The sequence below is a fragment of the Acipenser ruthenus genome, chromosome 6 (assembly GCF_902713425.1).
Source record: "Acipenser ruthenus chromosome 6, fAciRut3.2 maternal haplotype, whole genome shotgun sequence".
NCBI lineage: Eukaryota > Metazoa > Chordata > Actinopteri > Acipenseriformes > Acipenseridae > Acipenser > Acipenser ruthenus.
In genome coordinates, this window is record NC_081194.1 from 16565515 (window position 1) to 16705234 (window position 139720).

General features: G+C 38.1%; 1 protein-coding gene across 21 annotated transcripts; it reads left to right on the forward strand.

Moving 5' to 3' along the window:
* The first annotated feature begins 20893 nt into the window (after positions 1 to 20893).
* On the forward strand, positions 20894 to 117354 carry LOC117411181 (protein 4.1-like). Of its 21 annotated transcripts, none has more exons than XM_059025131.1 (24): positions 20894 to 21042; positions 48989 to 49581; positions 53949 to 54167; positions 76055 to 76159; positions 81063 to 81105; positions 84951 to 85026; positions 85301 to 85519; positions 85740 to 85827; positions 87573 to 87725; positions 88411 to 88508; positions 90917 to 91089; positions 96880 to 97025; positions 100211 to 100855; positions 102096 to 102155; positions 102293 to 102325; positions 103765 to 103911; positions 105252 to 105410; positions 106856 to 106909; positions 107137 to 107694; positions 108771 to 108899; positions 109220 to 109318; positions 112386 to 112466; positions 113799 to 113913; positions 116320 to 117354. In XM_059025131.1, the coding sequence occupies exons 2-23, from the start codon at positions 49003 to 49005 to the stop codon at positions 113904 to 113906; spliced, it is 3972 nt and encodes a 1323-aa protein (XP_058881114.1). In that variant the 5' UTR covers positions 20894 to 21042; positions 48989 to 49002; the 3' UTR covers positions 113907 to 113913; positions 116320 to 117354. The 21 variants fall into 21 exon arrangements, with proteins under 21 accessions (XP_058881114.1, XP_058881110.1, XP_058881113.1 ...); XM_059025127.1 differs by lacking the exon at positions 102293 to 102325 and adding an exon at positions 102715 to 102777; XM_059025130.1 differs by lacking the exon at positions 102293 to 102325 and adding an exon at positions 102715 to 102777 and having other exon boundaries at positions 107137 to 107676.
* The last annotated feature ends 22366 nt before the right edge of the window (positions 117355 to 139720 follow it).

A 139720-nucleotide genomic window follows, 5' to 3' on the forward strand; every position in this document is an offset into this window, starting at 1 on the left:
TATAATTCTGTGTGACACATGCATCCACATGTTTAGAATTCACATCCTAGCCTTGTATTTAATGTATTTGCATTGTTGTTGTTTTTTTGTTTGTTTTTTTTTGTTACTGTTTGTATTTAATGTACTATGCCCTGTATTTCACTGTATTTAATGTATTGTGCATTGTTCCTCATTATCTTGTAAAGCGCTTTGTGATGGTGGTCCACTATGAAAGGCGCTATATAAAATGTAGCTTGATATATATTGTTTTTTTATAAACACACATTTTGTATGTCACTGTCATTTGTGTAAGGGAAATAATAAACAACTCAGTATTGAGTACCAGAAGATAGTGTGAAACACATTTAAACGATTATTTAGACAAGCTTGTATTACTCACATTGTATCCTAAAAATGTACATTTGGCAGTTCTAACGGCAAGCATTGATTATTCTCCATTTACTGTTATTACTTTATGCTCTTTTAAATTCGCAATTATTACACAAAATAGCATACCAGTAAATTGTTTTATAATTAATAAAGTGACCTATCACACATGGTTTTATGATTTACATAATAATGAAACAATATCCCTCCATTCCTTGACTTGGAACCCCTAGAGTCCTGAACAGGCCTCTTTGATCTTACAGTATATTCTAATTAATTAGGACTCCTATATTTTCTGTAGAGAAAAGCTGAGCTTCTATTTTTTAAATTGTATCTTCTTTCTATATTTTACATAAAGGGAGCCTATTCCTGACAGATCAATAGCATTACACAAATGAATACAGGCTTATCATGTTTGGATTTATTTAGAGCTAAAGAGAAAGAGTGACAAGCTTCTCAAGAATACAGTAACCAAGAATCATGTAACCATCTCTCAATGGTTACAGGATATTAGAGGACTCTGAAATGTAAACAATACTTGTGCAATTTCAATTTGGCAAGATGAAGGGGAAAAACATAATTGTCTCAACTCTGTGTTAAAGGACTGATACACTTTAATGAATATCTATTGGCTTTTCTATTGGCACTAACAACATTATTACTGGTCCCCTTTTTCCTATACTGAAGATCTTAAGTACATATACGCGAAAAGTAAATCTGACGCCCTTGAAATGAAGGAAAATCAGCAAAAAAAAACAAAAAACTGATGATCTTCAAATCAATTATATCTGGGATTTGTAACATTGCAAATCTCTTTGTGCAGTTTCAGAAAAGACTGACAGATGGATATGTTACCCAGTCTGTTTTTTTTTTCTCATGTGTATTTATAACAATATCTTTCTATTCAATGCTACTGATTTCAAGAAACTGTAAGATTTCACTTGCAAGCATTAGCTTGGTGATGTAGATATTTTCATTTTTCTCACAGATGTCATCAGATGTAGACCACTTACTATTTTTGTTGTGTTGACTTTGATTGCACTACATTATTACGCATGTTAAGCAGATTCACACACATTTGTCTAAATGCTAACTTAACAACATGATGCAAAGATTGTGGTGACCATGAATATACAGTATTTGCTTGAGTCATGAATGAGCTGTTAGTTTTCCTAAGCTTTTGCCCTTTGTTCAAATAGTGCCTCTGTTTTATGGTGGAAAACAAAAAGGTAGAGGAGCACAAAGGCTTTTTTTCTGTTTCAATAAACTCACACCTTTGTTTGTGTTCCGGTAATGAGAAACTCCTGCAGTTTCTTGCAGGTAGTGCAAAGGAAAACACCCTTTTTGCTTAAACAACGCTTAAAGGATCAGTTTTGTGACAACATATAAGAAGAGAGGCAGCACTCAGGAAGGAGTCTGACTTTACTTTGCATTTCGATGTCTTGTATATTGTGTTTGAGGAAGTTACAAGATTCTGTGTGACTGATAAAAGATATTCTGGTAAGATTTCTACGCCTTTGTTTTGTTAATTTTCCAAAGGTGTTGTTCTTATTATTGTCTCTTCTGTCATACATTTTGAATCAGGTTACCACGTTGTTTGACCAGTTCATCAATAATGATATTCAGATATTCCATTAAGGAATAGCATGCAAGTAAAGATTATTCAGTAATACAGATACTAAAAACAGTTAACCCAGACATACATTTGTAAAAAGTTTTCAGTATTTTAATTTAATATTACACTGGGAGAGTCTCCACACTGGCCAGGCAGGAATGCACCTGCTGAACAATGGTTGTATTTATTATTATTATTATTATTTATTTCTTAGCAGACGCCCTTATCCAGGGCGACTTACAATTGTTACAAGATATCACATTATACATTATTTCACATATCACATTATTTTACATACAATTACCCATTTATACAGTTGGGTTTTTACTGGAGCAATCTAGGTAAAGTACCTTGCTCAAGGGTACAACAGCAGTGTCCCCCACTGGGGATTGAACCCACAACCCTCCGGTCAAGAGTCCAGAGCCCTAACCACTACTCCACACTGCTGCCCTATATTTATATTTATATTCAAGTATGCAGTGTTACAGTGTTTATAAATATACATGTGATAGTTCTCTGGGATTTTAATTTTATTAAAGACTTTCTCATTAGGGAAACATGTTTGGCAACTTGTGAAAAGTTTCTAATTTAATTATTTGTAGTGCTTGGTTAAGTGCCTATGAATCTGATATGAACCAGGAACCTGCTCAATAAATCAATGGTGGATTTTTTTTTTTTTTTTTTAAATTTTTTTTATTTAAACTAGTGTTGCAATGTGCCGTTAATCTTATCAGGTGCCAGCAATCAGACCACCTGGTATCCTTTGAAGATTGCCTACAATATTGCAACAGAGTAAGGTGAAACTTGTTACTGGTTGGCTGTCACTTGTAATAGATCAGTTCAAAGCAGATTACGAAGGACCCTGGTATGTCATTATTGCTGGCACCTGCTTTTTAGTTACACATCTACAGGATAGTTAGACAAAACTCGATTGGCTGCGGGACAAGTTAGATTTCATTCTACCAGGTGCAATTGCAGATATTACCACTCCATCAAAAGCCCTCCATATATATATATATATATATATATATATATATATATATATATATATATATATATATATTAAACTGCATTATGAAGTCAATGGCCAGAAAAACAGGTAATTATTTCCAAAAGGCTAGAGTCATGTATGTATGTATGTATGTATGTATGTACCTGTATGTGTACTCGGACACTAGCCTTTTTGGTTTGAGGTTGTTTTTGTGAAAACATTTTTTAAAGTATGCAGACTTTAAATGATTTGTTGCATTTTTTTATATCATAGTTCAACTACTTATGTTTTTAGAGATGGCCATAGTTCTTTTTGTTAAGACATTTTGCTTTAGATCACACCAAAACTGTCATATGTGTATTACACACTCCCATACTCAGACAACTACAATCCATAGGTCACAGTTACAAATGAGTTTAAGAGTGCAAAATTCACAACTGTGATCATCACCTTCCTCATCCCATTGCCAACGTGCTTGTGTTAAGGTTTTCTGTTACTAACTATACTGTTACAAATTGTTTATTAAATTCAATAAAGAACCATTTGTGAAGAAGTGTGTTTGTTTGTCCCCTGAATAGACGGCAGGCCACATACTGTATAATGGATTTATTTGGTTCTTTTTTGGTATCAGCAGGCCAGATGGTGCACTAATCTCTTAGGAAATCCTCACCTGTACAGCCATGCTCTGGGATTTAACTAGGGACAGCATCGCAGGGTGGTATAGAAGATGACTTATAAAACCCTTATATTGAGAGGAACGGTAGCTCATCGCACCAAGTTATCAGCAAGAACTGCCAGAGACTCTCTGTACAACAAGGATAGTTTATGTATTTTCAGGGTATTAGCACAGCAAAAGTAAATCAGCCAAAATCACCATTTCACTTTTAATTTGTAGTAAGTGAAACGTAGAAAGAAAAGTCAATACCTGTCATACAGTAAGAGATTTCCATTACATGAGAGTAGATGTTAAAACTTCATGCTGATTTGAACTCTCGCCAAGATAAGCACCAACTAAGACGTAGCTTTACAGTCAACTAATCTGCATCTCCATCCATTTGCATTTCTCTCCATCTGATGATGTAGATATCCTTCTGCCTGGTGTTGATGGCTGAAGTGTAATGCTGGCTCAAAGGATCAGCTTATTTTGCCTCCCCAGCGCAACAGCACACACAACGGCTGCGACGCTAGCTCCGGAGATCAACCACAGTGCGGTCTCCCCAGTGCATCAGCATGACAACCGTCTGGATTGAGCTAAGTAGGGTACATCTCTGGGGTTTTCAAGTGGGCACCTTCCATCCTCAGTGTTTCGTCGACTAGCCCACGACACCTCAAGAGGGCTCGACGGTGATTCTGGCGTCCCAGCATCACGCCCCTCCGTCCCCCACTCAACTCAGCCCAGCTTACTTACCCATACATCAGCATTTCTTTCTTTCTATTGTGCTTGAGATTCCCAGCCAGAATCTTTCAGTCTCATCTCTGAGAAACCGGGCTGTAGAGTGTGCCACAAATCCTCGACAACCCACCTCCACTGGGTAAACCCAGACTCTCCATCCTCGCTGTTCCGCTTCAGCAGCTAGTTGAGCATACCGAAGTTTCTTCCTCTCATACGCCTCATCCAAAGCATCCTCCCATGACACTGTTAACTCTACCAGATGAACAAGGCATGCTTATCCAAACCACAAGACAATGTCTGGTTGGAGGTTAGTGGTGGCAATCTCAGGTGAAAAAATAAGCCATTGACCAACATCTGCCAGCATTTTCCAGTCTCTAGCAGCTTCCAGTTGTCCTGGGTGAGATTTGGTTTTAACACCTTTTCTTGGTGGTTGCTCTCCTGACGGAGGAATATTGTCTTTTGTGTGTTTTGCTTTGATGGAACTGGTGGCAACTTATTGGTCATGTTACGCTTGTCTTCCAATGCTAAGGCCAAACATCGCAGCTCCTGGTCATGGCGCCAAGTAAACCGTCCTTTGCTAAGACCCACCTTACATCCTGTGTAAATGTGCCTTAATGTTGCAGGTGATGAACACAAAGGACATAAGGGATCCTCACCTACCCAGAGGTTTAGGTTCATATGTTGAGAACATCATATGTTGATCTGATGAGGAAACTGATCCTGTTCTGTTCCATTGTTCATAGGCCTTGTCAGCCAATCTTGCATTGTTCGAAACTCTCCCATCTCATCCATTCTCCCTGCATGATCTGGGAAACGGCCTTTACACACCTCATCCTCTCCTCCTGCTTTTGCACCTCCTTGACTACCAGCTTCCTCTGTTGAGCTGGGTTTGCCTTGTGCCATGTAGGAGGAGCTGAACTGAGACCAAGACCCCCTCTTCCATGCTGAACTTGCCCCATAATATTACCGATTCAAAGGGCAGCCTTTGTATCATCCACGGCTTTCTTTGCCGCCCACTTTCTTCCAGTTTTCAACACAGGTGCTGCCTCCCTTATGCATTTATTGCATGAATCTACTAATGTAATTTCCAGTCGGACCTTGGTGCACTTAAACTCCTCGGTTAGAGCGGAGACTGGTAGCTGCAGTATTCCTTTACCATAAAGTCCCACTTTGCTGAGGCAGCGTGGAACTCCCAACCATTTCCTGACGTATGAACTGATTAAAGCTTCCAGCTTCTCAACTGTTGTCAAAGAAACCTTGTACACAGTCAGTGGCCACAGCAGCCTTGGCAGTAGACCAAACTGAAAGCACCAGAGTTTCAGTTTGCCCGGTAAAGAGCTACTGTCTATGCTCTTCTACCCTTCCACTGCTTGTTGTCTATCTTCTCCCACACAAACTGTATCCTTTAGATCCCCGTTGTACCATCTCCTAAGACTTTTCACTGGCTGCTCAGACACTGTTGGTATTGCCTCACCATTAATGTAGAATCTTTTAGATGTTCCTTGATTTAGTGGGCTTGAATTGCATTTGTGCCCATTCGATGTTATTGGTTAATTTGCCCAATAACCAATTAGTGGAGGCTACTGTTGTAGTCATGGTTGTCATGTCATCCATGTATGCTCGAATTGGTGGTAGTTGCATTCCAGAAGCCAAGCGCTCTCCTCCCACTACCCATTTTGATGCCCTAATAATTACTTCTATTGCCATGAAAAACCCAGTGGAGAAATGGTGTATCCTGCCATTATTCCAACCTCTAGGCATTCCCATGTAGTGCTGAATTCTGAAGTTGAAAAACAAAATTGCAAATCTCCAAAGTAGGCCTTCACTAAATTTGTTATTGTCATTGGCACCCTGAAAAAATCAAATGCAGCAAATCCAGGAATGTCACATGGAGCTCCTTCCTCTCCTTTTTAGCTGATTGAATTTGTTGCCAGACCACGCTGATGTGTTCTAAGCATCCTGGGAAACCTGGAATGCCCGCTTTTTGTACTGAAGTGTCAATGAAGCTGTTCTTTAATAGGTAAGTTGACAATCTCTGAGCAATAATGCTGAAGCAAACCTTGCTTTCTACTTTTAATAGGGAAATAGAGCGAAACTGACTGATGCTTGTAGAATCTTTTTCTTTTGGTATAAAGACTCCACCTGCTCAGCACCATGCTCTTGGTACAACCTGTTTTTCCCCATGCCACTTTCATCAGTTTCCACAGGATTCGTAGCACTTCAGAAGCACTCTTGTATACTCTGTACGGAACTCCATTAGGCCCTGGCGATGATGATGACCTTGCTTTTTTCACAGCTTGCTCTACTTCTTTCCACTTAGGTATTCTGGTGGATTGATAGGTGGGATGTCTGAAGGAATTGACATAGGCTCCTGCCTTTTTGAATCTGTATGTGTTTCCTCCAAATATCTTAGATGATTTTAGTGTGCCATTTTTCTCACTGGTGAATAACTTCTTTACAAATTTGAATGGATCTTTATAAAACTTAGTTCTCACACGCTCCTTCTTTTTGTAACATTTCCGTAGGCGCTCAGCTCTGCGCAATGTTGCAATCTATCTTTTATGACCCTTTGTAACAGATTGAGTCCCTCCTTCTGACTTTGTTCTGCTCTTTTCCATTGCTTCCTCAGCTGCCTCCTTTCTCTAACTAAGCGTTCAATCTCCTGCTGCCGTCTAGACTTTCCAGGAATAGTGTTTCCATCCTTTTTTCAACTCCAAACCTCTCGCTTCCATATGCGTAGATGATGTCCCCAAATTTATCCAGCTTCTTTTCAACTGTTCCACTTAACCTTTCCAACGCAAAACCGAGACCCATGTTACTGTGCCCCACGTAGTTTTCTCATAAGCTCTTGGCCATTTAACTCCAGGTTTGTGCCCGTTGAGGTTCTTTTCACTCTTAAGGTGAGTCGCCTGACCGGGTTCGCAAGGATCATTAGGTTCATCACTAGCTGTATACATGCAAGTCCTCCTCACGTCTATGACAAGGGTGCTGATATCCTGCAAACTGTGGTTTGCTTCCTGTTGCTGGAAGCAAACCACAGAAAGTCACCAAAGTAAGGTAAAAATGTCCTTCTCCCTCTTCTTTTTCTCCCAATGTTTTTTTGCAGATTTTTGCAGAACTCATTTATATTAAATGATTTACTTCTGTTTTAAAATGGAACATCTGCCTGCAAAAAATATATTTTTTGTGTAAAAAAAGGTCTGGCATGCATGGGATTTGAAACTATAACCTTCACTTTGCAAGCATGTTGTGTTATACTATCAGTGCTACATGATTAGGTGAGAAAACAGGCAATATTTTGAAAGATGAAGTCAGCCAGCTGAGAATTCTCAGGACTTTTTTTACATTTTCGAGATTTTGGAGATTTTTCAAGTCATTCTGAGATTTTGATCATGATTTTGGTTTCCTGCCAGTGTAATGCTCATTGTGGTCCCTATTGGCGCAAGGAAGTATGGTTCCTCTCGATACTGGTTGATGAGAGTAACGTTATTTGTGGTCCCCACTGGACAAAAAGGAATTTTAATTTCTGAGAATTAGTTATGCTGAAGGATAGCCTATATATTTGGTAAAAGTAAAACAAATAAATAAATATTGAAATAAATGAATACATAAATCAATACAGACATTTATTTATTTATCTATTTTGATATTTATTTTTTTCACTACCAGATATAAACACTGCCATTTAATACTGTATGAAATTAAAATAAATAGTCAACAGTTATTGTTCAATTGTATATTAGTGAAGATTTTTGTACATAATGGTCACCATGCTTTCATATATTTTTACTTTCAAATTTAAAAATATATCGTAACGACCTGGACAATTGCTTTGTTGCAGGACTTGTTGGGAAGGGGGAGTGAGTGAATGAGTGAGGAGAATGTGTGTTGCTGTTTTTGGGGGTTGCAGAGCATGGATGTGACTGGTTGATGAGCCGGACAGCGGAGGGAAACAACGGGAGGTTATATAAGAGGGTGCATGAGCCTGGGGACTGGAGACAGTCCAGCGCTGAACTTGAATGAGAAACTGGGTGCGACTGAGCGAGCATGTGAGCTACGACCGGAGAGAATATGCAGTGAAAATGCCAAGACTATGTAGGGTTATGATTTTGGTGCCGTGAATTCCGGCCCCTGACAGGAATTCTCTAGTTTCAATTAAAGCCAAACATTTTGAGAATTCAACACCATCTCCCTGAGTACTACTTCCTAAACATGAAAACGTTACAATATACTAAATGAATGGATCAAGCATATTATAACAGTTTACAAAATTATATGAAAGCTTTCAATACCGTCGGGATAATACATAATCATTATTTACAAAATCGTGTTCGTCTCGTTACATTTTAAAAACTGTAACTTTACTGCTATACTACTTGTTATGAACTGGAAGAACAAACTTTGTGGTGTGAAAGCTAGGGCGTCTGCATTGCAAGATACCTTGAAAGCATGTCTTGGATTCAATTCCCACACAGGGTTTATATTGCAAACTTTTATTTATGTGTAACAAACACATTTTTTATGTGAAAAAAATGTAGTTGAAATGAATGACACTTTCACATACATACTTTCTGTACACATAACTTTATATATATATATATATATATATATATATATATATAGGCAGGATTTGAACCCTAACTAGTTATACTTTCACTCCAAATACATAACTGCTACGCTACACAGATTCACATCTTAACCCTTTCGACTAGGCTACTATTTACATTTACATTTGATAACTTGGCGTTTTTTCACATTTCCAATGTGTGTTTGTTTCTGATATAATATGCTAATCAGACCATTTAATCTTTTTTTTTTGTCAATCTTGCATTGACACCTGTCATTTCTGGATGTTTTCAAATTAATTTAGTTTCAATGTCATTTATTTTAAAAAAAAATAGAGAGAGTTTGGAGTTCAGTCCAACACATCCAAGATTAATATCTAAAATAATATTTTTACTCATGATTTTGTCTGTCTTCTTTTTTTTCAACTCCAAAATACTATGATGGACTTAATGGCCTCAAATGCTTTTGGGAACTGGAACACCTGCATCTGGTAAGTTTATACTTCAAACTTCTACACTTTGCACCAGAGGCGCTGGAACAATTTTTATAGTGGTGGTGCTGAAAGTCATTGAACAAAACTGTAACCCCTGTATATGATGGAAGCCATGCAAAACCAAGGGTGCTGCCGCACCCCCAGGACCCCTAGTTCCAGCGCTCCTGCTTTGCACATTCATTGACAATGAAAGATTAGTATGATAAACATGTTTTTAAAAGTGCCTCTTGATTGCTTTATAATGGAAAGCGTTCCTGCTTTCTAACCCACCAGTTTAAGATTATATGCCATCTGTGATCATATCAAAAATGGCTATATAATCTGATGGGCCTGATATAAATATTTTGACAGTTTGATATTGACTTAATATTTGTTTTTAATAAGCACTCACACTACTGAGATAATGTTGACAATGGTGAATATATTAACTGGTTCTTAACACTAAAAAGGCCAGGGTCTGTTGCCAATATACATCCCTGTGTTTGCGTATTTGTTTTTGTCTGAAGTGAAATCCACTAATCTGAGCCTGTCTGAGCTTGAGTTACAACAAACAACACAACATTTTGAGTTTGAGTTTTAACAGCTGGCCTTGGTTTTATATATATAAAAAAATGTTTTATACAAATGAGAACTGCAGGTTATGACATGTTATGTATGTTGGCAAAATATCTGGGTGTACACTTCATAAAGGAAGGCTCTGTATAAAAAAACCTCTCTTGTCAATGTTATTGGATCCTCTTAAATTAAATAGAAGTGTGATACTTAATTTGTCAGTATTTGCATTGACTGCCCTGTTAAGAGCACGGGACTAGTTACCTAATTTACATTTTATGCAAATGAAAACCAAGAGAATTTGCTTATAACTGATTATATATATATATATAGAGAGAGAGAGAGAGAGAGAGAGAGAGAGAGAGAGAGAGAGAGAGAGAGAGCGAGAGAGAGAGCGAGAGCAAGAGCAATGGATAATAAACAGAATTATATTGCTGAGGTAAGTTCCGAGACACATAACTGCATCAGCATGATTAAAGATTAGCGGGTCCTGGGTAGTATAGGCACCGGTAGCTATTGTCAATTCCCAGAACTGTATAGGGGTTAAACCTGTTTTTCTTTTGGATTTTGGAAGACCTCTGTTTTTATCCACTGTCTGTGATTCAGCCCCTCTGAAACTTATTGTTTGTCTATGAACTGTGTAGCAAAATTCCTACTTGCCTAGAAAAAATATCACCATGTGGTGCTGCACCACTATTACTCAATGAGAGACATAGCTTTCAAGATTTTTAAAAAAGACGTTGACCTTGCATGGCTCTGTTAAAGAAACAATATTATTGTAAAAATGGAAGCAACCAATGCATTAATAATGAAGAGTGCCCTTGCTCTATTCTAAAGTGGTAATTCATGCCCAGCTATTGATCCAAACTGTCTGCAGCATGGATATTGGATAGGACAGTATACCGTTAATGATAGGTACGTGTGCATTTGCTTCCTTGCAATACAACAGTTAACACTGTTGTTTGCAACTCTTGAAACGCAAGTTATAACTAAATACTAACTTAATGTTTATTTGTAAAATACAAACAGTGCAGTAAGTGTTAAGTTGATTACACGTGCATTCTTCTTTGGAACAAAGGCAGACAAAAAAAGTAGCAGTTGTCTGTTTGTTATTGTACAGATTTAATAATCAACCCACATTCTAGTTTAAGAGAAATGTGCAGACAAAAAAGAGATATTGATGAATTGTATTTTATTTTGATATATATATATATAGTGGAAGACTCTCACCACTCACGGTACACAGAAATTGATTTTTCTCACGCTATATTTTTAATAAACACAAAAATGAAACAAACACAAAACAAACAGCTAGCTCCATTTTGGAGCGCTAACTAAACAGGTTATTCCCTGACTAACTTGCAGGACGGCTAAGCCGTTTACCTGACACCGCAACACAAACAAAAACCACACAGGCTTAACACAGCACGTACTATTTCTTTTCTCTGGACTGCTCGGAAGCAGAGCACCTCTCTTCTGCTTCCTTCTACTCAACAGCCCCAAGCATTCTGACTGCTCCTCTTTTATATCCTGCACCTGGTCCTAATTTACGCTCAGGTGCAGGGGATAATTAAACAATAAAACAATTAACAAAACTGATTAACAGAAAAGCAAACCAAAACAATTAAACTAAACAAATGTGCATTTTTACATGTTTTTCTTCAAGGAGGCTTTAACCCCCCCCCCCTGCTATCTCACAATATATATATATATATATATATATATATATATATATATATATATATATATATATTAAACAGCAAGACGTAGTGTATATGAAGATACATTTAAAAAAATGTACATGCATGTTGGCTGGTTGGAAGACTATAATAATAATACAAAATACATATGTTGCATATTTTTTGTTTTAAAATCAATGCTCAATTGAACTAAAGTGGCTCTCTCTGGTAGCTAATTGATGCCCATATTGAAGTAAAGGTTTCTCGTTAGCGCTGTACATTTTCAATCAATATTATTAAATATTTCATTATTATTTAGTTTTAGTGTGTTCTCCATATTTAAATCCCTTATATCTAAATTTCCCATTTATGGACAATAAATGGGAAAGCTATGGCTGTACTGACACTTTCAATTAAGAACATAAGAAGAACATAAGAAATTCCAGAACGAGGAAAGGTCATTCTGCCCACCGACTGTATGCTCGTTCGCTTTGGTGCCAGCGTGGTCCATTAGCACTCAGAAGAGGAAAAACAAAAAAACCCTAACCAGGTTAATAGGGGAAATGAAACATCTGGGAATCTGTGGCTAGACGGACCGTCCTTCAGATGGCTAGCTAAAGGTCTTATTGTGGTCACAGAGAGGGTTATACAATATTGTTCATCTAGTCTATTCTTGAAGGATCCCATAGTCTCTGCTTCAACAACTCTGTCTGGCAGCCTGTTCCAATGGTTCACCACCCTGTGAAAAAGCTCCTTCTCCCCTCGGTTCTGAATATGCCCTTCTTCAGCTTCCACCTGTGGTCCCTGGTTCTGTTCTCTGTGACCTGTGAAAAATAATTCTCAGCAGTTACTTTGTTAAACCCCTTGACAATTTTAAATACCTCTGTTAAGTTACCTCTGACTCTTCTTCTTTCTAGGCTATATAGATTCAGCTCTTTCAGTCTATCTTCATATGACATACCCTTCAATCCTGAAATTAATCATGTTGCTCTCCTCTGTACTCTTTCCAATGCCTCTATGTTTTATGGTATACTGTACATAGTATTCTACGTTTTGTCGTACCAGTGCATTATATAATTTTAATATAACTTAGATTTGAATTCAACTGTCTTGGCTATTTAACCTTACATTCGATTTCCCTTTTTTTTTATAGCTTCTCCTCACTATCTAGTTGGTTTAAGAGATTAATTCAACACTACCCCCCCCCCCCCCCCCAAGTTCTTTTTGTACATAGCTTCCTCTATTCCGTTACTATTCATGTTGTACTTGCCTCTAATGTTTTTATGCCCTATGTGCAAGACTTTACATTTATTTAATCTGCCATGTGTCAGCCCAAGCTTGAATCTTGTCTAAATTTCTTTGCATTATTAAAGTAGTCACCTCCTGAAAGAAATCTAGTAAATTAGTTAAACAAGATCTAACCTTCCTAAAGCCATGTTGGATGTCACCTATAATGTTGTTACTATATTCCTCCATTTTGGTCCTTCTTATAGTTTCCATAATTTTACGTATGATTGATGCTAAACTTATAGGTCAGTAGTTCCCAGATTTAAATGTATTTCTCTTTTTAAATAAAGGAACACTGCCAATTTTCCAGTCGAGTGGAATGGTTCCTTTATTTATAGATTTGTTGAATATATAACATATCGGTTTAAAAATTGGTTCTCTAGTTTCCCTGAGGACTCCTGGACAGATTCCATCAGGCCCTGTGGATTTGTTTATTTTAAGTACTGCTAGATCCTTTAGTACTTCATTCTTTTTTATAACAAACTCTGGTAATGATGTTTGTGTATATTCTGTTAACTTTGCTGTACTGTATAAATCCTTGTACGAAATATTGATTAAGTACATCTGCTATTTGGTTGTCTTTAGTCACTATTACCACTGCTGTCACGTGAACTACTGACTTCCTCTTTCAGTTTCCTTTTAGCATTAACATTTTGAAAAACCCTTTTGGATTAAGTTTACTATCTACTGCTACTTGTCTCTCTAATTCCCTTTTCGCTCTCCTAGTCTGTTTTTGGAGGTCTTCTCTACAGGCCTCGCTGTACTCCATTTGTAAGGCTGCTCCCTTTGATTTAATAGAAAGATATTATTTTATTTTATTTTTAATACCCATCTGTGACAGGATGGACCGAGGTTTGAGACTCAGAGACAGTTGAAAGTTCAAAAATAAAGTTTTTAATAAACAAAAATACAAAATAAATCAGCACAAGGGCCAAACAAAAAGATTTCAACAACACAAAATACAAACACACAAAACAAAAACTTACAAAAATAAAGGTTTCCAGGCTGGGCGTTGCCTTCACTGGAACAAAAAACACAGCACAAACAAAACACTCCTTCAACAATTCTCTCTACAATTCTCTCCAACTCTCCCTCAGCCAGGGCCTCTCCCCTGGCTTTTATCCCCTGTGGCTGGAGCCCAATTATTCAATAATTACTGATTAGTCAATTAGGGCTCCAGCCACATTCTCACATGTTTTCCTGGCAGGGAGGAATTTTAACCCCCTCCCTGCCAGTCCCAACCATGATCATAAAGACGGGGCAGTACCCCGTCACATATCCCCCCCCTTGTGCCAAGCACAACATGGCCTAAATGGCCACCTCCCCCCTCAGTCTCAGTCCCGGAAGAGGGGGAAGCACAGTGTCCATGGGGGTGGCCATGGTGGGACGTTCGGCACCACCCAATTCTTCGTGGCCAGCAGCTCCCTCTTCCGGGGCTCCGGCCACACACCATCTTGCCGCGAAAATGCCGCTGGGGGAGCTGGTCTCCTGACCTCCCTCCCCCTCTTCATGGCCAGCAACTCCCCTCCGTGGGGCTCCGGCCATAGTGTAGCGACCCCAGGCGAAGCAGGATCCCCGAAGACCCCAAGCGACGGCAGCAGCAGCGGACCCTCGGGAGGCGACGGCAGCAGCAGCGGACCCTCGGGAGGCGACGGCAGCAGCAACGGACCCTCGGGAGGCGACGGCAGCAGCAACGGACCCTCGGGAGGCGACGGCAGCAGCAACGGACCCTCGGGAGGCGACGGCAGCAGCAGCGGACCCTCGGGAGGCGGAGACGGGAACGGCGGCCCGGCTCCCTCTGGTGGCGGAGGCGGGAACGGCGGCCCGGCTCCCTCTGGTGGCGGAGGCGGGAACGGCGGCCCGGCTCCCTCTGGTGGCGGAGGCGGGAATGGCGGCCCGGCTCCCTCTGGTGGCGGAGGCGGGAACGGCGGCCCGGCTCCCTCTGGTGGCGGAGGCGGGAACGGCGGCCCGTCTCCCTCTGCTGGCGGAGGCGGGAACGGCGGCCCGTCTCCCTCTGCTGGCGGAGGCGGGAACGGCGGCCCGGCTCCCTCTGCTGGCGGAGGCGGGAACGGCGGCCCGGCTCCCTCTGCTGGCGGAGACGAGAGCGGCAACTCGTCTCCCTCTGCTGGCGGAGGCGGGAACGGCGGCTCGTCTCCCTCTGCTGGCGGAGGCGGGAACGGCGGCTCGTCTCCCTCTGCTGGCGGAGGCGGGAACGGCGGCTCGTCTCCCTCTGCTGGCGGAGGCGGGAACGGCGGCTCGTCTCCCTCTGCTGGCGGAGGCGGGAACGGCGGCTCGTCTCCCTCTGCTGGCGGAGGCGGGAACGGCGGCTCGTCTCCCTCTGCTGGCGGAGGCGGGAACGGCGGCCCCTCTCCCTCTAGTGGCGGAGGCGGAAACAGCAACTCGTCTCCCTCTGCTGGCGGAGGCGGGAACAGCAGCTCGTCTCCCTCTGCTGGCGGAGGCGGGAACAACAGCTCGTCTCCCTCTGCTGGCGGAGGCGGGAACGGCAGCTCGTCTCCCTCTGCTGGCGGAGGCGGGAACAGCAGCTCGTCTCCCTCTACAGGTCCCTTCAGCCCTAGGCCTGTGGGCTTCCCCTTCTCGGGCCGTGGACGCACCGACTCCTCCCTCTCGGGCCGTGGACGCACCGACTCCTCCCTCTCGGGCCGTGGACGCACCGACTCCTCCCGCTCGGGCTCCTCCCTCTCGGGCTGTGGACGTTCGGGCTCCTCCCTCTCGGGCTGTGGACGTTCGGGCTCCTCCCTCTCGGGCTGTGGACGTTCGGGCTCCTCCCTCTCGGGCTGTGGACGTTCGGGCTCCTCCCTCTCGGGCTGTGGACATTCGGGCTCCCCCTCTCTGGGCGAAGGCAGCGGCTCCCCCTCTCTGGGCGACGGCAGCGGCCCCCATTCTGGCTCTCGGGACGGCAGCTCCTCCCCTTCTGGCTCTCGGGACGGCGGCTCCTCCCCTTCTGGCTCTCGGGACGGCGGCTCACCCCTCTCTGGCTCTCGGGACGGCAGCTCCTCCCCTTCTGGCTCTCGGGACGGCAGCTCCTCTCCTTCTGGCTCTCGGGACGGCAGCTCCTCCCCTTCTGGCTCTCGGGACGGCAGCTCCTCCCCTTCTGGCTCTCGGGACGGCAGCTCCTCCCCTTCTGGCTCTCGGGACGGCGGCTCACCCCTCTCTGGCTCTCGGGACGACGGCTCACCCCTCTCTGGCTCTCGGGACGCCGGCTCCTTCCCTTCTGGCTCTCGGGACAACGGCTCCTCCCCTTCTGGCTCTCGGGACAGCGGCTCCTCCCCTTCTGGCTCTCGGGACAACGGCTCCTCCCCTTCTGGCTCTCGGGACAGCGGCTCCTCCCCTTCTGGCTCTCGGGACAGCGGCTCCTCCCCTTCTGGCTCTCGGGACAGCGGCTCCTCCCCTTCTGGCTCTCGGGACAGCGGCTCCTCCCCTTCTGGCTCTCGGGACAAAGGCTCACCCCTCTCTGGCTCTCGTGCATCAACCAGTCCCATATTTCCTGGGATGGTGGTGAAGGCGGTGATGTAGGAAGTGGTGGGGTGGCTGCCGAGGACGGGGTTTGCAGCTGCTCCTGGTCCCGATTGTGGGGGCATCCTGCCCAGTTGTGGCCATCCACCTCACAGTACCCACACCAGTCAGCTGGTAGCCCATCTGGACAGGACCTCCACTGATGATCCTCCTTCCCGCACCAGGAGCACCAGGGGAAAAGACTGGCTGGGTCCTCCAGCTGGGGTGGCTGTTGTTGCAGCAGCCTACATTTCTTCGGCTGCTGCTTCTCCTGCCTTTGCCGCTGTCTGCTCTTCTTCCCCATTTACCAAAAAAAAAAAAAAACTCCCAAAATTCAAGAAAAAAAAAAAAATTACTGCTCTGAGCCTCCAGGTGGCGCTATCCCACTTCTGACACCAAATGTGACAGGATGGACCGAGGTTTGAGACTCAGAGACAGTTGAAAGTTCAAAAATAAAGTTTTTAATAAACAAAAATACAAAATAAATCAGCACAAGGGCCAAACAAAAAGATTTCAACAACACAAAATACAAACACACAAAACAAAAACTTACAAAAATAAAGGTTTCCAGGCTGGGCGTTGCCTTCACTGGAACAAAAAACACAGCACAAACAAAACACTCCTTCAACAATTCTCTCTACAATTCTCTCCAACTCTCCCTCAGCCAGGGCCTCTCCCCTGGCTTTTATCCCCTGTGGCTGGAGCCCAATTATTCAATAATTACTGATTAGTCAATTAGGGCTCCAGCCACATTCTCACATGTTTTCCTGGCAGGGAGGAATTTTAACCCCCTCCCTGCCAGTCCCAACCATGATCATAAAGACGGGGCAGTACCCCGTCACACCATCTTAAAAGATCAGTTTACCCATTGTGGTTTATTTTTCGTAAGTTTACCGTTTCTCATTTTTAGGATTAATGTATCCTGAATTTCTAACATTATATCCCTAAATGTAATTCAATTGTTTTCAATTTCATTCTGTTCCAGTCTACGTTTAGAAGTTCCTGTTGCATTCCTACTGTAATCTGCTCTTCTGCAAATTGTGTACCATTGCAAGGCCGTAGCCAGCTTTGAGGCACATGAGGTTAAAATGATACTAATCATTATTTATTTAGGCTCTTACACATTTATTTGCCCCAAATAAAATGCATTTCATCCCTCATTGTGTGATGCCTTCATTTCCAAGTGCCGCTGATATCGACAGCCTCTGTGCTCTTCTAAATGTTTTGCTGTCATTGCAGAGTACAGCGACACTACTCAGTTCACACCACCATAGCAGTTAAACGTGTTCGAAAGGCTTATTAGTAGGTGAGACAATGTTGATTTGAAAGAAGTACATATCAGCCAAATAAGGAGTGTGGCGCGGTGATGGGGTAGGTGCCTGTGACAAGGATGGCTTTGTGGTGATGTCAGGCTAGATGCAGGAAGAAAATAAAGGAGCAGGTACTGCAGGGCAAAAGACGGGCCGTGCGCAGTTTATTTAAATAACAAACACAAATAAAAGAAAAGGTTTTAACAAAACAAATACTGCTCACAGAGCAAAAGAAAGGTTTTAAATAAACAAATCTCGAACCCAAAAACCATATAGGTCAGGCTGGGCAATCGTCTTCACTGTGCCTATATTTAGTTCTTAATGCTCTCGCTTTCGCTCTCACTCTCGATCACTCCTCCGAACACCTACCCCGAGTGCAGAGAGCTGCAGGCTTATATGCAGGTGACCATCTCCTGATTAGCAACAATTAATTAACTCGGGAGATGGTCACCTTCTGCACGAGGTTTTTAATGTGGGAAGGGGCTTCCCATCCATGCTGCAAAACAATACAAAATATACAGCTTTGCTGTCATATTTATAAATAAATAAATCATATCAATAATAATAACACAACAACAACTACAAGAACAAAACAAATACAAAATAATAAATTGCACAGGGGCGGAGGGGTACCCCGTTCTAAAATAAACAAATACAAAAAACCCACATTTTATGGCAGGGCTTTGCCCCGCCCCCTGTTCATGTACCGGGCTCCTGGCCTTGTTACAGTGCCTCTGTGATTTATCATGGCTGGCTACGGCACTTGTCTTTGATTTATGTACTGCCCTTGATTTATTTGCCACAAACATATTATGGTCATTTATTTGTAATGGCTATATTACTTGTGAGTTGGGCATCCTTGCTTCATTGTTTATTAATACCAAATCTAGACATGAATTGTATCTAATCGGGGCATTCACCAGTTGTGATAAGAAACAATCTTGCACTAACTATATCATTTCCATATCTGAATAGTCGTCAGAGGTCAAGTGGTCCCAGTTTATGTTTGGGAAGTTGAAGTCTCCCATAATTAAGGTGTCCCCTTCCTTCCTTATTTTTTTGATGCTTGCATATAAGTTTTCGTTTAATGATTCATCAGAACTTGGGGGGGGCTATAACAGACTCCCACTATTAAACCTTTAGATGTGTTTTAATTTAATTTAATCCATATTGATTCATTGTTGTTGCCATTACTGTCCAGTATTTCCCATTCTAAGTAATTTTTTATGTATATTGCAACTCCTCCCACACTTTCATCGGGTCTGTCTTTTCTAACTCACCTATATCCTTCCATGTTAAACTCGCCTCCATCGTTTGGAGTTAACCAGGATTCCATTATTCCTATAATGTCATAGTTATCCACATTGACTATGGCTTCTAATTCTAGAAATGTATTTCTAATGCGTCTTGTATTTAAATAAAGACATTTAAGTTTATGAGCATCGGCAACGATTTGGTTGCACTTTGTTGTTTGCTGTGTAGCCTGCAGTGTAACTCCCCTTATTGCTAGCCTCCCTGCCCCCAATTCCCTAGTTTAAACTCTGCCTGATTCCTCTGTTAACTCTGTTAATTATTTTGCAGTGCCTCCTGACTCTGTTTACCTATGTCGTTTGTTTCTATGGCAACTACGACAACTGGATCCTCCCCGGCCCAGGCCAAGAGCCTGTCCCATGTTGTGATATCGTGCACCCGGGCACCGGGTGGCAACACACCATTTGAGACTCTGGATCACGGCTGCACACCTGACTATCTGTGTTCCTAATGATTGAGTCCCCTATGGCTATTGCTGCCCTTTTTGAATTTCCTCTGGGGGGGCTGCGGCACCATGGTGCCCTGTCTCCGCACCACACCCTCCACTGTGCTTGCAGTGTCCGGTAAGGCTGTCTTTCTGAAGGGAGCAAACCTGTTCGAAACACTCAGCTCTGCAGCGGCTATTTTGACAGGGATGCACTCCTCTTCCTTCTAGTCCGTCCCACAGTAACACAGTCCCTACCTGCTATTGACTGTTGTTCACATGCAAAGAACTGTTTTCATATGTCAGTTCCTTGCATAAGTATAGATTAGCAAAGGAGTATGTGGCTAGACCAGAAGCCATTCAAATAGCATCTTAACTAACCTTATTCCAAATACTAACCTGTAACTTTAAGACTAATCTCACACCTCTTGTATATCTAATCATCCATTTAGTTGCAGGACCGTGTGTCAAGGACACCCATAGACTTCTATAGCCATGACTGCTGATGAATAAACTTATGGTAAAGTGATTAAGCTGGCGATTCCCTTTTTTTTTTAAAATCCACAATTACTTTTAAACTTCCACAGTAGCATTTTCATTATGTCTCAATTTAAAATGTCTTTGAAATTGTTTCCTGGCAAAAAAAAAAAAACGCTTTGAAATGGTAGGATGCTTGTGTGTCTGCAGCTGTCTCTTGAGTATCCAAACATATTTCAATACAGTAAACATATATTCAATATTAAACTGTACTTTTAACATAAACACTTTACAACAATGACTGGGCCATTTTCTTTTTTACTTGACTCGTTCACATGTAAACTGTAGTTAATCTGCCAGGTTAGTTCACTCAGTTGGTGCAAACATCAGAAAAGTTTACATTCATTTAACTTCACTGTAACTACAATGTAGCTGCACTATATGGACAGCAAGTTAATATCCATGCAATAACAACTGCTGTTATTATTTAATATGTGTAGTTATGGTTCTATTAACTGGCATCAATCTATAGGGGTAGGTTTGCAACTGTTCCTCCCAAAAAAGGATACGGAAGCAGCTTCTATCAGGTCGACTGTTTTGTCCAGTGATGTCAGAGAGTGATGTCAGAGATTCAGTTTGCATAACAAATTACGTGTTTCCGTTTTTTAGCTAGGCTAAATCTGCTAAAATGACTGCATGTATTTCACAACTGCAATACTTATAATAGATAGGTAGTGGGCGCCATTTCTCCTTGATCGTTCAAACTGCAATGTGTCTTCATTTGCAGTCGAGCATGTGTCAACCAATGATAGGCGTGGCACTGCATAACAGACAGTACCTTTAACCATTTACATGTCAGCGTATGTTTTAAAGCTATAGTTAGACCAATGGGCGTGGATGATGGGCGGCAGAATGGATTTAATATGTTTGTTGGGGGGCTGGGTTCGGTTGAGTAAGTCACCTCCCAGCCAGATTTGTTCTGGGAATTTCAATTTTAAATTGTGATTGAAGGAGTTGAAGCAAATTTTTACCGTACAGCAAACTTTGTTTAATTCAAAATTTTAGGTGAGTATTATATACGTATGTTTCTATTTTTTATCGGTTAACATGACAAAGAAACAAAAAAACGTTGGGGGAATATATTGTGCCTATTGCTGTACTGACAACATACGCGTGTATATATATATACAGTGAATTCATGTGGCAATTTGGATACTGTGTTTGGTCAAACGGCAGTGGTAGTGCGGAACATTGCATTTTAGTTGTGTGTTTTTGAAAAACAGTAGAACTAAATAACTGTTTTTTTTAAGGTTTACATCTGTATTTTAAGAACATCCTGTGTAGTTGTTTTGCATGTCTGTGTTACGTTTTTCTTATTATTAAATTTATCTCTCGAGTTGTTAAATCTCAATACTAACATTCGACCATAATCTCCATCATCATCATCATAATGTCGTCTACGTACAACAAGCCAGTAAACTGTCAAGGGCGATAATCCCCTTAATCTTTGCATGTGTAGTAAACACTGTATAAAATAAAATATGCTGTGTTATTTCCTTTATTTCTCTGTGTAGGCTAGCAGTTGTTTGCTACTACGCTAATGTTTAAAGAAAAGGTCGTGTGAACTATAGTAAAATACAATTAAAATAAAATAAAAATAACGTTATGCCCTAGTTAGAATTTGGACACACTCTGGGTGACTGTACATCGCGTGCAGCTATTCTGTGTTATACTTGGAATAATTTCATTGTAATGTACACACGCCAGATACTTCCTGTGCTAGATGATAACCTAGCTCGTTGTCTACTGACACTGTAACAATTCATTTGTTTTCTTACAGAACAGCTGGTCATCTATATTACAAAAAGTCTGAGTATTTATTTAATAATATTTGTAACCTTACATGGTCATTGCCTGTTTTTTATATTGATTATCTGTGATATGTTTCACATTTGCTTGGTTTTAGTGCAGTGTGACTTGTTTTTCTTGCTCTATCAAAATAAATCCTTCCCCCCCCCCCCCCCCCCACTGTTGAGAAAAAACAAATAAACAAACCAAAAAAACACACTCCACGGCGCCATTTTAGCACAGCGGTCTACTCTGGTTATACAGTATTTACGTGAATGCCACCTGATTTATTGCAAGCAGCATGTTTTATTGTGAAATGTTTTCTTGTGTTTGTTATGGTTACTTTTGCAGCTGGAATTAGGTTTGCTTGTTTGTTATTCTGTTGTTCGTGTCAGGAAACGTGTATTCATTTGGTTATGAGAAAATACTGCAAATGTTTTTGCAAATTAAAAAAAATAAGCAAAAAAAAGTAGTCATCCTCTGTTACTTCCCAACAGATATTAAAAACAATTCAAACCAAGCATGCCCCAATCTATAGTATATTTATGAATGAAACAGAGTGATGTGTGTGTGTGTTGTGTTTATTATCTGTACAGACCGGACTGTAGCCTTGCCCACACTTGTACTGACTGCCCATCTTTATCCCCAAACGGGATTTGCATCTACATTTATTTTTTTCTGTCTGGGCTGTGATCTGACGAGTTCATTTTTCAAAATTACGTCATGCAGTGATATAGATTTATAGCCTGAAGCTTAAGACTTGAGAAAGATACTAACACCTCACTGTAGAAATGCCATTTTTTTTCTTCTTTTAAACAAAAATGAATAATATAATAAACCAATTTGTATGCATTGCATATATATATATATATATATATATATATATATATATATATATATATATATATATATATATATAATACAATGCAAATACAGTCTTCTGGAAGTTACATAATATTCCCACTTGGGTTTCCTTTCCATCCAAGTTGTGTGTAATGATGATCTCAGATTCTTAATGTGAGGGAGTGGCTGCAGTGGACATGTTGGCTTGATCCACAGCATTTTATGTTGGCCATCTGTTAAATAAGCTGTAGTGTCTGAAGAGAATTTCAATCATATTGTACAAGCTTTTTTTTTGGGGGGGGGGGCGGGGGGTGTTATGGATACAGTTCAGAGTAAAAGATGTTGGTGTAAGAGGTGTATAGAAATTGTGATTAGTAATTCAACTGCGCCAAAGCATAATTGAGACTTTCCAGGCTGTTAAGAATAAATGTTTATAGCAATATAGATTAATTGTATTTTTTTATTGATAATGCAATTTACTGTAACAAACTCTACTGTGCAATTTAGAAACAACTGTAAGGAAATGTTTCACTTAGGAAACAAAGTTTGCATTACAGGATATCTTTTCAGCCAGAAAAGAGATATATTCAGAGAGACTTCTGTACTGCTATCTCTTATCTTTGTGCTGACTGGGGGATAAAAGTTTTTCACAGCACTTTTAAAGATGCCTCCACCATAGTCTACATCCATGTCCACTTTGAAGTGAATGTTGTCCCGCATACTGTACTGTAGTTCAGTTATATTGTACAGCAGCGGGAAGTAAATAAAAAATGCAAGAAGGATTTGCTAAGGTAACCCAACGAGGATGTGGGTCTCTCCAAAATGGAGAGACATGAGAACAGTAAAACACAGCACAGAAACTAAACTAAACTTTTTCGACCTGAAAAATAAACAAGGACCAGGGGTCACAAATGGAGAGTAGATAAAGGGGCATTCAGAACAGAAAATAGGAGGCACTTTTTTACACAGAGAATTGTGAAGGTCTGGAACCAACTCCTTAATGTTGTTGAAGCCGACACCCTGGGATCCTTCAAGAAGCTACTTGATGAGATTCTGGGATCAATAAGCTACTAACAACCAAACTAGCAAGATAGGCCGAAAGGCCTCCTCTTGTTTGTAAACTTTCTTATGTTCTTAAATGTAGAATTGCTCATAATTCAAAAAGAGTGCATGTACAGTACACTATGAAGGTTAAACTATGATACTGGGTCTTTAATCTGTCATGCATTCATTCAAATCCAATGACAGAATGGACACAGTACCATGGTGTAATGCAGGCGTGTTTCAAATCCCATTGCGTGGTTAACTTTTCTCTAGAAAAAAATATTTTCTCTAAGAAATGTCAGCAGTGCCTGAGGTGATTAGTGCTTCTGTTTGTAGTTAGAGTTGGTTACCAGAAATTTAGACTAGGTACAGTAGTAGTACTGTATTTTAGTCAAAGGCTATGGAATATCTTCAGTACTGTAACTCAGCCACAAAACATTCCTTACTATATGACATGAAAACTTAAGTTTTGTTATTGAAGTTGTACATTTACAGGTTACTTCTGTTTAAAAGACTTACTTTTCCCTCTTCTATGAACATAAATGTTTGAGGTCTTTGGTTCACATCCCACAGACATACAGTAAGACAATGGATGAGAAAAAAACAAAACCAAAAAATAAAATAACATTTGTGGGTACTGTGGGAGAAACCGTTGAGAAACCTTGATCATAAGACAATACTTACTGTAGCTTCAATCAGGCTGTACGTACAGTAAATCTGGCAACGCTACTAGTATCTTGCAACACAATGTACTCTGTTTAAAATATAGATTTACTCAACTTAATACAGGATCTGTATTAGATTAAATAAGTTAAATTTAAGAACCCACATGCAGTAACCTAGGGCAAGTCCTTGGCAGAACTCATATAGAAATATAGCATGCCAAACCATACTTAATTGACTAAAACAAACATATTATTTGCATTCCTTTTTTACAGTAGGGTCCACTTACTGCACGGTCTTGGTGAGATGTCACAGGGTTTATCAGAGGAAATGTCCTGAAAATAATCCTAGCATTTTTGAATACTCTGTGAGGAAGAGTCGACATCTACATAAATGTTTTTCAATGAGGACTAATGAGACTGGAAGGCATATTCATTGTATTGGCTTATCACTAGGGCTGCAACAAAGGGAACATTTTGACCTTCGAAGGTTTGGAACACATTACCGAAGGAAGGTGGTACTAATTTGCATAATTTACTGGTGACGTCACCATAGCTACAAGTTTTATATTTGATTGAAAATATTATTATTTTACAGGTAATCCTTATAAATGGAATAAAACATTCACATGTAGTTAACTACGTTGTATAGAATAGTAATCATGTTTTTATAATTTAAATAAAAATACATGTTTAACAGCACCAACTGTAGCGGACTTGGGGCAAACAAAGCTTTATTTAACAGCCACTGTTCCAAGCAGGTTATCATTAGTGCTGGGACGAACACAGGATTTTCATGTTCGGATAATCACTCATAATTTAAATATTTGTTCGGATATTTGTTTGTTTTTCAAAAAGTAATAAAAGACATATGTATATTGCTCTGAACGCAGGCAGAGACAGCATAGCAGGGGGGCGTGGCCCCAGTGTGTGTGCCTTTATTTTACAGCAAGACCTTACAATATGTAACATGTTAACATACAAAAGTATCCCAGGAGTAAAGAATAAGCTGTGTAGGCCTTACTTTACCCCAGTGAATTAACTACAAAACTAAAATGAAGGTGAAAAAAAAACTCACAGTTTTGCTTCTCGTTTATTAAGTTCCACATAACAGAAAGTCGGAACAAAAAATATATACTATCAGGGTTAGAAGTTAACTTTACTTTATACTCCACTGTCCAATACGATCTGCGTCATGTGCCTCATGTGTATCTACATGGGGCGGTATAAACCTCAGTCATCTATCGGGAAGATCTCTTGGCAATGCTTTTCCGCTTTATGAAAGGTACTAATAATGTACGTGTTAAAAAAAAAAAACTAATACCAGTAATTCTGTAGGTCACTCGGTTGGTCATATACTGCAGCGTAAGGTATCAGAAAAATGCTACTGCATAAAAAAACTAGTAGCAAATTAAGAGTTTTGGGTAGTAATATAGGCTATTTGGTAGCATTTGTTATTATTATTATTATTATTTATTTCTTAGCAGACGCCCTTATCCAGGGCGACTTACAATTGTTACAATATATCACATTATACATTACACATTATTTTTTACATACAATTACCCATTTATACAGTTGGGTTTTACTGGAGCAATCTAGGTAAAGTACCTTGCTCAAGGGTACAACAGCAGTGTCCCCTACTGGGGATTGAACCCACAACCCTCCGGTCAAGAGTCCAGAGCCCTAACCAATACTCCACACTTCGTGCCTTGAGAATATATACAATCTATATAAAAAATAACTACACCACATTTTCAGGAAGTTGGGTACTGTTTAAGCGAGGCACTTCAGAATCATGTGCTTGCCTTTTTGCTGTCCTATGAGATTCTGGCTCGCTCTAAAGCGGCACAATGCATTTTTGCCCCAAATGGCTTTCCATAGAGATCACTGAGTCCGTGTGCATAATCTGGTTTGTTTACTTTTTGCTGTATAAAACTGTAACTGTAGCTAGTGAACGAAGCTTCGAACACAGCCCTACTTATCACATTAGATTCTGGAATAAAAATAATGCTGATAACTCATTATTTTTGGCTTCTGTTTTTCGGTTTTTATTAATTAAATTTTTTGGTGTATTCTAGCTATTTTCGAGTTTTATATAAATCCCCCCCCCCCCCCCAAGGCTTTTGCTTGTATATACTGTATGTAATTATTGTTTTCCGAAATGCTTGAGCATTTTTTTTTCTGTCAAAATATGTATAGTAGTAACTCGAGAGTACTTGCACACTTAAGTTGTACCTTCTTTCCTTTACTCTCTTCCACAATGAAATCCTTATCTATCTCACAAGCGGAGTCTCCAATAGAAATGTAGGAATGTGCTGCCACTCAGTAGTTGGGGTGGGTTCAATGTATTCAGAACGAATCAATGATACGTCAGGAAGGAGAGACATTGTCAAGCTGCACTGGGAAAGGTAGTTTTTGTTTGTAGTAGATTTTTTTATTTTTTAATGGGTCAGCATGAATTGAGTAACCATTTCCACTGTTTTTCCCGGTGTTTTTCCAGTGTTGATTGGCTGATTCCATTTGTCATTTTTGTTGTATAGGAAGCCCTACATATAATTACTGATCAGGCTGCTTGTCAACAGTGTCATGAGTTACTTATACAGTATGGCTTTGGTCTTGTTATCCACATTTACCGTTTCAAATGTATTTCACTCATGAGTCAAGCTGAGTATTGTCATGAGGCCAGTTTTGACTACAATCAACACTACCACTCATTTACTGGACAATTATTTTGAATGTCAGCTAAAATGACAGAAATAACTCCTTGTTTCTACACAACGCCTCTGCTCTCAAGTGCTAGTGGTTTGCACAGCTGCATTTACTGTATGGAGATCATCAGACACGGTCATATGTACATTTTTGGCTGTGTTGCTACCTTCTGTATATAGAGATTTCACTACCAAGTTCTTGCTCTGACTAGGTGCTGCTGTATGAACACTATTGGAGGGATCTAACCCCTTGACACACTTCAGTTGTACAGTATGCCTTCTGTTTAAGCTACTCAAGATGACTTGTTTTTACAGTACCGTCACCAGTATCCCATTATCTGGCACCCATGAGTCTTTGTGTCCAAGTACTGTAGGATCATCAGAAAAGTTAAAGCTGATGTTACTCAACTATTCTAAACAGGGCATTGTCTTTGGTATCTCAATACAATAATAATGTCTGCCTACTGTACTCTGAACTGATGCAGCAGTGTCATCAGTTATTTACTGAAAACAATTTAAGAGATTATTTCATGAGTTGTACATACCTAGAAAATCGGCACCACAAATCACAGTAGTCTGCTGAAGAATAAAAACTTGTTCTATTTCATGCTGTTGTGTTTTTCATTTATTGCCATTAGGACATATTGTATCTTTCCCATTACAATAGATTATGATTGAATAATGTTGTATAGCAGTGCAAATATTGCCTCTGTTCTTTCTGCAAGTCATTATGTACAGATATTCAGGGGCAATTAATTAACATTTGGTTTTGTCTCTAGCTAGTTGTGTAGTTACAATTTTCATGTAACTTGCAACACCTGCACAGCGTGAAAATTGGACTTGTGTTTCCACTGTCATGGATTGTCCTACTGTATAATACTTTTACCTTGCCTACTGTATATAGTTAGCTGCATATCCAAGTGTGATTTAAACCATGGCATTCTTTAGTACAACTTATTTATCAATCTGGGGATACCGTACAACAGTGGTCGGCAATTAAATTTGATGGCAGGCCACTTGCAATAACCCCCCACCCCCGCCCCCACCCAAAAAATGTGTTGCAGCATGGCACAAGGCATACCAGCTCGTCATTATAAAAAAAATAAATACAAAATAAAAAAAATTAAATAAATAAAAAAAAAGCTGTTCAAGCCGATTGAAAACAAACCAAAAAGGAAAAAAGTAAAAGTAACAATTGTGATAGTATGTCTTTGTAACCTCCAAATAAAAATTAGTAAAATAATATAGCATCTGTGTTGTAGCTATTAAGAGACCAGTTGGTTTAGTTTAACTTTCCGATATCTAGGCAGTGAAACGTTACTCAAAATGACTCCTAACGATGACAAACTTTATTGTACAGCTGAAAGACAATTTCAGTGCTCGCTTTGACAACTTCAGCATTCCCAGGTACATAATCGTTCTTGTCTGTGATCCGTTTTCAATCAACCCCGATTGTGATTTCTCCTCCCATGCAAAACAAATGTTTCATTAAGTTTGTCATAACGCAATGAAGCATTTAAAGTAAAAATATATGCTACTTTTGAATTTTGTATTTTTCTACATTCCTGTTATCATATGAAGATTCTGGAATATAGTATATGTATCTGAGACACCACAGCTTCAGCACCCTCCGGCATTCTGTGTTTTTTTTTTTTCTAAAAGTGAGGAAGACAGTAAGTTCTATACAGATTGAACCATTTAAATAGTTTTATTGAATTCCTCTTGATCCTAATTGACTGACTAGCAAATTAACTGCTATTTTGAGTGTGTAACCATGCTGGAATTCTTAATTCTCTGATTTATTGAAACTGGAGGCAATGTCAGGATTGTGAGTAAACCAAGCCTAGTGTGACTGAAGTAAAGATATTTACACTGATAATTTCACCCTGTAAAATAAAGACATTGCAATGCATTATCTTTCAAAAACAGAAAGCTGTTTCTTTTAAATAACCGCAACATGCTGATCTCCTCAGAAGGTGTAATTTACAGCTACAACTATGGCCAAAAGTTTTGCATCACCTAGAATTTTTGGATTGAGACAAAAAAAAAAAAAAAAAACTATATGAAAACATAATTTAGATGTTTTATTTAATGTAATCAAAGAAATTACAAAATGATATTGCAAAAGTCCAGCAGAACCCGTAATAGTAGTACAGTATTTCATGTTAGATTTCGAAATGTCACATTTTTCAATTTGTCAGTTTTTCAATAAGTACTGTGTATGGGGGGGAGAACTACAAAGCGGGTATGTAATTCAATATGTTAATGTAACACTATTCAGCAGGTTTTATTGGACTTTATGAAGCAAAATTTGTGCTCTACTGTGTCTTATTTTCTTGTAGTTTGTTACAGTATCAGGCTGTTTTTCTCCTTTCTTCTGTATTATTTTACATGCAAAATGAAGTGCAGATTAACCACATTTACCTTGAGCAGAAAATTGACTGACTCCTTTCATGCGGTTCAATGTATTCAGTAGGGCTGGGATAAGGCGCTTGGATTTGGGGTATACTGTACAGTATCAGTGTGCTTCATTTTGTCATTAAATTAAATTCCCCCTAGGGGGCAGCTGTTGAAGCTCATGTTGAGTGTGTTATTACTGTGATACAGTATTATCCAACAGCCGGTTACTGCTCTCCCATTGTTTTCTATAGAGGTCATCGGTTCTGTTAATACTCAATAGTTGTACCTTCTTTCCATTGCTGTCTTCCTCAACGAAATCCCTATGGTCACGGGGACATTCTACTGGGTTTCTGTGTGTAGGCATTTTTGTACATTTCGCCATAATTCTGTTTTAAATCCTCCTTATCTTAACTGTAATACAGTTTGAAATCCCGTTCCTCCATCCTGATTGTATCTCGATTTAAATCTCGCAAGCAGAGTCTCCAATAGAAATGTGGGAATGTGCTGTCACTCAGTAGTTGGGGCAGGTTTAGAACGAATCAATGATAGATGCAAGTCAGGAAGGCGGGACATTGCCCAGCAGCACTGAGAAATGTATTTATTATTATTTTTGTAGTAGGTTTTATTTTTTTATGGGAATAGGGTAAAGTCAACATGAATTGATTAACCATTTCCACAGTTTTTCCGGTGTTTGTTGGCTATCCACTGATTTCATTTTTTTTTTTTGTATTGGGGGTGTTTTATCGGTTAAAACCGAAAATCAGAAGCCCTAATTATAATTGAGATATTGGGGTGTTCCATTAAACCTTGTAGCAAGCCACATCGTTGCCACTGTCCCTTTAGTACTGTATGACACTAGCTAAATCAGTAATTGCTATACCATTTGGAAGGCTTATGGAACAGCAATGTCAATACATATTTTAGAAATCCCATTCAGAAAATACCTTACAATGGAGGACATGTTGCTGTCATGTTGGAATATTTATGACCTTACTGTTGGCTTTGCAGTCTTTTGAGGACTGTTCATGCAATGCAATTTGAGGTGACCTGAAATGAAATGGAACATAGTTTACCATAGGAGGTGCTTACTCTTTGAGCTGGACCCTTAACCGCTTGTATTTAAATGCCATTGTTTCTCTTCCAACTAAGAAATAAGAACTGCGCTTGTAACAGTTCTCTGATACAACCATTTACAACTCATTAAAAAAAGGTTCAATCTCCGCCATTTACCCAGCTATGAAATTAGATAGGATAGATAATGATAAAAAATAGCTGCATACGTTTGTGCCTGTGGTTTTGGTTTTTTGCCATTTATAGTTAAAAACAGATTATCTGCAGGGTTCCAAACTGGCAGGAAAGAGTTGATGTCAAAAGTAAAATAATAATTTGGATAAAAAGTAGTGGTGAAAATAAAAGCTTTTACGATTCAGTTGTTCCCTAATACCCAATTTTCGAAATTAAAGGAACATTGAGCACTCTTGCAATGTGAAGCAAGAATATCAAGGTCTACTTTTTGTCCTATCAATAGTAATAAAAACATTGCCTAGTTTAATTGGCAGGTATTGTAGAGAAGATAAAGGATTTCATTGGATAGCATTTAGATTTTAGATTACAGTAATACCAAGTGAGTGTTGTGAGCATTTGGATTATACCCAAGAAAACATACCAATTTGTACAATAAGGATGTAAGAACATTGTCAGCCATTTTGTCTAAATAGCCTGCACAAATGATTCTCTTTTGCACAGCCAGAAGCCGATCTAATGTTTTGTTTTTATTTTAACTGTTTATCAAGGGTATATTGGAAAAGTGAACACGATTTTTAAACTTAGTACTGCATATGTAAAACTACAAAGTGTTGAGTGCAAAATTGAGGGCTTTTGGGTGCACGGTAAGGACAGTCTGGGTTCTGATAGCCACACAGTTCTAATCAGTTTTGGTTTTCCTAGAAAAAGAAGGGTTGTTAACAGGCCTGGGGGGGTGATCAGCTATGACAGATCTGCAAGCTGTAAAAACAAGACATGCAAGTCCCATTTCTGGTTACACAGGGAATGGAGATTGGAAGGTATGAGAATGTCTGTCTTTACTCCTCCCCTCTTTTAATGTCAGGAAATCGACTGATACGTTCATTCCTGCTGCAGAAGCAAACTAGGAGTAATCACTGCGTCTCGTTTTGTTTAACCCTCTTCAGTACCAAACTTTTTTTTTTTTAAATTTCCTTCTTAATCACAGACAAAAACTTGGTAATCCAATTCTGTTTACTGTCATAAACTACAGAACTTCCGTAACCTGAGTGAATGTCTTTTCAGCAGCTTTGCACAGCCACTTTGCAGCTGCTAACCTTGTCTACCTAACCAAGATCAGTGTTAATCAGGTCTGTGAGACCAGTCGATAAAGGTACTGTTTGCATATGTAGGGAACTGTATATATGCCACCTTAAACAATTTTCTTGCAACACACATAGCTGTAATTTCTGCCTACCTTATTAGCTTGCTATACTTTTATTTTTGTGTACCCCACATAGTATCCATGAAATTCAGTCAAATTCTAAAGTCAGTGGTTCATGAGAATACTTTCAGATAGATACTGTGCTGTTTTACAAAAGCATACTTATCTTTCTACAGTAACTAATACCAGTAATAAGAAGACTGGGGTCGATGAGACTGGGACAACTGAGATTCAGTTTTCATGCTGTACTGATTTTTTTACATGTCTTTATTTCATGAATACTATACAGTGTAATACATCAATCAGATGTTTTAGATGTAAAGTATACCAGTTTTCTTTTTAGTCAATAAATTGGAGAATATCTGTACTATAGTAATGGACAGGATCATGTACTGTGGCTCCTGGGGCGTTGTTCAAGTGAAAAGCGGTGTGTCCAGATATTAAACTAAAAAAACTGTACCGTTCCTTGATCACATTTTTCAGCATAAAACAAAACATTAAACCAGTGACAATACTCTACCGGGAGCCTTGCAAGTTGAAGTGCTGTATCGTTTAAAAACCATGGGAAAGGATGGAGTGTGGGACAAAGGCAGATTTTCCTCACTTCTCATATGGACCAGAGTTAAAAAACTGCAGCAGGATGGCAGAAATCCCCATCATGATGAAATAAAGTATGTCACTGTTGTCCTGTTTGAGCAATGTTTAAAAACTCTTTTTTGCTTCTAAAATACATCTCATTAATACAGGAAGCCTTACAACTATTTATGGAAACAGAGAAATGTTTGCGTTTCAGTAAATGGGTCTGAAACCACACAGTACTGTACAGTAACTGTCACATAATTCTCCCTAAAGGCCTGGTCACACGGGCGACATTTGTCGACGGCAACAAGGGGGCGATAGATGTTGTCGGCTTGTCACCTCGTGTGACCACCCTGGCGACACGCCGGCGACATGTCTCCCACTTAGGACGATGTTCTATTTTTCAGGCAACACGAGGGCAGCATTTTCAATACCAGCCAATCATATTTGATAGTAGTGTCACATGATGATAAGGCTTGACCATAACGTCAGACAGACAGTGTATATGATGCATTCTGATTCCTGCATTTCATCACAATTTAGGAGGCTGTGTGGTCCAGTGGTTAAAGAAAAGGGCTTGTAACCAGGGGGTCCCCGGTTCAAATCCCCTCTCAGCCACTGACTCATTGTGTGAGCCTGAGCAAGTCACTTAAGTCCTTGTGTTCCGTCTTTCGGGTGAGACGTAGTTGTAAGTGACTCTGCAACTGATGCATAGTTCACACACCCTAGTCTCTGTAAGACGCCTTGGATAAAGGTGTCTGCTAAATAAACTAATAATAATAATAATATGTAGTCTATAGATATGCAATGCAGTGTGTATGTGCGAATGTTAATGTCCATGATTACAATAACATTTAAGCTATGAATACAGTTTTACAATAATAAAATACATGTGTAGCATTTTTAAAAAAAAAAATTATTTTAAATTAATTTGCCATGTATGCAGTTATGGAGGATAACTTGTGCCAAAATTAAAAAAATATACATAAATGGATGTAATTTATTTCGATTTTTATTTATTTATTTCATTTATGTATGTATTTATTTTGTTTGTTATAATGTAATTAGTACTTTTTTTTTATATCGTAGTCTTCCTTCGCAGCATGTTTGTTTCCTGTATGTTGCCAGCTTGGCAACAGCAGGCTTGTCTCTCGTGTGACCACGTCAAACTGCATGGCAACAAATGTGTTCCTCTTGTTGTCGTCGACAAAAGTTGCCTGCGTGACCAGGCCTTAATACTCCATCCTGCTGTGAAGTTACATATTATGTTATTGATTTTCAAAGCTTGGTAAATGTGCAGTATTTTGATTGAAACTATAATTAGTTTATCAGTGTACATAACATAATCATTCTCAGTGAGCAAAATGGGACATTACATGTACAGTAACTCAAAATACAAAAGAAAAGCAGATAAATACTTTAAGTTGATAAAGTACATTTACTCAAAATTTACTCAACATTTTGAAAATAAGGCTGTATGTTGTCAGAGCAACTGTTCTTGACTTTAGAGATCCTGCTGTAGGAGAGTACCTTCCTTCTGCAGACATCAGAAACATTCAGAATGCCATCCTTGCATGAACACGGCTGGAATTTTTATATTCACTATACTGGAGTAGCTCACAATGTTGTATTTGCTTGTTGTGGTTTTGTATGCAGTGACATTTCAGTAGTCTGAGACCGCAAAGGCTAAAAGGGAAGTATGGAACTGTTTAGCCTTTAAAAAAGTGAGAATGACGTGAATGTTTTTGGTACTTTTTTATTGCATCTGCTTGCGTTGTTTTTGTGGTGACTCACGGATATTGTAACCATGACACTTCCATCAAGTGGCGTACTGTTAAAAAGGTGATTTAATGTCTTAGTGTAGCTAGATGAGAGTGGTGTTGGTAGACACTTGTAGCATACAGTACTTATAAACCTGTTGTAATGAGATTAAGAACTTGTAATATTCATTAAGATTAGAAATGCTGAAGTGCAGATGAAGCTTTGTGTGTGTTTATTTATTTATTTATTTATTTATTTATTTATTTATTCATGGAGTTACCATCTTGTTCAAAACCATAAGGGTGCTCTCCTGCCAACAATAACAAAACACTTACTTGCAACAAAGTAAGATCTTACAATAATCCATGTCTATTTGACAATAGTCACAGTGGATTGCTTAACAAAATCAGCACTTTATTGTCTGAAGAATATATAGTTTATTTTGTTTTTTCATAACTGTTGTCAAGATAATGTAAGAGAGTCTGAGGTACTCTACCTACTGTACTTACAAGTCATGTACAGTAATCCCTAAAAAGTAAAAACCCTGTATTCTACTGTGTGTCCAAATGTCTGTAACTGAATGGAATGTCTGTAACTGTCCGTTAAAAGCATTTTTGGTTTAGCTACATAACTGTACTTGTTGTGTGTGTTTTCAAAATGATCTGGGAAAATGTTGTGTGTTTTTTTTTTTTTAAATAAACTGCCAAAAGCAATTTTGATCCTAAAATTATTTTAATATACTGTAATAAAAGCATGCTGTATGCTGTTCTAGAATCTCGTTATTGTTTGTTTTAAAAGCACGGATTGCTTTTTTTTTTTTTTTTTTTTTCTTCCCACGGAAAATGACATTGTAAAGCTTTTTTTTTTGTTTTTGTCTGTGGGGGTTCATCACAAACAATGCAGCAGCACAGTGACTTCCCTGTGAAAAGCAACTTGTTTGTGAGCTAATTCCTTTAGCAACTGTGTGGCTGGTGTCTCTTGCGGGCCAGCCATGTGACTAGTGAATCTGCCATGCCTGGCTGCCCTAATACTAAAGTAAATAAGGGAATTTATCGCTGACAATGACCTGTTATGACTGACACTGATTAAATCATAGGGAAATGAAACGCTCAAGTCTTTCAGGATGAATAAAGGGAGAACAGGGCTGTCCGAGCAGCAGTCAAGATGCATTACTGTTGAGATACAGTGGTGTCTTCAGTACAGGATGCATTTATACATGTTTAGGTTGTCGGTTGACTAGTTTTTGTCCTTTGGGAATTTCTGCATGAGCCTTTATTGAGGCTTATATACAGTACATCTTGCTGGGAAATGTACACACTACTGTAGATTAGAGAATAATATTTTGCTATCTCTGCAAACTTTCTTCATGTGTGTGTAATATATATATATATATGTGTGTGTGTGTGTATATGTGTGTATCATATATATATATGTATATATATATATATGTGTGTGTGTGTGTATGTGTGTGTGTGTATATATATATATATATATATAATATATATATATATATATATATATATATATATATAATGTATATATGTATGTGTGTGTTATAAATGGGTACTGGATCTAAATCAGGCCAATAAAACAAGTATGTGAGGTACTGAAGGAGCAGTAGTTTTTGTTTTAAATGTGCAGTTGTATCATTTTAAAAACCTCAGTCTTTAGGATGTGCTGATGCATACTAAAGTGAACAGTACTACAGTATTCTGGTTATTGCCGTATTAGGTCTGCTTTAATCCTATAAAAAAAAAAAAAAAAAAAGATGATTTAACAAACATTCTCATACTGTAGCATGTTCTGGATTATGACACACAAGATTGTAACACACTGTTATAATACAGGTGAGTATAGTATGGTGCAGGTGTGCTTTCTTGCAGTGTAGAATCCTGATAGAGCCCAGTTCTTAAATTGCATCAGCAGATTGTTCTTTGTTGTTCCATAAAATTGTGCAACTTTCCGGCCCAGTATCTGATACAGCAGCCTACATTCTGATGTTATTAATGAGAAATGGCAGCTGTTGTAGTACAGATAGTAATTCATTTATTTTGTCTTCACCAATCTCTTACAGTATTTGATTTTTCTGTGTTGAGAGATTCATGTTTCTGAAATGCCCCATGCAGCTGAAGATGGTACACTCTGGGTTCTATAAATAAACTAACACATTTATCAATGAAAGTCCATTTTGCGGCTGGCTTGTCTCAAAAGTCAAAAGCTGTGTACCAGCATGTAATGTAAAAAATAACGCATTTATGTAATGTAAATGCACAATTAAACGCACACTTATTTTTGCATGCAAGTGAGCCTAGTAAGTTTGCAGTATCTTAACTTTTTCTGTTCTTGGACCTCAGGCATCAAGTTTTACACATTTTGACTGCAGTCTTAGGATAGACTGTATGAAAAGAGATGTGCTGCGTATGCCAGGGCTGGCTCCCAATGGAATCCTCTCTCGAGACCCAACCCGCAGGGCAGGGTGCTGCAGCCAGCTCTATGATCAGCACATTCTTTCAGCACGATGTACTGCGAAAAAGCTTTGCAGCTGATAGACTAGTGGGAAAACAAGAAGATGCAGGCTGCCATTCAACAAGAAACAGATGCTTGGCGGGGAGCCTCAGGGAATTCCCAAACCAAGAGATTGACGAAAAGGAATTGATAGAATGATGAGATCATGTTAATAACTCCCTCTTAGAGTAGGACATATTGGTAGTAAATAAAGTCCTGTTGCTGTAAAAAATAAATTAATAATGTTAATGTTGCACATACATTTTTGTCTGTAGCCTTTAGCAGGTTACAAAATATTTTTGCTGCGTAATGTTTACAGGCAAGGCAAGAGTTTATTGTATACCTTTTACCACTCCACTGGGAAATTTGATTAAATGATACTACAGTATAAAATAAAGGGGTGTATTGTGTACACTTGCTGTAGGTTAATTGATCTGTCCAAAAGAAAAAAGTATGTACACTTTCCACTTGCTGTATTTTTGTCTACTGTATCTATTGTACTGCATGCTGAAGACCAGAGCAAGTATTCTGCGCGATTTCACACTGCTTTTTGAAGACCTGGGTGACAGAAGCAAGTTCACAATGCATGTAGACAATGCCCCGGTTTTCACACAACGTGCGGTTTAATGTATATTATTTTGTCCTACATGGTTGTTTTAGTAGAGACAAAGGTCTTTCTTGCTGTACTTTGATATTCTGTAGTCAGCCTGCGGACTTCATCTAGAAAAAGCCAAACCCGTCCTGTGTAGCTGATTGATAGCCTGTATATTTAGTCCAGCAGATACGATGAGAGGGTCACTTGATAGCAGTGATGGTGGTCACGTGCTGTGTGTACAGCACAGAGGGATTGTTGTTTTGACCTGATGTGCATGTGACCCTCATTTGCCCCTGTTTTGTTTTGGTATACACTGCAATGTCACACTACCCCGTTTAAGAGCAGCAAAATAAACTAATATGGATTGTTTGATTATTTAAGTTTGATTGAGTTCAGCACAAATGCCAGTCTGTAAGTAGCCAGGAAGGCAGAACTGTACTAGCAAACTTGGGAAGCTACAGTATTTACAGAATATAGCCTAATTCTTATTTTCCAGCAAGAAACTTTATAAGGGTTATTCTATATTACAGCTATTGATCTGGTCTTTGCCTTGTGCATACAGTGTACTGTAAGTTCTGTTCCTGATACTGTTTCCAGTTGGTACACTGCAGTAGGCTGGTTATTACTGTACTAGAGCAAGGAAAGATACATACTGTACTAAAGCACGTCTCTGATATTTATTGCAGGTCTACTGATTGTATGTTTTATATGTTGGTTTTTTTTTAATATCGCTAATGTTCAACAAAAGTATGAACATAGTAGCATTTCACAGTAATATCCTGTTGGCTATACTGTATTGTATAACGGGAGTGTCAGACAGTGTATAAAAATCCTAGAAAAAAAGTGAGAATCTTGTGGTCTTGTGTTTCCTTTTGTTTGCATGCCACAGTTAATGTAATAAACAGAATCAACACATGTTATAATCACTATTAGCAAAAAAACCTTTTTGGCAACTAAATAGCTACATTTAGAGACATGCTACGGTATTACACATTTCATGAAGTAATTCATAGTCTCAGTGCTGGTTGAGCTGACCATGTTATTTTCACAGCAGTGAGAAGAGGTATTTGGGGATAGATACTGTACAAGCAGTGGGTTTAGTAGACTGAGACTCAAGATACCATGATAACCAGAATTACTTCAGTTGAAGTCTGGTTTCTTGAAACACACAGTTAAATGTCTTGGTTTGGGAAGGTAAGGATTGTGAGCTGTGAGTTTTATTTCAAGGATCAGTATTCATCAAGACTGAACTTGCAGCAGAATATAAAAGCTATTGCTTGGCATTTTGTGCGCACATCTCACTTTTTTTTTTTTTTAAATCTTCATTAGGAAAGGCTGTGCTTCTGACATTTCTTGATACTAAACTGTATAGAAGTCAGTTATTCTTTTTTAAAGGCTTTTAAAGCTTATCAGTGGAATCTTCTAAATAGAAGCAAAACTCATTAGGTACAGTAGGTAAAACCTGCATACCAACCAAACATCCCATTTACAGTTCATGGATCCAATCTCATTTAATCCCCCTTAGTCATAACATACTGTTTGATTCATGCACTGTACAACTAGCGTTTCAAGTGGGTAAAATCTTACTGATAGTAAGAGTTGTTTAGCTTTTCCAAATCTAATCTGACTACAACAATATACGTTTTTGTGTGTAACGCTCCTTTTAATATTTCGCTATCTGACTAGTAAAATTTACTGTCTATAGCTTACTGTAACTGAATAACCAATCATGGAATCAGAAATAACATGGAAGCACTATAATTGCATCTGTACAGTACAGTATATTGATGATTTGTGGGATTTTAAAGCTGCTGTACTGTAGCACTGAGATGGGAAGAACAATCTACAATATGGAAAGGGCTGCAGCAGGCCAGAAGTTTAAAAAAAAAAAAAAAAAACTGTACAGAAGTTATACACTACATCCAGTACATAAGTCTTAAACCTACAGTACATGCTGTAAGTTTAAACACTCAAACAAGATATTCATTTCTGAAAATAAACTTAAAATGGCTGTTTAATTAGGCCACCCCACTGTGGGGAGCTTGTATGAATTAAATCCTTAATATTTCATAAACCGTATCAGCTGACAACTTTATATTTTCAGTGTTATGGAAAATCTATTGGAAGGCACCCTTTACTTAGACCTGTCACCTACTATACTGTAAGACGGCTGCCGTACTGTATTGGGATCTTATTAGTTTCTGGATGATCCTGTCTTAATTTCAGTTATTTTATAAGCTGCAGCCATCTGCAGTATATTAAAGGTATACTTTTAGTTCTTTAAAGGGGGGGTGGAGAATACCTTTTATGCAATGTACAGTTGCTGTGAATGAGTTTGCAGTAGTTGCATAGTAAATTAAAATTTACTGTTTTTATCTTGCCAGTTCAAACACCAAAACCCTTTGTTGCGATTGAAAAGTTTGCTGATTGTTTATTCTTACTTTGACGCTGTAGCTGGTGCTGCTTGGGCAACAAATAACCTGTTTCCATGGAGACTCATCAAAAACACAGCAGATAGAACATTTGAGATTTATTGAGGATGGCAGTCTACCTTAGTATTGGGCTTGTTACATTAGTTAATACTATTGGCTCAATTCGAATAAGTTTATTTTGGGAGCTTAATTTATGAATTTCAGGTCTGATTTGTTTTTTGTATCAACATGGTCGTTTGGATAGAGCCAAAGCTTTTTTTAATTCATGAAACTGTTTGCTAATGTCAGTGGTTTGAGAAAGGATTCCTATTCTGTGCCACTAATTCATGTACTGTTTTACTGAATATAGAAGACAAACAACTACTCTAATGAGCTTTGTTTCAATGCATCCATGTGCTGGTGTAAAATGTTATTAGCCTAATTGTTTGATTGATCATTTGAAATTGCAATCACAAGCATACTTTACTGTACACTATAGTTGATATAGATATAGCCTGCCCCTGATATCTGCTCTGGATTTATTTTTCTAATAGAGGAGATAGCATCTAATGTAAAACCAATGAATGAATTGCTGTATGTGTATTGTTCTTATAGTAATTGGTTTAAAACCTGTGTTTTTACTGTATCATGTTACTGCTGCAAAGAAGCTAGATTAGAGTAGACAACTGGATGCATTGTTATTGACAAACATTTCATTTAATCCCTTTGCAGTAACTTCTCAGTGTTTTGCAAGGAGCTGGAGCACCATGCCAAATAAGGCACAGTCCATTTCAGCTGAGGCTCTGGTGGCAGGGAACAACCAGAAAGCAGTTCTTTCATATGTGTAGCCCTGCACCATATTGAACCCACTGATAGAATGATGGTTTTAAAACAGTGACACTGTCCTGTATTTGTATGATTCTGTTTTAGATTAAGATAGACCTGTTGTGATCCTGTACCCTAAATGTTTCAGACAATTTTGCTGTCATTTATACAGTTAATAGTGTCACGTATGACTTTGACAATCCATTTTGGCCCAGCTATGGATGTAGGTCACCTACTTTTTCATGGTGCTGACACCTGTCATATGGTGTTTATATTCTTGGCAGAGATGCATTTAATCTTTTGAATTATTTCTGACAGAATGGTGGCTACTATAATACTGTATCTATAGTATACTGTTTCTTTCTCCGGCTTAGCCCCTGCTTAATGTACATTCATGAACATTTCTAGCAGTAAACCACAATGGGTGGCATTCTTCTATAATCTGTAGACCTCCATGTTGTGCACATTTCTATACTGTATTGGCAGTCCTCCCCACTCCTACACATTCTTTTTGTCCTTCATGAGTTTTACTGCAGAGGTCGTAGTACGAAACTTCAGCTTTTATGTTCAATAATTTATTCATTTTCATTATTTTAATTACTTGATGATGATATTGGGGAATAATTGATAATAATTTACCCAGCAGCAACATAAGCAAGTTGATAATGTGAAGGGTTATGGTAAATGTCTAGGAATACTGAATACTATTTTCTGACAGATGTTTGAAAGGGGAACTGGAATGAAACTAAAGCAGGCCAGCAGTTTTTAAAAATAATTATGATAATGTGAACATGTGGGTTTTGCAGTGCGTGGGTGTAGGGGTGATGCAGGTGTTCCAGACAACGACAAACACAAAGTTTTGCTGGGTCCACTTCTCCTAAATACCCTCCGTCACACCCTCTTTCGGTGGCGCGGCCAATCACGTCTCCTCTAATCTGTGACTGACACATCGCCTACCACATTAAGGCAATGACTTCTGGTATCGTGGCCCCACCCCATTCCTGGATGGCTGGCTTCCGACTGACCCTGGAATGAACTGCCAAACCATCCATTACGGGGCGCTCTGCTCCGATTTATACAGTGCCCTCACAGATCGGGAGGAAGATTGTTGACTAGAATTCATTCGCTCTCTGTCACAGATAAACACTTCTCAAATAGCGTTTTTTCCCCCCTTACTTGCTGAGTTTATATATGAGAGTTTGAAAGGTAAAGGCAGTGCTGCAGCTGTAGATGGGTGTGTGCAGGGCTCCCTTGTGCTCGACAGGATTGTAACTAGAATGAAAAACCCTTGTCATTTGCATGGAGCATGCCCTCTTTGCAGTGTCACTGCTTGGGTGGGGTCTGTATTCAATAAGCATTTTGCAAGACTGCGGGAATTCAGTGAATTTTTATGATAGGGTGCAGTAATAGACAAGCTTGATCTGCAGTAAAAGACCACTGGAGCATTCAAATCAAGACAAGGAGACACATTCACGCCACGGTAGGTGCCATTGTACTGCTGCTGCTGCTTGTGCTTTTTATTTTTTGGAAGTTACTGTAGCACACTGTACTGTACAGGACTGCAAGTGTACTTTATAGGTTGCTAATCCTGTTGGATCATCTAATAATAATAATAAAAAAAATTCCCTTAGGGTTTTGGCTCAGAGGGAACATACAGTATTTCAGTACAAGATTTCTCCTTTTGTTTTTCTTTTTTTTTTCTAATGCAGAACTCATACATTTTCAAAATTTTTGTGCATGTGAAATTGTTTTCCATAAAGCCAATTTTACATGCTGTTTTCTGAAAAAATAGTGAACATGTGGGTTCTGTTAAAAGAACAAAAACAGAAGACAAACTGTCCAGTTAGCAATGCAGTACAAAGCTCTAGATATTTGGATCTTTATGATTAGAAAGCACAGGCTGCATTGAACAGTCAAGGCAAGCAAGGTTTTCGAGCTGAAGTCACAGCAACATCTGAATTGTCGGCGCATTCTCTGGGTATCCTTAGCAGTGCATGCTACGGAGGGCTTACAGTACTATGGGTGAGTTAGAAATCAAAGGCGCTTTTATGGATTGACACTTTGTTAGGCTGTTCTTGCAGTGAGAGTCTGCTAACCACTGTAGAGTAAGCCATTGCACACAAGATCTGTTTCTTCATCCAAATTTAATGTATGTAGTTATTGTACCAGTATTGATTTTAAGGTGACATCTGACTTGAATGCATTCTGTTTTTGCTCAATATACTGTACAAGTCCGCAAACGCAGCTGGTGTGTAGAGGGGTGATGGAAGATGATTTAATGGACGGGATCTGGCGTGCAATGGACTGAAGCTTGTTACCTTCTAAAGAAGGTTGCAAACAAATGACAGTAACTTTTGAAACACAATGCCCCACAAAGAGAGATGGAAACAATGCAATTTACATAAAGAAAGATGTACAGAACTGTTTCACATTCAACCATTTCTAAAACCCATGTTTTAATGTTTCTATGGTCAGACAATTTTGTTTTCTGAAATTGCCTGACAGAGTTCACATTTTTACCAGTCTCTTGGCTGCAGCAGGAGGGAAGAGGGTGGAGAGGGGGGTGCTTATTCCCATAGGATATTACTGTAATGTGTTTACTAGGAATGTACTCTAAACTGTACTGTCGCTGTGATTTTTTTTGTTTTGTTTTTCTAAAATAACCCTGACCCAAAGGGAGCATGCCACATGACAATTTACGGTAAAATATAGAATTTGTACTTTTTAAAGTGCAAAATTTACATTTTCCTTAGAGTAACACTATATTTAAAAATAGGGATGACTGTAAATAATAATAATTTAATCTTTATTTTTATATAGAGCCTTTCATAGTGGACCACCATCACAAAGCACTTTACAAGATATGAGACTAGGGTGTGTGAACTATGCATCAGCTGCAGAGTCACTTACAGTTACGTCTCACCCGAAAGACAGAGTACAAGGAGGTTAAGTGACTTGCTCAGGGTCACACAATGAGTCGGATGCTGAGCTGGGATTTGAACTGGGGACCTCCTGGTTACAAGCCCGTTTCTTTAATCGCACCTGCGATGTTAACACGCCAACTTTCTTTGCAACAGCAGTCTGAGAAACCACAGGAGGCTCCTCCTTCAACATGGTTTACGCAAGTCACAGCGTAATCGCATACTCACTGCACTGTGCTACGCGACCTGTCTTTCTCTGAAAAGTGATCTCCGTTCATCATTTGAAAATACTGTATCCCAATTAAACGAAGTGACGTCCCAATTAAACGACAAATATGGCATTGGGAAGAACCGTCTCCCTGAGTTGTATCCCATTTAAGATGCAATCCCGATTATCAGTATCCCGATTAGGCAGCGCCGACTGTACTGCATGTGTATATTTTAATTGTTGTACAGTCACAAATTGCAGCATTAACATTGGTCACAGTATAATACTCTCTTGGTATCAATTGTTCAATTCAACACTTTGTATTTAAAAGATTATTTCAATTACAAGTCAATGAGCCAGCTTTCAGTAAGTAAGAATGTGGCAGGTTAAATCTAATACTACTGTTCTCAAATTCTTATAATGATTGACGTTGTCAAGACTAAGTTAAGTGTTCACAATGTTTATGTTGTTGTAGTGCAACTGCCTATATAAAATGCTGTATAGGCTAGTAGTGTGAAATGCATACATTATATAATCTACTCATAATAACATGAAATAGTATGATTTTAAAGGGAAATGTAGCACTAATGGAAGTACTTGTAGCATACAATTATACGTGCATGCAGTATACACTGCTTATCTGTGAACCAAAAAAAAAACACAGGTGACCATCTCCCAATTTTAGCAACAGTTAAACTAACTAACTCGGGAGGTGGTCACCTTCTGCACATTTTTTACGCTGCCAAATAAATCCAAAACAAACTATGGCTTCTCGTCGTCATATATATTTAAAAATACATCAATTTTATAATAAAACAAAACGGATACAAAATAACACACACTAAAACACAGGGGTGGAGGGGTACCCCGTTCTAAAATTAAACAATACATTTTTAAATCATAATACAAAACAAATACATTTTACAGCAGGACTTTGCCCTGCCCCCTTTTCATGTGCAGGACTTGTCACAACATTCTAAAACACTACAATGAAGGACTACAGTACATATTTTTTTCTTATTGTTAATAAATGATTGCACTATTTTTGGCCAGATACTTATAGGACCATTACTGCAGACTAACAAGACTTGCTGTAATAAGCACGATTGTAAATTGTCTCTGTGCAGTAGAAGATGACATCAACCGAGGTAGAAAGAACGAGGGAGATGGTTATTGGCAAAATGTGTTTAAGCATTTGTCAACTTGACTTATAAAATGGTTTTACCTTTTTAAAATGCATCGCCACCTTTGTACTGGTAAATGATACAGTACTGTACAGTATGTGGTCTGAAGACTTCAGCATTCATTTGCTCATTCCCAAACAACGTGGGAGTTCAGCAATATTCAGATCATGGATTTGAATTACTGTACTTCATTCCTCTGGCACACTGCAAACCTTCTGAGCCACCAAATTAGAGAGTAAATGTTCCACTCAGCCTCCTGAATTAAGTCTATAGAATTGCAACAATAGAACAGTAAGCACTAGCAGAAGAATCCTTGCAGTTACACTGCATCACTGATATTTGTTATGGTTACAGTGGATTACTACTGTAGCAGTGAGGCTGTGTGTCAGGATGCTCATCGATTTTTATTAGCCTCTTAACTTAAAGGAAAGAGGATTTTAATTTTGAGAGCTGAGAGCACCTCATTTCCTGGACCTGGTGGATAGTTACTGTACTGCTGGGGACAGATTTGGTTTTGAAAGGGTTTGTTTTGCTATAGTAACACAAAATGCAAATTCTACAGCATGCAAATGGTGCAGTCTGTTTTGATACTGTAATCTGTCTAAAAAGCCAATACAGTTTGGGTGATATACTGTACACCCACAACTGTATCGGAGATCGTTGTTTGTTTACATACCAGGTTGTATAAAAGGCTACTGAATGAAGGTGCAGTACAGACAGTGTGCATTGAGGTTCTTGGAAACCCTTGGTATAAAGTATTTGCCTGGTAGAGGTTACATAGTACACTGTAATATTTTTGTATTGTTAAACCCTTGATTTCTATATACTGTATCTAGAGAAGCGCTTTAATTGTGATGAAACTTTGTCTGGGACACACCACTGATATTGTGAATATCAGATTTGAGAGTAAGAAGAGATCTGTCTGTCAAACACACATTTTTACATGTGGATGTTTATCATGGTGATTTACTTTTTCATGTTGGCATTACAGTAGCTTTAATTTGGTATTTACAGCCATGATAAGAAATGAATGTCACCTTATTGTTTTATGTTATGCTACACTGTAGCAGGAAAGGTTTACATTGAGAGTTTGGTTATACTGTTACAGCTGACTGCAAACACTTTAAAGCCTCAAGCTTAATATTAGTGAATACTCTTTAGCAAGGTCTAGCAAGCTAGTCACTGCTCATTCTGGCATACACGGGTCTCTATCTTTTGATTTGGGTGTACGCCAGCTGTCACTTTACATTTCATTTTTGCCTCTGGTTGTTATTCTCGATCCGTCACTCTGAAGTTGTTGTTGGCCCACCCTTTTGTTAACCTAGGGTGTGTTTTCTCGATATGACCAGGTCGTCGGGTCGTGTGTGTTCACGATGCGGTCACTGGACCTAGCGGTCATGAGTCCACTGAACTGGTGAACTGGGTTTGTGGCACGGTTCATGGTTGTAACCAGAGCTATTGTGGGATAGAGGTTTCTTGTCAAGATGGTGATGCAAGTTTTACAACTTGTTTCTTTAACCTTTTTTGAAAAAGATGGACAACAAACATTTACTGTGCTCGTACACCACAAAGTGCAGGAAAGATGTATTAAAGGTGGGTGAAAAATTGATAAAAAATAAGCATTTTATTTGCAGTGTACTGCACATATAACACTATAACAGTTGCATTTCATAGAGTCACAAAAGGCTGAGTGGAGACGATTGTGTAAATGTATTTAATATTTTAACGTAAGATGGTTTGTGTAGTAGATTATAAAGTCATGCATGTCTGACAACGCGTTGTGTGGTGTACAACCATCTGTTTTTATATACTGCTTTTGTTTTTAACAATAAAATGAAATTAGTTTTAATAAGTAATTTGTAGTGGTCATGTTCTTATTAATAGAAGTTATATGATGAGTGTGCAACCAAGACGTCTCTACAAGGTCTACTATCAAGCTACAAGCCTTTGCCAATATTTGGATCTTTATTGAGACTTTGCTTAATATATAAATTGCCTTATTGGTTAGCACCTCTAATAATAAGCATTGTTGTGCACTTTGTTTTTAAATATATATATACACACACATTAGCATCAAAACAATTGATTGATTGCTTGAAGCAGATGTTGATCACAAATTAAAAAAAAATAAAATAAAAAATAGTTTCACATTACTAGCGTGAAATACAATTAAAGCACTTGGAACAAACTACCTATAGTCCATATGCTATACATAGCAATGCAGTCTAACACGTTTGCCTAGAGACATCTAGAGGTATATTTTGCATGATTTATTGGTATAGAACTTCTGACAGACATATCTATGACATTAGTCAGTGTTATGTACATAACCAGCCTGTTGGTTCATCAATAATACTTAACTGCTGGGACTACATTTTCAACCTCCACCATTTTTAATGACCGGGTCCGTTCTTGAGTTGTAGTCACATTCTTTATCAAAGGTCGCTAAACCCGATTCGGTTGCAGTCAAAACATGAAAACACACCCCTAGATTTGTGGAATGCAGATATATTAACCCAAATATACAGTGTAGATACTGCACCCAGTTTGGATTATCTGAACAGGACACTGTTATTTTACAGTAAATTATGGTTAGAGTATGTCCCTTCTGACCCTGCATTGCTTAAACAAGCCTGGCACATCTTCCATCAGCACTGACCACACATTGATTAAAATCTGTCTATGGCATCCAAAAACAGATTGTGTTGAATGCCCAGCGAGGCATGTAATATTATACAAGCTACAGCACAGTACTGGGCTGATGAAGTCTTTTATACAGTACTAGCTTGTGAAGCATGCGAAAACTTAACTCCTGTCACATGACCTCCTCCTAATGAGTTTGGAACATTTACACAGTACTTCACTGTGCAGAAGAATTAAGTTAATAGCCAAACTGCATAGTTAATTGGTTAAGTGCCTAGAAAATGGGAATATTCTACTGCTGTTCCAACATGTTCCCAGCACAGTTTAAAAAAAAATATATATATATATATATATAAATAATGTTTTTGTGTTCTTCCCCATTGAGCTGTTTTTATTTTAGCCTACAGTTCAGTACACAAAGTGACAGTTATTGAAAAGAAATTGCAGCTGTACCAATGAATAGGGTTTTGTTATCTCAACTTTTACAGGTACAGAATTTTACAGCCATGTTTCACAATGTATTCTAAGTGTGGCAACAAATGTGGAGAATACACAATATTTGAAATAAGTGTACAGTATTTTAGTGTGCAAACATTTTGGTGATGGTGACAAGCAAGTATGGAATATATTTAATTATGATAACTTGCATTAGTTTCTGATTTCTATGTACTGTACTGTACAGTAGTGTAGGCAGTTTTTAAACTTTGGGGCACTGATTTAACTTATTACTCCAAGTCTTTTTACACACCCTTGCTGGATGTATTTTACAGTACCTAGGCCTATTGTTGTACAGTATTTCTGAATTTGAAGAGTGAGTGTGTGGCATGCGGGAATTGATTAACAAGGACCTGATGCTGCAAGTCATAATTAGTCAGGAGGTTGTGTAATCCAGTAGTTAAAGAAAATGGCTTGTAATCAGGAGGTCCCTGGCTCACTCATTGCGGTCCGTCTTTTGGGTGAGACGTTGTTGTAAGTGACTCGGCAGCTGATGCATAGTTCACATACCCTAGTCTCTGTAAGTCGTCTTGGATAAAGGTGTCTGCTAAATAAACCAAGAATAATAATCATTTCAAAGTGATCCGTGGCATGTTGTATTAGTATAGAAGGAGGCTGTATTAGTATAGAATGAGGCTGTGTGGTCCAGTGGTTAAAGAAATGGGCTTGTAACCAGGAGGTCCCCGGTTCAAATCCCACCTCGGTCACTGGCTCATTGTGTGACCCTGAGCAAGTCACTTAACCTCCTTGTGCTCCGTCTTTCGGGTGAGACGTAATTGTAAGTGACTCTGCAGCTGATGCATAGTTCACACACCCTAGTCTCTGTAAGTCGCCTTGGATAAAGGCAGCTGCTAAATAAACAAATAATAATAATAATAATAATAATAAATAATAATAGTAATTTTTTTTTTTTCTTCTTTACCTTCTCAGTGTAAACTGTGACAATGACGACTGAAACAGGTTCGGAGACTGAAGTAAAGAAGCACCTGGAGCAGACCAAGGAAGAGCCTGCAGCTCCAGAGCAGCAGACACAGGTGCAGGACGAACCGGCACTGCAGCAACAGGTGTACCCGAAAGAATACACAGGGGCTGAGAAAACAGAGGAGCAGACAAATAACAAGGAGACGCTGCAGTCTGCCACTGCAGAACAGCCTTCAGGCGAAGAACATACAGACACTCCCCCGTCACCAAAGCCAGCTAGCCCCAGTGTACAGACCAGCCCCGGGTTGATCAAGAAGGAGAAAGAGCAGGCTGCAGGGAAGGGCATCTCTAGGTTCCTTCCCCCATGGCTTAAGAAACAGAAATCTCAGAGCCAAGTCGAGCCCAAGGAGAGTCTAGGGAGTGAGGACAGGGTGAAGGAGGAGGGTGACGTTCAGGAGAAATCTGAGGAGGAGGGGGGGGAAAAGGCGTCGGGAAGAGAGGACGGAGTAGACAAACCAGCTGAGGATCAACGCTCTCTGCCGCAGGACAGTAAGGCAGATGAAAAGGAGGAGAAGCATTCAGTAAGCAGCGCAAAGACACAGGTGGGTTTATAACACTGACTTTTCTCTCCCTGGGTACTCTTTTGCTTCTACAAAAGGAACTGTGTCAATACCAATGTATTTTCTGTGCTTTGGGATAGTTACAATACCATATGATTTAGTCAGTCGTGTACTACAGTATGTTAGGGACACAAAATATTGTATTGTATTCTATTTATAATATGTTGAACATACTCCTCTCTGAAAAGTAGGTTTAAGTCTATCTAGGTGTTTTGCAAGCAGTGACTTTTGCTTTAACTCTTAACTCCGCCCCATTCATTTTGGGGCGCCAGTGCACTGAAGGTTACGCACTTATTACTCGGGCACCGTAAAAGCCACCTACCTGGCCGGAACTACGACTGCCTGAAGATAAGCCTCTCATCATGTGACAGAGTTCACAACTTAGGTTTCATTTTGAGTCTATTGCTCCGTCATTGTAGCAGCTAGACTGAAAGGGGCGGTATTGTTGGAACGCTTAGAAGCTCAGCTCCCCCCCCCCCCCCCCCCATGTTCATTTCATATTGAGGTTCAATGGTGCATTTTTTCTTTTCTTTTTTAAGCCATCTATGATTACAATATATTCCCCCCCCCCCCCCCCTGCCGCATATATTCTCATCTTTACCACATAGTATCCCTGATCCTGTTGCAACTTACATAATATGAAAGGACATTTTGTGGCCTTTCATTTGATATGTAACATGCATGCAGGACAAACTATCCAGTAGTTAAACATACATAAATGAAAACAGTGAAAAACCGGCAAAAATAGGGCTGTGTAAAGAGTTAAAAAAAAAAAAAAAGAAATGGAGCACTGGTTAAAGAAAAGCACCTTTTTCTTCTGCTGCATGCAAAAACTTCGTCAGGCAATGGCAAAAGCAATGGAGAGTGCTCTGTCTCACAGTGATGAACAGCTGTTAGGTCTCCTGAAAGCAACTTATTTTAAAGCAACACCAGTGTGCATGATGATGCAGTAAAATATATTTTGTTTTTTAATATGCAAAAGTGCCCTTTTTTTGCCATTCCCCCCTAAAATTTTGGATTCCCCCCCATTGGCTGCAGCATAGGCGGGAAATCCCCCCCAGTGCACAAAAATGAAATTCAAGCCCTGTTCTACTTGGTAAAAGTATTAAATGAACAGGGGAGGTGAAGAGTAATGTAAAATAATGTAAGGAAAAATAAAATGCATATTTTTCACGGTAGGCAGTCAAATACACATTTTTCTGTGAAATTCATGATATTGTGATTTTTCCAGGGCCCTAGTTATAAGATATCTAGAGTAGCTCTTGCTTTCAAGATTTTAAAATACTCATTATTCCATAGATTTTTTTAAATCTTTATTTGCATCTGAAATGAACCATCAACAGAGAATAAGCTTAGGTTCTTCATGCATCACAGAAAATATGTTTGTATTAAAGGAGTCTTTCGGTTTCTTTCTCATGTCTCAACTGTACTTACACCAATGTTTTAAATGGGAGTTGCAAGCGCTACATCAGTGTTTAATTATTACCAAGCATTAACTACAGTCCCATGTAATCTGAGATATTTATCCAAATGAGATATGTTGCCCTAGTCAATAAATTGGAATACAGGAAAAGAATATCACAATTTTAAAATACACATAAAAAAGGATGTGTTGAAAGCAAAGTCAAATAATATCCCAGACACAAAGAAAAACAGGATACTCTAAAGCAAATAACGGATGCTGTAAATGTTTTGTGACAGAGACAAAAGTACAGTCAAAGTGGAAGGAAGCTTTTAATGAAGCTGAGAAAAACGTCAGGCCATATTGCTATGTACTGTGAAGTACGTTGCCTATTTCTCATCAGTTGTAAGCAGTTGTCCATTAAAATGCAAGTTTTAACCGGATTGTGCTTTTTTGCTAACTTGCATATTAAGGATAAATACAGTTGGTACTGCTGGAGGTGCAATCACACACTAAAGCATCTGTTGTGACACAATTGCCAAAACATTTTCATAGAGGATTAAAATAATATGGGTTAAAACTGTGGGAATCTTCTGAGTAATAGCTATTGAGTAATAGCTCTGCTGTAAGTAATGGGTAGAAACGGACCAGGGACGAACAATATTAAACATTTATTTAGTGTGCAGTATGTGCAATATTTGACCTGGGGTCACTTTGGGTTGCAAGAGTGAAATGGTTTAGAAAAAAATATAATTATACCTGGATCAATACTGAGTGCTCCACAGTACAGTTTGTCCTCAACATCCCATCTCTATTAAACCATTACTGTATTCACTGAATCTTACCTGGTTAGACTGTTGAACCCTGTTTTTTGTTCAGCAAATCTTCATCAACACAGCAGTTTAATTGATTACAGTTTCACAAGTCCTTTTCTGTAAAAGTTAATGTCGGAATTATTACATGTAGGCCTTGTTTTTATATGTGCCTCTCAGTATATTCAAATAAATTTAAAGCAGACGCTGATCTATCTTGCTGCTGTACTGCGCTCCCAGCAATGATGAAAACAGAGCTGAACTTTTGGAAACTGCCTGAGAATTTAATATTAAGTTATTTTATTATACATTTGCAATAAACCAGCTTATTTTGTTCTTTTTAAATAGTGTTGCAGGGCTATTTCAAAAAATAGGTATTTCAGAAATGCGTTAACGTTGTGTAGTAAGAGACGATGTAGAGTTTTAACACTACTGGCTTTGCCATGTTAAATTGAATTCATGAAGTATTGCCTACCTATAGTTTGCCAGGCTGGACTTCAATGGTTCAGTAGTTGGCAGCATTCGTTTGGTGGGTAGAAACAAGTGATTGACTTTACTTCAGGATGGAGGCAAGGCAACATTCAAATGGGTAGCAAGTAATACAAATAAAATGTTCTGTGGATATTTAATTTTGAAATGCTGTAGTTATAGCCAAGACTTTGGTTTCTTGAGCATAACCTTGTAAAAAAGCACCTGACTAGTGTTACTACAGCTGTGTGGATTATAGAAATATGAATGTACTGGGCAGTCTACAAAACATATCAGTATCAATAATCTGTGCTGGTTATTACTACAGAACTGTAAGTTATCAATATATAGAGTACATCAAACTAAACTAAAACACAATGTTATACTGATAGCTAAGTAATTTATAGTGCAGTTGATCTTTTTACTTATGAAAAGGAGGACACGCTGTTCTGTATCACAGTAATGGCTCCGTTCACCGACCCTTGACACTCCAGCACTGTGAGATCAAGTTCTATCTGGGAAGTTAAAGCTGTGATGGGAATGTGAGAGGTTTCCTGATTCCTCTCTTGTGCTGGCTTCAGGGGCTGGCCTCCCTTTATGATGGAAGAGGCATTGTTTCCTCTGGCATGAGATGGAAAATGTACGCTATGTACTCCATGTGTCAAGCCAGCACATACTGCTGGACTCAGGCACTGATAGAAACACATTTATTTGTTTATATGTGGGTTCCTCAGTTAAGACCAGGCTCAATATGAAATGTTGTAATTTCCTGCAGTGAATGGAGCCAGTAATACAAGACTGATAATCAGAAGTATGAATGTGTGGCTTGGCTTTTCTGTATCTTCTGTTGACACCAGTTACATGGTAAATGTCCCAATTAACATAAATAAAATATTAAGCCACGTTTTTAACTACACACTCGGACTATCTTGCTCTGCTATTTTAAAGAGAGAACATTACTATAAACCTCTGCAATGTTAGACGTTAACAGAAATCAAATTGCCTACTTATAATGTAGTTTGCCACTGGCCTATTATTAACTCTGAATTTGTCCAGATGAGAAAGATTAACTTTTTTCAGTGAAATACATTTTTGAATAATTGAGGCAGATCAGAAGCCCAGAGTTACAGTACAGCTGTTTATTAAATAATTTAGTACAACAGAACTTTTTATGCAAAACCTAAATCTTTATAATGTACTGTAGCTACAATGCACTGGTATCCAAGATAACTTTCTTTATTCCGTATCTGTGCCAAATTGCCTTTATTTTCCATTTTTGAAAATATTTATCCACCCTCTGACATCACCTCCTCTTTGGTGATGAAGCCAATGGAAATTATTGTGAAGGATGAAAACAGTTGTGTTTGCTAATTTATTACATTGAAACTAGGAGAATCTTATTCTTTCTTATTCTTTAAGTCCTGAGAGCTGAAGATACAGTAAGAGATTGTCAACAAAGAGGAGGACAACAGAATGTGATGGGGATCAGAAATGTTGAAGGCTAGAGGGAGGGGAAAGGGAGAAGCTTGAAAAGACAATACCGTGGTACACAAACACACTCTGGGGTGGGAAACTATATTGCCCTTTTAGTTACAGTATGGAGTGCCATGGAAAGACTGTTTTAACTTGAGTTTAGTTCAGGCTTTTTTGTTTTTGTTTTTTTGTAGCCTGCAAAAGAGGAAACCAGAAAAGACACTTTGGAAAAGGACGTAGACTTGGAGGAGGAGGAGGACAAGAACGGAGCTGGGGAGGCGATTCAGAAGAAGATTGAGGAAGAGAAAGTTCAGAAACCTGAATTGAAGGCTGAGAAGCCACACAAGAAGATGAAGACTGTGGTGTGCAAGGTCATGATGCTGGAAGGCACAGAGTTCCCCTGTGAGGTCGAGGTAAGAACTATCACTACACCTGTTACTTTAGAATTATTGTACATGTGCATGCCAGCATTGCCTTCAAGTAAACTCCAATTGGCTCCTATTCTGTTTACAACCTTTATTATTTTCATTAATATGGTAAAAAAAAAAATACTGGAGGACACAGTTTAGATAATAGAACAAATGTATTTTGTTTTCTATTAATTTTTTTATCGTGGAAAACTGTAAAATGTTTTTGCACATACACGTACTCAATTTTGTGACCTTTTTAGAGTTTTTTTTGTTTTTCCTCCTGTTGAACTGTAACTTTGATTGAGACCAAAGGGGACTAACCCATTGGGCACAGGGGAGGCAAACTATATATTTTGCTCCTCTACTTTTTTACTCCATGTATACATACTATTCTATGTTTTGTTATGGGTTTGCCTTTTAAATGGTTTAAAATGTAAAAAAAGTGCCTTTTATTTTACAGCAAGACCTTACGACATGTTACACGTTAAAATAGAAAAATACCCCAGGAGTAAAGAATAAGTTGTGTAGGACTTGCTTTACCCCAGTGAATTAACTACAAAACAAAGGATGCCAAATAGTGGTTCAAGTTAAACGTTGTTTGTTTATTCCCGAATAGTACATAACCTTGACACCGCATTTAATTTTTTTTTGTTTTTCATTCACAGTAAACAGTGGCCATAGACACTGTTTACATAAAGTAATAACATGAGGTTTACTTGTGCCTTTTTGTAGCTGAACAAGCAAACGAAAACGGACATTTAACTTTAAACACTTAAAATAATACAAACATGGAAATGGCGTTGTAAAATGAAAAAAAAAAAAAAAAAACTCACCGTTTTGGTTCTTGTTTATTACATTCCACATAAGTCAGAACAAAAAATATATAATCTATACAATCTATATAAAAATCACTACACAACATTTTCAGGAAGTTTGGGTACTATTTAAGTGAGGCATTTCAGAATGACATGCTTGCCTTTTTTCTGTCCCATGAGATTCTGACTCGCTCTAAAGCAGCACAACGCGTTTTTGTCCCAGATGGCTTTCCACAGAGATCACTATGTGTGCGTGAGCATAATCTGGTTTGTTTACTTTTTGCTGTCTAAAACTTTTAAATAAAGGCTCAATAGCTGCTCTGTTGATCCTGTTGTGTTTTTATATACAGACATGCTCAAATTTGTTGGTACCCTTACAGCTCATTGAAATAATGCTTCATTCCTCCTGAAAAGTGATGAAATTAAAAGATATTTTATTTTATACTTGCATGCCTTTGGTATGTCATAGAATAAAGCAAAGAAGCTGTGAAAAGAGATGAATTATTGCTTATTCTGCAAATATATTCTAAAATGGCCTGGACACATTTGTTGGTACCCCTTAGAAAAGATAATAAATAATTGGATTATAGTGATATTTCAAACTAATTAGTTTCTTTAATTAGTATCACACATGTCTCCAATCTTGTAATCAGTCATTCAGCCTATTTAAATGGAGAAAAGTAGTCACTATGCTGTTTGGTATCATTGTGTGCACCACACTGAACATGGACCAGAGAAAGCAAAGGAGAGAGTAGTCTGAGGAGATCAGAAAGAAAATAATAGACAAGCATGGTAAAGGTAAAGGCTACAAGACCATCTCCAAGTAGCTTGATGTTCCTGTGACAACAGTTGCAAATATTATTAAGAAGTTTAAGGTCCATGGAACTGTAGCCAACCTCCCTGGGCGCGGCCGCAAGAGGAAAATCGACTCCAGATTGAACAGAAGGATAGTGCGAATGGTAGAAAAAGAACCAAGGATAACTGCCAAAGAGATACAAGCTAAACTCCAAGGTGAAGGTACGTCAGTTTCTGATCGCACCATCCGTCGCTTTTTGAGCGAAAGTGGGCTCCATGGAAGAAGACCCAGGAGGACTCCACTTTTGACAGAAAAACATAAAAAAGCCAGACTGGAATTTGCTAAAATGCATATTGACAAGCCACAATTCTTCTAGGAGAATGTCCTTTGGACAGATGAGTCAAAACTGGAGCTTTTTGGCAAGTCACATCAGCTCTATGTTCACAGACGAAAAAATGAAGCTTTCAAAGAAAAGAACACCATACCTACAGTGAAACATGGAGGAGGCTCGGTTATGTTTTGGGGCTGCTTTGCTGCGCCTGGCACAGGGTGCCTTGAATCTGTGCAGGGCACAATGAAATCTCAAGACTATCAAGGCATTCTGGAGTGAAACGTACTGCCCAGTGTCAGAAAGCTCTGTCTCAGTCGCAGGTCATGGGTCCTCCAACAGAATAATGACCCAAAACACACAGCTAAAAGCACCCAAGAATGGATAAAAACAAAACATTGGACTATTCTGAAGTGACCTTCTATGAGTCCTGATCTGAATCCTATCAAACACCTATGGAAAGAGCTGAAACTTGCAGTCTGGAGAAGGCACCCATCAAACCTAAGACAGCTGGAGCAGTTTGCTCAGGAAGAGTGGGCCAAACTACCTGTTAATAGGTGCAGAAGTCTCACTGAGAGCTACATAAAACGTTTGATTGCAGTGATTGCCTCTAAAGGTTGTGCAACAAAATATTAGGTTAGCGGTACCATCATTTTTGTCCATGCCATTTTCATTTGTTTTATTATTTACAATATTATGTTGAATAAAAAACCAAAAGCAAATTTTATTAAATATGGAATAAACAATGGTGGATGCCAATTACTTTTGTCAGTTTCAAGTTATTTCAGAGAAAATTGTGCATTCTTCGTTTTTTGTGGAGGGGTACCAACAAATTTGAGCACGTCTGTATGTATTAGGCTTGTAACGATAACGATAATACTCGATTTGGGACCCCACGATAACAAATCGATTAATATTTTAATTAAATCGAATATTCAGTGAAATTAAAAGCGTGTCTTGTATATATTAACTTACTGTCAAGAATGCAACCTGTGTTGTTGCTTCTAGAAGTTACTGAGAATATGCGTCTGTGAACAAATACAGAGTGATGATGCAGAGATCAAGAGTAACCTGCTTTGTTAATGTGTTTTATGCATATTTTGTTTTAAATCAGTCCCAACTGTAGCCATCTGTCTTGAGCGAAACTAATATTTAACATTACTACGTTGTCACGTAGTAAAGAGAGATTGATGTTTACATTCAAAAAGGATTTTTTTTTTTAATGTAAACATTTTGAATGTAAACATCAGTCTTTCTTTCCTACTTTCACCTGAAGAGACCTTGAGGTCTCGAAAGCTTGTGATTTAATTATTATGTAGTTAGTCCAATACAAGGTATCACATCTCCTTCTCTTTGTCTAACGTTAGTGAAGAATGAATTTCACGGTACGTGTCACGTTTTTCACAGCCGTGAAATAGATAGGACTTGGTAATGTATGTAACCGAATCCACGTAGGTGAAACGTTGCGACGTGGTAAATCAATTAATAATAAATCCACATACGTGTATGAAAAGGATATTCTACATATTCAAGCATGGAGAGTGTGTCGCTGTGGAAAGTTCCGTTGCAGGAAAGGGTAGGATACCTCTGATGTACTGTTTGGAAAAATGACAATATAGTATTCACTGAAGATAATGCAAATCTAAGTGTAAGTGGCTATGCAAAGTCATGTACAGTTTTGATTAAAGTATGACAGTAACAAGTGAAAATCATCTCTGCAGCCGCGGCACTTGCAGGGACTGCTGCATTCACTAGAAGCTGGGCTACGTAATTCATTAATTGTAACCCCAACAGCAATACATTTTTTTTTTTTAAGCATTTTAACTTGATAGTTATCGATAATCGTTAGAATCTGCACGATAAACGATGTTAACGTCAGGGTTCGATTTACTATAATATATATTATAGTCATCTCGCATATCACATGGAGCTCTTTTTCATTTGCCATTTTTTAACTGTCGTGCAGATTCTGGTGAGACGGTAAATAAGTGCAAGGTATTTTTGTCATTTGTAGCAAATACGAACATCTGATTTTTTTGTATCCAAATACATGTCAAAAAATATTAGTTTGGATATTCAAATATTTGTCCTAGTAATGTCAGTAAACTTTAAACAGGCTATAATACGCGATAAACATGGAAGTGGAAAAATTGATTCAGGAAGTGCAGTGGTATCCTGTGGTGTATGATTTCTTCATTAAATTCATACATTAAATTCAACAGTAAAAAGGACAATGCCTGGGAGAACATTTCAGGCATTATTACTAGTGCCTGGTGAGTGACGCAGGAGTAGTATTTGCAGCAACACTGCGTCTGTCAATGTCTTATGTTTGTTCTAGCTGTCAAAAAATATGGGAAGTATATACGGATAGGGCCGCGTGAGTTTCTGGACTTAAAACGTTCTCCAAGCTCGCCCCTGTAGAACCACCTTATGAACCGTGTATTTACGACATCTGATTGAGTTAAGCATTGTATATGATGTTTGCAGCTGAGGTTTTTAACATTAATATTTGAATTGGGCATACATGTGAAAGGTTTGAGTAACATTTCAAAAGTTTGTTAACTAGCCTCATGTGTGATTTATCAGGTTGATCCATCTGGTAAAATGACTGGTAAAATGACAAGTTGTAAAAAATGACAAATTTGCTTCTGAAAGTGGTACAAAATGGCTCCGAGTGCATCTGAGAGCGTGTACCACCCCAGAGATTCAGGCAAGAGATTGGTTTTGCCCCAGGAGTTTGTCAACATGATCATTGGCTACTTTCACCCATGAAGCTGTAGGCTTTCTCAATTCCACTGTCACATAGTGTACACCGTTTTGCTTTAGAACATCAGTCTCCATTCTAAAATATGCTCTGTATGTGGTGGTAATAATATTGACACGGACAGTTTAACTCTTTTTATTTGCAATATGATCAATGACATAGGGGCATGCTTAAGACTAGCTCTGGTTAACTGGCCTGTGGAGATAACTCTTTACAGGTCTGTAGTGTTGAGAGTCGAGATGAAGTGCACTCCAGGTGAATGATTCTGATGATGAGTTTTAAAGTGCTGCCAGTTAGGCAGAGTGGTGGTTTCTAAAAAATAAAAAAAAAAACATTCAAACCAGGATGTCCTGATGTATGTGAAGTGCAAAGGGTTTCAAGGTAAATGCTTTGTTTTTAAGTCTATATTGTGCTGTTAGTGTGTATTCCTCCGCTGTTTTCACACAGTCTCTCTGGGTTTTGGAAATGACTTTCCTGTAACAGGAGCTGTGCTGGCATACCTCTTCTTTTGAAATGGGTCTATTGCAGTGTAAGAGTATGTAATTCTAGATTTATTCATTACCAATCCCATATTTGTTTTCTGCAAAAACAACAATAGGAGTTTGTGTGTGAAAACAAGAATAGTGACAAAGGGGTGCTTAAGATCTTCATTTTTCCCGGGGGGGGGGGGGGGGGGGGCAAATGTAGACTACATACATATCTTATAATTATATATAATGTGGTTAAAGCTGATTTGTTGTGTTGCTTAGTAATACATATTGTAGTAGTACAATGTGTGATTGTGTAGAAATGTTTTTTTGCAAGAACTTCTTAACCGAATTTTGGGAGTTGTTTGCGGACCACCTGTAGTTTTACTTATGGACCACAGGTTGGGAACCACTGTGTTATACCAAAGCTGCTCTTTGACCCTGTGATGCAGTCGTCACCCCGCCCCAAAGGGATGAAAAGGACTCTGCTTAGTCTTTTTTTCATTGTGTTTTTTCTGTTTTACAGATGCTATGCGTAGGTCTGTCTGCAACATGGTGCTCAGCACATGTGCAGTAAGAGCAGCTGCTGGGCTCAGCAGGACTGCGCAGGACCGAGATACTGGCTTCGGTTGTTGTTGCTTGCAACTTCAACTCCAGTATCCTTGATGCCGTTTTGGTGACAGCTTTTTAGCATCACCATTACAAAGGCTGTTAGTCCTTGCTAACAAGCAGGCTTCCCTCAGTCTCGTGTGTGGTACTGACCCGAGTGGCTTTTACAGGTGGGCATCTTGTACGTTGCCACCCACGGTGACCGAATGGTACCGAGGTCACTGACCCGCTTCCGCTCCCGACCCTGTACCTAACCGAGACTGAGGTTACCGCACCGGTACCAACCCTGTACTGTACCAGTACCGACCCAGTGTTGAAGTCACCTAACTGGTATCGACCCGGTGCTAAAGTCACCAAACTGGTACTGACCCAGTCGCAAACGGTGCCAAAGCCACCAAACTGGTACCGAACCGGCCTGGTGCTGACCAGGTACTGACCCGCTACCGACCGGTGCCAAACCGGTCCTACTTGGGTCTTGACCCGCCCGGTGCATAATGTGAAAGCTGAACCTGGTCCATTTTCCTCCGGTTGAAGCTTCTATTGCAACCTTGGTCCAGGTGCCTAATTTGACACTCCTATCCAAGGACGCTGCCTGCCCTAACAAGTAGTGCCGGGTTTCTGAGGTGAGCCTCAAAATAGAGCCTATTCAAAAGGAGTGTTCGCTGCACGTCTAGGGAACTACAGCAGCATCCTGGTAGCCTAACAGTCGCATTTGCTGCAGTTCCTCTCTGAGAACCACAGGCCCTCACCACAACAGCTGGATGAGCTGTGCCTGCTTAACAAAAAACCTGCTCTGTGTGCCCAAGCTCAATGGCTGCGCTGGTAGCTGCACATAGGCAGCTTTGGCTTTCCCAGGCATGTGTGCCTGACGGGGACTGAGGCAGGATGGATTGGTGGTAACATCACAGACCAAGAAATACACACAACACAAGTGTACTGCGGGGTCGCAAATGCGCTCTTATTTATTAAATAATAAATCAAACAAACAAACAAAAGACTTTTACAAAACACACAAAACAAAAGGCACTTTGGCCAAAACAAACACAATGAAAAGTCAGACGAGTATTAAAACCTTCACGAGTAGCAATTGTTTTTAGTTATTTTGTTCTTACTTTCTCTGTCTCCTTTCTCCTTTTCTCCAACAGCCCCACCTCCAGTCAGCAACAGCTGCTGGTTTATATAGTGGTTGATGGATTAACTGGTTGTCAATTACCACGTTTATCCCTCGACCACATTCTGAAAACAAAACCACCTTTCCCAGTACGGCTGGGCAATGTCCCTCCTTCCTGATTTGTATCTATCATTGATTCGTTCTGAATAATTTAAACCCACCCAACTACTGAGTGGCAACAAATTCTGCATTTTTATTGGAGACACCGCTTGCGAGATTTAAAACTAGATTACAATTACAGTAGAAAGGTTGTTTGCAGAATTTAAAGCTATATTACAGTTAGATGGTGAGAATTTAAAACAGAATTACAAATTGTTGGCATAATGTAAAAAAAATTCCAAGACACACAAAAAGCCAGAAGAATGTGCCTGTGACCATAAGGATTTTGTTGTGGAAGACAGAAAAGAAAAAAAGGTACAACTAAGTGTGCAAGTATTGTCGAGTTACTACTATTGTGACAAACGCCCAAGCATTTTTGAAAGTAACCGAAAACAACTTTAAAACATTTCCAAAGGGGGGACCAGCAAAGAAAGTTTGAAAGCCCCTACTCCTAAGGAGCTGGTTCACCTGCTTCCCAAGTGACCACCTCCAGGACGTAAAAGACCGTAACAGCCGGATGCACCCTCTGCCAGAGGTGATGATCGGGATCGGCCCACAGGATGCTGCTGTGGTGTCTCGGGAGGTAGCAGTTCTGCTAAAAAAACGGACTGTTCGCACTATTGGTTCTACTCCAGGTACTTCCTAGTGCCAAAACAGGTTGGTGGCCTCAGACCGATCTTCGACCTCAGACAGGTCAACCCGAAGGAGGTTCAAAATGTTGACAGTGCAACAGCTGCTGCAATCCATCAGGCCAGACGACTGGTTCACCACAGTGGACACCTCAGACGCCTATTCCCACATCCCCATAAAACCAGCGCACAGGAAGTACCTGCGGTTCACCTTTCAAGGAACAGCATACGAGTCCTTTTCGAAGTGCATGGAAGCTATCTTGGCACCATTGAGACTCAAAGGCATCGGAGTACTCCATTATCTGGACGACTGGCTAATTTATGTCAAGTCATCAGCACTATCGGAGGCCCACACGGAACTTGTCACCAACCACCTTCAAAACTGGTTTTGGAAGTAGAGTGTTAAAGGTGGCTTCTCAGTTGACCCTTACAACACAGGCATAGAGGTGAAAATGTCCCTCAGTTTTTTCACCCTAGCTACTGGGGTTTCAAATGGTAACGCACAGGGCAGCCTTTGGCTTAGCCTTGTAGCATTCCGGTCGTTGCCCTTGCGATGGCTTTGGTACACTAACCCATTTGGTAATTATTATATTTTGTACTTGAAAGGGAACATTAGGTTATTATCAAAATCCTGGTTCCCTGAAATAGAAATGTAACCATTAACCTTCAAGGTTGCTGCATCCATGATTGCAGCAGACTTGAAGGAAAAATGACGCTGAGATTTGTGAGCGCAGTCCTTTTCATCCCTCAGGGCAGGGTCACGACTGAGTCACAGGCTCAAAGAGCAGCTTTGGTATACAATATTCTGGATTCGAGTCTTTAGGAGGTAAATGCCCATTCGATAATGGTTACATTTCTATTTCAGGGAACCAGGGTTATGACAATACCCTAATGTTCCATGGTGTAGACAAGCCTCATTATTGGGTCTGCTGGTGACAATACTGAGAATCTTTTCAATCACAACACATGTCACATTTAAATATTTTTGGGAAAACTACAGGCAGATTTGAACAAAAATGTGTTTCCAGTAACACACACACACACAGAAAACATAAGTTTTGTTGGAAAAGTTATGCAACTTTAAGCTTTAGGGTTCAGCCAGGGAGGGATAGTATAGGTTTGAGAAGCATGGAGAGGTAACAAATCTACACAATGAAAGAATTTCAAGTCCTTACTTACTATATAGCTTCCCTGTTGGTGACAAAGTATCTCCGTCTCAAAAAGAAAATAATTGAAGTCTTGTAGTGGTCATTCTAACACCAAGACTGTTTGCAGATTCTTTATTCACATAAGAGCTCATAATGGTATCTAGAATCTTTTGTACTAAACATTGTGAAGCACTGAGCAAGCTTGTCATAAGTGCAGTTCTAACTGCAGCAACATTATTATTATTATTTATTTCTTAGCAGACGCCCTTATCCAGGGCGACTTACAATTGTTACAACATATCACATTATACAGATATCACATTATTTTTACATACAATTACCCATTTATACAGTTGGGTTTTTACTGGAGCAATCTAGGCAAAGTACCTTGCTCAAGGGTACAACAGCAGTGTCTCCTACCAGGGATTGAACCCACAACCCTCCGGTCAAGAGTCCAGAGCCCTAACCACTACTCCACACTGCTGCCCACATGTCAGCCAGCAGTTTAAGTACATGCAGGGATTAAGTACAAATAGAGAACTATTACTGTAAATCCTTGTTACAGTACATAATAGAGAAAGCTTTATAGCTTAACATTGGGAAAATTCACTTAAAGATTTAAAACATACCCTAAGTGAGCTCAGTGGAATAAGTACTGTAATACAGTAGGATATGGGACAGTTTCTTGGCTCGGATCTGACAGCTTTAATGTGGTTTACGTACACAACATCAGACTTGTATGGCTCGGCAGTTTTAATTATTGTGATATTAGTGGCTCTCGTGATTTAATAGTTGCATTGGTTATGTGTGTTTCATTTTGATATAGCTAAAGTGGTTTGTTTTATTACAGATTGCTCTTTCCAGCTTTAGACAACTGTGAGGCCAGTAGGCTGTGGATGATGTGCCCAGGGAATTCAGGCTTTAAGATTTCAGTGCCTCTGTGCTTCGTAACATTTCTTCATACAGTAATTGAAGTTCTGGTACACAGTACACAGAATAGGTGATTGCTATTTTATATCTTCTGGTTTAGGATGCAATCAGAGTGGATTACAAATTGTTACTGTTCTGCGCATACAATAAAAACAAAGAATTTCACCTCGCAAATGTCTAGGCAGTCAATACATTGGTCTATCAATGTTTGACACAATGTGGTGGAGCTGAGATTAAGATAGGCACCGAGGGCCACTGTAGTAGAATAATATATATCTATTTTTATATAGCACCTTTCATAGTGGACCACCATCACAAAGCGCTTTACAGAGGTAGGCTGTGAACTGTGCATTGTATACAGAGTCACTTACAATAGGACATTGATTTTAACATCTCATCCGCAGGATGGAGCACAAGGAGGTTAAATGACTTGCTCAGGGTCCCACAGTGAGTCAGTCAGTGGCAGAGCTGGGATTTGAACCGGTGACCTTCTGGTTACAAGCCTTGGACTTTAACCACTGGACCACACAGCCTCCTCTAATATAATAATGGAATATATAATTAGGCAGAAGAGGTGGAAAAATAATGATCCCATGAGATGATAGGATGCTTAAACCCTGACCCTGTTTCAGCATCTCGCTTGCACAGGGATTTGATTGGTGCTTGGTAAATGGTTGTGACGCTTTGCTTACCTCTGAAAGCAGTAGAAGTACAGTGCTCTGCAGGGGCCTGTTTAGCTGCTGGTGTTTTAAAACCCTGAAAGCGGAAGATTGACAGTGTCTCATTTAGAGATTAACTTGTGTTTAAACCAAGACTACAGTATGCCAGTAAAAAATTATGAAATTAGCGCCGCACCTGTGTTTTATATATAGTCTCGTATCTTGTAAAGCGCTTTGTGATGGTGGTCCACTATGAAAGGCGTTAAAAATAAAGATTATTATTATTATTATTATTATTATTATTATTATTATTATTATTATTATATAAAAAAAATAGAAATAACTGACGAGTGCAGGTGACCCTAATCTTTTTCCTGAAAATCTTTCTCCTTAAAAAATGTGTGATAGTGGTGTGTGGAAGGGTGGTGGGCAATTCACTGACACACACGGGAGACCGAAGGTTTTATTTGAAACACCGTACTGGTGCCCAGTTCTGTTTTCTTTTTAGCCCGCAGAGGGCGCTGTTGTCTGTGGCCTGAATACCGACAATGGTAGTCAGGTCCACAGTAATACCACTACAGGTGCAGTCCAATGCTTTCGCACTCACAGGTGCTCAAAAGAATAATGAAAACAAAAGGCGAAAGAAAAAGGGAAAATAAAACACAGTAATAAAACTACAACACAGTAAAAAAAACTACAAAATAAAGGTGCTTCTTACGCAGTGCCCCCACTGCCGCTAAGCCGGTCAGTTCGGGTCTCCGACCAACACTCAGCTATTCTCTATACACTGGGGTGGCCAGAGTTCCCCGTATAACTACACACGTCCCCTTGGGTACCTAATTTATTTCTTTTAATTCTTGGTTTATTTTAAGGCGGGCTGTCTCCCTCAGCCATGCTTGCCTGGTCTTTTGTTTACACTAGCGTCTTCCACCAGCGTCACTGGGTATCCTCACTTTGGCCACCCGAATGCATAACCAAGCGCAGTACTTATGGGCCAAGCAATCCCCCAAGGCCTGCCTCTCAGCCACTCAGAGAGAGGGAAAGCCAACACACCCTCTTCCCCACATCTCTGTGTCACTGCCGTGACTGACAGGCGGATCTTACGAGGCTGCTGCCCTCTTCCTGCAGAACCATGCATGCGCCAGACAGTCAGCACAGACCTCCCCGTTACATGGTGGCATTTCATTCAATGTAATGAAGTGTAAGACCTAAACTTCTTTTTTTTTTTTTATCACAGATGTACCGATTTAATGGTTATTATACTGTGTGCAGACTCTTCTACGTATAGGACATGCCAAACTTTTACTTGTACCACAGTTTTTCCATACTCCCTTTACAAGATCTATAATCCTGATAAATTTATGATGGAGCATTTTACAAATGGGAAGCCATCTACACATCAGCAGGATATGGGTTTGATTTGAAATGTAAATAACCTTACAGTAACAAATTTGAAACTTTGTATTATTTGTTTATTTAGCTGACGCCTTTATCCAAGGCGACTTACAGAGACTAGGGTGTGTGAACTATGCATCAGCTGCAGAGTCACTTACAGTTACGTCTCACCCGCAAGACAGAGTACAAGGAGGTTAAGTGACTTGCTCAGGGTCACACAATGAGTCGGATGCTGAGCTGGGATTTGAACTGGGGACCTCCTGGTTACAAGCCCTTTTCTTTAACCACTGGACCACACAGCCTCCTTGTACAATTGTATTTAATCATACAGGACAGACTGACAGACAGATGTACAGTAATACTCTTTAATGCTTTACATTGTGTCATGGTTATATATTTTATTTAGGGACTGTAAGCATCAGTGAAATAGACTTTTTAAAGGCTCAGTTTTTTAAAAATCACCAAAAAGGATCCCAGTTCACTTTTGGCTCCTGTACTGTAAAACACTTGTGTACCAGTAGACCAGTATAGAGCAATGAGAAAATTGTTACACGACAAGTTCTTTGTGTTGAACCCTTCAGTGGTTGTAGTTTAGGGCTCTGGTGGGATCTATTAATCTATAAATGGGGCACTATTAACTAGTGTGGTCCGAGTGAAAGCAGAACTAATAACACACAAATATATTTTACTGGAGCAGCACCAACTAAAAGCTAAACTAACAATGGGCTAAAACAATGGGCACTAGTCACTTTTTAACATTAGATTTACAATAACAACTAGAGTTTAGAGCATAGAGATATTAAAGCACACTTGGGAGACTCCCACACACTAGATGTTGTTTTTCTCAAAGTCCCGTTTTTGAACAACTGTAGTATTTATGTCTGTTTAGATCAATTAAAAAGACCCCTTGAACTGCTGCTTTGGTTTCTTGTTGAAAGTGGAATAACATAACATTCCAATTAGTAAGCTTTCAAGTGTTTGTCCAACATGTATAATGATTGTTTTAAAAGTAATTGCTGTGTGTAATGCACAGCATAAACAATGTACAGTAGGTACTGAAGCCTGTACTTTTGAAGCAAGTATGACTTCATACTGTATTTTAAGTGAGGTACGGTACAGTATAAATACATTGCTGATTGTGCTCTTGACAGATGTTCTGCTTTCTCTGCTTTCTATAGTTAAAGATGTAGTGCCCCATATTTTAACTTTTTAAATCATGAAGGTCCAGGTATTAAAGTGGCATATCCCTCCTATTGTATTTGCTTAAACATCGCAAACCATTTGAACTCTGGGATGAAAGCATTAGCTAAAACATCTGCCTTTGTTTGTGGTTGTTATCATGGAAACAGACTGGTGACAAGAAAGTTAGTACTGTAAATGTGAACACATTGATTTCAGTCTTATGTACTGTATACTGTACAGTGCTCCCTGTACTCTTAGTGCAACATGCCCTTTTCACTATAGTACATGCCTACTACAGTTCATCATCTTCCCTTGACTGCCACTATTGTACCACAGCATCACCAGCAACATGTTTCTCTATGTCTCATGCTTAGTGCATCACTCCAGAGCCCTAGTATTGGCTGGGCAAGCAACCAATCACAGCTGGAAGCAAGATAAACAGAAAGTAGTATGGTATTTAATTTGCTGTAGTTTTGCTGACGGTGTGCTAACAGAGTCTGTGTTTTTACATGGTAACCAGGCTATTTTGAAATCTGTTACCCATACTTCATGTCGGTCTGTTCCGTACTGGGTAGAATTTTGCAAAAAGCAGTGTTATTGGTAGCGTTAGTGTCTCGCAGCTGTATTACAACTTTGTAGAAAAGAAAATTGAGCAGAACACTGTGAAGTGTAATTCCCCCCAAATCAGTTAACACATTCATTCAAGAGTTAACACATGCCAAAAAATAAGGTTAGCTGGAGAAAACCATGAATGCTGAAAAAAGGGCCTGTCTTTTCTTTGGTATAGAAATACTGTATAACTACAGTAAGTATAATGCTATAAATGTACTGTTTACAAAGTTTTATATTGTTGTTACTTACTGTAAGCTACAGTACATTCAGTAATAATTTGAGTATAGACTTTTGTTTTATATATATATATATATATCACTATCATAATAGAACTTTTTAGTTGGTGGTTCAGTTCGTCACAGTACAGTGGTTTTCTTCTACTGTAATACCTTTTTTTTATCTTTATTTTTTTATATAGCACCTTTCATAGTGGACCACCATCACAAAGTGCTTGTAATAGCTAGTAACCAGAAGGCTATTACAGTTTAACACATTTACATACTTCTGACGTTCTGCAGTTAAAATTATTGCACCATTGTTCCAGGAATAGAATAAAACCTACTGTATAGATGAAAGTACCAAACATTACTAATTTAAGTTAACATTTTGGTGACTTGAAATAGGTTTCTGTTTTGAATAAATGTTTTGGAAGCCTTTATACAGTACCACAGTTAACACTCTGTGTATAATTATGCATAATAAAATGCACTAGACAGTACAGACTGGGTAATAATAATTGTAATTTATGATATACTGTAATGAAGTATTTCTTCCAAAGAATGGTGACCATTGCCAGCACTCGCACGATATCAGGCTTAAAACAATGCTGAACAAGTGCCTGTTCAACACATGTTGGATAAGTTCAAAAGTGTTTGTAAATATCAAACTTGTTTTCATGTGAATGTCATTTTGTTCTGTGTTTTTTGGAGCAAATTAAAAGCAGTTGGTTAAACTTTAGAGCATTGATCTTAATTAGTGCCAAGAGCAATTAATTACTTGCATGGTCTTTATGTATTAAAATTCAGTTCAATGCACAAAATGACTGTCCACTGAAGGTCTATGTTTTTCATTTAAAATAACATATGGAGTGTCTCAATTGAAAAAGGACTTTAGGGACTTAATTCCATGTATTGACTTTTTAGAGCTCACCTTCTGTATATACAGTAACACCAGCCCAGTTAAATAGTATATATACTTTCTTAAATATAAACTATATCTTTAAGCATGGTGTTTTTCCCTAGAATGTCATGCTGTACATTGAATGAGAACATGCATCATTGTTTAGCAGTAACTGTGCCAAAGTCATTAGTACGCAGTCCTGGCTCTGATTTATTCCACTCCGCCTAATTCAATTAAGCATAATCCCAGATCATGTCTGTTTTTCCCCCCCCAGCAATTCCATAAGTTTTAATGGGGACTCTCTTTTTAAAGTAATTATCAAGCTTATCCACACCAGTGCTAATTGTTTTTAATTATTTTATTTATTTACTTGTATTTAATGTAGAATATTTTGTGGAATCAGCAAAAAAAGGTGCATTATAGGTAATCTAGCTCTTCAGTAAAAGACCAAACAGAGACAGAAGTTGTTAAAGAATGTATTCCTAGTAAAGATAATTACAGTAGGAATGTATCACCTGCCTTGCATAGAGTCCAGAAAATTCATGTTTTATTTAATTCTGACTTGACCAAGTGGCTGATTTCCAAAGTACACAAGACAGTTTCATGATGCAGTAGTCAAAAATTGTGTGGGAATCAGCTGCGAGAGATAGAGGGATTGTTCAAACGTCGGACAATCCCTTTTCTGCAATTCAGATGCAGTTGCAGATGGCCGTCATTAGGGTACCAGCAATAGTAGCCTTAATGTGTGGCTATATTCCAGTGGCTTCATGGTGTATACCGACAATGGTACTGTATGGGGAAAATGCAGCTAAAAAAAGGTTAGCCAAACAGGCCGCTGAGCACCGCTCCCACTAAAAGGGACTCTCCCTGATGCACCCTCGATTTTTATACTTTTGAGAATCCCATGAACTGTTTTTTACTCTTTGACAACAATTACCCACAGTGGTCACGTAGTCGTAAGATCACTCGCCAATGAAGGGTTTCAAAATGCTGTGTCTCAGACCTGGCTCATCAGCCTGGAGGTGTATCGGTGGCTGGTGTTTTCTATAGCGAGACGCTCTTCTCTCTGACTGCCATTCCATGTTAACATGCACAGCCGGCAGCAAGTCTCACACAGAGTGTCTGGCTTTCTTTTAATTTTTTTTCAAACTGTTCACAAAAGAAAACCAAAACATACACTATTTCTTTTCGCAGGGCCTCAGCTCTGCCACAGGTCCTTTTTTAATTTTTACCAAATAAGGGACCCTTTTAGATTGTTAAGCTCTCATGTATACTGTGGAATCGATTTGCTTTATTGACCTGTGACTAATTAGATGAAAATGAAAGTTTTAAAATAGCCTTGTGTGAAACATTAATATATCAATAAACATCAACTGTACCAATTGGCTGTGTTATTTAAAAATAACTGTCCAACACATTGGACATTACCTGCTAGTTTATTGATTGTAACTACAATTACATGTCAAGTGGCCTGAGTGATAGTGACAGCACTATCACTGCACCAAGTCGATTATCTAATATAGTGATGCTAATGGACCACTTTGTTGCAGGGGAAAATAGTGGGCAAGCAGTATTATGGTAGAAAAAATAGATGTTCCTGTCTAAGTGTAAATGTATTCCTTTGATGGCTGGAAGAAAAAGAAACCTATTATTTGATACTGTCAGGCTGTATTTTAGTTAACAAGCATTCTGTGAACACTTCTGCCAGTGCTCACAGTGGGGAATTTACTGAGTTTAGCCTAAAAGTCTAAAGTAAATGGCTTAAAAGGTGTAGTAAAAGATTTTGATTAAATCCATTCACAAGGTAATAAATAGTGCAATAAATAAAGTAATAAACGCTGTGATGGGCAGATTTAATCACATGGATTTGTTCAAATCCTACTATGGTAATCTAAAACAAAAGCAAGTTTAAGACTCCCATTAGGCTTAACCACAGTCTTGTGAAACAGCACTGTGTCATCACGTCTATTCATTTTTCATCACGGGCGCTGTGGAGATGTCTACTCAACCCATGTTTTCTGCACATTTCAACAAATGAAATACAGTCAATGTGAAGTATATTGCTTTCCAAGTCCATATACCATTGTGGTTCTCAAGAATATGAGTCAGTGGACTTGTCTGGCCACAGCATTCTTTGGGGATCAACCTGAATGCTTGCCTAGTGTTACATACGATGACATCCATTGCTACAAGATAAGAAACCAGCCTCTCGAATCTGTACACCTTTTGTGTTTGCATGGCTGGCCAAACTCTATGAAGTTTATTTATTCATGTTTACTGTATCACCTATTCATTTCAGGCAAGGTCACGCACATGGGCAAGCTTCTGAAATGCCTGATCATGTGATTATTTTTTGGGTAAAGAAAAGAGACAGAAACCATATTAAGCACTTTATATTACTGTCCAAAGACAACTTCCAACCAATTATTTTCCTATTTAGCCGTTCATGCAACACATGAAAAGTAAGCAATCAGCTGTGAGCTGTAATCATGTTGCTATGGTATTATTTACAAAAATAGAAGGTACATTATGTTAGGTAATTGTATATGTTAATTGTTCAACAAGATTATGTAAGAGAAGCCAGACACAAACATGCATATTTTTCAGTACAGGGCAAATTGGGGGGAGAAAACACTGTACATAACAAAATACAGGCCAGATTTAATGGAGCTATGGATTGTCATGAAAAATCTTACTACCATGAAATAATACAGTAAGTAACGTTGTGTATTTGAATGCAAACCAATTGGATATTATTTTAAGTTTGTTACATCCTAATACTAATTGAATAGCTGAGGTACAGCTGTGGTGCTTACCTTTGCAAAAGAAGGTACAACAAAATGAGTTATTTACACCAGGTTCACTGTTTACAAAGTAATTGCAGGCCATGGACACTGCTTGAGAACCACAGGTGTACTGTTTAGGGTTATCGGTAATATAAGTCATTTGACCACTTACTGTAACATTGTTCCTCATGTATGGAGGGCAGGTTTAACAAGCACACTTAAACCAACACACAGTGCTCTACAATACACGGCACATTTCAGTGAGAAACTAAAACAATTGTAATGGTATACAAACTAGTAAGAAACTACTTTATATAGTTGAAAGAAGGAGCAGTTTAGTTACCATCTTGTTTCTTGCTAATTTTAAAACTATTTTAGTCCTCAGCCCTTTATTTCAAGAGCTGAGAAAACAAATATAGTAACTTTTATTTCCTAGTAAGACAAAAACACATTGTAGATATCCTACGTGGTATTTCTGTTATAAGCCTAATTTTGCACGGGACTAAAAATCAGGTGGTTTTGGAATTTTTACCAACATCTTTGAAATGTAGTCCTGTGTGAATCATCCATTTCTTTTTATCATAGATAATTTTCTCAGAGGTGCTTTTTACAGGACATCGGGACTTTCTGTGAAGTTTCATACAACAGCGTCCTGTGTCTTTTTACTCCTGTGCGAATCGACCATGTCCAGTGTTATGTTAGAATTGATACAGCATTTCCGGGGTATTCACCTCAAAGCAACACCAGACTTTACAATAAACCATAATATAATATTAAAATTGGTACAATCTGTCCCGAGATTCTACATTTCAGTAAAATGCAATGATTGGGAATAACCAAATTGGGGATCAGGGAAAAATACAATAAATGGATGCTTTGACCGCTGTATTTGAAGTTATGTATGGCAATATATATCATGCAAGGGACAAAATGGTTATTCTTACCTTTGCAAAAGAAGGTACAACAAAATGAGTTATTTACACCAGGGTTCACTGTTTACAAAAGTGCCTTCTCTGGCCACAACATGGCATTTCATTTTGAATGTACCCACTTTTCTTGATGAAAACAAATCCATGTCTGGGAGGTTACTAGATGTCCCCCCCTTTTTACCAACTCTGAGAAAGAAAACCATTTGATTTGTAAAACTTGTCAAGATGGACCTATTGGGGGAAGTGCAAATAGATTTTGTGAAAGTTCAGTATATTCTGTGCCGTAAATGTGGAAATAATGCAGTATGGTGTTTCTAGATTAAAGGAAAGTGCATGACAGAATGCAAAGGGATACCCTGGGGAGTGAATGGAAGCTTTAACTGCCTGGAGGGAAGTTGGTTGGTTAAAAGCCAACTTCAGTGACAGTTGCTCCCATGAGTGCATGAGTGTTCCATTTTCTCTCTCAATAAAGTGCTGTGCTAAATTTCCTGACTTGCTGTGTCTTTTATAATTGACCCTCATTTGACTTTTGGGGAATTTGGCTTCCTGGTTAAAATTGTTATTAATGATGTACTCTATATTGTGTACAAAGGAGTTTTTCAGCAACTCTCTGAGATTTGTAGTAAAACAGATTTCAGGGGGCTAACTAATGTGTTTACCCTGAAAAGTGATTTTTAACCCATTTGGTACTGCAACAAAAGAGCTACTGACTAAAACTAGCTACAGTTTAAGCTACAGGTGTTGTATCACAGCAAAGCTCAACAAAGCCATCTCAAACAACCTATTTACAGGAATTGTCTGTCTCGAGGCAAAACAAGACAGCATTTAATTTCATTCACATGTGAGTACAAAAATCAATGAGAAAATGTATTCTGATTTGTCAGCCTGCTGTGTTGCAAGATGTTAGTTTGTAGTTAATGTATTTTATCAACAATTATTATTTGTAAACTAAATAAGAGATGTTTACATGTCAATGTTTTCAGACCACCAAGAAAGTTATGTTTTCTTAGGCTAGGTCATTTATTGCCTATAAAAGAGATTAGTTAATTCCTAATGCCCTATGCCCTCCACACTGTTGAATGACAATGATATTTATCCCTTGGAACACAAAAAAGCAATAGTGGCATTAGGACTAGTTTTTGATACTAATGACCTCATAACAATATTGCGAGTAGTATCGCTTCTAGGGAGTGATTTATGACAGCTTTCAAGAAATGAACATACCACAAATATCTTGCTCGCACCATAAAATGGGACAAAAATCCTTCAGTGTCTTTTTTTCCATTTAGCAAATGTTGCTTTTGTTCTTTGTGCTTTTTTATTTGCTCCCAGCTCAGAGGATACATAGCCCGAGGAGGTAGCGTGTTAGTCGTCTTTGTGGAGTCTGATTCTTGTCAAATTGTTATACAATACCATTAGTGTCAAAGGACCTACACAAAGATAGTTGATGGTGTTTGTGGGGATTTACTGCAATGTTAAATTCTGCCTTGTTAGCATATACATGAATTCTTTAAAGTCTACCAAGCAGCCAACATGTCATTGATAAATGCCACTGAGAGCTAAGTGGGTGTTGGGAATTCCTCAGGGATTTGAAAATAATGTGCTTCCCTGCAGCTGACAACAAAAGTGAAATTGGAGGGTGATTTTTAAGTCTTCGACTACTGTAAATACTGTAAAGGGGCTTAACTTTATTGGACCAAGTTAGGGGGAGAAAAATGTTCTCCAGTGATGGCTCTTTGGCTTTAGTCTGACAAAACTCTGATAAACCACACAATTGCATATATGTGTGTAAAACCTTTATTATTTAACCTCATCGCCTAGATTTTAAGATTTGTTTTTTTCCATCACCAAATGTCAGTTATGCAAGAGCAAGCTTTTTTTTTATTTTATTTTTTTTATATAAAGCTGATTCTAGTTAATCAGCTTTTTGTACAAGGAAGTTTCACAATATGGTAATAAGTTGAATGCTCAGTCAGTACCTTTTTAAAATATAAGTCCCAAGTACATTACATGTATATCGTTTAAAATATTCAACAGTTGGGACTGTCTGAATTGCATGGAGTACTCTAATATGGATGCTACTGCACTGTAGTGTGCTACTGTAATGTACTGTAATGGCGGACGTGCATTCAGTGTTGGGAATGCGTTGTAATGTTTGTTCTTCTGTATTATTGATGCAACAGGGATTTCAGTCATTAATTGGGCATGGAGTTTAGATTCATGGTGCCTGTGCTCTTGGAGCATAATTGATTAGCAGATAATGTAGCTGTTACAATGATGTTTTCTGGGTTAATTAAACTACAGGGACTTGTACTGAATGGCAGCACTCAAACAGAATTGGGGTACTTCTTGAAGTTGTGATGAATGGTCTCATACTCTGCTTTCTAAATTGCTTTCTCAATGCCTGAAATGAATACAAGGTGATCAGAGAGCTGATGTAGAAAGCATAGTTCACAGCTGAGAATCTAAACTCCTCATTATCCAACATACGAAGCACTGTTCATTGAACTCCTCATTAACTAATAGGGAACGACCAATCAGTTCACCTCTGGAGGCAAAGCTGTTGAGTCTTATCATTGGTAATGTAGTCCTTTTTATATACATTATAGTGGTATCCCACACATTTAACCCTTTGCAGTCCATTTATTAAGTGCGTGTCAGGCGCGTCGGGTCCAATTTATTTTCACATGCGCAGTTAATTTTAGACGCGCTGTTTTAAAAGTATTTTTTTTCCACAGTCAAACGGGTTTAAAAGGTCCTGCATATCAACAAAGCACTCACTAGGCATCTCCAGCCCTGCCCCACCCTTTCGCTATCGCTTTCACATATGCTAAGAAATAAATAATAATAATAATAATAATTGTCGTATATAATCATCTCCTGATCACTCGTTTTATCACCAAACTCCTCAATAATGAGATACGCCCTTTTTTTTTTTCGGCTTGTCTTGGCTCCTGTCAATCCCACTCGGCCATTGAATGGTTTTCTCGGCTTTTTCCTGAGAAAAAACGACTAGAAACCCGTTTTTTGCGTTTTTTTGACAGGGTCCGACATTGGACCGGATAGGAATAATTGCAGTGTCGGACCAGGTGGTCCGACCGCAAAGGGTTAAGTAGCACATTCACTGTAGCAAAATATGAGGGCCTTCGCACATACTGTATGATTTAATTTCCAGGTGAACCAAACCAAGTCGTGGGGGAGGGGCAGAGAATCCCAAAGATGGTTTGTAATCGACTGAGGCCATCACTTCTAGTGGCCTCTGTTTAATTAATTTGGTGCAAATTATAATTGCAAGCCAGTTTTGCATGTTCCACTCATGCCTGCAAACTTCAGTTTTCATGAAACGTGGAAAAGAAAGGTGTGTGAAAGGGCCCTTAAAAACCCTTCGCTGTTGTAAGAAAAGTTTCAACAATTAATTCAAATGTTATGTCTTTTTCTTGTCTGTCTTTTAGAAACGTGCAAAAGGCCAAGTGCTATTTAACAAAGTATGTGAGAATCTCAATCTGTTGGAGAAGGACTATTTTGGTCTGACATACAGAAATAACACTGACCAAAAGGTAAGAAAAATTTTGGACTTTTTAAACATTTCAGGACTTCCCACTACAAACCTGTTATTTGACATGCCTCGGGAGCAGAGAAAGCTGGTTCTTTATGGTACCATTTCTCAAGAACAGTGTCTGGGGTGCATGTGCCTACACTATAAATTGACCACAACTGATAGACCAACTACTGTTCACTGTATTTTTGTAGATGGACCAGCTCAATAATGTTGGACGGCATTTCAAAAGAGGGTTAAACGATGCTACCAAAATGCAGCGTTTCAAAACGTGTAAACATCAGGCTTTCCATGTGTTCATATTGTGTTCAATCCTAATATGATATTTAAGGTATCCTTATAGAATTGATTTGTTTAATGTTTATTTAATACAGAAATATGTTTAAAATACTGTAGATATTAAAACTAAACAGTGACATGGTAGTATCATCTTGGTCCACAGATGGTTTAAAATAGATTGTTCTTTTGATATTTTTAAGCATCCACTTAACAGGCAGAAGTGGATGAACAGGAAATGACAAATTTACAAATACAAAGTGTTATGTCTTTTGCTCAGATGAATTATCAAAAAGCGACAACATAAGCCCCACATGCAGCCTGCGGCTTTCCTACAACCCTTAACCCGATCTCTAGTTATGCAGACTGGGTTGCCCTGCATTAATTCCGAATATCAATTAACAAGAATAGCTGTGTTTTAGTTTGCATAAACTTTTAAAATATGTATTTTAGTGCGAAAGTGTTTATAGGCTACCTAAAGCTGCAAATTGTTACACATTTATTTTATTGTCCTTGATTTGCGATGTTTCAGGAAAAAAAGCTACAAAGTTACAGAAAGTATTAATTCATTGGAGATGATACATTTTGGAACGGGCATTAATTAAGGCCACTAAAGTTAGTTAGTTATCGACACCCGTACATGACGGGGTTCATTTGTAAACAAAAAGGTACTGATTCTTATAATTAAGGAAGAAGGACAGCATTTGTTCTACTATATTCCACATTCATTGCAAACTGTATAATTCTTACCTGTCAGACAAAAAGGTACAGGATCTAGAATCTGCTGCAATCTGGCACAAATAAACCCATGCGTATATGTATATACGTTTAGCATGCTGCATACTATTTTTTACTGTTTTAAAAAAATAATAAAAATAAATTACATTTCTGATATTTAAACGATGCATAACTTTCATCTATCTTTTCGCCTTTACTCAAATGTACAATATAAGATACACAGTCATAATGTGAAACCAGGTTGTTGTTATTATAATAATAATAATAATAATAATAATAATAATAATAATAATAATAATAATAATAATAATAATTATTATTATTTTAAACAAGGGTTAAATATAAAACTGGTTTAAAGTCTGTGCAACATGATTAAAATATAAACATTGATTTAATTTGAGTTAGTAGTTAATCTACATTGGTGCAATTGATCCTAAAGGTAATATTTACCAGAATATCAACTATTTGTATTTAAAAATGACCCAATCATTAGGAGAATATCTGTCTTTTACACTGTCATTACAAAAAGTATCCTTGTATTGCACATCCAGACTAGAGAGAGAGATGTAGTCAAAAGTTTACATACCCCAATTTCTAGAAATTTCTCAAACAAATTATAGGGGAAATCTTTTTTAGCAAGTTTTGCTTTTGTGGATGAGGAAAAAAGTTAGATGTCTACAATTACTTATTTCAGCAATTTATTTGCAAAACTCCAAAAATGCCAATTCAAAAGTATTCATACCCTGACAAGGAAAATTAAATTAATAGCTAGTTGAGGCACCTTTAGCAATAATAACCTCTTTTAAACGATTATGATATTTTGACAGTGCACTTTTGGCACAATTCTTAAGTGATTTTTGACCATTCTTCAATGCGAAATTGTTCCAGTTCATTTAAATTCCGAGGACTTCTCTTTTGCACAGCCTTCTTCAACATACCAAAGATTCTCAATGGGATTTAGATCGGGACTTTGACTAGGCCATTCCAGAACCTTGATTTTTATTCTTCTTTAACCATTCTGAAGTAGATTTTGATGTGCGCTTTGGATTGTTGTTGTGTTGGAACTTCCAGTTGCGATTTAAACCAAGTTTTGTAGCGGACGGTGTCAGATGATTGGCCAGTATCTTTTGGTGTGCTATGGAATCCATTTTTACCATGTATTGGAACTAAATTAACTGTTCCATTAGAGAAAAAAACAGCCTCATAGAATGATATTACCACCTCAATGCTTGACAGTAGGTGTGGTGTTCTTTTCTTTTTACCCCTCACCGGACTTTCTCCAAACGTAATGACTATCCAATGCAGCCAATTCACTTTGAATGTCTTTGGCAGTCAATCTTGGAATGTTATTAACCTTCCTCACAATTCTTGGAGAAAGAACCTTCTTTCTTCCAGGCCAAGGGAGCGTTGTGACAGTACCAGGAGTCTTGTACTTCTTGATTAATAGAAACAATAGTTGAAATTGGGATACTCAAATGCTTGGAAATCTTCATGTATCCTTCTCCATCTTTATGACAATAAATAATTTTCTGCCTAAGGTCTACAGATAGCTCTTTACTTTTTCCCATATTGACTTATTGGTAATGACAGCAATCATCCAATGCCTAACCCTTTTATACTCTAAGAATGTTCACCTGCAATCCAGCATTTTCTAGAATTGGGTTCTGCATTATCATATTGAAATTTCTAGCACCTTATGAATTAGCATTTTTGGAGTTTTGCAAAAAAATTGCAGAAATAAATAATTGTAGACTTCTTGTAACTGTTTTTCCTCATCCACAAAAGCAAAACATTTGCTACAAAAGATTTTTCCTAAAATTATTTATTTGAAGATGACAAAAATGCATACATGGATAATATTTGCATGGTATCACATACTGTATCAATCCCTTTGCTTCAAAAAATGCAGCCCATTCTCTGTGTATACTGTTAGACTCAGCTTGCCATCTAAAATAGTATTTCTTTTTAAACGGTACGTAATTCCATATTGGGGTATGAATCTTTTAAATGACAGTTGTCTGTCAAGGAATCAAGGAATATTATATTGTTAATAATAATAATAATAATAATAATAATAATAATAATAATAATAATAATAATAATAAAATCAGTATGACAAAATCATAAAAAGACATTTGTTATGACAATGTCACATGCCAAATATTGCATGTCAGATTGTTTGTCTTCTTTTAAATACATTTTTTCAGATTTCTAACTATTTGAACTATGTCACACAACAAAGGCATTTGACATTTTCACTGTGCAGCTTGTTTCTTGGCAATGCACAACATAAGGAATGAAACAAAAACGCATCTCTGAATGCTGAAATTGGGTTTCAAATAGAATTGCTGTTTCTGTTAACAAAGGTCACTAATGGCATGATTTTTCCAACAGTGATGGGAAAACAAAATCGAAGGAAAGGAGAATGCTTATTTATTAATTTACTTATTTTTTCGTTCATCTTGTGGTTTCTTGGCTTAGTAATAATCCACACAGTGTCTGTTGTTCCACCCATTAAGGTTAAGGTTTGACATCCCAGACATTGTTGGATGTAGAAGGCATTCCTTTTTTTTTTTTTTTTTTTCCTCTGGCGAATATGAAGAGCTGATTGTGCTCTTCTATTTTGGCATGAGCTCACGCTGATGCAGCTTTTAATGCCTTGGCTGTTGCCTCCTTAAATTAAAATGCCACACATATCTGACTTTCCTAAATGCTATTTTCTCCTCATACTTGTTCAGCGATCACAGGCCTACATTTAAGAGACAGATGTTGTGCTCAGCTGCAGGGCATGGAAGCTGCAGGCAAGGCACCCTTGTGATTACATAAGAAGTACGAACCTAAACAGAGTAACAGTGGTACCATTAGGTGTATCTCCGTAGGCTTGGCTGCCACATTCACTCTGAACTGCAAATCATGCATTCTGCAAAGCAGGCATGTATTGTATTTACTTAACTAGACATGCTGGGGTATGGATGGTATGTGAAGCAATGGAATATTTATTACCACATCCAAGTGCACATGTATGGGTGAAAAATATATTTATAAATGTGTATAAATATAACAATTACATGTTTTTTTCTGTTCCTTTTTCTTTTGATGATGTTTGCAACAAGTCTTAGTGGTTCTTCTAGCAATTGGCAGATTGCTAGATGGCACTGACTCATGCTTCTATAATGACACACATACTGGCCGATCTAGGCTATGTTTCATGTATTAATTCAAAACAACTAGAACTGAGAAGCCGCTCCTGAACTCAGGGAAAGCACCTAAACACAGATGCACAGATGTATATAAAAATGAAAATAGAGTTTTTGAGTAACTGCAACCACTCAGGCCATTCAAGAGGAACAGTGGGGACATTTAAAGCTACTGCACTTGCTCTTTAAAACAGGAATATTGTTTTTAATTTGAAGAAAAATGATGCCGTGTAGGTCCATTGAAATGACCCCCACCCCTTTTTAAATTATTATATACAGTACAGTATTTTTAGCTGGGAGAGAAACGATAAGAATGCCACATTTCAAGGTGACGGTTAAACCTAATTCTAAAGTTAAATTGGCAACTGAAAGGGATGTTTAGCCACCATCTATACAGCTCTGAGCAAGCATGAGCAAGGTAATGAGTCCAGTATATAAATTAACACCTTTTGCTCATTTTTATACTATCCACATTGCTGAAGTCCCACCTTTCTTGGACAGTCAAACATCCATGAGCTCAGAAACAGTGATAAATGATGATTTTGGGATAATAAACAAATTCAAACTGAAATATTATGTCAATTCAGAGGGTATGAAGTATTCCTTTTAAATGTATTATTTAAGACATTTACCAGATCTTAGTTTTGTAAGGATGCTAAAAGTTTAAATCTATTTATATTTTCTCTCATTTAGAACTGGCTTGACCCAGCAAAGGAAATCAAGCGCCAGATTCGAAGTAAGTGTCTGCAATATTACTTTACCATCATTCTTTGTAGCTTGTGCATGTTTTATTATTATTTGTTTATTTAGCTGACGCCTTTATCCAAGGCGACTTACAGAGACTAGGGTGTGTGAACTATACATCAGCTGCAGAGTCACTTACAATTACGTCTCATCCGAAAGACGGAGCACAAGGAGGTTAAGTGACTTGCTCAGGGTCACACAATGAGCCAGTGACTGAGGTGGGATTTGAACCGGGGACCTCCTGGTTACAAGCCCTTTTCTTTAACCACTGAACCACACAGCCTCCATCTTTTATCTTTTAAACATTTTGAAATACACAAGAGGCAAATATATCCTTTGGACTTATTTAGCACTAACTTAATAACAAATCATTTTCTACCATTTGTTTCATAAATAATAAAGTACAAAGATTAATTTTGCATTGCATATAATGCACACCTATTGTATATCATGTATTACTGAGCAGCCTGGGGTCACACCCAGCTCTTCTATAATACACTACTCTATACCTAGCTAAAACAGCATCGTATACTATAGCAGAGGTGGCCAAACCGTGGCTCCCGGGCAGTTCAAGTGTGGCTGCTGGTGAAATGCTGAGTGACGCACGCTTTGTGGCTCGAATGAACTGAAGAAAGAACAATAAACAAAAATGAAGACAGAAAAACTAAAAATAAACACAGCACGTTTATTATATTTGTTGGCTGTATTCAGTCGTGTTAATTATTAAGTGCTCATTCGTTTCATGGAGACAGTGGCATTGAGCAAACCCTCCATGAGTAATAAACTCAAGTATGAGGCAGCCAGCAGATGCTCCTTTCGGCGTTCAGTAAAGAAGCTGATTTAACTATTCAAGCAAGTTTTGTATGGTATGGAATATCGCTCATGCCAAACATCCTTATTCAGATGAATTAATCTTTTTATAAAATTGGAGTGTTTAATATTATATTTACAAATCTTTTGTCTCGTCATGAGAAGATACTGTAATCCCTTTCAAAGTAAATACAGTGCGTTTGTCATCCAGAAAGCTCTCAAAAGTATTTAATACACGCAGCAGTCATTTAAAAAAAAAAAAAAAAAAAGCATTCAGATTTTCAAGGGAAAAGCTTGTCAAAAAGAATCCTTACAAAAAATGTGTGTTAAAAAAAAAAAAAAAAAAGTGGTGTTTTTGGTGAAATCAGATCAGTCATTGTATTTTGCTTCATAATAATGGAATATGTTTTATTTAAAGAAAGTGTGTAATACATGTAGTATACACATAAATAATGGAAAAACACCATAGTGTTAAATTTGTAGTTTAATACACTGTAGATCTACAGTACACTCTAAATTACACAGAAACTGTAGGCAGTGTTGTATCCCTTGTTCTTGTGTATTTTGCTGCCATCAAGAAATAACAACTACTGCAAAGAGTAAGTGCAAGATTCCATATCAAATACATTAATTTATATACTTACTGGAAAATTCTCTTGTTTGCAGTATTTGCACATTTTATGTGATGTATTTAGAGGCTGATTTGAGAGAAAGCTTTTGGAAGAGATCTCGAAAATAAGGATTCTGAAAATGACCACCTAAAATATTCAGCTAACATTTCAAAAACTTTGTGATGCAGTTCAGTCTAACAGTAAACATTTACTTCAGTTAGCCCTTGTAAATGATTGATTATTGATAACTGACATCCTTTTAACTGCCTTATACTGGGTGGTCAGAAACAGTAAATTTAGCATGGCAATGTGCCATAATGTTTAATGATATTGACATTTTGAAGTCCGTTCTTGATTAAAGTTACTTGAAAACCAAAACCGTATAGATGTTCAATTTCACTGCTTTAAACCCAGGATTACAGGGATTTCTGATATGCCATCAATTGCATTCACAGGACCAGCTGCATTACATTACTCATTCTGAAAGTGCAGTTTTGCAGGAGCCTTGGAAAATGTGTTGCATCACCAGCCGAGTCCAAGTCAGATGCAGCGTATGGGGGCAGTAGAGGCCAGCATGGAATCATGCCCTGGATTAAAAATAATAATAACAATGCTTTGGGTGTTTCTGATTTACTAGGAACAAACTGAAATATGTGCCGGATAGGGAATGTTCAATAGGCATTCTAAAGCAATAAAAAGAAACAAAAAAAAAACCACACACAACATTATCCACAATTATTCTGCTGAGTTCAGGAGGTCATTTTCTGCTTGGAACAGGGATGCACTGGTGTCTTGGAACTGCACTTGGGGATATTGTGTTCTGGTTGACTCATGGTTTTGAGGAGTTGTCCATGATTTACCCGCTTCCTTTGAGGATTATCTCATCTGTTTGTAATGTAATTCCAATGCTGTTACCATTTTTTGTTTTAATACAGTATTCATATACCCATACAGTTTAACGCACATGAACATACATTTACATTAAGTACATAAGCACTGCAAGTACAATACAATACATGTGCTGTCCAGGGATAGAAATAAGACCATCATTGCATTTCAATTTGATCCATTTGCAATGCAATGATAGTCTTATTTCTATCTATTTGAGCATGTATTAAAACCTGGAATGGGTGAAACTGCTATGCAGTAGGAGTCTAATTTCTGTCCCTGGTGCTGTCACTGCAGAGTTGTAGACTGGGAATATGATTGTCCAGCTGATATATGTTTTAGTTACATTTTTTCATTGGAATTGTATTCAAATTTTGATTTTGTATGGTGGTATAATATTTGCATGCAATTACAATACTACACAATTAACACATGCCTTATGGTTCAAAGAGATGAAATACTATCGTGAATCCTTGACTGCTTATTGTAGCATAGCCTAGTCACACTAGTGAAGACAAATAGCAAATAAAAAGTGCAAATAAAGAACTGTCACCATAATATTTAACACCTGGTACTATCACCATGTTCTCTGTTTGCCTTGGTGCTTCTGAAATGGGAAAGCACATGATTGGTTCTTTCATCAGCTTTTCAGCCAGCTGCATATTCACCTAAACTAACCCTTTCTATTACAGATAAACTTTTTTTTTTTTTAAAGACATTTAGAAAAGTTAATGTATGATACATTTAATGTCAGATTTCCTCATTTCAGGACTTTGATAATATTGTAAATAATTGGCTAATGCTTAATCAACATGAAGTGACTCTTAGAGAGCTTGTCTAGTCCTGATGCGTCTCCCTGGTTCTTGTGCTGGAGACAGGTCAGCAGTAGACGACGTTCATTATTCTGTTGGTGTGCACAGAGGCCTTCCAGGTGTTTCTTTCTTCTTCTAAACTAATGTTCTCTGTGTGTCGTAACAAAGTTCCAGTTTATAGCAATGTTGGCAGAGGGTCACAGGGCCACTATCCAAAGCCTGGCCTGGCTTTTCCTGAAATCTTGCCAGATGTCTGCATTGCTGTCGATTTTGAAATATTGTACAATTGCCTAATTGTCTTTTCATTGATTTTAAAATGCAACAGTTCAGTATGACTCAATCCATTTCTTCTTTGACACATAGTCAACCAGCTGTTGAGTGAACCTGCATGTTGTAATTTATTCTGACATCACCAGTTGCAAGTTAAAAGTTCAACAGCCTGCAAAGAAGGTCTCTCACCGTCCGCTGTTTGTTGTTTTGTATTGGAATGCAGCTGTTACATTAAGGGGAGTCTTTTTGTATTGTTTGACCAGCTGATGGGGGAGAGCAACTGGTTAGACTCTGTACTGTGGGTATTTTTTTGTTACGAGTTGTGTGGCTGATGTGCATAAACCCATGGCAATATATATCCTGTTACCCATCAAACTTGCATGCTAAAGTTGATCACTTTCTCAATGTGTGTAATTTAACCAGTTATTCAAACAATCTCTTTCTAGGTTCTCCTTGGCAGTTTGCCTTCAGTGTAAAATTCTATCCGCCGGATCCCTCGCAGTTAACTGAAGACATAACTAGGTATGTTTTTATTCAAGTGAACAAACACACCCTAAATAAATAAATAAAAACACCTACAATATGCATTTTATTAACAGAACTTGCATATATACTAGATGCCCATGATCAATTGTAAAACTTATATATTATTAATGTATCAGAAATGTTACACAACATTGTTAGATAAAGCATGAGAATTGCTTATCTTATTGAGGTTTAGTAATTTGAAGGCTATATCTTTTAAAGTAGATTGATGGTTAAAGTACATTTCATTTCATCTTGATTTCCCTTCCAGATATTACCTGTGCCTTCAGCTTCGTCAGGATATTGCTTCGGGCCGCCTCCCCTGCTCGTTCGTGACTCACGCTCTGCTCGGTTCCTATTCCCTGCAAGCTGAGCTGGGAGACTACGATCCTGAAGAGCACAGAGTGGACTACATTAGCGATTTCCAGTTTGCACCAACGCAGACCAAGGAGCTGGAAGAGAAAGTGATAGAACTGCACAAAACACACAGGTTAGGTTGGCTCCTGTTAAAGCTGTGTTTTAGTAGATGCTCGTCTATCCAACCTGATTTTTAAAATGCCTGTAATTGCTTTTAGTCAAACAAATGCACATTTCTGTGCACTTACAATTGGATGAAAAAAAATGTCATCACTTTAAGTGTATTTGATTGGTGTTTTATATTTTTATTTTGTATTATTCTAATACCAAAACTATGTTCTTGTTTCATGTAGGGGATTAACTCCAGCTCAGGCTGATGCTCAGTTTTTAGAAAATGCTAAGAAACTTTCCATGTATGGAGTGGATCTGCATCATGCCAAGGTAGATTTTTTTTAACAGACCGTGAGACAAAAATACCATAAAAATGTACTTTATTGGAACAGCAAATATTTCAAGTGTTGTACAGTAAATGACAGTACCAGTATTTAAGGAATGTACTTTTACTCAGCATACACATACTGGATGTTTTGTTGTCACCATGCAGTTTTCAATAATTAAATTAGGTACTGTGGGTATTGTGTGGAGGGCATTTGATTCTGTACCAGTAGAATAGGTTTGGGTGTCAATCTTGTGATATATTATGAAAAAGAAAACAAATAGGAATATAAAGACTATTCTACATAGCCCTTAGGACTTGAAGAAGTGAATCATTTAAAGTCTCTTCTGATTTTTGAGTTGTGATCAATAAGCCTGTAAAGAATACGTCAGCTTTAAAAGAACTAGTCAATCCATGACTTCAAATGATCTGGACTGGTCCAAACGGTTGTGACGGCAGTAGCTAAACAGTTTTTCTACTTGACTTAAGTTTTACCTTTAAATATTTTGACATAGCAATGCAAATATCTCAGACCAGGAACAATAGGTACTATTGGCTGGAATTTATTTTTTAAGATTCAGAATTAAAACAAAAAAAATGTAAAGCAGCAGTTGATAATGTTATTGATAAAGATTATCAAACATGACTTCCCTTTTATTATTTGTTGTTATTAAGTGAATGACACATTTGACTTCAATAAGTAACATGGGTACAAGACATCAGCTGTTTTAAACAGCTGGAGATTTACAAAGAACAGTGTAAAGATATTATAGTTGTGAGAATTATTTATTTTGTATGAGATGCTGCTGTTCATGAGTTAGTTATTTGTATCTCATATAAGTCATCTGTTTTAGGTGAAGTTTGGTAGAATAATAATTTCACTAATTTTATGTTTTAACATTTGAAATGAGGTGAAGTGAACACCTTTTTTTCTTCATATTGTCACAAAGTAATTGAAAAATGTGTGGCTGTAACTTCCCTCCATGCACAAGAATAAAAGATGCTGCAGTTATCATTTAGTGTAGAGTACAGACACGAAGCACAGACAGTCGTGTAGGTTACAGTCCCTTTTGTCAGTGGAAACAAAGAAGTGCAGTGAGAAGTTTAGTTTTAGCCTAGAAGTCACAAAGCCCAGAGTTGTCAGTAAATGCTGGGTGCTGCAAACTGTCAAACCACGTACAGTCACACTGTCAAGTCTGGAAGATAATCTCCCTTGAAGTAACTGTCTTGGTACCACCTTTCATTTCAAATGGGAAAATAAACCACAGACAAAACAGTGCTTTCTATTTACATTCAAAGTCTAAAAAACATTCCTAAAAAAAGGCCTTTTACTCACCAATGCTTTTTTTTATGTGCTTAGCATCTTAACAATTTTATTAGTAAGGAAGCATGTTTTATTTAGGCATTGATTTGATCAAACTGTACTCTGCAGAGAAGACACATTTGGATTTTTAGAGCATTTTACAGTACTTGGCAATCCACCTGGATTCTATCAACCAATTGTTTTTAGGGTCAATCCTGTGATGTCCATGATGGTGATGTTGGATGTAATCCAGTGCTGTAAAATGCAGATGTGGCTCATCCCAGCATTAAATAGGTGTATCCAATTAACACTAGCTTTTAAAGTTTGTTATATGAAATATATGCAACTTGGGTGAAATTATTTTAAAACTATTTGTTTCTTTCTACCTAAAGAAAAATCTAAATAAATCCACACCAGATTCTTTTAATTCTCTGTTCTGTGGGTTAGGATTCGGAAGGAGTGGATATCATGTTGGGTATATGTGCCAATGGACTGCTGATCTACAAAGACAAACTCAGAATAAATCGTTTTGCTTGGCCAAAGATTCTCAAGATTTCCTACAAACGCAGTAACTTCTACATCAAAGTCAGACCAGGGGAGGTAAGATCTGAACCTACAGTGTCTCTAGAAGGGTTGTGGAGGATTTAGCAATGGAACAGCTGCCACAAACAAATTCACAACAGGGGCATTTTCATTTCTCTGGGTGTGTGTGTGTGTAATCATGTGTGATCTTTATGATTTTCTATTGTTCTTTCTGATCAATATTAAAATATGAAACTTTTTGGATTAGCCAACAGTGACCAGTACTTACTATTGATTTTATGTAATCTATTACCCGATTTGCTGGCTTTTACATTTTGTTTGTCCAGGTAAATGATTAATTTTACACCACTTTTTAAAGACATGCAACATTGTGAGAAGATTTCACTGGCCTAGTATAATGAGAGCCTGTAGTGAATGTAAGCATGGTGTATTACATCTAAAAGTGGACCAGCCAATCTGCATATACTTTTAGTCACAGCTTTCCTTGCGTTACTGACATTTCCATCTCCTCAATATGCGCTGTTACTCAGCATGATAATGCAATACTTATTGCAGTATCTGAAATATTGTCAGGGCCAGTTTGATTGTACATACGGAAAATCTGAGATTTTTTGTTTTTTGTTTCCAGACGCATTAAAACCAAATTGCTTAGCATGGCAGTATTTATTTTTGAGCATGTGGTCCTTAGCTTTTCCTATAACCCACTCTAAATAAGTAATAGATTCTATTGATTTTGTTCCAGACGGAGCAGTTTGAGAGCACCATTGGATTTAAGCTGCCAAACCACCGGGCTGCCAAGAGGTTGTGGAAGGTTTGTGTGGAGCACCACACTTTCTTTAGGTAACACATTTAGATTTGTTGCTTGCTGCATGTGGTTTGTTAATTCTAACTGAACTAATGTAATAATGTCATTTTTGGACTATAACATGTAACAATAGGAGATGCATTTCTGTATGCTATAGATAACCTAAATATATAGGTTAAATGCTGTAACAAGTTATGCAGTATAGTCAGGTAATCATATTTTATTTTTTTGATGTAGTAGAATACACCATGCAGGAAGTAGAATGTATAGGTAACCCAATGCTGGTCAGCCATGCATGTTATATGCAGGGTGCATGCTTTCTTTTTATAAAATACGGCAATGTGACTTGAAACAATATAAACTAAATAGACACTTCTAGTTGCAGACCATCCAGTTGTAAGATTCTGGTCTACCAGCCACCACATCTATCACAACTTCTCATTTTTTCGTTATAGGTGACTGAAGTAAACTGAAGTACGCTAGAAATCTTTTGTATCTTGGGGAGATAAAAAAAAAAAGTCAGATTTGTCAAATATCAAATTCATGAATGCTGTATATTGCTTAACAAGCTCAATGTTGCACCCTGGAGTAGTATAAGCAAGCCAGTTCAGAATAAGCAGTTCTGAAGTGTTTTGAAAAATAGAAATCAAACTTCATAAAGTATTTTGCATTTCATAAAGAATGTTCTGGTTGATTTTTATTTTGAGCCCACGTCAACAAGAGCATTGAAAACCAGAAACACTAGCTTGATATCGCTGCACTGCTACCAAGCTTCACTCAGTCCCCAACAGCAGCAGATCTGAGGTTGGTAGAACCACAAGAAATACACTGGGATCTGGCAGCCTTTGAACAAGAGCATTGGCTAGTCTCCAGAGGTTAATTTGAGACCATTCGTTTTATAATGAAACACCACTCTGTGTACAATATTGTAATAAAATAAATCTTATTGAGCAAGTACCACCTGGTCTACAGCATGTTGTTTGACAGCCTGTAGGAAAGTACTGACCCTACCAAATTAGAAACAGATTTGTGACCCTAATATTCTGCTGCATGACCTCTCTATGTTTTTCTTGGCATTAAAGATGGGGAACTATAACAAACAAAAATTATTATTCTACGTACTTTGAATCACAGTACAATCTTACCTTTACCGTAGCCCTTAGTTATGGGTCATTGAAAAATACATTTTGTCTGAAATATGATACATTTCTATTGGTGTGTAGTTATGGACCATATGACCTTATCAGTTTCAATTAGGAATATAAATGCAAATAACACAAGCCAATAGATTTATTTTATTTCATTTTCCTCTAATTCATGTCTGGAACAATAACTTTCTTTCTGCCTAAATTCATTCACGTTTGTTTACAATATTATGCTGAAACCTGAATATGTTTCAAGGATAAACAGGAATACAGTTGCTTTTTAATAATAGTTGAGCAGAGCATGCCTTGATCTGTCCACATCAAAAACATAAGTTTAATTTAACTCCGTAGAGTCTTTAAAGCGCAAAGCAAGCTGCCATAGAAACACATACTGGGACATAATTGTTTTCATGTTTCATCTAGTATTGATGTTGCATTTAACAATGATACAGAACATGCGTATAATAAGTAAAAGTATGGTCATGAAAAATGTATCTGTAGGTTTGTTTCAGTTGTCTAAGTATACTGAGCATTGTGCCCTTTTCATTGACAATGACCATGTGAATAACTTCATCTAAAGTTACAGTTGCCCTTGAACAAGCCAATTAAAATCATAGAGCAACATATGTATAAGATTCGGATGGGTGGGATTTATGGTCTACTCTTAATCCCCTCGTCCTCAAGATTCTAGTTGACTACCCAGGCTCACTGCCGTTGTACGACATTAAATGCTTATGCTTGATATAATCCACACAAAAGTTAGGGTTGCAAGGTGAGTGTATGCCTCCAGTGTCTTTTTTTCTTTGGTTGTAATTTGACCAGCTGGTGAAAATTCTAGTTGAAATGCTGTGTGTTGTGAGCATTACTTTTAAGGTCTATGTGGGTGTGGGAGGTTCAGTAGGCATCATGAGGGGATGCTGGGCTCTAAGACAAATCCACCTTTGGAGAAGTTCTGTCTCAAAAGAAGTGCAAAGATATGAGCAATTCCATCTCCACTGCACCACCTCAACATGAGAACAAAGACTTTTAGTAGCGGTCTTCAAGTTAAATATATTTCCATTTAGTGTTTTTCATTATTTTCCTACAGCAAAAGAGGCACCCAGCCATATTGTTAAAAAGTTTAAAGGGTTATTAATCGGGGCTAATTTATTGTTTGCCAGTGTAAATATTTTTAAACTTAATAGATTTTGAAATGTTATATTAAAAAAAATTATAATAACATTTTTTAAAAAAATTTAAAAAATGAACGTGAAGGTGTTTTAATACATGAATGTTTTTTTTCTTGTGTGCATTAAAAGGTTGGTGTCACCCGACCAGCCCCCGAAAGCCAAGTTTCTGACTCTGGGCTCCAAGTTCCGCTACAGTGGTCGAACACAAGCTCAGACAAGACAGGCCAGCACTCTCATTGACAGACCAGCTCCATATTTTAAACGCACTTCCAGTAATCGAGTGTCCAGGAGTCTTGATGGAGGTAAGCAGGCGTGAAGGTGGTCAGGTTATTCATACACCCGTAGGGTGTTCAAATGACTTGCCTTGCAGAGAGAAAGGGAAGAATATACAGTAACAGCACTTATGGGAGTAGTTTACCTTCCAAACTGGAAAAGGGGAAAACTCAAAAATTGTCTTTATTCGGACAGAAGTTGTAGTTTTATATCCGGGGATAAGGCTCCGTGTTTCAAAAGTTATGAATAGCTCAAACAATAATCCAAACTTTTAAATGCAATACTTGTACACAAGACCATTCTGAGACCTTCTGAGGATGGCTGTCCACAAAGCTGCTGTGTTTTTTTTTTACTTCATAAACGCCTGAAAAATGCTAATAACCTGAATGAAACAACATTCTCCATGGAAAGACAAAGGAAATCATCCCCAACATATGTTTCCTCTCCTTCAGAGAGATTCACAGTAAGACGTGGATAACGCTGAGCTGGAGGAATTGAATTTGTGTGTGCTCTTACTGTACTGTATAACCCCAGTCGTCAACAGAAGCTACATTTGTTTGATTGTACAGAAAACATTTTGGAAACATTGAAGTGTAGTGTGTTTTTTTTTATATGAAAAACTCATGTTATTGCCCTCATACAGTACTGGTGCCTTTAGTCTAAAGGTGTGTACTGTATTTGGAGGTATTATTAAATGAGTTATGTTTTGTTCTGTTGGGCAGCGAGTACAGGCCACAGATGTTAATTTAAAACTTAATGACATAAACCTAGATGGTAAATTAAACCCCATAGAGAATTAAAACATTTAGAAATCCTTGCAGTTTATTTTTACAAAAATGACCATTTGCAGTACACAGTGCCACCTTACCAGACACGAAGTCCGAAGCAGCCAGACCCAACATAGAGGACCTTCAGCTTCAAGGTAGTGGCGTTTATAGTGGAGGGTAATGTGCGACCATAACCTTGTGGATTAACCCTCAGATGTCATCCAAGGGCTCTTTGCTGACTCCACAAAGCTGAAAACAAACATGAAGTAAAAAATAAGGTTGTCATCTGAGGATTATTATTATTTATTTCTTAGCAGACGTCCTTATCACAAATTAACAGTGGTGTCTTTTTTTTTTTTTTGGTGAACAGTTAACCCCCTCCAAACTTACAAATTGGAGTGAAAGGATGATTGTATAATGGAACTGTCAAGAACACTGGCTGTTCAATTCATATACAATCTCCTGGCTATGCCGTCCATTGATTTGCAAATCGGACGCTAAATAATACATCAGCCAAGTGAAGGGTTTTAAATAATAGGTTTAGCTTCCTGTTTTGATTAGGAATGTAAACAGTAATGTTAAGGCTTACAGCGAGTTCGTGAAGCTGGTAAAAATGTTATCGCATAGACAGTTCAAGATGTAGCACATTCCTACCAGGGGATCATTTAAACCTTTTTTATTTATTATTAATTTTCTTTCCATTTTATATTTATTCATGTATTTTTTCCATTCCTACCCAGAATGACAACATTATACAGCTGTATTCTATTGTTAAAAGTTATTGCGGAACCAAATATGATGTCAATACTTCTTCTTGCAAATTAGAATCGAATTGCAGGAACAGGTCAATCAAACTTAAATTGTGTCTTGTGTCTTGCTCTTAATCATACTGTAATTCTTTTTGTATACAACTGTAAGTCGCCCTGGGTAAGGGCATCTGCTAAGAAATAAATAATAATAATAATAAAATGGAAGACCTCACCAAATGTTTTGTGAAGACATCCTTGATATTCCTGAGGCCAGAGGATGTGGAGCCCACGTGGTCTGGAGAGGGTGAAGAGGAAACGAGAGGAATAAACAGGAGTCTGATAGATGACACGTGTGAGTTTTTATGATATCCTAGACAGAGTCAGTTCTGTGTGAACTGTGTTTTATAACACACCTGGCTTTCATTTCCAGCAGTTGGAACAATTGGCAAACAACTTCTGGTCCAAGACTTTGAGTAAAATAACATGTCAACATCATGTGTCCATTAAAGGAACCTTACTATTCTCCTGGTTCTGAGTTACACTTTGGCGCTTAAATCAGGTGTCGTATTTCAGCTGATTTAATAGTATTGAACAGATTTAATAAACATGCTACACATTTATGTATATCATATTGCTTCTATATTATATTTTAAAAATACTTTCTTGGTTTTGCTTAAAAAAATAACATTTCACTTCATAGGTCAAATAAGTGATATTTTACAATGGTACTTTTTTGTCAACTAGTGAGACAACAACAGAAAATCTCTAAAGAAAGAGCATTTTAATTAAGGAGGTGGTTGGGCAGCAGTGTGGAGTAGTGGTTAGGGCTCTGGACTCTTGACCAGAGGGTCCTGGTTTCAATCCCAGATGGGGGACACTGCTGTTGTACCCTTGAGCAAGGTACTTTACCTAGATTGCTCCAGTAAAAACCCAACTGTATAAATGGGTAATTGTATGTAAAAAAATAATGTGTAAAAAATAATGTGATATCTTGTAACAATTGTAAGTCGCCCTGGATAAGGGCGTCTGCTAAGAAATAAATAATAATAATAATAATAATTATGCATTTTGTAGTTCTGTGTAAAATATCTAAAGCCTTGCTGTGTTAGAAACAGTTATCTTATGGAAAGGTTTCGGTACTGGTTCATGTAAAGCCAAACTTGGTTTGCTGTGATGTAATCCCTGCTTACTCACATTGCATCATCCAGGCAGAGAGATTTCAGAAGTTAACAGCAAACTGTATTGCAACAAACTTGATTAATGATACAATGCGTGCAATTTTTTTTTTTTTTGTGGAAGCCAAGCTGAGACCACCAGAAAACATTTTTACTTACTGTCTGGATTAAAAAAATACAGGACATAGGGGTAAACATTACCCTGTTCTGCAGTATCTACACAGATACATATATTGTTACTGTATAGACAGTAAAGCATGTTTTGTTATAATCTGGATTCTATTCTATAATCACAAATTGGCAGAATTTCCCAGTGTTATAGCTCCTCCTGGTGGCCAGCCAGTAGGTTGTTCCAGCTATAAATATTAAGTTGCAATGTGATGTACTAGCAAACTAATAGGTCAGGCATCATTGCCAAATTAATGTTTCTTAAACAGTAATAATGCCAGACTTCTGTTAGCTATTACATGGTACAGTAATACAAAATAAACGCATGTAAATTTGTGTTGTTTCAAATTATTGATGTATTTATTTTTGTTATCCGTTTTAAAATGATTCATACCTGTTGAATTGGATGGAAGCAGTATACCGGTAGTGCTCCGGGAAGTTTTCTTTTCCTCTGCCACACTGAACTGACCCTGATATTGCACTTGCAGTGTTGTGTAAAATTTGAAAGTGTTGTGCGCATCCTGATTTTTTTATTTATATATATATATATATACAGTACTGTGCAAAAGTTTTAGGCAGGTGTGAAAAAATGATGAAAAGTAAGAATGTTTTCAAAAATAGACATGTTAATAGATTATATTTATCAATTAACTAAATGCAAAGTGAGTGAACAGAAGAAAAATCTAAATCAAATCCATATTTGGTGTGACCACCCTTTGCCTTCAAAACAGCATCAATTCTTCTAGGTACACTTGCACAAAGTCAGGGATTTTGTAGGCATATAGTCAGGTGTATGGTTAAACAATTATACCAAACAGGTGCTAATGATCATCAATTCAATATGTAGGTTGAAACACAATCATTAACTGAAACAGAAACAGCTGTGTAAGAGGAATAAAACTGGGTGAGGAACAGCCAAACTCAGCTAACAAGGTGAGGTTGCTGAAGACAGTTTACTGTCAAAAGTCATACACCATGGCAAGACTGAGCACAGCAACAAGACACAAGGTAGTTATACTGCCAGTTATACTCCCAGGCAGAAATTTCAAGGCAGACAGGGGTTTCCAGATGTGCTGTCCAAGCTCTTTTGAAGAAGCACAAAGAAACGGGCAACGTTGAGGACCGTAGACGCAGTGGTCGGCCAAGGAAACTTACTGCAGCAGATGAAAGACACATCATGCTTACTTCCCTTCGCAATCGGAAGATGTCCAGCAGTGCCATCAGCTCAGAATTGGCAGAAAACAGTGGGACCCTGGTACACCCATCTACTGTCCGGAGAAGTCTGGTCAGAAGTGGCCTTCATGGAAGACTTGCGGCCAAAAAGCCATACCTCCGACGTGGAAACAAGGCCAAGCGACTCAACTATGCACGAAAACACAGGAACTGGGGTGCAGAAAAATGTCAGTAGGTGCTCTGGACTGATGAGTCAAAATTTGAAATATTTGGCTGTAGCAGAAGGCAGTTTGTTCACCGAAGGGCTGGAGAGCGGTACACGAATGAGTGTCTGCAGGCAACGGTGAAGCATGGTGGAGGTTCCTTGCAAGTTTGGGGCTCCATTTCTGCAAATGGAGTTGGGGATTTGGTCAGAATTAATGGTCTCCTCAATGCTGAGAAATACAGGCAGATACTTATCCATCATGCAATACCATCAGGGAGGCATCTGATTGGCCCCAAATTTATTCTGCAGCGTGACAACGACCCCAAACATACAGCGAAAGTCATTAAGAACTATCTTCAGCGTAAAGAACAAGGAGTCCTGGAAGTGATGGTATGGCCCCCACAGAGCCCTGATCTCAACATCATTGAGTCTGTCTGGGATTACATGAAGAGAGAGAAGCAACTGAAGCTGCCTAAATCCACAGAAGAACTGTGGTTAGTTCTCCAAGATGTTTGGGCCAACCTACCTGCCGAGTTCCTTCAAAAACTGTGTGCAAGTGTACCTAGAAGAATTGATGCTGTTTTGAAAGCAAAGGGTGGTCACACCAAATATTGATTTGATGTAGATTTTTCTTCTGTTCACTCACGTTGCATTTTGTTAATTGATAAATATAAACTATTAACATGTCTATTTTTGAAAGCATTCTTACTTTACAGCATTTTTTCACACCTGCCTAAAACTTTTGCATATATATATATATATATATATATATATATATATATATATATATATATATATATATATATATATATATATAATATAACCTGTGCGTATTTTGTATATACAGTAATTAATTGGGACAACCTAAAAATAAATGCTTCAGAATTGAGATGGGTAAGTGATTTAATCAAAGGACTACAAGTGTTGTTACTCCTGCTGTGTGTTTAATATTGAAATAAAGAAAATACCCATGTATGCATTTAAATTCTTCTTATTATATCTCAATTATATAGAGGGTGCATTTTATTTTTTATTTATATCCTGTGGGGTTAGGGGGGAGTATTTATTCTTCCTTGAGTAGTTTGTTTGCTTTTTGTTCTATGGTGTGTAGAGATAATGAATTCCAACATTGGTGATATCTTGCAGGTTACCAGGAACAGTAAATAAGCCATTGCATGCGATTGATATTTATCATGAGTTGTATTCTGTATGCATTATACACTGACTAGCAAACATAATTAAAATATAAATCCAAGAGTCTGCAATGTACGAGTATGGAAATATATGTGATATTTTATAAACTGTTCAGCAACAACCACGGGAAAGCAGAAAGACATCAGTGACTTCACAATGGGGCATGACAGTGGGTGCCAATGCAATTGTCTTCCTCTCAATACAGTGCCTCCACTGAACAATGTGTCCTTCAAGGCTGTCCTGGGTTTTCCGGTAATGGCAACGTGTGCAGAAAACAACCATCAGAAAGAACAACTCCAGTCGCAATCAGGTCATGATGGATCAAGCCTGTATGGTGGGAGGCAGTTAGTAATAAAAACATAAACCATGATGTCCTGTGTTTCTACAGCTCCTGTAGCCAGTGTTACTGATCACAGCCTGGTGGATTCTTTTGTTGCTGAAATCAATGGGAAGGGTGACGCAGCAGATAAGGATAATGCAGAAGAACCTGGAAAGCCCTTCAGAACTCAAATGGAACTCTCCCAGGAATCCAAGGTATGGTAGAAACTATTAAAACATTTTACATGTTATGTGATTGTGTTGAGGAAACTTCAAAAGAATATCTGTCACATACACATCATTGGTACAAACTGTTCTTAAAAATGCACTTTCCTTGAGGATAGTGAAGCATTTGCATAATGTGTGCAGTGACTAATAAAAATATATATATATATTAAAGCAGTATTGTGTAAAGAACAAAGAGCTAAGCCTTTTTTTTATTATTTTTTTTTACTTAGGATATGTTTTCTAAAAAGGGAAACTGCATGTTTATCCTAATTTGAAGTATGTCCTCTGTTTTCAGGATTCCAATGGTTTACAAAAATATATAAATATGCAAATGTTCCTCCTATGCAATCATTATGGGAAAATGCGCTATTCATATTTAAAATGTCAATGCTTATTTTTCTTTAAACCAAATGTTACAATTTACATTAAGCAACAAAAGCTGGTAAATCTTTGCATGTTTACAGTAGTATTTTAGCTCTGAAGTTAGCTTTCTTTAGTCTTTGTATACTACTTTTGTGTAATGCCAATCAATGTCAATAGAAATAAAGCACAATGGGGTAGATGTAAGTATAGGCACAGTGCAAATAATTGCTGCTGCAAAATTTAAATTGCATTGCGGCCAGGCAATTATTTTGCACTGCGCCCTATGTAAGCTTAAGAGCAATGCAAATTACTCAACATGCACAAATAATGATCCGTAATTATGATAACGAGGGTCTCAATGAGCGCATCGGTCTATTTAGCAGCTGCACTTGCAGCACAGAGGTGACAGAGTTAATACAGAGAGCAGTAGGTGCTGTTGGACATTTCTGGAGCGTGAAAATACAAACCAAAAATAGATCTCAGAGGAAGGGCAGCAAAGTCTTCTTGGCACACGGAAAAGAAAATAAAAGTTTTTTTGAGAAGGAGTTGAGGTCGCTCAGCATGAAACGAAGTTGTTTGGAAAAGCGTCAGCCAACATCAGTTATACTAGTATCCTTTGGAAATTATATGTATTGGCCTGCCCTTTTCAGCATGACATCCAGAAATGTGCCTAGCACTCTGGAAAAGGTGGATTGGGCCATCCCTCCAGACATTCCAACTGGTCTGAAAGGACCCAGAGGCTAAATAGTGCAGAGAACACAGCGCTTTCACGTGTGCAGAGATAAGGGTCCCTAGATTGACGCTGGGGTCTAGCTCATCCCTCAATTCAGCTATTAGGTCTAGTATCTCCTGCGGAGTGAGACGATAAAGCTTTAGCACCATATCCTCCGGCATCCCAAACAAAGTGACCCTGGGATTTAATATGCAGGGCCTTCTCCTCCGAACGTGTTCCTGCCTCTCCTCAACAAGAGCTAAGTGTCACCTTATCAGTAAGTGTACAGCAGCCAACCTGAAGTCAATCACAGGTCTCTGCAGGTGTGTGCTTTTATACAGCTCTTAATTACTCGCTTCTACAATGGTTTGCACCTTGTAAGAGGAGGTTTAAATTTTTTGCTGGGTTGGCGATTGCCTAAGTGCCTAAGGCAAAATCCTTACATCACATTATAATGTTTACGTCCTCTTAGTATCCAGATTCTTCCCAATTCTGTGCTCTTTTCTTCATTTGACTGCATGTCAATATAATTTTAATGGATTAATGATGCCAAAGTGTAAATTTGATACTGGGTGCAGAACGCCAGGTGAACACCATTCTTTATATACACTGCATGTAAAATCAAAATCACTGCGCGTATCCTTACATCTACCCCAATATGTCTTTGTTAACCACTAACACCATCCAGTTCCCTTTGGTGTTAAGTAAAATAGTGTATTGAACATTGCAATCAAAGAACGCATAGCAAGTGATACATTTTGCTGTCAAATAATGTATTCAACATACAATAGCATCTATTGCAATAAAAACTAAGCAGTTGCCGGTATGGTCTGACTTTTGTAGAAGCAGACTTCAATATAATGACAGAATACTTTATACCCTCTGAATTTGCAGTATATTTATGTATGTATTTATTTATTTATATGTATCTGTTCCCATGACATGTGTTCTTGATCATCATTTATTACTGTTTCTGAATATGTGGGATGCTTAAAAAATCACAAGTATATTTGTCATTATGAAACCAGTATAAAAATGACCAGTAAGGGATAATAAACAGAGAACACATTTAGACAGCATATACATTTTTCTTTGTATATTCCTTTTTGTTTTATTTATATTGAACCCATTTACTACAGTATTATTTTAAGAGACTTGGCAAAAAATGTCCGACCTTTTCATGTGGCTGTGCTGATGCAGGTAAATGAAATTTAGATATGGATCATTTCAATTTGAAGTCCAAGCTAAATCTGCAATTGGTTTAGAATCATTTATTCTTCTGAACTACTCATGCTAAACCAATTTATATCTAAATGCCATTTTTTTTTTTTTGTTGTTATCTCTGATTCTCTTTCAAGTAGGGAATATAACCATTAAAAATGGGTATTTCCCTTTTAGACACCCGAACCTGAAACTTTATACCAAAGAATGATTACTAGCACAAGGTAGTTTTGGCTCAGCTTTGTAGCTCAGTGATGTACAACCATGTCCTTGCGACAGCTTGGGTATAATTCACCCATTTTTATAATGGTTAATATTCCCTACTTGAAAGGGAACGTAAGGTTATTATCATAACCCTGGTTCCCTGAAATAGGAATATTAACCATTAACTTCGGGGTCGCGGCGTTCATGGTCGCAATCCTCGATGGAAAATGGCGTCGTTGTCGGTGTGCGCAGCTCCTTTATGCTCTCGGGAGCAACAGCTGCATCACACTGCTCTGACAATAAGTCTTTGGTATAAAGTTTCAGGGTGTCTTAAAGGGGGAAACACCCATTTGTAATGGTTAATATTCCTATCTCAGAACCAGGGTTATGATAATAGCCTAACGTTACCCTGTGTTAATAACCACAGCCCTGTGCACAATGTGAGGCGGTCTAGAACTCTATAAAGTTTGCTTGCTTTCCCCTGACCGCTTTAGTGCAATTGCTGTTAATATTGTCTGCTTTCATTTATTGAATTCTGCTGCACTTGAGATTTCACAGACTAATGTTTGTTTCTTTTCTTTTTTCCTGCACACTCCTTTCTATATAATTTCTCATTGCACATTATAATTTTTTTTTTTGCAATTTGTCCGGTGGGATCGTGGTTTATTATCAGTGTCTGTTCATGTACCCCTTGTCACCCACTTGCTCCATGTCATCTATTTCCCTAAACCTGGAAACCATCCATGAGTTGGATATTCTGACAGACATTTCAGAGGATGACCCACAGTCATTGGCTGAACTTGACCAAGAATGCCCAGTTGCTAATTGTAAATCCAGTTCCCAAGAGAATACAGAGGACATTACCTCATTAGAGCTTGATAATGATGTCAAATGTTCTTCACTGAACCATCTCAGTCCTTACTATGCTATTCCAGCCACAAAGCAATGCCATTACTCTCCAGAAGGGGGCATTGACTCTGTAGAAATGAAATCCCAATTTCACCACTTTAGTTTCTATAAATATCTCAAGTTCCCCACCTTGCTGGATGAAGACGGCTATATCTGTTTTCCCAGCCTGCCAGAGGACTGTGCCTCCTTCTTGCCCCACAACCTCCAGCGTTACATCCCCATCACCTCCCCTTCTTTCATCCCCTCCTTCTTTCTCATATTTGCGCTGCTTCTCTCAGCTTTTCAGTCGGTCCCCTTCTCCCTCACCCTGTCCCTTCCTCTCGCTCTGTCCCTTTGCTACCTGGAGCCTAAGGTGACATTGATCACCTCTTGTGACTATGACTCGATTGACAAGGCAGAGCCAGAGGAGGTGTGTAACCCTGTTGCTTAGCTGCTGCTGATTTCACTCCTTTTTGTTTTTATTTTCTTTTTTGAAGCCTTGCAAGCTTTTCTGTGTAAAATGAAAGACATGTTATAAAAGGATGAACATTTCTTTTAATAGTTATGAACAAAATGCATGTCGGTCAACATCTAAATGCAAAACAGGTTTGAAGGAACAAAGCTATTAAAAGATTGATATTGTTTTTATTTTACAAAGAAATGTGTGCAATGTTAAAGCTTTGTCCTTTTTTTAATTTTTTTTTATAAGTAGTCACCAATTTAGTTTTTGGTTATTTTCTCCCCAATGTAGTAGTGTCCAATTATTTTAGCTCAGCTCACCACTACCACCCCTGCACTGACTTGGGAGGGGCGAAGACAAACACACGCTGTCCCCCGAAGCATGTGCCGTTAGCTGCCAGCTTTTTTTTACACACTGCAGACTCCCCATGCAGCCACCCAGAGCTACAGCATCAGAGGACAATGCAGCCCTGGGCAGCTTACAGGCAAGCCCGCAGGCGCCCGGCCAGACCACAGGGGTCGCTGGTGCGCGTTGAGCCGAGGACACCCTGGCCGACCTAACCCTCCCTCACCCCGGGCGGCGCTCATCCAATTGTGCACCGCCACCTGGGAGCTCCCATCCTCGGTCGGCTAAGGAATAGCCTGGACTCGAACCAGCGATGTCCAGAAAAGCTTTGTCTTTTTTACGTTGTTATAAACTCTTATGTATTTAGTGTTTTTAAATTTTATTATTTTTATTTCTTTTTTTTAAATTAAGAGAAATAAAGGCCCTTGGGAATTCTTTAGTTTTCCAGTAGTTTTAAAACCAATAGATCGGTAGTTGCCTTATTAGAGGCTTCCATTAGGTAGTCATTGTCATGTTCTTTTCAATAGAGGGCACTGTTATACAGTCCTTGGAATAGTCAGTGGTGAAAGTAGCCAAGAGACTTAGGTTAACATTTGGTTGTCCATTTTAGGATTATTATCAAACAGGATCAGGATATTCCTCTCTCATAACATTGTGTCTCTAAGAAAATACACAGAAAAAGTATCAGTGTCAAATCTCGAAGATCAGCATGCTCATTATTTTCTCATGCTACATAAATCCTACAAACTGAAGTAGGAATGGTATGTTCTCCATCCCATTCTATGTAATCCTATTGAATGAAGCCTCCCATCTTCCATTTCACCTTTTTCCAAATGATACTTCAACCATTTCTACAAAAATCTAGGTGGAGGAAAAGCAAAGCGATAGCACAGCAGCGGCAGCCACTGAGGCGGAAACCAGCGAGGTGTGTGAAGGAAACGCACATCCTGCGTTTCCACTCATTTCCTACTTCTAAACATTCAATATTGATTCTCAGCACTGTACTGGTGTGTTATACTAACATGTCCTTTCTTTTGTGGGCTCTGTGGGGTAATCTGACAGGTGGAGAGAGAAGATGATTCACAGCTGCAGAAGGTTTATAATCAGTTTGTTGATCAAAGAGGTGTTTGCATTCTTGCAGCTTCCGTTTGTGTTCGGGCTTGGAAAATCAAGTGTGTAGTGTCATTGTGGTGGTTTTTTGTTTTGTTTTAATAGCTTCCCAACCTTACAAACTACAACATGCTGATTGTGTTATATACCATGTGTCACATTGACTGGTCAATTCTAAATTTTAATAAACTCCTGAGCACTTGAGGAAGGCTGAACCTCTATTTCATGTCGTGGTTTAGTCAGGCAGAATGCTTGGGAAGCAATTACTGGCCTGCGCACTGATTTCTTTTAATTTTTCATTTCATTTCTGGGGGTTTTATTTTCTATATTTTCTGCTATGCAAATGTCTTTGTGTTTTCATTTTGATTCCACAGAGCAAGTCATTGAGAATAGAGGGGGAAAATATATATGTCAGACATAGCAATTTAATGTTGGAGGTTGGTATGAAAATCAAGTGGTTTCTTTCTCTTCTCCTGGGCTGCTGCTCTTCCTGAGGACCACCTTTCACTCACAGGCTATATCTGTGGACACTGTGCATGGTCTGCATGGGGGGATTGGATGCATGCTGGAATTACATATATTCCGTGGCAGAATTGCTTTCACACACTCTATTTTAAGGCTTGAGTATAAAGCACAAACTGTTTAAGAAATGTGTCCATCTTCATTAAGATGAAGTTAGATTTTATTGTATCTGACAGTAACCAGACTAATTGTTATTAATATAGCAGGACTGTCGCTTTGGTAGCTTTTTATTAACTCTATAAGTTTAATATAGTATTAATATTAAGATAACAACATACTAAACATACTACAGGTATAGTACTGTAATGCCTTGACTCACTGAAACACAGCCAATAGTATGGTACATATTATATGACTCGAATTGATTGCTGGTTTATAAAAACAAAAGGACCACAGCAGCACACCTAAATTTAAGCCACATCTATAGGTGAAAAAAAAATTAACTTCTGAAAGGTATCATTTAAAAGTCTAAAGTTACATGCTATTTAGAAAAAAAGAATGTTCACTTACCTAAATTAAACTGCTAGCAGGTGGTGATTTTATTATTTATTTATTTTTAAAAAAATAATATTGCACCATATATATTCCACCACAGCTGTGGTATTATCTTTTGAATACAACAAAGATTGCCTGTATCGAGGGTCTTGTTTGGTCTTGTAACTCATTTAATAATTAAACCCTTCATATTTACAGTCATTGTAGCCCTAGTCATTTTACAAGCGGCTTTAACATATCAGTGAGACTTGGCACGTTGTGTTTTTTTTTGTTTTTTTTGATCTGACCCTTCCCCCTGCTCCCAAGTTACGTCCCTTTTATTTGTATTTTTTATTTTTTTTTAAACTAATGTACTTGTTATTCCTTGTCCCATTTTTACCCCTGCTGTCTGTTTTGCCTGTTACTAGGACCTGGATAAGACCCAGGAGGAGGTTTTGAAACATCATGCTAGTATTTGCGAATTAAAACGCAGTTTTATGGAATCAACACCCGAGCCACGCCCCAGTCAGTGGGAAAAGCGTCTTACCACAACTTTGCCTCCAATGACACTAGGGGTATGTGTCCAGCAGCCTGCATGCCAGTGATTCAAACATCTTCTCATGAAAAGGGGTCTCAAATGGACTTTCCTGTCATGTACATTTACTTGTCGTGATCTTTTTATTTTATATAATGCTACTAATTTGGTTAATTTATGTTTCTGTAACTTTTTTACTGTGTGCTGTCCTCACTTTTATAAATAACTGTTTTTGTTGCCACAAAAGGAAACGGACACTCTCTCGCATCACTGTGTTAATTTAGTTAAGCAGCTTATCGGGATCTCTAGTCATTGTTTGTTACCGCAGCTGTCACAAGAATGTTGCTTTCCCCAAATTGAGAATCTATTTTGTAAATACTGTAATCTGCTGACTTGCTGATAATTCACAGTAGGTCAACAAGTACATGTTTTATTATTTATTTATTTATTTATTTATTTTATTCTAGTGAGAGTGACTGCTGAATTTTAAATGTCATTGGGTGATAAAACCAAACTCTCACTTTAAAGAAACTTTGAAGGAATGCTTTCCATATTTAAGAAGTTTCTGGGGCACCTACACTTTATTTCCTTTGCAACCATCAGTCCTTTTCTATTCATGTTTCTGTTAATGTGTTCTCCTCTGTTTCCTGTTTCCCTTATTTTACAGTAGATTTGTACAGTATGTGTCGTGTGTGTGTGTGTGGGGGGGGGGGGGGGTTCTCTAAAGTGCCCTTGCTTCCTTTTATTTCAATGCATTTATCATGGTTGCATTAATACGTTAATGAGATTTATATTTATTTTTTTTAGTTTTCTGTGCTTTATCTTGTTCAACTTCCATAGTATTTGGGCTATATCAGTTAGACATGGCATCATCTATATCTTATGTAGTTTTATATTTCCGTCACCAGAAAAAGACTACATTTCAAATCATGTATTTTTCAGTTTACAAGATTAGTGCTTCAATCAGTTGTAAATGGCTGGCCAGGGTGACATTGATCGGTTAGATTTGGATTAACAGCTTTGTCTTTACAAGACCAGCAGCAGAAATAGAAAGGGTTTAAACCATATTCTTTAGGTTTCACTGTTTTAAATCTCATAGTTGCTGTCTTGTATTATTGTTTAATACAAGAGGGTACTTGAAATTATCCTTGGTCTTTTTCTTTACATTTCATGTGGTTCAAAAGTCACCTGATCACTTCAGACAAATACCGGAGAAGCAATGAGACTTAACCTGTCAAGGGACTTTTGAATCATTCTTTAGATACCATGACTATTCTTGTATGTGATTACATTTTCCTATTTCCTTTTTGTAGGGGTTTTCTGTGTTTCCTGCACTGCCCTCACTTCAATTCTTTACTTCTACTTTTCTAACCTGTGTAGAGCTTAGAAGAGGAGATAACCATTTTATTAAGTAAAGAAAGCTTTTCTACTTGTTTGACTGGCTCCTTCACCACTACTGCAAAGCGAGCAGCAGAGGGCGCTGGTGCTAAAACTCCAGCTGAATCTCTTTCTATGTCCCCTTCGACATGGTCCACTGAGGTGCTTCTTAGTAAAACAGTGATTTGGTGTTTTTTCACATGAAAAACTAATGTGCCTCACATGCTGCAGCAGTGTACCATGACTACATTATCAAAGGACAGTTCTTGATTTATGGTCAGTCCAATTTAAGTGTGTAAAGAACTTGATATTATTATTATTATTATTATTATTATTATTATTATTTGTTTATTTAGCAGACGCCTTTATCCAAGGTGACTTACAGAGACTAGGGTGTGTGAACTATGCATCAGCTGCAGAGTCACTTACAATTACGTCTCACCCGAAAGACGGAGCACAAGGAGGTTAAGTGACTTGCTCAGGGTCACACAATGAGTCAGTGGCAGAGGTGGGATTTGAACCGGGGACCTCCTGGTTACAAGGCTGTTTCTTTATCCACTGGACCACACTGCCTCCTACAGATATTGTCTGTATGAGTAGGGTACAAGGTGTCTATACAGTATCTATGCGTTTCTCTGCCAATGTTCTGTGGGTGTATAGAAAGGGGTGCATAGAAAAAGAAAATAACATTTGTTGTCATAAGCAGTTCATAGTACATTAGCTCAATGTTTCAATACACCGTAAGTGTTCCGTTAATGGTACGGTGCCAATGCCAATAGCTTTTCATGTGTAAAAAGCAGACATATTTTAATTGCTAATGAGACCTTGAACCCTTTAATGGAGTTGGCGCTGGTAATTAAGGGTGTATAGCTTTGATGCATGTTCATTTTAGAGAATTTTAAGAGGATTAACCTGTAGCATAACTTATTTCTGTTTGATTTATGGTGGCAGATTTGACTGCATTTAGTTTAACCAATATAAAAAGATTGTGCATAGAAGGTGAAAACTATTTGAACTAGGCTACAGTATGTTTAAAATTTAATTAGGACTGATTTTGCTTGCTCCAGTGTTGTGCTCTTTGTAATTTGTGTAACAAAAAGCAAGACAAAAAAACTACATTTTATTTGATCTGTATAGTCATCGCCTTTATCTTTGCCAATAATGAATATAAACTATTGTGGGCTGGCCATAAATTGTGACCCAAACTTCATCTTCCCATCCTAACTGCTTAATCAAGTGCCTGTTCGTGCTACATCTGGCTTTATTTGTGCTACTCTTGTTGCCTTTGTCCACAACATAAAATACTATAGGGCTGTATATGGTTCCATACCCATTCAAACGAAAAACTTTCTTAGTTTTAATGATGAGTTGCATGATCTTGTGCAAGCCAAGAGTTTCTTATTTATTAATTAGATGATCAAATGATGATGGCATGAAGCTATACGTAGCCAAGTTACTGTCCATTTATCTTACTTTGCTCATTCCTTTTTATTCGGCAAAAAATGCTGGCCTCTGCGGAACCCCTACAGTGCTATAGCTGTAATTATTGTCAACAGTCAAGCCTACTAAGTAATGACTGGTTCCTGTGGTTGCTTTATGTTTCACAGAAAACCCAGACCAGAACAGATGGACCTCAACCAGATGCCAGAAACATCACTGAGGTGGTCTTAAATTATATGGCTTTGTTCAGTAGCAATCCATTTTCTGCCACATTTAACCATTCTTCCACTCCATTTATTTCAGTGGTCATTGCCTATCCTTCTGTTTGCACCTTTCACAAAACATATTGTGTGATCCATTCACAACCTGCTTTTTGTTCTTACCTTTTTTTTTCATTTTGTTTTTGGTTTTCCATCCATTTTTTTTTTCATTTTTTTTCCCTGTGTAGACCTCGGATGAAAAACAAAAATCAAAGATGGGGGAGGAGGTAGAGGTTGTGATAGAAGAAACTGTAATTGAAGAGATCAGGAGAACGCCCAAACTTAAAAACAGCCCAGACACTACCAAAAACCCTGCAGCAGCCGTTCCATCAGGAGAGGGTGAGAAGGAGAAAGCGCTGGAGGAACAGGATAGTAAGGCGAGCACGTCTTCCGACAGCCATAGTGAGAGCGAGGATGAAGCAGAGTACCACCCCCAGCTGGTGAAGGTGGCTGTGGACCAGATAAGGGAAGAACCAGAAGAGAATGATGAAGAACTGGGGAAGGAATCCCAGCTGCCCACAGAACATCCAGCTGAAGAAATTTTGTTGCCTCCACCTCCTGAGGTTCAGGGAGTTGCAGATGAAGAAAAGCAGGAATGCAAGGGCCACGGAGAAGATGAAGCTCCGAGCTCCCCAGCTGAGAATAAGACGGAACAAGAAGCAGAAAAGACTGAGGAGCCAAAAGTAAATGGGGAAGAGTCTCGCAGTGTTTCCGAAGTTATCCCCCAGGTGATTTGTTGCTCTGAGGTAAATGCGTGCTCACAGAAGTAGATCTGTTTTTGTTCCGGGCTGTGTATTTTTGGCACCGCCACCATCTGCTTTTCTTAATGCTGTCTTCCCGTTCTCCTTATTGCTCAGAACCCGAGGTCGAATGAATGAAGTTTCAGATCTTTTACGTATTCCCTAGCCCTACAGAAACATGCTGATCATGCAGCGAAATCTCTGCCTGCTTCAGTCTCGGTTTCTGGCTGCCTATCTTAAGCTGAAGCAGCCTGTTTCTAGACTTGATTACAATCCACTAAACTCATTTCATTGCTGTTAATTATTACTATTTTTTTAAAATTTATAATTTGTTTGTTTGTTTGCGCATCAGTATTTGTCAGTGTCCTGTTACTTGTCTTTGTGATTGATTCATTGTCTGTCTTTCGTTGTCCTGTTTGTTGTAAACTCAAAAATGATTGCAAGTTTACAAAATGCATGTTGTTTGCTGTGTCAGGTTTGTTTTGGTGTGTGTCACTGTATCCCCAGTCACCCCTCTTCCCGTGCAAGATCCCAGTATCCTCTATCAGCCTTTATTTGGTGTATCGACTCAGCTGAGAATTTTGGCAACAGGCATTTCAGGGATTGGAAATGGAAATAAGACTCATTACATAGCAGCTTCATCCATTCCTGGTGTGACTAGGAGTTTAATAAGACACCTGAGCTTATTACCTATACTTTGTGGCAAATCAAGCTCATAATAAAACCTGGAATGGACCTTATTTTCCTCCCTGCGTTCGGATGGTGAAGAGACTAATGTTCGGGAAACGTTGCGTTAGCGCCTTCTGTTTAGCAGTATTGTTATGACCGAGTACAACTTCAATTTGTTATATTTAACTGTATGCGAATGCGTCTTAATTTTTTTATTTTTTATTATTTATCTTGAGAATGATTTTACAGTAGCATGCGACGTAGGGTTGAGGGTCTGTTACTTGCTACTGTAGTTGCAGTACAGTAGTCTGCTTCAGTTCATATTACTGGGAATGCTCATATTGGGGTTTTGTCTTTTGTGAAGAAGCATGTATATGGGGTCTGTGGGATTTACTCTTGATTCTACTCTGCAGCCTCCAGTGGTGAAGACAGAGATAGTGACCATCTCTGATACCTTTGCTGCCCAGAAAAAAGACATCTCAACAACAGAGGTTCCCATCGTGCACACTGAGACTAAAACTATTACTTATGAAGCTTCCCAGGTACATATTATAAAGCACACATACTACACTATATAATTAATTATTAGGTTTAGCTAAATAACATCTAGTCTAAGGATATAAAAACATGTTTTCAATAATACATGTTTTTTGTTGATTGTTTATGATGTGTGTTTGGAATTTGTTTAAATACATGCAATATATATATATATATATATATATATATATATATATATATATATATATATATATATATATATATATATATATATATATATATATATATATATTTTTTTTTTTTTTAAACTGTCAAGTAGTAAAACCCTTGATTGTGTTATGATTTTAATTGTTATGTTTTGAAGCTGGATGGCAGCGAAGATGGTGAGCCTGGCATTCTTATGTCTGCACAGACCATCACCGCTGAATCACTCTGTACTACAACAACTACACACATTACCAAGGTAATGCCTGTTTATAATGAGTGTATAGATTAACCAAGAGAGGCACATAGGTGGTCAGAACTGGTTAGTCAAGGAGGTGGAGTTCAGTACAGTGGAATCAGTAAAACCACTTGATACACTGAATGTGTGATGGTGGGCTGCCTGATTCCAAACCAACAGTATCAATCGCCTACTTGACAAAAGGCAGACCATTGGATTACTCATTTCTGTGCCAGAGTTTAGATTTCCATTGATCTCCTGCTTTGTGTTAATGGGAAATGGGGTTTTGAGTGATTGTTAAACAGTTAACATAAATGCTTTCTAATTATTGTTAAAATAACAAAAACATCCCAGTGCATTTTCTTGTTGTAATTTGTAGAGTTAGATGTCATTGGCAATGTTGCCATGATATATCCTAATAAATTGTATTAGAATATATATATATTGAAACGAGAGAAAAATGCTTTATAAAACAAAACAGTTATTCACATGTGCCCAAAAAAAAAAATCATCATTCTGAGACCTGTAAGTATGACATATGCTTGCATTGCTGATGTGAGAGAAACAAGGACAAAAGAAACTGGTGGGACTTTATAGATTTTTTTTAAGTTGAGCAAACCAATGGAAACAATGTAAAACAACAGTGATTTTCATACAATGTGAGTTTTATAAAACTTGTATTAAATTCTTTCCTGAGCAAGCCTTGCCTGCAGAGCTGACTAAACTAATCATGTCCTAGAAAATTTGAATTAATGTCAGAAGAACATAAGAAAGTTTACAAACGAGAGGTGGCCATTCGGCCCATCTTGCTAGTTTGGTTGTTAGTAGCTTATTGATCCCAGAATCTCATCAAGCAGCTTCTTGAAGGATCCCAGGGTGTCGGCTTCAACAACATTACTGGGGAGTTGGTTCCAGATTCCCACAATTGTCTGTGTTAAAGTGCCTCCTATTTTCTGTACTGAATGCCCCTTTTATCTAATCTCCACTTATGACCCCTGATACTTGTTTCTTTTTTCAGGTCGAAAAAGTCCCGTGGGTTGACTTTGTCAATACCTTTTAGAATTCTGAATGCTTGAATCATATCGCCGCATAGTCGTCTTTGTTCAAGACCTGAATAGATTAAATTATTTTAGCCTGTCTGCATATGACATGCCTTTTATACCCAGAATAATTCTGGTTGCTCTTATTTGCAATCTTCTACAGCAGCAATATCCTTTTTATAGTGAGGTGACCAGAACTGAATACAGTATTCTAGATGAGGTCTTACTAATGCTTTGTAAAGTTTTAACATTACTTTCCTTGATTTAAATTCAACATTTTTCACTATATATCCGAGCATCTTGTTGGCCTTTTTTATAGCTTCCCCACATTGTCTAGATGAAGACATTTCTGAGTCAAGCTCCTAGGTCTTTTTCATAGATTCCTTCTTCAATTTTACTATCTTCCATATGGTATTTATAATGCAAATTTTTATTGCCTGCATGCAGTACCTTACACTTTTCTCTATTAAATGTCATTTGCCATGTGTCTGCCCAGTTCTGAATGCTGTCAAGATCATTTTGGATGAACTTTGCTGCTGCATCAGTGTTTGCCACTCCTCCTATTTTTGTGTTGTCTGCAAATTTAACAAGTTTGCTTACTATATCAGAATCTAAGTCATTAATGTAGATTAGGAATAGCAGAGGACCTAATACTGATCTATGTGGTACTCCACTGGTTACCTTGGTCCATTTTGAGGTTTCTCCTCTAATCAGTACTTTCTGTTTTCTACATGTTAACCACTCCCTAATTCATGTGCCTGCATTTCCTTGAATCCCTACTGCGTTCAGTTTGAGACTTAATCTTTTATGCAAGACTTTGTCAAAAGCTTTCTGGAAATCTAAATAAGCCATGTCATACGCTTTGCAATTATCCATTGTCGATGTTGCAGCCTCAAAAATCAAGCTTTCGTGGATTTTTTTCCTCAAGACTTGAGGGAGCTATGCATACAGTATTTTCCCTTATGTTAACTGAGATTGAGGTCTAATTTAATGATGTAAAATATGACAGATCTTTAACATCACTAAATACAGTAAAACAGTGGAAAGAGTTGAATTTTAGGAAGGCAGTATTAAGTAGTAGTAGTGAGGTTCCGAAAAATATAGCGTTACACGGCCCCACATGTTGCTACAACTGTTTAAATAACGTACCTGTCATTTTTTTCATTAACATCCTGACAACTTTTTACACTTGGTCAGTTTCAAAGCTCTTTTCAATATGGCCACTCTAGTGCACTGATAGTGTAAGGATAATTGCCCACATTGTCAAACAGGTAACAGCAATAACGATTCATTACGTTTTTTTGTTTTTTGTTTTTATGTGCAGTGATTTAAAGCAGTGGGGGGCGTGACTATGACTAAAGAGGCAGTCATATAAAAAAAAAATGTGTGTGTGTATATATATTTTTATTTATTTAAGGATAGAATTTTTGTAATAAATACATAAATAACAGCTAATTAGTCCAAGTTATTACCTGTCAAAATAGCCGTTGACGATCACTCTAGGGCTTGTAGAACCGGAGAAATTATGTTTGAAGTGTCTGTGAAACTGCAGTGAACAGAGCCGAAATGCAGCTTTTATGTATCGGGCGAGAACTGTTAGATTTAACCAAAATGAAGTTCTGATTTTAGCTTAAAACATAAATATTAATAAACACATTCTTCAAAGTTTTGAAATGTGTAAATTGGCATTGTAGTATGCAGAGGAGGCGGGGAAGTGGAGGGATTGGCTCTCGGATTGTAAGGGCAGCTCTGCAACAGACAATGCCAAATCAGACACTTCAAGAGGCTCATTTAGCTTCAGTTTAGCTGCCAAAATAAATATTTTGTGAAAACCCAGATTTTATTTTTTTAGATTTAATTGCTGATCGATTATGTTTCTGAGCTTTGAAACGGACTTTGTCAGGAGGATGTTAACAATGAAAAGAAAAATGACAGGTATGTTTTTTAAACAGTTGTAGCAACACATAGGGACGTACAACACTGTTTTTCAGAACCACGCGACTTCCTCTTTTAAGATCATTACATTTCTTTCTTTTTTTGGTTAACAGTCCGTAAAAGGTGGTCTTTCTGAAACCAGGATTGAGAAGCGCATTGTCATTACTGGAGATGCAGATATTGACCACGATCAGGTATGTAGCCGAGACATTTTCATTTTCTGGTCTTCATGCGAGTGTTTATCAATACAGAAATCATGTTGTGATTCAACCCAGTGCTTACAGATTTTCTCCTTTACATTGTTAAATTATCAAATCGGGAGTGAAAGGACAGTTTAGACATAAGGAAGTCCAGCACAGCTCTATAAGGGGTTAATCTGGTTCTGTTGTGATTTTTGATGGACTCAGAAAACATAAGTCTTTGTCAGGGAATTGTAATTGCAAGTGTAAGGTACATTAGTAAGGGGTTAATTAAAACTGGTGACCAAAAACCTAGCAACAAGTCAGCAGTGGTCTTTTGTACCTTTCTAAATATATATGCTCCTGCTAGTTTAAAAAAGAAAAAATCGGAAATTCAATGTTCTTCTCTCCAGCACCTCTCTTAAGCCTCTCTACTTACTAAAAGAGGCTTTTAGAAATGACTACTTTTAAAACAAATTGCAAAATTGCTGCAATGAGAGAAATGCCATTTAGACATCAATTAACATTCAAGCATGCACTGAAGGCAGCAATTATTTTTAAATATAAAAGCCTCTCTTCTGTTTCATGAAAATTATTGGCAGACCCAGCCTTTCATGATCACAATTTATGTCTGGAATATATGTAATTTGTCTTAAATATCAATGTAAGACACTAGTGTTGGTCTCAATTCCCACTCTAAGTTCAACTATGCATCACAATAAAATGAGATCTTATTAACCTGAAGGTAATTAGATATTTAGCATTAGCAACAATTTAAATAAAAGCAGTTGCACTATTGATAATCTTTGGAGAAAATACTTTCTAAATATTGTATGCAATATTTTGTTGTGTAAGTGGGGTTTTCTTTCATTACTGCCATCAGACACTTGTTTGCATGATAAAAATAATACTGATATAAAAATTGAAATTGTAGGAAGCAAATAGCTACACGGAAATACTACCGTCTATCGCAGCTTTTTTAAAAGCAGTATTTTGGTAAGGACAAGCCTAAACCGTGGCGGTGACATTTGTGCTACTATGCATCTTTTTAATTGATGTGGGAGATGGGGAAATGTCATCTAAAACCCCAGCAGAAATATTTTATTGCCACCAAAATTTGTCCATTTGGTCTCACTACAACAATCACTAGGTTTATAAAAAAACAAACATTCCGCAAACATAAGACAATAGAGACAAGACAACACAAGTGAGGTGTGTAAGAAAATACATTCTCAACATTGCTGAACTAGTTTCCTTTTTTTGTTATTTTGTTCTGTTTTTTAATTTTGTTTTCTTTTTATGGCATCATTTCTTTTTTCTTTTTTTTTTATTTGTAATTTTGGGTAGGCCTTGGCCCAAGCAATTAAGGAAGCCAAAGAGCAGCACCCTGACATGTCAGTGACCAGGGTGGTGGTACATAAAGAAACTGAGCTCGCTGAGGATGGGGAGGATTGACTGGAAGGTAAGGGAATGCACTAGCCACAGTGAGCTTCAGAGGGGCTCCCCTCCTTTCCTCTGCCTCTCTCTGGCATGCTCTCATGTCATCTTCTATCGTGGATTGGTTTCTGTACAAACCACTGTGAAAATACATGGAGACAGACTTCCATTTGTCCCTGATGAACCCCAAGCCAATAGGCCTTTTCTATTTTATTGATTTATTTATTTATTTATTTATTTATTTTCATGCTTCGGCTGTAAAACTGTGTTTTGAAATGCAGTATCTTTATTATCTTTAAAATTAATAAATTTAATAGTTATTTTTACAATTGCTTTATTTTCATAGTTTGCGGTAGTTGTGATTTTGTGTGTGTGTGTGTCAATCCCAACATATTTCAAGCTTTACAAAGAGCTGTTTTAGTTTTTATTACGAGTCTGGAAAGCACAATTCAGACTTAATCTTTGTTTCCACCTGGTTTTAAAAACATTTACATAATGTTGAGTGATATCTTTCTTTATACTATATTTAGAATTGTATTTCTGTATCCCAATCCTAAGTCTTTTACTCAATTATCCACCTTCCATGCTGTTTGAAATTTTAGTTTGAGTTTTTCATTTTACTGATCAGTGCGTATTCATGTTCTGAACAAATTCAACTGACCTCGCTTTCGGATGTGTTTCATAGTTTAAAGGGTGGTACCGCAGCATGTTTTGCATGAGTTATCATTTTATTTTTCCATATTTGCTTTTTTGTCCCACATATGATATCAGAAAATAGTATTCCAATAATAGATTCAATAGTCATTTTATTAACAACATGTACCACTGGTGTGAACAAATTATAGACCTGCAAAATGAAAGCGTGTCCATTGAAATCTACTATGGTCTGAGCTATAGATTATTAAACAAAAAGCAAAAAGACATCACACCTTAATTTCCATCATAACCTTTTGGTTTTCAATGAAAACAAAGATGTGGACAGAATTGCACAGTCTTTCATTGTTAATGATCTATTGCATTCACTGGAGATACAACGGCAATACATTTTAGGATGGGGTGATCGTTTCCTCAGAAATCAGAGGTACAATAATTATAATCCTATAGACTAAGGTAATGTTTATTATGACCTCGGTCTACAAGACCTAAGTCATTTATAATCACTTTTGCACTCTACTGCAGTGAGTATTGTAGGTTGGCTTAAACCTGGAAATGACCTACAAGATGCCTGCATCTCAAGCATGTTGCTTTGTGGTTAGCCTTTCTAAATGATGGGTAGTGTTTGATTTTTGGGGAGAAGGGTAACAAGCTGAAACTCTGGGTATTCTGTCGTGTTATTTGAAGCATATATGTACACAGCTCAATGAAGAGCAAGTCTTGACTTACAAGGGACTTTGAATGCCAAGTTTGTGTCATCTCACTACTGTTTTAACAGTTTATAGTGTATCACAAAAATGTAATGTACACTTGTAAGAGCATAATTAACACTGATCTTTCATAGCCTTCATAAAGTGATGCCCTCTATTAATTCCAATATTAGTGTACAATAGAGCTGTTCGTAATTTACATTTCAAATTAAACTTCAAATTTCCCTTCAGAAATTAAAGAAATGCTGGAGTTGCGCAATTACAACATTTGCTCACAGGGTGGGGTCAAGTGCTGAAGAAACATCAGATTTTAAAATAGTTACTCCTAAACTTTGTGCAATTTCATTTACTTTTAATGACCCATTTTAGATATTTACAATAATGGTGTTGGGAATAATTAGTTATTACACTGGGGTTTTAAGGTCTGTTAAGTTTCCTTTTTCACTTTTCTACAGCTTTTGGGGTCTACTCAATTGATCTAAATAGTAGTGGATCTAAGTACTGTACAGACACTGAGAAATTAATATCTGCCAGTTCAAGTGAGTCTCTTTAGTGCAGGGAGGGCCCTATAAGCCAGTTAAATGGCAGTAATTATTCAGTATTCAGATCCATGAACATTAAGATCAATTAAAAGGACCCACACATCATTTTGAACTTCAGTATTTGTGTGTCGCCTGACAAATCAAATACTGGATTGTGTTAAAGTAAGGTAATGTTTATTAGGAGGCTGTGTGGTCCAGTGGTTAAAGAAAGGGGCTTGTAACCAGGAGGTCCCCAGTTCAAATACCACCTCAGCCACTGACTCATTGTGTGACCCTGAGCAAGTCACTTAACCTCCTTGTGCTCCGTCTTTCGGGTGAGACGTAACTGTAAGTGACTCTGCAGCTGATGCATAGTTCACACACCCTAGTCTCTGTAAGTCGCCTTGGATAAAGGCGTCTGCTAAATAAACAAATAATAATAATAATAATAATAATAATAATAATAATAATAATAATAATAAAAAGTAATGCAAAAGGGCAGACGGGAGGGGAGTGTTCACTTACAATTTTTTTTTTATTTTTTAGAACTGAAAATAGTACCCCAAGGAAGTTGTCCCTCAGTTTGAGATTATTCTAGGCATCTTGAAAGTGGAGCAACTGTCAGCTAATGTACCCTGAAGAATTTCCGAAGATGGCGAGATAAACTCAATATTCTGTCTGTGCTTTGCACAGTTCCTATTTTTACTCCTGTTTATAAGAAAACCACTTAACATTCCTAGCTTTTTTGTTTCATTTTATAATTAGTGCTGTTGCAAAATTTGTTTACCATTTATTAAAAACAAATAGTTTACAAGTGATCATTTTTGAATTATTACAAGTAGCAGTCATATTTGATACATTTCTATTATGTACAGAAAGCTTATCTTTAGATTAAATCGATCATCAGAAAAAATGTATAATTTGAAAATTGATTGGATTTATCATTTACTCTTTGTATAAACTTGTATCAAACAAATGAAGAATGGTAAAATAATCTAATTGGGTACATTTTAACGGGACCTGATTTTGACGATGCACTGTGTAATGAACTACATTGCACTACAGTGCCAATACTCTCTTATATGCAGTCAAGCTAAACATTCCTTATTAGGGAGGTGTATTTATCTACCTCCTACTTAAATGTTTCAATTCTAGGCAGCTTTAAATAAAATTGCGTTTCCATAACTTTCTGGCATCGCTAATCTGAATGATATTTGTAGAATACTTTTGCTATCTTAAACGCTTTGTCTTAATGTGTATTCTGATTTTGCTGTTACTTGGGGGCGTTTGCGCTTTTGAATATTTTGTGTTTTTTTGTTTGTTTGTTTGTTTGTTTAAATTAAAACAAACAAAAAAATAATCAATTTCACCAATCTTTGATCCTGTCCTCTAGATAACAAAGGCAGCTTCCTTTTTGCTTAGCACTTTGAAAAATTAAATACCTTGCTGTATCCCAATGACTGTCAGTTTGTTTTGTGACCCCCTGTGTATAGCAAAAATAGCAGCTTGGAAGAAGTGCTCTGTTAATTTTGTTTTTGTTTGTTTCTGTAACACTGTTAAAATAAAAGTTTGTTTATTCTCGGTTTTGTGTACTTTTTGTAATCCCCCTAAAAATAGCTTCTAAGGCTACTCCCTAGAATTACAGTATGGTTTTAAAATACATTTCTTATCTCTAGCACTAGCAATATCACACCCTGTTTCTACTGTTGAAGAGCTTTTGGTTCTTTGCTTGCATTTTGTGCTTCAAGTTGGAATGTGCAGATATTTCAAAGACAACGCCACCGTACCATTAGTCCCTTAGCAGCCTTGTTAGCGGTTTTGAACAAAGACGCTACCTGACCGAATAAACAATGCAGGGTTGTGGAGACTATTCTTAAGAAGGCTTACTCAGCCGGTGTGTTCGCCGCACGGTTGGGCAACTCCAACAGTATCTTGGTAGCTTACCAGAACTGTTTGTTAAAGTCTCTTTCGGAGAGACACAGACCCAAACCACAGCAGCTCGAGGTACCTGCTCTGTATATCAAAGTACAATGGACAGGCAGTGGGCAGGAACCTTGCTGCATTTAATAGCTGCAGGCAGGCAGCTCTGGCTGTCCCAAGCGCGTATCGTGGATGGGGACAAAGCACCATTGCTGGATGCTCCCATTACTCCAGGACTTTTGGTCCCACAGTAGATGATGTGCTGCAGTGCTCTTTACGGGCGCGAGAATCTACGAAGGAACTGGTGTGCCTGCTTCCTAAGCAGCCTCCTCCAGCACCAAACTGGGCAAGGTTCCAGCAGCCTCAGAGACCGGCACAGCCAGCTCCTCCTAAAGCCAACGTTAGTCATGGACCCGCGAGACGCGATGGCGTTGTCTAAGGAGATGACAGCCCTGTTACAGAAGTGGGCTATTTGCACAGTTCATCCTCTTCATTTGAAAGAAGGGTTTTACTCCCGGTACTTCCTGGTGCTAAGCGCGATGGTGGCCACAGACTAATCTTTGACTTCATACAGGTCAAGCCGTACCTGAGTCGACGGTATTCAAAATGTTAACTATGCAGCAGCTGTTTCAGTCAATAAGGCCAGGCGATGGGCTCACCACAGTGGACTTAACCCTTTCATGCATGGCGACCTCATATAGGGACGTATACAAAATATATCTTTTAGTCTTTTTATATGGGGACATATGGAAGACTCAAATGCACGATGGACTCATGTGAGAATGCAATTGTTTCTCCATATAAAGCAATGGATTTTTCTTTTTTTTTTTTAATTACAATGAAAAATATATTTTAGTCCAAAACTACTTTTTTCCAGCTTCAATATTTCATGCATGAAAGGGTTAAAGGACGCTTATTTTCACATCCCCATAATACCAGGGCACAGGAGGTACCTCAGGTTCACTTTCCATGGGATAGCGTACGAGTTCCAGACACTGCCATTCGGCCTCTCTAAAGCTCCCCGTGTCCTTTCGAAGTGCATAGAGGCTATTATGGCCCTATTGAGACTCGGAGGCATCAGAGTACTTAATTACCTGGACGACTAACTCCTTTGCGCTCAGTCCCCAGTGCAGGCAGAGGCTCACGCAGAACTCATCACAGGCCACCTTCACTGATTTAGGAGTGTGTCTGGATTCCAGGTCCTTGCTGTCCACTGTGTCGGAGGACAGAGTGCAAATTATAGCCGTTTGTCTGAAGCTTTTTCTGTTCAACAGAAAGTTCACAGTGATGTTTCTGAGGCTTCTGGGCTTCATGGCAGCAGCTTCCCAGACCCTTTCTTTGGGAAAGCTCTGTCTAAACAGGCTGTCAAGATGGACACAGTTAAGACTGCATAGGATCGAGCCAATTTGCCACCTCCAGAAAAGCTCACTGCCCATTCTACCAGGGGCATGGCAACTTCATGGGCTTTGTTCCAAATAAAACTGATCACAGATGCAAAAAGGATGAAACTGAAGTGAAAACCAAAAATGTGGACTGTAAAAAAAAAAAAAAAAAAAAAAAAAAAAAAAAAAAAGTCCTTGCATTGCACAATGTGGTGATGTTCAAACTTATTCTAATCAGACCATGTGACCTACAGGGTGCAGTAGTTTATTGTATTTGAAATATTTGCTTATTGAATAATGTATAAAACCTAACTATTGTCAGTACAATAAGTGGGGCCAGTAATAATGTTGATCAACTAATCACTATGTAACACATTTTTTGTTCCTGGGTAGTAAGTGTTATTTCCTAATTGCTTATGCCTCAAAAGTATAGAAAATGGCTATTATTCCCCACAAACTTTGCTTTTGTGACCAGGACAGTGATATTTTGAAATTTACCTATTTCCAATGAGAAAACGGGCGAATTTGTGTCTTTTCGTTCACATAAAGTCAGAAAAAAACAACATATGAATCCAAATTAACATGTATTTATACTAAAGTAATACAAAAATTACTACAAAAGATTTAGAAGTGAGTAGTTTTTCGAGATTTACGATTGTACTGTAAATCACTTTCACGAATCAGCCCCCAAATGTAGTCTCCCATCATGTTCTCGTTATACTGTCCTTGGTAGCGGCGTTCAAAGTCCAGTATATCCTGGTGGAAGCGCTCGCCTTGCTCCTCCGAGTACGCTCCCATGTTCTCCTTGAATTTATCAAGATGAGCATCAAGGATATGGACTTTGAGGGACATCCTACAGCCCATTGTGCCGTAGTTCTTCACCAGAGTCTCAACCAGCTCCACATAGTTTTTGGCCTTGTGATTGCCCAGGAAGCCCCGAACCACTGCGACAAAGCTGTTCCAAGCCACTTTCTCCTTACTAGTGAGCTTCTTGGGGAATTCATTGCACTCCAGGATCTTCTTTATCTGTGGTCCGACGAAGACACCGGCTTTGACCTTTGCCTCAGACAGCTTAGGGAAGAAGTCTTGAAGGTACTTGAAGGCTGCCGACTCCTTATCTAGAGCTCTGACAAATTGTTTCATAAGGCCCAATTTGATGTGCAGTGGTGGCATCAGCACCTTCCGGGGGTCCACCAGTGGCTCCCATTTGACGTTGTTCCTCCCCACAGAGAACTCGGTCCGCTGTGGCCAGTCCCGTCTGTGGTAGTGCGCCTTGGTGTCCCTGCTGTCCCAAAGGCAAAGATAGCAGGGAAACTTAGTAAAACCGCCTTGGAGACCCATCAGGAATGCCTCCCAGCCGTACTCATCATACTTCAAGGCGTTCAGCAAGGTCTTGATGCTGTTGTAATCCTCTTTGAGGTGCACCGAGTGAGCCAGGGGAAAAGACGGGTATTTGTTACCATTATGGAGCAGCACGGCTTTGAGGCTCCTGGATGAGCTGTCAATGAAGAGGCGCCACTCATTCTGATTACAGGCGATTCCGATTGCCTCGAACAGACTGGTCACATTGTGGCAGAAGAACAGCCCATCTTGATGGGTGAAGAAGCTGGAAAAAGGTTGGTGACGCTTCCTCTGATCTGCGACTTGCACACTTTCATCCAACAAGTTCCACTGCTTGAGCCTAGACGTGAAAAGCTCGGCATTGGACTTGGTGAGACCAAGATCTTTAATCAAGTCGTTGAGGTCTTTTTGGTTAGGGTAGTATGGGTTTCTCTCCTCAGCTCCACCTCTGAAATTGTCATCTGGATCTACAACGTCTTCCTCGCTCTCTGACTTGCTGCTCTCTTCTAAAGACGGCTGCTCTCTCTCCGGAGGAGTGGGTACGGGGAGCTCATGGCAGTGTGGCACCGGGGCGATGGATGAAGAAAGGTCCGGATACGTGATAGCAGGTGCATTCTTGCCAGTCCGACGTTTGGAAGGGTCCACCATGCAGAAGTAGCAGTTGCTTGAGTGGTCAGTGGGTTCCCGCCAAATTCTTGGGATAGCGAACTTCATGGCTCTCTTTTCCCCTCTGTACCATCCTACAAAAATACATTTATTTCACCCATGACTAATGTGTAAGAGATTCTCACAACATTTTTCATATATATTTTTTCAATAACATTGAAAATTGTAAAACATTTTAAAATTAAAAACTTTTACAATTTTAAAAATTTTAACAAATTTTATAACATAAAATTCCGAGCAACAATTGTCCATCTTACCTTCCAGAGTTTTTCTGCAGTGCTCGCAGGTGAAATGAGGTGCCCAGGGTTTGTCTTGATCCCCGACAGGCATGCCGAAATATGCCTTGTAGGCCTCACACATCTTAGCAGATGCTTCCACTGAGTACTTTTTCGCTCTTGTCTTGATAAATTGGCCGCAGACATAGCAAAATGCATCTGCCGGATGCTTGCAGCCTCTTGATGCCATCTCAGAAAAATGCAGATATGTATCCACTTAGGCAGCTGGAACTAAACTGAACTGGTGGGCTTAAGGCCCCTGTATTTATACTACTATTTATATTATTGGAAAGTTCTAGAAAGTTCTAGAAGTTACTCCAAGTTTACTCAGCACTGAATCTATCTGGAATGTTCTGGAAAATAGGTAAATTTCAAAATATCACTGTCCTGGTCACAAAAGCAAAGTTTGTGGGGAATAATAGCCATTTTCTATACTTTTGAGGCATAAGCAATTAGGAAATAACACTTACTACCCAGGAACAAAAAAAAAAAAAAAAGTTGTTACACGGTGTAATGATTTGTTCACCTGGCAGGGTTGCTGGTTAGATCAGGGATGCAGAATGTACAGAGGCAGCGACAGGTTTTTTTTTAAATGTATAATAATCTCCATGCCTCTTAAATGTTTTGGTGACGGACGTTTCATATGGAGCACGTGCGTGCCACCTGTACTACTTCTCGCTTCCCGGATATAACACCTTTTGTAGGACACATGGGAAATAAATGCTGAAAATAACTTTTATATGTTCTCAAATATGTGCATTAGATTTTGAAATGTGACACATGCAACATAATTCTGCAAGAAAAAATACATTTACTATCAATTTATGCATAGTTTATTTAACTAAATAAGATACCAAAGATTGACCTTAAAAATGTTACAACTTTTTAGTACTGAGCATTGTAAATTACTATACAAGAATGAATAAAGGCAAATAGGTATAAAGTATGCACTTGTTTTTTAAAAGCAATTGGAAGCTTTTTTTTTTTTTAATGAAAACTCATTTAAACTATTGTCAGTCTTAATTGTTTCCATGTATCCCTCTGAGCTCGATCTGTGTCCATAGTTAGAGAGCCACTGTTACCATCAGCAGGGAAGAACTGAATCCACTCCTGGAATCTAGCACTTTTGTCAGTGTATATCATTTGCAAATGGGCACATGCTGTCCCAATTAAGATCAGGTTGAAACTGCTAAACTAACAGGATGGATTTCAAAGCACATTTCACTGAATCCCAGTGGCAGAAACAACGGCAAGTGCTGGAAACATTGCGACCACTTTTACAACCTTACCCATACCATGCCCTTATAAACCAAGCGCTCAAGAAGTTTTTATTTATTTATTTATTTTTAATTTTAACAAGGATACAGTACACCCTGCATGTGCAAACAAGCATAAGTACATACAGGGTATGTAAAAATAGTTATTGTCATAACCTCCATGGATGGGATGGATAGCTTTTAAGTTTGTCCGAGAAATTTACCCCAGCTAACCTAATATGGGTTGATTTCAGTTGGTTTTCAGGCAAGCTGTAAAAGGGCATTTGTTTCCGCTTTTACGATATGAAGAGTGCAAAACAAAAAATTATATATGGATTTCTCTCAAAAGAAGCAGGTATAGACTTCAGGCCTGTTGTATTGTGAATACTGTGTGCTTTACACAACATTCATAAACTGTTCAAATGTTGTGCACAAAAGGAACCGAACACAGTAAAACCTTGATTTAACCAAGCTTTGAGTTTACAAATACCCAAATTGTCCCCTGGAAACCTGTCATGTTATGTGCAGGGCTCTTCTGCCCCATAGTCATAGGAAATGTGCTAACCAGTCCTTTATTTTAAAATAATGCAATTCTTTGGGGTGTGTGTGAAATCGGTTTGACGAACATCCCTTGGTCACATCAATTAGTTTGAGTAACAGAGGTTTTACATTTAATGAACCACTTTGGTTTAGAAAAAAAAAAGTACCTGGTGATTTCTAACTGAAAAAGAATAATAATAATGATGATGATGATAATAATGTATTGTCCAGTAACACAAGTAATAAAAAAAGACAACATTAGGCTTAGACACTGACAATAAACTATACTATACAAAAACCCCACACCAGGGAGAAGGTGGTCAGGGACATACTGTAATTGTTGTATGTGATATTTATAAATCAAACACGTATCCTTTTATGCTTTGTTTTCCCCTTCGTGTAGGCACTTTTCCATGCAATAGCAATGAACCATGAACCAGATTTTTCCATTTGAAAAGGCCTTCCAGGCATATCCCATGCTTCCTTCTTGATGTGCCCCGGTAGGCGCTCTCTGTGTTTTGTAGGCGTCTCTTACACAGCATGACAAAGTATTCTGGGTTTGATAGGAATCCTAGTCTCTGGATACACGTGTCTGGAACCTGTGTCGGTGAGATGCTCTTGAGGGCTCTGTTCTGAAGCAAAGTTCATAAATCGTGTCTCGGGGATCTCGAACCACGGCTAATTCATCATTCACTGCAATGAAAAAAATAAACATATTAGTCAATGTGCTTTGGACATGTTTTATACAAGCAATCCTTTATCATATGCCTAGTGCGCTATACTCCTAAAGGCTTTGAGTATACAGCACTAGGCAGTACTATTCATAATCCAGAGCTGCTTATAGAATTGGATTGTCTGTACAGGTGTATCATATAAAGTATGCCCATGTATGTAGTTTATGTATGTGCAATATGAAAACATAAAATGTAAAATAGTTTTACAGATGAGCAAGCTCTACTCTGGGCGACCCGGGAACGCAGCTGCTTGCAAAAAGCCAGGGCATCCATAACTCACTTGCTTCACATCCATAAATGGATACAAAAACGCAATTTTAACTAACAACAAATTAGTTCATTTAAAATATTAAATACATCTTTCAGCAACATGCTGTACCTTTGCACTTTTTGCATTGGTTTTGATGGAACAGCACCAGTAATATACCCCCAGGAAAGCTGTCCTAAAAAATTAATTTCGATTAGAATTTACTGGCCCCAATTTCTTATTTGTACCTTGCTTCCATGAACAGCCAACTCGAGTCGACTCGAGTGTGCATGAGTTTGCTTGAATTCTCCCAGAACTCGAGTGTATTCCGCGTTTTCGGTTTTTCTCTTTAAAAAAAAAAAATGTTCCGGTTTATTTGACATAAATATGGATAACATCGGTAAAAAATAGTTTTTAATTGAAACATCGATAGAAATCTGGGGGGGGGGTTCTCAGTCCTACACACTTTAAATGTGGAATATGATGTGTAGCAGTTCTGGTTTAATGTCCCTGGCATGTCTGATGAAGCACAATCTGTGCGAGTCGAAGCCACATTTTCCCAAGTTAGCTGGTACTTTGCGAACGTTTGGGCAATCGCTGTGCTGACGGAAACAGTATCTACAGATGGAATGAAGATGACATCAGCACAAAACAAGCCAGGTGTATTCGCCTTGAGATCATAAAAAGAAAAGAAAAATGACAGAGCTGGGCGGTGCAAGCCATCAGAAGACGCGTCAAAAGTCACTCTGGACATTTCCATGAATGCGTTCTATGTAAGTTTACCAAAGCATCACCGTTTTCTGTCAAATATTTACGATTAAGATTGTCGGTGTTAGGTAGTGTTTTATCTGATGGACAGACAATATTGTCGCACGAAGTCACCGATACATACCTCGGCAATAAAAGGTGGCTGTCCAGCAAAACACAGCGCTGACAAACTCATTAACAGTCATTCTGCTCTCTAGCGCGTGTAAAAGTCGCGTAAATGAACCGCTTGTCTCTCATTTCTTTCTTGTTTCAGTTTAATGTATCGCTTATTTCAGTATGTTCTTTTATTGTCATCGCGAACATGTACCACAATGCAGCAGTATTTGCAGAGCTATGCATCCTCTGCCTCAAATGACCAATTCTGCTATTTTTTGCTTTTTGTATACTTCGAAACATGTTTTCTTTTGAATATTCATGAACTGATTTACGTTTTCTCCACATCCCTCGTCCACTAAAAATATTATATTTTCGTGTAAGTATTTCAATTTAGTTTTTGATCAAGCTACTATGCCCAGCAATTGCCACAATAATCACTTTGATTGGCCGACATAATCAGTGTGTTTGTGAAGTGACAGCAAACGCAGTACCTACAAAGGTATCACGAAATGTCTCTCTCTTTTTTTAAAATTACTATATTTTTCTACTACCACAAAAACATGTTTATTTATTCTAAATTACAAACGTAAACGTTTTTTTTAAAATAAATAAACTCACAATTTTGCGCGCTAATACAGTATTACGTTGATCGGCGTTTTATATTGTAATTAATGTTCACCATACCTACCTTCTTTCAGTTTCCATCCTAGGTAAGAAATAATTAAAATCAGAAGCAAGGCAACTGGAAAAAAAATTCCAAACACCAGAAACCAACCCGACATTTCTCTCAGGAATATAGAAAATATGTACATTTTTTCTGAAATTCTTACACTGCACGTTCTTCCAACTCAGTGTGATACCATTCGAACAGCAAAAAAGGTGCATTGTTTCGGACTTTGTCCTGTTTGAACAACCCCGTGATTTGTAAGAGTATTTATTGCAGTCACGTTAATAGTTAACAGAACATTTTTGCATGATTGTAATAAATAATTGTATTTTTTCTATTTTTTCAAGCGTGTTCTTATTTATTTTTCTGTTTATCTTCCGAAATATAAACCATGTATATAATCACTGCGGTAAAATGAGCACTTTATTCCAATGTTGTGGGATAGTTAGCACGCTCTGGCATTTAAATATTCTGACGTTACTGTGTAAGGTTAAGGTTATGCAGGTTATAGGTTGATGTTGGGTAAAGGTTTAAAATGAATAAATATCGGTTGTTCTTTTGAAATAAATGAATAACAGTACTGTAATGTGCGAAGGGCTGGAACAGGCATATAACGGTAAGTAAACCATCCTTTGTCTTTAGTATTTGTAAGAACCAGACAGTCGTTTGCACTAACATTATTGTACAGTTAAAGTTACAGTGTCCCAAATATTACATTTTATTCCAAAATAGGAATCATTGATGACTGCAGACTATTCTCTTCCATTTGGACCCTTTTCTATGTTAAGACATTGGACCTTGTTTTTTTTCCCAGTTTGTTTTATATACTGTGTTCCATAAAGGTAGTTCCTGCTGCAGGGCCAGGCTCACAACCTCTTCCTAAAGGCTTCCTGTCAATATATAGCTGTGCGTAATAATGGAAGGTTGAGGGACATGTTAAAGTATGTGCAGCATCTCTTGCAGGAAGTCCCAGAAAAGGACCAGAGAATCTAGAAGTGAACATTATCAGTCTGCTCAATATATCTAGTTAGTTTAAAATTGGATTATTCAGTTCTAGCAAAACATAAAAAAATCATTAAATAAAGATTATTCCTCTTTTCTTTCATGGTTGTTGATCAAGAAGACTTTCTGCTATTAGCTTCCAGTGGCAATGTGTTGCTTCAGTCTTGCCTTATTAACTTGAAGCCTGATTAATGGAGGTTTCTGGTTGCTGTTCACTGTGTAATTAGCAGTATATATTATCTTCTGCATAGGACTCATATTCTCTTGTGCATAGGACTCATTAAAAGGGTTTTGCTTCTTTAAACAGTGACCCATTTATAAGGATTTACTCAGTGTGCACCACATTAGAACTGATGGTTCAAATAAATGTCATGACATTCATTTTCTAATCATTAAATCTCAGTAAAAGTTCTACATGTCAAACGAGAGTGTGGATGAAACCTCTAGTAAAAGTTTTTTTTTTTTTTTTTTTTTTTTAAATGAAATAAGTTTAAAGGTTTGCATAGAAGGTGTTTGTTATGAAAGTTTATATGGTACATTTGCATGGTAATTTAGCAGTTTTTACTGTATTCCCCACACTTACACCACACATGTATCGTGATATTCATTAACCATGGCTTTTGCTGAGTTTTACTAGAAGTATATGCCATTTACCTCACTTCCCCATATGTTAAGCAGCCAGCTAGAATAGTGTAACCAGACGTATAAAGACAAGAGGAATGCCACCATGCTGAGTTGATGGAAGAGGTTGTTATACAACACTTCATGTGTGAAGGTTGTACATGTAAATATGCAGTATAAAACACTGTACATATTGTAAATGGCAGTACCAAACTGATCTTCAAAACTATTTCTATACATATACCATGGTCAGATATTATTTGAGGCCCTGGACAAACTGATTGCTCTCATTAGACAAACTACAGCATGGCTTCTTGTGTGTTTTTACACTTTACTGACACTAGCTGGTATATATTGATGAAGTATAAAACACAGAAGTAGTTTTAAGTAATGTTAAGTTACTGTTAATATAACAGTGCTTGAACCCAACAAGAATGTACTTAGCACATTGAAAATGCTCTATAATATAACAGCAAAAGTGCAGCAGTGTGGAGCAGTGGTTAGGGCTCTGAACTCTTGACCAGAGGGTTGTGGGTTCAATCCTAGGTAGGGGACACTGCTGCTGTACCCTTGAGCAAGGTACTTTACCTACATTGCTCCAGTAAAAACCCCACTGTAAAATGGGTAATTGTATGTAAAAATAATGTGATATCTTGTAACAATTGTAAGTCGCCCTGGATAAGGGCGTCTGCTAAGAAATAAATAATAATAACAAAAGATGTAGGCCAGAGCCATTTTTGACCAAATGGGATGCAATATAGTATATGCCAGATCTTCAATGGCATGTTAAATAACTATTATAAGGCCCACGGAAACAATGTATGATGCATGTCCCCTTGACAATGGAACGTAGGAGAGAGCGCTACTATTCAGCCAAGTGCCTGTATTTCCCCAATGGGAATACCTCAGGCCCACAGTGGAAAAGTGGACATTCTACTGTATATGTTCCACAGTCATCTACCGGGATGTAGTGCCCAGCATTGCAGCTGAGGTTTCTAATTTAATGCTATATTAAGGCACAAAAAAACATGTTGGAATTAACGTTTGATTTGGGGGAAAAAAAAATGCCTTTGTGAACAATTATAAAATACTGGTATTGAACAACACAGAAAAACAATTTTCTAGAGCGTAGTTAGCTGATGCATAGACTATAATTAATGTAATAATGTACTGTAGGTGTAAGTTTCATGCAGGAGTGAACTCAATATATTTCACACCAATTGTTGCTTATTTACATGTTTTTTCTTTTATATGTAATTCTTTCTTATAGCTACAGCACACTCAGTTAATAGTTGCCATTTCCAGTTTCTTTTAGAATCCACTCAGTTTAGAATTTTATATATATATATATATATATATATATATATATATATATATATATACACACAGTACTGTGCAAAAGTTTTAGGCAGGTGTGAAAAAATGCTGTAAAGTAAGAATGCTTTCAAAAATTGACATGTTAATAGTTTATATTTATCAATTAACAAAATGCAAAGTGAGTGAACAGAAGAAAAATCTACATCAAATCAATATTTGGTGTGACCACCCTTTGCCTTCAAAACAGCATCAGTTCTTCTAGGTACACTTGCACACAGTTTTTGAAGGAACTCGGCAGGTAGGTTGGCCCAAACATCTTGGAGAACTAACCACAGTTCTTCTGTGGATTTAGGCAGCCTCAGTTGCTTCTCTCTCTTCATGTAATCCCAGACAGACTTGATGATGTTGAGATCAGGGCTCTGTGGGGGCCATACCATCACTTCCATGACTCCTTGTTCATCTTTACGCTGAAGATAGTTTTTAATGACTTTCGCTGTATGTTTGGGGTCGTTGTCCTGCTGCAGAATAAATTTGAGGCCAATCAGATGCCTCCTGATGGTATTGCATGATGGATAAGTATCTGCCTGTATTTCTCAGCATTGAGGAGACCATTAATTCTGACCAAATCCCCAACTCCATTTGCAGAAATGCAGCCCCAAACTTGAAATTCAAATTTTGACTCATCAGTCCAGAGCACCTGCTGCCATTTTTCTGCACCCCAGTTCCTGTGTGTTTTCGTGCATAGTTGAGTCACTTGGCCTTGTTTCCACGTCGGAGGTATGGCTTTTTGGCCGCAAGTCTTCCATGAAGGCCACTTCTGACCAGACTTCTCCGGACAGTAGATGGGTGTACCAGGGTCCCACTGTTTTCTGCCAATTCTGAGCTGATGGCACTGCTGGACATCTTCCGATGCGAAGGGAAGTAAGCATGATGTGTCTTTCATCTGCTGCAGTAAGTTTCCTTGGCCGACCACTGCGTCTACGGTCCTCAACGTTGCCCGTTTCTTTGTGCTTCTTCAAAAGAGCTTTGGACAGCACATCTGGAAACCCCTGTCTGCCTTGAAATTTCTGCCTGGGAGAGACCTTGCTGATGCAGTATAACTACCTTGTGTCTTGTTGCTGTGCTCAGTCTTGCCATGGTGTATGACTTTTGACAGTAAACTGTCTTCAGCAACCTCACCTTGTTAGCTGAGTTTGGCTGTTCCTCACCCAGTTTTATTCCTCCTACACAGCTGTTTCTGTTTCAGTTAATGATTGTGTTTCAACCTACATATTGAATTGATGATCATTAGCACCTGTTTGGTATAATTGTTTAATCACACACCTGACTATATGCCTACAAAATCCCTGACTTTGTGCAAGTGTACCTAGAAGAATGGATGCTGTTTTGAAGGCAAAGGGTGGTCACACCAAATATGGATTTGATGTAGATTTTTCTTCTGTTCACTCACTTTGCATTTAGTTAATTGATAAATATAATCTATTAACATGTCTATTTTTGAAAGCATTCTTACTTTACAGCATTTTTTCACACCTGCCTAAAACTTTTGCACAGTACTGTGTATATATATATATATATATATATATATATATATATATATATATATATATATATATATATATATATAAAATATATAAATTTTAAAAGCATATCCTGCCTCTGGCCCTTTATAATTTGGCTTTATCTTAAGAACTGAATCATTAATTAGATTTATAATGTAATATGCAGGGTTGTTGATACTGTCAGTAGAAGATCAAATGCATACTTGAATTGAAGAAATGACAGCTTCAGAGGACGCCAGTTGTTACGATAGCATATGTTTGCTAATAATGGTTATGACTTTATTTAAATAAAAAAGGCCAACTTATATCACTGTAGTAACAGATGGAGTCTCTTTCCAAGCAAACATCTTTAGAAGCAGTACAAAATGATCAGATCAATTTAAACAAGTAGTTACTACTCCAAAGATTTTTTACACCTCATCTCACCAGAAACGATCTGCAGCATTCTTCCTCGTTAATGCCTTTGTAATTAACAGCAGACAATCTATAAATCCAAGTAACTACACCAGTGTAAACTGCGGAGGCTGGGAGCAGGGCCTCAATCAAGAGTCCACTCCTTTTGAATGTATCTGTATAGAGATTATATTGCACTTTCTCATCTCACCATCAGGGGCCAGTGCATCACATAAAGTGACATTCATGTGTCGCATTCTACCTAAGGTACAGCGGAATGTGTGTGCCCAACAATGACTGCTTTTCACGGTCTTGTCCTCTTAGGCCTTTATTAATTTTTGTCAGCAATATTTTTTACAATAGATTTATAAAACACTACCAATTACCAAGCTTATGGATAGGATATAACTGTGACTGAAGCCATAGATGATTCGCAACTCAAGAAGGCATGTTAATTGGACAGAAAACTGTTCACAATATTCACAAACTGGTCAACCGGCAGACCACAGCATGTCAGAACAGCGTGCCCAATGTGTGAGGTTACTACTGTATTGGTGATGAGTGGTACATACACACATTGTGTTGCATGAGAGCCTCCCTGGTGTGCACAGGTACAGTACCAGCACAAAAGGATTAGTCAACTGTGAAAACTGTTACCAGTCTGACTGTTAAGACCAGGAGCAGTTTACAGGGGTGCCTTCAGCTTTGTTACAAACACACTTTTCCCATTGCAGGCTCTTTTCTGTGTAAGCAGTAGGCACTGATCTGAATTCACCCCTCACTGAAATAGCAAGCTTTGTCAACACTGCCTTTACTTATTGGTGGTAATGATTTGTGGTTTCATAAGAACTCGCATTACCTTGTGAATTACTGTACCATGACACTCCATTATATATGCTAACGTTACCCTCCAGTTGGACTTATTCTGGTTTGTGTGTGTATTTTCCACTTGACACATTCCTTAACTAAAAATATTGATCAACTAATGTTACTATGAGGAAAGTTTTAAGATATATTTTAATCCAATAAACTACAAGAAGCATTTCATCTTCTGGAGTGCTTCAAATAGTAGGCCCAGAAGCAACATGTAGCCTTCTATTACTGTAACCTTTATTATATTCAGTACTCTACCCTTGGCTGATTTTTGTATTGTCCATAATGTATGCTTTTAAACTGTAACCTGTTGGTTGAAAGACACACATCCATTCTGTTGTAAAATGTTGCAGGAAAGGCACCTCAACCACATATCAACTGACTGTTACGTAACAGAAAAAAGTAACTTAAGAAATTTTACAATATACTGTTTATGATATCGATCATATAGCCTATGCAAAGATGCAGCCCCTGCAAATAAGCAAAAAGCCATCCACATGCTGTACAACCATAAACAAGTTTGCATTTCAAAGTAACTTTTTTGCAAGATGTAATAAATTGGATATGTTCTAGAATTGTGATAATTTACATTTGTCATTGTAAGTTGCTACCTCCAGTAAATGTCACAAGCTATGTCTCCTTTCTGAAAAATATAGCGTTATACGTCTCCATGTGTTGCTACAACTGTTTAAATAATGTACCTGTTATTTTTCTTTTCATTGTTAACATCCTGACAACTTTTTACACATATAACTTTAAAGTCTGTTTCAAAGCTCTTTTCAAATCATTAGGTTGTAATACAGTTCCTTCAGATCATCTCAGCCATACAGAGGTCATTCTCCCAACAATAAACCCAGAGGGGTATATTACTGGCATATAAGTTTAAAAAGGGAAGTTTAAAATTTCATCTTATTTAAACCCACTTATTCCCTCATGCCATTTTTCTAGCAAGAGAATATGAAAAGTGCAGTTTGGCTTGCACTGTTGAAGCTCTTTCTGATATATATGTTATACATTTGCCGTAGTTTAAAAAAAATAAACATTTCATTAACTTTCTGAAAAAAAGAAACATTATACTATAGTTATGTTACTGGAAAAAAAAAAAAAAAATGTAATGTACAATTCCCCATTACATACAGTGCCGTGAAAAAGTATTTGCCCCGTCTGATTTTCTGCATTTTTACATATTTTTGACACCTGAATGTTACCCAATCTTCAACCAAAGCCTAATATTAGATAAAAGGGACCCTGAGTGAACAAATAACACAAAAAATTGATACATATTTCATTTATTTATTAAAAAAAGTTATGTAACACCCAATGCCCTCCTGTGAAAAAGTAATCTCCCCCTTAGACTCAATAACTGGTTACACCACCTTTAGCAGCAATAAATGCAACCAAACACTTCCTGTAGTCATTGATTAATCTCTCACAGCTCCGTGGAGGAATTTTGGCCCACTCCTCCATACAGAACTGCTTCAACTCAGTGACATTTGTGGGTTTCCGAGCATGAACTGCTCATTTCAGGTCCTGCCACAACATCTCAATGGGGTTTAGGTCTGGACTTTGACTAGGCCATTCCAAAACTTTAAATTTGTTGTTCTTCAACCATTCTGATGTAGACTTGCTTGTGTGTTTCGGATCATTGTCTTGCTGCATGACCCAGCTGCGCTTCAGCTCACGGACGGATGGCCTGACATTCTCCTGTAGAATTCTCTGATACAGAGCAGAATTCATGGTTCCTTCAATGATGGCAAGGCGTCCCCAAACCATTACCACCACCATGCTTGACCGTTGGTATGAGGTTCTTACTGTGGAATGCAGTGTTTGGTTTTCGCCAGACATAACGGGGCCCATGTCGGCCAAAAAGTTCCACTTTTGACTCATCTGTCCATAGAACGTTGTTCCAGAACTCTTGAGGATCATCCAGGTGCTTTTTGGCAAACTTGAGACGAGCATTCATGTTCTTCTTAGTGAGCAATGGTTTCCGCCTTGCTACTCTGCCATGAATCCCATTTTTGCCCACTGTCTTTTTGATGGTGGAGTCATGAACACTGACCTTAGCCGAGGCGAGAGAGGCCTGCAGATCCCTGGATGTTGTTCTAGGGTTCTTTGTGACTTCCTGGACGATTTTGGCAAGGCGGACACTCCTGGGAAGATTCACTACTGTCCCAAACTTTCTCCATTTGGACAATATGGCTGGAGAGTTCCAAAGAGTTGGGGCCATGAAGCTAAAAGAGTGCTCTCCGAGTGTGGTGCACTTTTGCTTGGGTATAAGAAGTAGGCTAGAGTCAGAGGACCTCAGCTTGCGTACAGGGACATAGCGGGTAATGTGATCATGTGTTTTACATCTGGTAAGGATCCTAGCAGCGGCATTTTGAACCAGCTGCAATCAGTTTATGGCGCGTGATGGAAGACCACCATAAAGAGTTGTAGTCGAGTCGAGGAGATAAATGCATGACAGAGTATCTCTGCATCCGGGAGGGAAAGGTAGGGACGGACCTTTTGAGATGTTTCGGAGGTGGTAGAAGGAGGATTTGACTACAGAGGAGATTTGGGTATAAGAGAGATTACTATCCAGAAGTACACCAAGGCTTTGTACAGTGGGGGAAGGCAGCAGCAGACAGTTTCCAGGGTTCAAGGAAGCAATATTGAGATTCTTGAGTTGAGTTTTCGATCCTACTAGAAGTAGTTCAGATTTGTTAATGTTAAGCTGAAGAAAATTGGCAGACATCCAGGCCTCGATGTCTTGGATGCAAGCTGGGAGTCGGAATATGGCAGATGGATAATTAACAGCTAGATAATTAACTAGCTGTTAATTATCTTATTACCCCTCGGCCACAGTCTGCACGAGTTTAGTAAGGATGCGTGACTGTCAACTAGTTAAATACTCAGTAGCTGATCAGCCACGCATCCTCACGAGATTTTTAAGATATAAAAACAATAACAAATACGCGGCGCTTTTATCTGCACCGCAAACAAAAATACAAATAATAATAAATAAATATATAGGGGCGGGACACTCCGCCACAAGCACCAATCAAATTTCTGATTAAAAGTACCACATCTGAAACAAAAGCACTGCTCAATGGGATAGTGCTAAATGAGCTCTTTGAGAGATGTCTTCTTTCCTTTAACAATACCAAGCAATACAACTGTTTGCTAATTACAAAAACAGAGCACACAGCTGATTCTGAAACAAAACCTTTTTTAAATAATTGCATGTAATTACTTAAAAACGAACCACAAACTTTGTCCATTGTGTTAATATTTTTTATTTAATGGGAATTCACTGAGTAAAAGCAGTTTCTCTCCAGACACCTACATTGTTTGATGGTGTCTATTATGGAGGAGCTGTATGTGTACTGTATAGCAGCTTATCCTCTTCTTAATCTCCAGCTATTCCAGGTGTCTGCCAAGAACCAGACCTGGTGTATAAGTGCAGAATGGCAACATGCATTAGTTTTCATAGCTGTGAAGTAACCAGCAACTGTCAATACCTCCTTCAAGACTCCAAGTGGTAAAGGGATTCCAAATGATTTTAAAGTATGTGTGTGCTTGGAATATTTTCAACTTTGTACACATATTTTCTCAAGGTCGGAAATGTACATTGTACATTCTACATTATATACCAGCAACTTCATTGCTTTACAAATCAATGCCTCTAAAATCTCAGGGGCCGGAAGGGTCAAAATCCACAAAGTCACAGTTCCCCCCCAACAATATGGTGGATTTGTGTCTACATATACATATGATTTATCCCATTCCAACAGCCCCTGTATCCTTCTGTTACCTTCTCTCTCCTTTGGCTACTGCTGTCCACCTTTTTCCTTACACCCCCACCCACACTTAGTGCACACAATTAGAGCACAATCAGGTACTGTAAGTAATTGCTTTGTGTGGGTACATTTAATTGACCTGGTAATAAATAGATCAGATGTCTAATCTTTGCGGTCTTTGACATTGTTAATCCAATTTAATTTATTCCAGTTGACACAAAACACCTTAAAAAGGTGCAGCTCATGCTGCCAGCAACTTTCACAAAAAGGTTACCAAGTAGTTCTAGTACAGTAGCTAGTAAATGTTTCACCTTTACAAATATTGGTCATCATAAACTTTGATTACATCATACCTCACAAGCTACAAGCGGATATATCATGTAGCATTATTATATAAATCACATTATTATATGTGTTTTAAGTTCTGGTATCTTGCAGTTATGTAGTATTTTCTGTACTGATAACAAAGTAGTATGATATTGAAAAAGTAATACTGTACCAAAGGAGAGAGAAGAGATACAACGGTATCACATTCCCACCACATGATATAAAAAGAAAACACTGGAGATATCTGTCACTGTGTTGTTTAAAGAAGAAAACAAATCTTGACTTTAAAACTAATATACCATACAGTAATTTGTGTTCCCAGTGTAAATATTTGTTCCAATTATGCAGTCAAATGATGTGCTGCAAGCTCATGAAATTGCATGGCGTGAACATGCTCCACAGCTTTACATATTTTTCATTTCTTATGGTGCATAGACACCAGGTTGTTCAGTTTCAAATGCAATTTCAAATACACAATATATTTTTATATACAGAATACATATGCTAATTTCCCTGATATGTACTATAGTTTTTTTTTCTTTGTTTGTTTTTTTTTTTACACAAAAATGAATGCACAACCTGGATTCTTACCTACTTACCTTTTACAGCGGAACAATATTGCATTTCCATTAATATTCTAAACAATATGGTAAAGTTGCCTCTGAACCTGATTCATAAGGCTGTCTAATGTTGACGTAATTAACATACTCTGTTTTAAAATCAGATTGTATAAATTATGGCACCAACATCACCAATGGCTACCACAAAATACACAAAATCCCAATTGATCAAAAGGGTTTTACTTTATTGTACTCTTGTTCACGTTATTGCTGGTGGATCGCAGAGCCCATTGAGATCCACCAAAATGGATCTCAATACCTGGTGTATTGCTGTTTTCATTATATATGCTATCATTAGGTGACATTACCCGCAGACACAGAGTGAACATCCATTGCTATGCTGATGATACCCAGCTATATTTGTCCCTAAAGCCAGGAATTTCTTCTGCCTGGGTGTTATTAGCTACTTGCCTTACAGACATAAAGCATTGGATGTCACAGAATTTTCTAATGTTGAATTCAGATAAAACAGAGGTTATGCTAGTGGGATCACAGAACCAACTAAAAGGAAATGTGGGATTACATGACCTTGACCCTTGCAGTCTCTCATCAAAACTTAAACTAGATATTTGATCCTGACCTATCATTTGAGACTCACATTAGGGAAGTTAATAAAGTATATTTTTACCATTTGAGAAATATAGCCAAACTTAGACCAATTATTTCTGTATCTGATGCCTAGAGACTAATGCATGCCTTTGTTTCATCTAGAATTGATTATTGTAATGCACTTCTTTCCGGTGTCCCAAAACGTGTGGTATCCCGCTTGCAGCTCAAAATACTGCCGCTAGAATTCTGACTAAAACCAGGAAAAGTGAACATATTACCCATGTTTTGGCTGCTTTGCAATACTTTTGTATAAAAAGCACTATACATATGCAATAAATAAATATAAGGTAACAAAGAAACATTTTTCCAATTTGTCACAATTTCATAAAATGTCCCCTTGTATTTTCCAACTAAAAATCAGTTATGTAAATTAGAAAATTATATTTGAAATTACAATGACATATGTAGCCCCAATTGAGCATACAATTTGTCACTTAAGACTCCATGATACTAAATTGTATTCTGTGTCAGATAGCAATTAGATACTTGCTAGACTTGAGTTGTATCCAAGATGGCTGCTGCTAATAACTGTATGTTTACATAGCTCAGAGTTAAGATCACAATATAGTTAACAGGCTACCATGTGTGATTATTCAACAATTTATTCATATTATTGTTACTGTGCTTGTGCTACTATTTCATCATCATTGTAGTAGCAACATATACTCTACAAGTTTATAATATAAGCAATAAAGTACTAATTACTAATAGTTAGACAGTAGCATATATATATAGAGAGAGAGTATTTACTACAAATCTATTACACACATACATATCCATAAGAGATAAGGACTACACATTTCCAGATAACTTGCTTTTATGACAAAAGTGTCTGCAGTTTGCATTTCCCATTTTATATTTGAAACTGACAGTAACTAACGCTGTGGCCATTTTCAAAACTGGAGCTAATGCAAACATTGAATCAGGTAAAATATGGATCAACTAATATTGAATAATTTGACATTAATGTTAATCGAGTGTGGTGGTAGTAAAACAGTGAAGGGAAGCAAATGAATATGCAAAGAGTGGCCCCCAAAACGATAACAGCCCCGGGCCCCCTGTTTATAGCATGTTGCAATGCTTCTAAACTTTATGAAAGAGTGTGTGTAATATTCTGAGAATTACGGTACATCAACTATAACAACTTTAAGTTAGACCTAACGTGAAAGGACATAACATGAGCACACCAGCAGTGTCCCTGTCACTTTCAGGACAGTAGGAAACAGTATTGCTTTCATATTTATTTTGGGGATAAACATGCCCATCACTTTATTAAACATATAAAACAAGTTGGTCATTTTTGTCTGCCAAATACATTTCACTGATGACAAAAGGAGCATCTGTTTTTTGAGCAATTAAAATCACAGCAACCAAATATACAGTATCATCCCTCTGCTGTTGCGATTCATGTTGTGCCATCGTGCCATGTGGGGACTGTCTCCAGTCTAATAAAAGATATATTTAGGCTTGCTACTATTCAATTAAATTTTTTTTTGCCAAAGTGACGATTAATATCAACGTTTATTTTAGAAAGAATTTACTGGGTTTCCCCCCCCTCCCCCCATTCTATTTTTCAATTCAAGCAGAGAATGGGTGAAATCGACATTTATTCTTAAAAAAAAAAAAAAAAAAAAAAAAAGTGATGCCATTCAGAAACGTCTCATTTAGTGAAAACCCTTTATCATGTTCAACATGCAACAAAACCATGGTTACCAACATTCTAATTGAAATAATGTTTGGTCTCAGCGGAGCTATACTTTGTAAAGATAAAAATAAAAAAATGGTCTCAAACCGTAGAAAACGCAGCATATAGAAGTGTATTACACAGACTTTTATAGTGTAGCATGCACAGGGGTAGGGGTCAGGGCTGGTAGGTGATGCAATCAAATATGAAGACATAAGCCCGATACCGGCTCCTGCAAGGGAGACGGCTCTTTTGTAAAGCGGTATTGGCGCTATGCTTCAAAGTGGGAGGTCCTGGGTCCACGTCCCATCTCCGTCTGTGAGAAGTTATTGTCTGCAGGAACCGCGGTTCACCACAATAGCATAAATTTACGAGTAAAAATAATATGCACAGAACAAAACATTAAAATGATGAACAGAACTAACTTGCACTTATTATTCAGAGTCTGAGCTCCCCTGTCTCCTGCTTCAGCACAGCTGGACTCAATCACTGGAAGGCAAGGCAGACTGGCCCACTTCGTTTTGCCGCAGAGACTTCAGTCGTCGGTTAGGGTATTGTGCACAATATTAATTGTTTTCCTCTTGCACTCCATTTTCAAAGCAAACTAGTAAATGTCACCGTAAATGTATAGCAAAATCTTACCTACACCTTAACCCTCTAATTTTAAAGACGGCGCTTTGAATGGCGCTGTAGCTGGCAAATGAAACTGCACAGTCAGTGCAGGTCTTGATGATTGACAGTCATTTAAGCAAATGAGACCATTCTAGCGCTGCTTCAGGTCAATGAGATCTATCAGATCAGAATTAAATGACTCACAATGAAACTACAGTAGCCTAGTGTGGGACCACTGAGACAACAGACAGCGACCCCTAGCCTTTCAGAGCGGAACAGAGATGGGACAGACTGCAAGTATAAAAACTACACAAACTGGAGAGGATTTCTAAATTATTATTTTTGGTAAGAAAATAAAAAATAGCGAGTGGTTTTACCAACATCTATCCTATGTAAATTTATTTGTCAAACCCATTTTTATTGAGCTTTACCAATTAAAAATCGAAAAGTAGCAAGCCTAGATATATTGAATTCACTGAATAGAAACAGAGGGAACTTCAGATACAATACAGTTCAAGAACCAGGCCTTTTATTAGATTATTCAACAGCTATAAACCTAAGTTGCATTAACAACTGTTACTAATACTGTAGCTAGACAGAAAATACACAGAGGTAACAGGTTTGCCTTAATTTACAGCTTAATTGCACTTCAGTTA

Excerpts from the sequence above, each read along its gene's own strand:
- LOC117411181 (XM_059025127.1), top strand. The coding sequence starts at position 49,003 with ATGACGACTGAAACAGGTTCGGAGACTGAAGTAAAGAAGCACCTGGAG. Across the intron at positions 102,156-102,714 it reads CTGAGGCGGAAACCAGCGAG|AGCAAGTCATTGAGAATAGA; the intron begins GTGTGTGAAGGA and ends TTGATTCCACAG. Across the intron at positions 108,900-109,219 it reads TTACTTATGAAGCTTCCCAG|CTGGATGGCAGCGAAGATGG; the intron begins GTACATATTATA and ends TATGTTTTGAAG.